A 137,666-nucleotide genomic window follows, 5' to 3' on the forward strand; every position below is an offset into this window, starting at 1 on the left:
AGGCAGCCAAGCCAAAAGCGGCTAAGGCGAAAAGGGCGGCGCCCAAAAAGAAGTAAATGATCCTGAAAAAAATCTCATCTGCTTTGCAGATAAACCCAACGGCTCTTTTAAGAGCCACCCAAGCTTTCTTAAAAAGGGCTGAAACACCTTTCTTTTGTCACTATTGGTACTAATTTCCGTTTTTTTTTGGCACTGCTTTTGTTTTGTCGGTCTGAAAACGGCACTAACTTACACAGATGCTGGCGGAGCCTCCCGCGGTACAGTCCGTTTCAACCCATAAAACCCCCCTGCGAGCCCAAAAAGTCCCCGTGAAGACTAGGCAGCGCTCACGCTCTCCTGGCTTCTGGGGTGGGGGGAGATTGCTGCGACTCCCCGTAGTTTATCCGATCAGCCGGAGAACGAAGAACCGCGCTCGGAAGCGCAGCCTTCCTGCCCCCTTCCCCCCGCCTCCCCGCAGCTCTGCCGGTTTCGAAAAGCCCGCGCTGCTCAGGGATTGGCCGCGATCTTCCGCGTTTTCTGCTGCGCTGCAGTTCTCGGGTTAAACAGAAGCCACGCTTTTTTTTTTTTGTTTGCTCTTCAGTAGGCGGAAGAGGCTTATGAACTTCCTGGGTACGTGGTCCCCCGCAGCCCTCCGTCCTCCCTCCCCTTTTTACCATGGGCGGAAGCCCTCAGCCCAGTTGTGCGCTTTGCAATCTCGTCCTACCCCTAGAATTCGAATGATGATCTGAGGCCGAGAGGCACGGCTTTTTGTAGCCGCCTTCTGAGCATTCCTTGGTGCTGTCCGCCGGTCTTCGACTCCGGTGCTGAACACCTTGCTCCTCGGAGCTGCCGGGTTCAGTCCTCAGCCGGGTCTGGGACCTCGTCCGAAGCAGCGCAGGGCGCGATAGGAACCCGCAGTGGTCGGAGCCTGCTGTACGTGTCTCCCAACCCTGCAGCTACTTCTTTTTCCAAATGAACTCTCCTTCCGTGGAGACGGGGAAGAAATGTGGGGGGAGAAGCTATTTCCTTGCTTTAATTATGGTGCTGGTACTACTACTTCCCCAACAAGCAGAAGAACTGGGCATTTAATGGAATTACTCTCTCAAGTTTCAATAAAGTTCTTTGTTACAAAGTCCCTAGCTGTTAAACTCGTATATCTGAAGGGATTACCTGGAAACAGGGTCCCTGCAACTTGGAGAAGAAATGGTAGGATTGGATTACACCGTTATTCTTACTTTCACAGAGACTGTCCATGCCCTAAATCCCTGAATTAAAATGGAAATACAAAGCAGAGCCTCTATTTTCAAACACTGTTCCTGAAACGCTGTTTCTACTCTTCCTCTGCATTGCATCTTAGGATGACTCTGACTTAAATCTTTGTTTGGGTTCATAACCTCTTCCTCTGTATAAGATACAGACCAGCATACACATCCCACTGTTTTTTTTTTTTTTTTTAAATTATCAGACCATATCCCTTCACCCTGACAGCCCTTATTTTTGAGCTCACATACCCATGCCTTGTTTGTTATGGAAGTGTGCCTACTAGATTCACATAGTCACCACAAGCAGAGGGTGCTGGGGGTCACACCCACTAATTCTTACCCAACTAAGTGCACTGACCTGAGCAGAGTGGGTCAACTGTGATTTTCCAGCCCACTAGAACTAGTAGGATATCGGGATATATTAGCTATTTAACTTAAATAAATAAGTTCTAAATAGTTAAGTCAGAATTAGCTGTCGTGAACTGTCCAGCCCATACTTAGGGACACTACAGGAATCAGCAAAGGCAGTGACCTTGGACAGCAGCTCTAAGACAGTGCATGGTTGCAATTCCAGCAATAGACAAAAGTGAATGGCCAAATTTAATGGACCCCAAAACAGTGTATGAAAAAGACTATTCAGCAGAAGGAAAGTGGAAGAAATGTGAAGCAAACTAAGATGATGATGGAGTATGGACAATTGGAGTGAAACCAATACTACAAAAGAGATATATAATTACTGTGGCTTGATGGTTCCATGAAATGACTCATGGGGGAGGAGAGGCAATAGTTAATCAGGTATAGAAAGCATGGGAAGCATCAGAAAATTATGCTGCTGCAAAAAGAATCACCAGTGACTGCCTGACTTGTCAAAAGTTTTTGAGTACCAGGCCAAGTTTAGTTAGGGGGGCAACCATGTGCTGACTCTTCTCTTCAGCAACTGCAAGTACACTGCACAGATATGCCCTCTGCTAATGGGTACAATCATATGCTTGTAATAGTAGATCAACTGTCAGACTGGGTGGAAGCCTTCCCAACAAGAAAAGCTGACATAGGAGGAATAATAAAAACTTGATTGAAAGAAAGTATACCTAGATATAGGGTTCCAAAATCAGTTCAGATGGATATAGGTGCTCATTTTACAGCAAATTCAATCAACCAACTATACATATTACTAAGAATAGAAAGTATGTTACATACACCATATCATCCACAGTCTTCAGAACAAGTGGAAAGAATGAACAGAACAATAAAAGAAAAGATAGCGAATGTATGTTGACACACTAAGTTAAAATGGCCACAATTACTAAATTTAGTTCTACAGGATGTTCAAAATGCTCCATGACAACCCGTAGGACCAAGAACAGCAGAGCTTCTCTTTGGGAAGCACTTTGCTATATCAGGGTCAGACCAGCCTTTGGATGGAGATGAATGGTTGACCCAACACATTTTATATATGCAGAAAGTGTTTCAAGATAAAAAGAGATAAACCAAATGGTGCCAGCCCATACTACCTGAAATATAAGTGCATGATATGCAGTCAGGAGACCAAGTCTTAATTAAAGTGTTTTCCTGAAAAGCAAAATTGGAACTCAAATGGGAGGTGCCATATACTGTTTTGCTGTGTTCCTATTTTGCTGTTCAAGGACTAGGAAAAGAAAACTGGGTACAATTGATTTCACATCAAAAAAGTTGTGGATAGCCAAACCAGTTGCTCAATAACAAATTCCTGAAAAACAACAAAGAATGAAGGGGGATATTTCACTCCTTCTGAAGCTGTCTACTCTAGCAAACCATACATCATGGCTAAGTATAAAATTAAAAAGAATGGGTGTCAAGTCCAGTCATTTTGTGCCTCTTACCAATAGTTACCCATGTATGTACTAAGAAGGATCTCACAATTTGAAAGATTTCAAAGTTTGTTCAGCATATTAGCAGAAATACTAATAAAAGCAAAGGGAGGATTGTTGAGAGATACTAGTTATTTACCTTAAATAAGTAAATTTTAGATATTTTGAGACACTTAGATTTATAATATTGTATGGTTTATTTTGCTGTTTGTCTAGCTTTACTTGCTCAGCATCAGCAGATTAATTTGCTGAAGCCTTATGCTGTAAGCTGTGGACTTTCACCTCAATATGCTTTTTGCTGGAATAAAGTTAGTTTTCTCAGTAATTTTCCTAGAAGCTGGTACAGGGCTGTGTTTTCTCTTTAGTGGGAGAAGAATGTTTTTAACATAGTGATGTTTTAGTTGTTGCCAAGTAATGTTTATCTTAGGTCTGGGACTTTTTTAGTGTCCCATGCACTGCCAACAGGCTAGGGTGCAAGAAGCACAAACCAGAAGGTAAGGAGGCTACTACTGTCAGCAGAAGCTGCCACTCATAAAAATAAGAACAGTTAATGGCCTGCCCCTGTGAAGGCAGGGAAAGAATCCAATAAGGTGTTAGAAGACCCCAGACAAAAAAAAGTCATCATTGGGCTAAAAAAGCATGAGGAGTGTGTGCATAAATCATAATTACCAAAGGGCTTTTCTGTTCAGGGTCCCTCTCCAGAGGCACCAAGCTCAAGCTGTTCCTTTCGCTGTACCACATAATTGTTAAATTATTTTCTCCTGGAATCCCATGACTGAGACTGCTTTGGGAGACCTGGGGCTGAGCATGAAGGAGGAGGAAACACACCCTAGAGCAAGCATGTGTGTGAGCAAGGAGTCAAAAGGAGCACCCCTCTTCTTATTGGAGTCAACCATTGCAAAGGGGCTCCAGTCCCAGGAGTTTTGGGTGGTATGTATGCAATCCCGTAAACAGTGTGTGAACGTTCAAGCAGCAGCTTCTCCACTAACACACATGTACGTTTTGGATGGGTATGGTCAAAGAGCTGGTTTGCTGCTGTAGGAAACATAATATTCATACTAAATTTATTTCTTTACAGCTGAACCCCAAAAGGCAAAACCCAGTTACAGTAGCATAGGCAAAACTGTATCATACACATCCCTGTTTATTGAATGGGACCTCAGAATGGTAAATCACCCTCAAAAATTGTATATGACTTTTTACTGATAAACATCTTTCTATTATAGGGTAACAAATTTTTTTCAGTGGCATAAGTCACATGTTAAAATACCACAAAACCAAGTAATTTCTGCACATGTATTCCTTTATCAGTTTGTTCTGTGTCATGGGCTCTGTTACTCCTGTGGGGTTTTTTTATGTATCTCTGTGTCTTTTTACTGTAGTTGTTGCCATGTGAGAATAAGAGTTTATTCTGCATGGCCTCAATGTGACTTCGAAAAAAAATAAAAAAGGTCTCTCTTAAAGTCTCACTTGTTAAAAACATCAAAGCTATATTTCAAGTGAAACTATTCCATTACTGCTATAAAAAAGCTTCTGCATTTGTTAGAGAAAATCAAAAGCTAGTCTGTGATAAAAGGCAGAATGATGCTAGTTCAAGTGAAGAGATGTTTAAAATAGGGATATGCAGCTGCACATCCTCAGCAGCAGTGAGCTCCCTAAGCTGAATAAAGCAGAGAAAGAGTCCTTCATAGTATCCTGGGGTGAGTAAATAGAGAGATGTAAATACGTAGATTTCAAGACTAAGTTTACAGGATCTCAAAAGGAAGGAGCTGAGCAGGGAGACAGCTATAGTGCATACACAGGAAGGCGGGGACAACTTTCAAGTCAAACATGAATATCAAGTCAACTATGAGTATCAAGTCGACTATGAATATCAAGTCAAATATGAATATCATGACTACTAGGCCTGTTTTCCACTGCTTGCATGGCAGTACAGATTTGGTCCAGCTTGAGTTCAGGTACAGAATCACTTTTCACCTAGAAACCTTTGACTTAGCAGGGTTTTCCTGCCACAAATGTCTTTTTTACTACCTAGAAAATGTAAAAAAATAGTAAGAGGATTATTGTTCTTATCAAACAATGAAACAATAAAAATAAACAAAGCACAGGTTGGGACATGCATCAAAGATAAAAAAAAAAGAAAAAAGTTTCTGTTGTTCTTTCTTTTCATTAGCACCAGTGTGTGCTAGTAAACCAAGGGTGTATGTACTGGGTCTGCATAGTGCATAGTTATGATCAGTTGCATGTAACTGCCCTATTAAAAATGCACATTACGGTTGCCACTGCAGTGCTTAGGCACTTCTTCCCTGCCTCTCTGTTTCGTGTGCTGTAGGTTTGCTGTCCTAATAACAGAACTTTGTGCCCATTCCCTGGTTAACTGTGTTTGGCCACTTGGTTCTTAACTCTTTAATTTTTTTTTTTTTTCTCTTCTGTCAGAGAGAACGCTTTGCTATCAATAGCATTTCTCTCATATCAGGACCAGATCTGGTGAGTATGTGCATTCTTCAGGAAGCAGGTGACTTCTTTCATTAAACCAGGGTATATTTCTGACATATTTTCTCTTCTCCAGTGCCAAAGAAAAGCTGACTAAGTATTCCATATGAAAACTATCCCCAGAATCTTAGCTACCTGGGTAGGAAATGCGTGTCACACAAGTGCAGTAAAGATATTTTTTTTTCTTTTTTTTTTTCCTCAGAAAAGGAAGATTAAAGACAATGTGTGTCTCTCCCCACAGATAAATATGACAGGAGAACTAGTGACAACTGATATGGAAAAGGTTGAGGTACTCAACTTATGGGATTGTTTAGGTTTTTTCTTTTTTATTTTTTTCCTCAGTTTTCATTGGCAATCACCATTCCCACATCTCTCAAGTCTCTGAACCTCAAGGCAGGGGTTGTGGATACAAACTCGCTTCCATTGTAAAAGATCAGATTTGAGACCATTTGAAGAATATGAACATGCACACAATTCTATAGGGCCTAATGAGATGAATACCAGGGTCCTGAGGGAATTGGCAGATGCAGTTGCTAAGCCATTCTTCATCATATTTGAAAAGTCATTGAATTCAGGTGAAGTTCCCAGAAACTGGATAAAAGGAAATATCACAGACATTTTTATAAGGATAATAAAGACCCTGTGACCTGCAGACCAGTCAGTCTCACCTGAGGGCCTAGTAAGATCATTGAACAGATACTCCCAGAAGTTAGGTCAAAACATATGGAAGACAGGGAGGTCATTAGAGACAGTAAACATGGCTTCACTATGAGGTATCATAGAGGTATGTTCTAACCTCCAAACTGAAGAAGTATGTATTTGATGGATAAGTTGTTAAATGGGTGAGGAATTGGCTGAATAGCTGTACCCAAAAAGTTACAGCCAATGGCTCAGTGTCCAAACAAAAGCCAGTAATAAGTGAAAGAAACCAGTAATGAGTCATGTCCCTCAGGGGTCCATACTGGGACAGGTACTGTATCAGTGCTATAGGTAGTGGGCTTGAGTACATGCTCAGCAACTCCGCATATGACACCAAGCTGAGTAGTGCAGTGCAGTTGATTCGCTAGAGGGAAGAATGTTGACAGCCTTAAGGAGTGGGCCCTTATGAACTCCATGAAGGGCCAGTAAGTCAAGGGAGGTAAAACTCTTCTTCACTCTCATGAGACCCCACCTTGAGTACTGCATCACGCTCTGGAGGCCCCAGTACAAGATATGGATCTGTTGGAGCAGGTCCAGAGGAGGGCCACAAAAATGGTCAGAGGGCTCGAACGCCTTTCCTATGAAGACAGATTGAGAGAGTTGGGATTTTTCAGACTGAAGAAGCAAAGGCTACAGACACCTTATTGTGGTCTTTCAGAGCCTATAAGACTTCAACATGATCTGTACTGACAGGGCAAAGGACAATAGTTTTAAACTGAAAGAGGGTAGATTTGGATTGAACACACAGAAGAAATTTTTGATGATGAGTGTGGTGGAACACACTGGAACAGGCTGCCCAGGGAAGCTGTGGATGCCTTGTCCATGGAAATGTTCAAAATTAGGTTGGATGAGGCTTTCACTTGATCTAGTGAAGGATGTCCCTACTCACAGTCTACACAATCTTTGAACATCCCTGTCAGTGCAAATGACTCTATGAAACTCAGCAACTTTCCGGATATTGAGTTTCCATATCAAGGCACAGTTTAATTTTAAAAGACAGATCTGGTAGACCAGATGAAATTTGGTGTATAATTTAGAATCAGCTAGGAGGGAAGAAGACAGGGAAATAGGCTCCAACCTTGCTTCACTTTATTAGATGAATTTCTGTCGGGAGTAGAAAAACAGTGTTACGAACAAGTATTTATCTTCTTAGTTTTTTTAAAAAAAGCCTTTCCATATGGGTTCCAACATGAAGATGCATGGAGATAGGCAAAAAGAGATGGGGGAAATATATGTGGCCACTGATTCCTGGGCAGAAGTAGCTCAGTATGGAGCAGGGTTATAGTATGAAGCTGTAACTTTTTTTTTATCCCATGGAAAATAATAAATAAAGTTAAAAGCAGAAACAAAACCTCAGCATTCCAGAGTGGCACAACTTATCAGGGACTGAATGGGGAGGTGATTTGGGGAAGCTCAGGATTGGCCATTAACCTGTCCTGGGTTCAGCAGTAGCAGTCATGTTTCTCCTTCTTGGTAGCTGGTGCAGTGCAGTGTTTTGACTTTCGGCTCGGGAACAGAGCTGATAACAAGGATGTTTTGGTTTGGCCAAGGACTTTGTGAGCCTCATGCTCTGCCAGGGAGGAGGGGAAGCCAGGAGGAAGCAGAGACAGGACACCTGACCCAAACTGACCAAAGAGGTATTCCATACCACAGCACGTCATGCCCAGGATGTAACTGGGAGTTAGCCGGAAGGGCTGGGAGACTGCAGGGTTGGAGGAGGTATCGGTCAGAGCTTGGTCGGGCTGGGGGGGCGAGTTATCGGTCGGCTGGTGGTGAGATGATGTATTCTCTTCCCTTGTTATTTCCTTTATCATTATTATCATTGTTTTAGCTGATGGTAGCAGTAGTGATTTGTGTTATACCTTAGTTACTAAACTGTTCTTATCTCAACCCGTGGGAGTTGCATTCTTTTCGATTCTCCTCTCCGTCCCTCCGAGAGCAGGGGGAGGGAAAGAAAAGGGGGGGGAAGTGAGTGAACGAATTACCTGACTGGGTTTAAACCACGACATAACCTTATAGCAGGGATCTGCAAATCGTAATAACTTCCAGTGGGGCCTGTAATATGGTCAAATTATCAAGGACTGAACAGACTGAAGAACTGGATTTTCACAGCAGGGTGGGTTCATAGAGCCCTGCAGCAGGTGGTGCTAAACTACCCTGTTAGCAACATCCTGGTGAGGATACAGCTACTTTACTCTTGAAATCTCCTGTAAATAACAGAGGACCTGACTACAGAGTGCACAGCTTCTCACAGAAGCCTGGTCTTGCACAGCAGTACAGTTATGGTCCCTGAACTTCCCCCCCCGCCCCCCCCGAAGGAGGAAAGTGGCCTTAGGAAAGGGAACACCATGAACTTAGCCTTTGCATCCCCACTGTACTCCAGAATTCTCGCCATAGCCCAATCCAGGATACTGTCAAGTTCCATGTGGAACAGGACATTTGTGCTGGTTTGAGCCTTTAGGACGTCTCCTTCAGTCCTGGTTCTTGTTTTGCCCCAGTGGATTTCCATTGGGCCTATGCTGAAAAGACTGTGCATGAGCAACATTCTAGGCTACATCATTTTCTCTTGCCAATAAAGGGCCACTGGAACAGTGATAGCTCTGCTAGCAGATGCAATATGCATCTGTGACCTATGACAAGGTATTGATTGATTGTTGATTAATCTTATGTTGTATCTTTATGGAAGGACACATAACAAAAAGCAGCTCAGCTTCCAACGGCCCAAAAAAAAAAAAAAAAAAAAAAAAAAAAAAAAAGAAAAAAAGAAGGAAACAAAAAAGCCACCACCAACGTCCATGAGGGGGCAGCAAAAGTACTGGAAACTTTTCACCCCGATCATTTCAGGTCGAAAGCCAGCTATCGAATGATTTTTTATTAAGTACTGTTTCTTGTTTTCAACAGTACTACCTCAAAAGACTTTTATCCCCCAAGAAGCAAACCCAGAGTTTAATACCTTCCCACCGAATGACAAAACCGCCTTCCTTTTTACATGTTTAATTTTTTAGTGACTAAAAAAGCTACTCTGTGTCCACCACCACAAGAATGGAAAGTGCAGTAAAAGTATTACTCCAAAAGAACCAGTTTACCTTAAAAAGAATTAAAGTAGAGCACGTAACGGTTAAACTCCCCATTAGTGTACCTTAACACCTAAACTCTACTTGAGAAAAAATTCAGAAAGGGAGGGAAATGGAAGTGAGAACAATATTTAGAAAGGATAGAATTTTGCAGAAAGACAATTGGATGGATTTTGCTGCAAGATGCTTCATTAAAAATAATTTTAAAAAAAGTTTAAAGTTTTAAAGTCACACACGAGAAATGATGCAACCAGGCGAAACTGCAATACATAACATACCCATTTTTTGAAAAAAAAAGAACAAAACCAAAACCAAACCAAATCCAACCTAAATCAACAACAAAAATATCTCAAACAAAAAGAAAAACAAACAAAAAAAAACACCCCCACCCAAAACAAACAATCACAGTGAAAAATCAAAGAGTAATTTATTGAAATGATTCAGTAACTGGGACACCTTTTTATGATCGAGGTTTTACTTCTAAATGATTATGATCACCAACAGTTTACAAAAAAAAAACCAACAAAAACACAGACCAAAAAAACAACTATCCACACCAAAAAAACGCTCATGTAAACTATTAGACACAGACCCAACGTCTTTGCTTTCTCTCTATCGAAAAAAACAAACGGGTGTACCGAAAAAGAGCAGAAACACAGAAGTACTTCTACAGCAAGAAGGGGAGCTCACGGGAAGCCCGCCTTTTTCGGCCAGTACAGTGCCAGATGGGGAGAGGGGGTAAATCTTGGGAGCTCCAGGCTCCGCTCCTCCTCACCGCAGTTTTCAACCAGGTCGGATCTCAGCATAGGCGGCAGGCGGTTCTCACAACTGCTTCCTTTATCTGGCAGCAGGGTCTGCGGTGAGTATGTCTGGCAGAGGCAAAGGCGGGAAGGGGCTCGGCAAGGGTGGTGCTAAGCGCCACCGGAAAGTGCTGCGTGACAACATCCAGGGCATCACTAAGCCGGCCATCCGGCGCCTGGCTCGGCGTGGCGGTGTGAAGCGCATCTCGGGGCTCATCTACGAAGAGACTCGCGGTGTGTTGAAGGTCTTTCTGGAGAACGTGATCCGCGACGCTGTCACCTACACGGAGCACGCCAAGAGAAAGACGGTGACCGCCATGGATGTCGTTTATGCTCTGAAACGCCAGGGGCGCACCCTCTACGGCTTCGGCGGTTAAAGCCTTCCGTTTCCAGAACATTTTACGAACCGAGTTCAAAAGCTCTTTTAAAAGCCCCTCATGTTTTCGTGAGAAGGACTGTGACACTGTTTTCCGTGAAGAGATAATCAGAAGCATTTGGTAGGTTTGGTATGGCTTCTGTCATCTAATTTTGCTGTTCCTGGCAAAGTTGTCTTGGTTGTGTGAGGAGGTTTATTTGCTTTACTGTTACATTCCATTATGGATGTTATACCCCAAGAATAATCACTTCTAAGTGCCTTTTTTAATCAAAGCTCAATATGCTTGAATATTGAATTAGTTGGAATATTGCTCAGTGTGTTGTACTTTAAAATTTTCATTTAATTGAAAGTAGATAATCACTGCAAGGAAGAAGGGGAAAACAATTTATCACCTGGGGAATAAACATGAAAGTTGCTCCAAGATGAACCTTTACTTTCTGATGATTCAAATAAATGATTTTTTGTTATAACCTGTCTTTAGTTTCTTGTCACTGATTTCTTTAAAGCTATTTCAGGAGTAAACCGAAATTTTCAAAATTATTTGGGGGTGGGGGGGTGAACCTTGAACAAAAATTATGTCCTCGACAATGCATTTCAATAAAATAAGTAAAAAGTCCCGTGCAGGAGCTTTTATCGTTCTCATGACCCAAAAAATGCTCTCATCCAGTTTGTGTTACTAAAGTATTAGTGTTCTATTTCCTTCATCGCTGGTGAAAAAGCAAACAAACAAAAGCTGAAGAAAACCAGATTTCATGTTCATATATAAACCGCTGCTGTCATTGACCAAATGTTTGTGATCCACAAAAAATTATGATCAATAAATATTCATGGTCACTTCCGGTTTTCTTGCAGCCTTAAAGAGTAGAGGCAAATTAAATAATACCCTAAGTCCGTATTCCCTTGTAAAGGCCTCAATTTCCCAAATAAGTTTTCTAAGTGTTGTCAAAATCACAATTTTACCTAAGATATCTCCTGCCGAATTTCCTAGAGAAAATACACCAACAAAAAAAGTAGCTTAAAAGTTACATCTCGATTGTTACAGGCCATTACACACTTGCTACAGCCCTGCATTACAAAAAAAAAAAAAAAAAGGAAAAAAAAAAAAAGCACTATTATGGGCAAATTCTGAATTTGAGCGTCTATATGGCTTTTAACCTACCCGGAACCTGGCGGAGAGAGAAAGCCCGAAAAGCAGAAGGCATGAGACCTCTGTGCCTGCAGTACCTGCCCCCCGAAAGCTTTGGAGTCCCACCGAGGGAGTCTGGACTCTTGAGTGGAATCGTGGTGAGGGTGCAGCTGAATGGCTGTGCGGGGAGCACTGAACGAACTCAGCTTCCTTGGGCCCAGGCTAGGATTACACAGTAGCCAATGAAATCGAGCTTCCAGGCGTCCAATCAAAGACGGGATAGGTCTATAAATGTCAGCATTGGGGGCTCGTTTTATTCATTTGTGCTTGTTCTACGAGGGAGATAGGAGGGAAGGTGTTATGGCTCGTACGAAGCAGACTGCGCGCAAATCAACCGGCGGGAAGGCGCCCCGCAAGCAGCTGGCTACCAAGGCGGCCCGCAAGAGCGCGCCCGCCACGGGCGGCGTGAAGAAGCCGCACCGGTACCGTCCCGGCACGGTGGCGCTGCGCGAGATCCGGCGCTACCAGAAGTCGACGGAGCTGCTGATCCGCAAGCTGCCCTTCCAGCGCCTGGTGCGCGAGATCGCGCAGGACTTCAAGACCGATCTGCGCTTCCAGAGCTCGGCCGTGATGGCGCTGCAGGAGGCGAGCGAGGCTTACCTGGTGGGGCTCTTCGAGGACACCAACCTGTGTGCCATCCACGCCAAGCGCGTCACCATCATGCCCAAGGATATCCAGCTGGCGCGGCGCATCCGCGGCGAGCGCGCCTGAGCTTTCTGCCGCAGCCCCTCTGGCCTTCAGCTGACACCAAGCAGCTGATACTGACCCAAAGGCTCTTTTAAGAGCCACTCCAAGAACACTGAAAGAAGCTGTGGCACTGCTTTTTAAAAAAGGTGCTTTAGAGTAAGTCAACGTTTATCTAGTCTGTAATATTTTATGGCTTGTTTTTTCATTTTGGGGGGCCGGGGGGAGGGTATTTTTTGTGGTGTTTTTTTTGGTTGGGGTTTTCGGGGGGAATTTTGATTTGGTTGGGTATTTTTGTGTGTGGTTGGTTTGTTTCTTTTCCTTCTCCCTTATTTATTGCTTAAACGTTTGTCTATAGAATCATCTTTTGTAAAGCCCACAAGATTGCAATGTCTTGGGGTGTTTTGCAAAAACTGAAGGGGAGTGACAGGAACTTTATGAACACCAGTAGATATGGAGACACTGAAGCTGGAGTGGACAGGCTGAGGCCTATATTTGTTTAAGGATAGTGAGCAGAGAATATCTGGTTTCTGGCTGGGATGTTTATGTCCCTGACTGGACTCAACAGCTCTAAGGGAGGTGCAAAGTAGGGACATGACTGAGGAAAAATAAGGTTATATGTTTCCTAGAGGAAGAGGGGGAGTGGTGGTGGTTGGGAGGAAAGTGTTTTTTGCAAGAGATTTATAAAATCTTGGAGTGGAAAATTGTTTTTTCCAATAAGGCATGTACATACTTGTTAAACTTCCTCAGGTAGTAGTGTCTAGATTTTATGCAGTCAGAAAACATGCAGAGTTCTTAGATTCACCTTCTCTAGTGGAAGGTGTCTCTGGAACTGGATTATCTGTAAGGCCCTTTCCAACGTAAGCCGCTCTAAAATCCTATATGTTCTTTTAGTGGAAACCAAAACCATTCTATGATTTTTGCAGTCAGATTTCTAGGATGCTTGCAGGATATATTTAGGTAGCATACATTCTTCCTTATAAAGACCTACTTTTGCTCAGATTGTTACTATTGCATACATAGGAGTAACCAGTCTAACAAGAGCCTGAGCCTTAAAATAGTTAAAAACTTGGGCCTCAGATTCATTAATGGAGAGTAGCTGTTGTTTCCCCTATTATTTTGGGAAACACCTTACCAGCTTCTCCCCACCTGTGTTACCAAGTAAGGAGTGAAATAGCTGTGCAGTCTCCAGTTAACAGAGGAGCTGGTCTTTTTAATTTTGTGTTTTTGAAATAGAATGTACATCGTTATGGTTGGGTCAGGGTTTCTTTAAGATTTCACATCAGGTTATTTGCATGTGAATTAAAAACTTTTCTGAGTTTGAAATGAAATAGAATGAAAGAAAGGTAAATGATACAGAAAGAAAATATTGGCTTTTTTAATTGAAGCTTTATGCTACAGCATGATTGAGATTTCTTCTTCTCTTGAAAGGCAGCATGGTGTGAGAAAGGGCTTTTCATTTACAGCCAGGGGACTGAAGAAAACCTTCCAACAGGCCATACAACTTCTGTGTCTATTAAAAGTCAGATAAGAAAAGCATAATCTCAAACCTTGATTTTTCACTGTTTTAGTTGTCCAAGAACATATTTAATGTTAACCAGAAAATAACAAAAAAAAAAAAGAATTTTGTCTTACTTTTAACCACCTTGTTAACACTGAGATCCTACCCCAGTCCTTCTTAGCTATTCTACTAGGCAGCACTGATGAAAGACCTGGGAAAAAAAGACAAGCTATTACCTAGTCATCGTTTATGTTGAATCATTTTCTCATTCTCTTTTGAGAGCAGATTTGGAGTCTGGTATCAGTGAGGGCTCCTTACACAGCCTCTCTGCATTATAAGCAGATGTTTGCCTGCTCCAGTATGTTCTTTTTTTTTTTTTTTTTTTTTGTTGTGTGGGAGTTCTGTGAACTCCCTCTTACTTTAGTTACAATTGTAACAAGTCTGAAGTTTTAGCCATTTGCCTTTGCTAAACTCAAGGGGGTGCCTAGAAACAAACTTAATTTCAGTTACTAATACACTGCCAATGTATAACAACAATTAGAACCAGGGTGGAGCCTACTGAAGTGTTAGAGACAAACAGTTAATTTCTAAATCATAATAATATAATTCCTTTCAAATCAGACCTATAAGAACAGTCTATGATATTATGCCAGGGGCAGTTCTGCTTTCAACTTTATAAGTTTGATACTCCTTACTCTGCAAGCGGCGATGCACAAAGAGATGAATAGAGAATTTTAGTTGGGAGCTACAACAGTCGTCTAGTTGAACTAGGTTTTTTTCATTTTATTTGTCACGTTGTTGGCACCACATAAAATACAGCCATGTGGAGAAAGCCAGGTGATGCTGAACAGAGAGGACTGCAATAGAAAAAAAGGTGAACAGATACTGAAAAGAATTAGAATTTGCGAGTGAAGAAAAATCATGTATATGTTCTTTTAGAACATATAGAATACATGTATATATATTATAGAATCCTAGAACAGTTTGGGTTGGAAGAGACCTTAAAGTTCTTCCAGTTCCAGCCCCCTGCCATAGGCAGAGACACCTTCCACTGGATCGGGTTCCTCCACATCCTGTCCAACCTGGCCTTGAATGCTGCCAGGGATGGAGCAGCCGCAGCTTCTCTGGGCAACCTGTGCCAGTGTCTCACCACCGTCATAGTGAACATTTTTTTCCCCTAATGTCTAAGCTAAATCTCTTCTCTTTCAATTTGAAGATATTGCTCCTTGTCCTGTGACTACATGTCCTTGTAAGAAGTCCCTCCCCAGCTTTCTTGTTCGCTCCTTTACATACTAGAAGCTGCTCTAAGGTCTCCCCAGAGCTTTCTTTTATCCAGCCTTAACAATGCCAATTCTCTCGGCCTGTCTTCATAGTGCTGAAGGCCCCAGAGCTGAATGCAGTACTCCAAATTTGGTCTAGCAAGAATGGAGTAGAGGGGGAAATATATGTAATCTACGAATATATGCGTTTATACCTACATCTTTATGCTATGATTATTTCTTGCATCTACCTTGGCTTACTTCCTGTGTATTTTTTTCTGAAACACCCTATGAAACTTCCTGCAGACTTCCTGATGCTCAAATACCTGAATTACGGTAATCAGCTGACCATGGAGAAGTGGGGGAATACGAGCTGAATAGACTAAAAACCCCACCGCACAAAAAAACAAAAAACAAAAAAAAAAACAAAAAAACCAAACAGCCCACCGCACAAAACACAACCCAAACAACCCCGCCCCCCCCCCCCCCCAACAACAGAACTTTAGAGTGATAAAGTGCGCCCAAGACATTAATTAAAGCCATGTCACAGCTCTTCTGTGTCATGTGGTGGTGGCTCTTAAAAGAGCCTTTAGGGTGTGAGAAAGGGTCACGATCACAAGAGAATGTGAAACTTTAGGCGCGCTCGCCGCGGATGCGCCGCGCCAGCTGGATATCCTTGGGCATGATGGTGACGCGCTTGGCGTGGATAGCACACAGGTTGGTGTCCTCGAAAAGCCCCACCAGGTAAGCCTCGCTCGCCTCCTGCAGCGCCATCACGGCCGAGCTCTGGAAGCGCAGGTCGGTCTTGAAGTCCTGCGCGATCTCGCGCACCAGGCGCTGGAAGGGCAGCTTGCGGATCAGCAGCTCCGTCGACTTCTGGTAGCGCCGGATCTCGCGCAGCGCCACCGTGCCGGGACGGTACCGGTGCGGCTTCTTCACGCCGCCCGTGGCGGGCGCGCTCTTGCGGGCCGCCTTGGTAGCCAGCTGCTTGCGGGGCGCCTTCCCGCCGGTTGATTTGCGCGCAGTCTGCTTCGTCCGCGCCATAACACTAAAACACTAAAAGAGCTTATCCACACCGCTAACGCCGAATGAAGGTACAGGGCTGCCGGGGCGTATTTATAGCATGTTCCCTTCTCTGATTGGCTGGTCGGACAGGCAATGCACCGTTACTACTGGATCTTTTAAAATTCGAAAAGCCCGCCTGGAAAGCGCGCCTATTCTGCAACCTCCCCCCGGCTCTCGCCCTCCCGCCGCCTTTGACTTGTAGCTATTGTTCTCCCTCGTGTCTGTTTCTTATAGTATTTTTTTCAATACTTGTCTCACAAATTAAACCATTTAGAGAAAATCTATCCAAACGTAAATGCTTAATCTTAAATTACGCTGCTTTGAGTCAACAGAAGATTAATCTTAATTTTCTTCTAAATGCACCAGAACTTAAGCTTTAAAAAAATAGTTGTTGTACAGGCTCTCCTCAATAGGGATCTTGACAGCAGTATTTTTTTGGCTTTTTTGATGCTTCAAAAACACCCTTTCTTTCCAGGGTGTGTATGTATGTGTGGAGGCTGTTTTGTGGTTTGATTCTTTGTGGTTTCCCCCCCCCCCCCCCCCCCCCCTTTTTTTTTTTCTTTTTTAAAATATTGTAATTTTAGTTTACACATAGTAAAAAGTACTACTTTACCTCATATGGTAAATACTCTTGGACTGAGAGAAACTGCACGTGAAATGCACTAATGCAAGGAACAGTGCATTCCACAACTTCTGAATTTCTTTCAGCACATGAAGCATTTCCGGGCTGTTGCTCACTGGAATGCATGATTTCTAGTCCATCAGCTTTCTGGTTTCTCTGCTGCATATTCTTGCTGGTTTTCCCTACCTAGGAGCATTATTCTTGAGGACTGAGCAGAGACGGGCTTCTGGATCTAGGAGGGCTGGTGCTGACGTGGGGCTTGGAGAACAGCCCAGGGTTGCATGGAGCAGCTTCCCGAATTTCAAACACACCAGTCATAGAAAGAATGTAGTCACAGAATCATCATATCATATAGTTCCAATCCCTCTGACACTGACAGAGACACCTGCCACAATAACAGACAACTCCCTAAAAAAAAAAAAAAAAATAAAAATAAAAAGACAGAATTTATTATTTAAAATTTTATTAGGATAGGGTTCAGGGGGCAAAGCAGATGTGGCACCTCCGCTCTGGCATCCATACCTTTTCATGTACCAAGCACCATTACAGTTATTAGCTGTTTAAATACAGCAAGTATCTACCGCTGATGCTGTTTACTTAGCAAAAAAAAAAGACCACCACACAGGACCGCGAGATACCCGCGAGGCAATGCAGACCTGCCTCTGCACTAGGCCAGCTCACCAGCTCGAAATGGGAGCGCAATTTTAGACTGTTTGCTGTTTTTACAAAAAAAAAAAAAAAGGCAAAATTTCTTCCAAATAAGCTGCTACTACTAAAATCAATTCGCATATTTGCTAATTCTCTAAATTAAGAGCCCCAAAAGTAATGGCAAAACATATTGTTAATTTTCAAGTGCTTACACTCAGAGCTACTTGCATTAACAATTAACTAGTGAAAAATACATTTAGCAACAGAAACAAAGCATAAGAACATTGCCTTTCAATTCACCATCTTTGAAGCAACACAGCTCTTTTCCAGTTTAAGTGGGTGGCTCTTAAAAGAGCCTTTGAATTCGGTTTGTAAAATGTTCTGGAAAATGAAAGCTTTAGCCGCCAAAGCCATAGAGGGTGCGACCCTGGCGCTTCAAAGCATACACCACGTCCATCGCGGTCACCGTCTTCCTCTTGGCATGCTCCGTGTAGGTGACAGCGTCGCGGATTACGTTCTCCAGAAAGACTTTCAATACGCCGCGCGTCTCCTCGTAGATGAGCCCCGAAATGCGCTTCACACCGCCACGCCGGGCCAGTCGCCGGATGGCCGGCTTAGTGATGCCCTGGATGTTGTCACGCAGCACCTTTCGGTGGCGCTTAGCGCCACCCTTGCCGAGCCCCTTCCCGCCTTTGCCTCTACCAGACATTACACCCACTTAAGAGCTGAAAACCACACGCAGGAACAGCCCGCCGGCGCCGCTCTCTTATACTCTGAGATCCGACCTCGTTGGGGACTGTGGAGAGCAGGGGCGTGGCTCCCGTCTTTTTTTTTTTTTTTGTTTATGTCACAGCTCGTGATTGGAGTATCGAATGCTGTTACTCGTTATTACACTACCTCCCCCGGTACGAAAAATCCCAACGACGTGCATGTCCGTAACTATTGGAAAGCTTTTCCCCCCTTCTTGGATTTGTATAAACCAATTTCTCTACATACATGTGTATCTTGTTTTCTTGTATCGACTGATTTTTTTTTTGAATTACTGCAGTTTCTGATTATTTTCACGCTGTTTATTAACCTTTTTTTTCTTTATTTGTATTCCAAGTTCTATAATCTTTTCTTCTGAAGTTTTAATGTTTTGATATCTCCTACTGGATTTAGGAAATATTCCACAGTATCTGTGCTGTCAGGTTTTTTAATATATTTAGTTTGTATTTTGCTTTCTACTTCTCATTTCTTCAATGAGAATTTTGATACTCTTTTCCAACTTTTACACAAGCACTTTTGAGTCTCTAAGCACATATTAACCAGAAGGCGGAATAGAGTATTTTTTTTATATCATTACTTTTATATTAGGTTGTAACTTTTACTAATTTTGCTCATTTTGGAGTTATTGCTGTGGGTATTTTTGTTTATTTGATTTTACAAAATTTCCTTTATCATCACTACAGATTTAAATTACTGTTACCTTAATTACTAAGAAAATCAGCTTTCTTTTGTACCGCAGATCAAGCTTTTTGGTCTTTATCTGGGTCTAAATCTATACTGGAAACATTAGATTCTGAATTAGTATTTAAGAAAGTAAGGAGCAATCTTTGTAAAAGATCATCACAAATGTCACAGAATAAGAACATCCTGAGCTGGAACAGCTACTAGACTAAGATATAAAGAATAGTTTCATTTTATGGGGATGTGGGGGAGGAGATCTAAGTGTAACAACAGCAAAGGATTCTACAGGTGTATTGCTAACAAAAGACAGACTAGGGATAATGCGGACCCTCTCCAGAAGGAAATGAGAGATCCCTGGATTTGGAGAAGGCTGAGTTTCTTTGCCTTGGTCTTCACTAGCAAGTTCTCTTACCATGCACTCAAGTCTTGGAAGGCAGATGCAGGGACTGTGAGAATGAAGACCTTAGACCCACTGTAGGGCAGAATCAGGTTCAAGATCATCTTAAGAACCTGAACGTGCATGAGACCATGGGACCCATCCATATGCGGGTCCTGAAGGAGCTGACAAATGAAGCTGCTAAACCACTGTCCATCATATTTGAAAAACTCATGGCAGTCAGGTGAAGTTCCTGACTACTGTAAAAAGGGAAATATAACCCTCATCATCCAGAGGGGAAAATGGAAGACCCAGGGAACTGCAGACCAGTAGGTCTCACCTCTGTGCCTGGCAAAATCTTGGATCAGATTCTCCTGGAAGGCATGCTAAGGCACATGGAAAACAACAAGGTCATTGGTGACAGCCAGCATGACTTCACTAAGTGGAAATCCTGCCCAACCAATTTAGTGACCTTCTATGATGGGACTGCAGAACTGATGGATAGGGGCAGAGCAGTTGATGTTGTCTACCCGGACTCGTGCAAAGCGTTCAACACTGTCCTACATGACATCCTTGTCTCTGAACTGGAGAGACATCAATTTGATGGATGGACCACTCGGTGGATAAAGAATTGGCTGGATGTCTGCATGCAAAGAGTTGTGGCCAATGGCTCAATGTCCAATTGGAGACCGATAATGAGTGGTGTCCCTCAGTGGTCAGTTGTTGGGACTGATCCTGATTAACGTCTTTGTCAGTGACGTGGACAGTGGGGTTGAGTGCACCTTCAGCAAGTTTGCCGATGACACCAAGCTGTCTGGTTCGGTGGATACGCTGGAGGGAACAGGTGCCATCCAGAGGGACCTTGACACACTTGGGAGGTGGCCAATGCAAACCTCATGAAGTTCAACAATGTGCAGACGCTGGGCATGAACATTCCTGACTGTGCAAGGTCCTACACTTGGGTCAGGGCAATCCCAAGCAAACCTACAGGTTGGGCAGAGAAGGACTTGTGAGTGTTGGTGAATGAGAAACTGAACATGAGCCAGCTTCAGTGTATGCTCGCAGCCCAGAAACCACCCATGTGCTGGGCTGCATCAAAGGGAGTGTGACCAGCAGGTCAGAGGAGGTGATCCTGCCCCTCTACTCTGCTCTTGTGAGACCCCACTTGGAGTACTGTGTGCAGTCCTCGTGTCCTCAGTGTAAGAAGGACATGGAACTGTTGGAGCAAGTCCAGAAGAGGCCACAAGGATGACCAGGGGCTTGACCTCCACCTATATGAAGACAGCTGAGTGGAGACCTCACAGCATCCTTCCAATATCTGATGGGGTCCTACAAGGATGTTGAGACTCTTCATCAGGGGCTGTAGCAATAAGGCAAGAGGCGATGGGTACAAACTTAAACAGGCAAAGTTCAGGTCAAATATAAGGAAGAAGTTCTTTACTATATGGGTGGTGAGGCACTGGCACAGGTTGTGCAATGAAGTTGTGAATGCTCCATCATTGGCAGTATTCAAGGCCAGTTTGGACAGAGCCTTGGGCGACATGATCTAGTGTGAGACATCCCTGCCCATGGCAGGGTAGCTGGAACTAGATGACATTAAGGTCCTTTCCAACCCTAACTTAACAGTTCTGTGATTTCAGGATTCTGTGATAATTTCATTTTCTTCTTTTCTTTTTTGGTATGAAATGAAAACACAATTACTACATACTCCTTTAAACTGCCATATTAGTGTATATAATTTGTAATTTATCTTTCTTGTGCTACTAAACCAGGAAGAAGTAGCTTCCTTAGTCATTTAATAGTGGTGGAATTACACCACATCAAAAAACCAAAGGAGTGTTTTGCTTTCTATGGTCCTATTAAAAGCTTAAAAGAGGAGTTCATTGTTCTGACATCTCAAATACTGTTTCTAACAATGGCCATAGATGTTTTCATAGTAAATATCAAAACCATGTCTTTTTGAGTGTCTATTTTATTTTATTTTATTTTATTTTATTTTTTTCATGGCTTGGTTTTGAGGTTTGATTTGGATTTTTTTTTGGAAGATAACAAATATCATTTAGATGAAAATTTTTTCTCACTAAGTAATCTGCATCACTTCAGAAAACAAGTATATTAGGAAACATAGCAATGATTTCTGCTTTTCCCCTCTTACGTTGCTCAACCAGCAGACGCATTCACAGCTTTTACCTGTAGCAATTGTGCTTCCCGCTGCAGACATGAAGAGGAATGCATAGATATAATGAAGAGTCTCATCAGATTTGATGTAGTCCTAGGCATACCTTCTTTCTCTTCTTGGGAGGAGTGAACAGGTAAGCAAATATAATATTTGAGCTTAAAAAAATATGTCACTTTTGCTACAGTTCTTATTTATACAGAACTGAAAGATCACAAAACAGTAGAAAAACTCAAACCTTTGCTGTTGTACCTAGACTAAAGATGTATTACAAATAGTTTTGGGTTTTGTGTTTTTGTTTTTTGGTTATTTTTTTTCATTTAGTGTGTGTGGTGTTTTGTTGTTGTTGGTTTGGTTTGGTTTGTTTCTTTTAAATTGTGACTTTCCTTTCTTTACTTACTAGTCCCTTACTAGAGGCAGAAAAGCAAATTTCAATACCCCTCTGTTTCTGCTCCCCAACCCCTACCCATGCTTACTAGTGACAATGCTAAAACAAAAGCACTTAATTTTTTTTTCACTGAGCACATATGCAGACTAAGGACAGACTCACATCATGATGAAATCAAGAAAGATTTAATTTTGCAAGATAGAGGCAAAATACTATGCCTCTAATGTACTGAGAAATCTTGCTGTCTATCCCCATGATTTTTACAGTCAATTTTTTGGTTTTTATTTGTTAAGTTTTTAGCTGCCTAGTTTATATTCCAGTTTTGCATTCTGTAAGTAACAAATGTGGTGTTTTTCACATATGTTTAAGGTCTAGGACAATAGGATAGTACTTCTGAAGGGCACTGTATCTGTACCAATAACTTCAAGGTGAGTAATTAGAATATGCACTTATTTATTTAATACTGACTTAAAAGACATCATACATGCTAAAAGAACTTCAGACTTCAAGTTTTAGGTCAATATTTGGCAAAAATTTATTGTCAGAAATTACATTGTAAGAATATTCATAAATAAATTTCTGGAAATCTATTTGCATATTTTCAAAGTAGTAGTTTTGAATATTGTATGAGTATTGGATAGGTTTTCATACTCCCCGTGCTTTCCACTCACTGGCAGCTGGTGCTTCACTCCATATTCAAAACATTCTGTCACTTTGAAAGGCAGAATGGAATTGCAATCTGTCCTTTGTGAATGAGGCAGGTTGTACAGAGCCCTGCTTTGTACTGCCACCATGCTCCTGTGATCTACCACCCTGAAAACAATGGATCTCATCTGGACTATCTGTGGGAAAGAAACAAATTGCTCCCTTGTACTGAAAACCTGTGCACTTTTGACAGATCAGCACGCCAATATAGTGGAGGCCAGCTCAGAGGAGAAGGCAAAAAGACAATGAGTTTGAGGAATAATGTACTATAAAGAAAGCTTCATTTATCTCAACACCAGGAAGACTGGAGGATTACCATGTTTTTAGATAAGACACTGCACCAATGAATCATAAGGTTCCCTCAGACAACTAGTAATGTTTTTCCTGAGCAAGTCAGACCACCATAAGGATGGGAAAAGCCTGGAGGCAGTGCCTGTGTAAGTCAGCCCAACATAAAGTATACAAACTGGACAAGAAATAAAACAAAGTTTGAAAAAAGCAATGGTCTTGAGGTGGTAACCAATATATCCCTTCCCAGCAACTGGGGAGGCCCAGCATTGAAACAATGAGCATATAGAGACCAGTAATAAGAATCGTGTATATGCTGTGATTCAACTGTATATTGCAAATGCTCTATTATGCTTATGATGTGATTTCAGCACATTGCTGAATCACTCCACTAAATCGAAATCCCATGTCATGCTCAATAAGGAAATTTGTTCTTAAACATTAAACTCCTTATGCATAATATATAAAAGAATCTGGTTGGAGAGTATTCAGTGGAGATGTAGTCAACTGGGACCTGTCTTTACACATAGGTAAGACTGCACACTGCACAGTATTTAAATTCTTTGCAACACTTGAGGCTTTTAAATCTATCCCAGTGGTTCTTGTTCTTTGTATCCCCATGCTTATATACCCCACCTTCAGTACAGCATGTAAGCCACACTATGAAGCTGTGCTTACTGAAATCAAGCAGCCCACATAATTTTGCCAAGAAATTTTTGAAGCACAGAAAGCTTTTATCTTGAGACTGAGGCCCAAGTCAATATTTGCATGTGTGGATTTGCCATTTGGAAGACATCTCCTGGCAGCAGCATAGTTGAAGTGGTTTATGCTGCTTAAGTGAAACTACTAAACAGTGTCACCTAATGTTTAAATGTTACAGCCATCATGATAGCCCTAATGATAGATACTTTGGTAACTGACTTCATCTCTCCCCTCCCCTCTCCTGGCCAGTTGAGACAGTCAGAGGCTGAGACACCCATTCTCACTTTTTTATTTAAAGGCTCCTCTCAATCAAAGATGCAAAAGATTGGGCTGCAACCATGGTTTGGATTGTTTTCAACCTTCTTGCTGCCAAGTTCATAAACTACACAGGGACTGATAAACTAAGACAAGACCTCTGCCATAGTCCAGCAGCCTGAACTGACCCTTGAGGATGCAGTTTGCATGCACAGAGAGTGGTTTCTCACAGATCTTCCAGAAGTCATCTTGCTTCCCTTGCACCATGCCAGCTGTGGGGAAGGGCAAGTGCGTGTTGTCTGAGTCACTGCCATGTTGCTCTGTAAACCAGCAGGAGCTGAATGCCATTTCCTCATGGAAAACAACATCACAGGATTAGTCTCAAACAGCAGATTGCAGGAAGGGACACTGCAGACGCACTTCCGAAGGAATGTTGTACTTGGCAGGCACTGACACCCAAGCACTCACATGGCCCTGCCACCAGTTATACCTACTCCTCACAGGGCCAGATGTTTCAGGGTTCCTTTCAAATCAATAGTGTTTGTGGTAGAATTGCAGAAATACATTTTCTGAGGTGTTTCTCTCACACAACAATGTGCCAGCTGTCCGGACTGTTTGTGCCCAGCCTAGCGTGACTGGAGTAGGGAGAGTGATGTGCCTCATTCTGCCTTGGAAAGAGAAGGCTTGATGGGCCTCACCCACACCACACCACCCACAAGCTGAAGTCTTGCAGGCTCACTGAATAGCTGGTATAGCTGAATAGGTCTATGAAGAAAGGCTGGAGGAAATCCTAGAGTAAGTTTGGAGTGTTGGGGAGATATATGTGTAATATGCCCAGTTACTCATGTGAAGCTGGTTTAGGACATGGGAGAGAACGGATGGGGCCAATAACCTGCAGCTGGGGGGAAGGGATGCCCTTCTGCCCATGTTGTTTTCCTTCCAGGGCTCTGGACTTCTCTAAAGAAGACACAAAAGGACTTCACCAAGAAGCGTTTCCCAGAATCTGGGTAGCCTGTGGAGCTCAGAGCTTTGTAGCACACCATGAAAATCTACTTCTGCATTCAGGTAAGGGACAGCAAAAAGCAAACCAGCTACTCAACAACCACAGCTGACACTTGACTGCTGCTTTTAAATCCTTATTCTGCTTTTTAAACTGGCACTTAAAGCAGCACAGATCACCTGATACATTGACTATTGATTCAGATAGAAAGAGGTATCATGAAAACATCGTGAGTGCAATGTTCCTTGCACAGCTGAGACTGATCAGCTCCTCTCTTTTCCTTAGATCCTGCAGAGCTGCACTGGGCAGGAACTTTTGCTGTTGAACTCTGCCAGCTTTTATAGAGTTCTAAGTACTTAACAGCAGCTGAAATACTGACCTTGTCCAAACAGTCTCTCTGGAGCATAGTTTTCCAAGTAATGAATCTACTGTGGGCATCCCTGTAGGAATGTATTGAATTTTGTCTTGAGTTGTGTTTCTGGAGGAAGCCAAGTCTGGAAAATGATGACGTGCATTGTGCTTGCAGACACTACTGCTGTGCTTTGTCTTTGTTACAGTAATACTTGGCTGGAAAACAAAATACTTTGGTTGGAAACCCCAACTGCTTACAGGGTTTTATTTATACTTACAGTTTATTTAAGTCTCTTTAATTGAATGCCTTACTTTTGACACTGTCTACCCTTCCTAAACTTACAAAAAGTAGGGTACTCTCTTATCATTCATGTCATTCCAGAAAACATCAAGTATTATCAAGTATTCATCCCTGGGCTATTCTTCACTGATTGCCCACAGTCACTAAGTTGTTAACTATGGCCCTTTGACCCTATACTACAATTTTCAGACATTTAACAGCCTGTTGATCCTGCCTGTACTTCCTCAGGTCCCAAATGAGAATTCCATGAGAGGTAGTTTCACAAGTATTCCTAAATTGCATACAACACTCCTCCCTTGTCCACATCTATACTCTCTTATCTATAGTTCTGTGATAATTACCAGTACCTAAACATGCCAATGTTTTTTCCTTGCACTCCACCCATCAGCAAGAGTCAACTATATCCATTTTATATCTGGTAGTTACTCAGTCTCACTGATTTTTGGAGACCTTGCAATCTTCCCAAGTAACCTTTTCTATTCCATATTAGAAATTATTTCCTTACTGTTAATCTGCTGAAGCAAAGAACATTAGTTCCTGTATTTCCTACAATGTATACCACAGAAAGATGACTTCCTTCCTTCCTTTTCATGTTTTAAGTGTTTGTGAAAAAAACTGAGGTTATAAGTCTGTGAGTCAGGGAAGTCTAACAATATGTGTCTTTCCGTTAGGGAAGAGTTCCTAGGCCTCTCTGATAAATAATATTGCTCTCTTCTGTGTATTCTGTTAACATTCATTTCTCATTACCTGAAGTTCAGTACTAAAAATTGGGTCTAAAACTCCAAGTGAGACTATACCGTTCCTGGCTACAGAGAAAGACCTTCATTCGTCTTGTAGATGTTGTCACTGTCTCCTTTTCCTAACACCTAGTAACATACTGCTGCTGATTCAATGTCAGTTTACAACTATAATCTGAAGTTCCAGATCTACTCTGGTGCTCATCAACTGCTACTGTCTAATATTCATAAAATTGATATATTTCTTCCCAGGTGAAGTCTCTTACATATTTTTGAAGACAGTTTCTCCAATTTATCAGGCATTTTTCAATACATAAACTGACCTCCGTCATTCTAGAATTCATTTGCTTGTCGGTACATATACCATTTCTATACATGCCCTTGTAGGCTGTAAATCACATCACAAATATGCCTAGGACTGATCCTGTTTCTCTGTTTGAGACAATATTTTAATTTTATAGTTGACAATCATAAACATTTAAATATAATTTTCTACCTTCTCTGTGTGTGTGGAGTTCTAGACCAAGTTTCCCTGATTATTAGTTTCACTTCTAATATTTTTCTAAAAGTAAATAAAATGGAACAGACAGAAAACCTGCACTGTATCGGCCAGATCTAAAGAAACACATCCTCTACTGAAACTCTTTCTGAAGTTAATTTTGGAGCGAGCCAGTTAAACATGGTTTTAATTTCTTCCCTTGCATCCTACAAACCAATGTCTGCTTTGAGTACTGTAGATTCTTGAGTTTATTCATATCTTCCTTGAGTTTGGCAGAGCTGGTAGTTATTACGACTCCTTATCAATGCAGTTCCTTCCCCAGGGTGGAAGGAATGACCTGGCCAATACATAAATCTGTAACCCAGAATGACTTACTTGCTTAGTTCTTGCCCATGTTCTTCAGGTACCCTAACGAAGAGACTGTATGGGCTGGGTGCATAGCTGGGTCTGCAGGTAAGCTTTCAGCATCCTGTTTCCCTTCACTCAGCATGAAGGGCTACAACAACCTTTGATAGCTTAGGAAATGACATCTAATAACATATGCATCCTGAGTACCACTGAAGTGGCAGGACGTAGATTTTCTATGTTGATGGCCTAGTTTTGATTTTCATCTCTGACTGAATCAGTATTTGCAATATGACTCACAAAAAAGAACTGCCATTTGACTGTGTTGTCCACCTGGGAGAATAGACAATACGTAACATTGGTTCAGACACCACATTTCATTTTATTTCCAGGCACCAGGTAGGGTTACCTTTTCAGCCTTTTACATGTAGGTACCTATATTTCTTTGTCTGCCTTCATTTACTGGCTTCCTCTTTTTCTTTAACAGAAAACAGCACAAAGTTGAGTACTCCACATAACAAAGTAGAAAAAAACCTGCTCAACTGAGATTCTTATGTGTAGTACTACACTACTAATAATGATAATTATCAGTCTTAGGGATGGGTGGACAGAAATAAAATTTATTTATAAGAGGATCTCTGATTCAAAGCTTTTTATAAGCTGGAAGTAAGTTTTTGATGCTTTAGGCTGTCCTTTTCTGGACAGACAAGGAGATTTTGAGGCTGATTCATTAGAATGCACAGCCCTTCTTTTTTGCTGGTTAGCAAGCATTTAGCAGTTACAGCAGGCAGGAATGTCACCTCTTCTCACCTTTTGATCACTCCAGAATGTAGGGATGTTTTTTTAAAGTGGAAGTTTTGCTAAGACTCCAACTAGACTTAAGTCCTACAGTCATGGACAACATGTTCACTGAGCCAAATCAGGGGAGTTCAAATTGGTCATGACAAGCCTTGAAACTAAGGACTGTGTGAGAGGTAACAATGTTTTTTTAAGCTACCTTTGTTTAACCACCAAGATTTAAAAAGTGATGCTAGGGCCATTCAGAGCCAATCTGCACACAGGTTTCATAAATTAACCTGGAGAAGTATTATTTGCAAAATAGTACTGAGAGATATGAGCACTGGTGAGACCCATCTGGAGTCAGGTTCTGGCCTCCTTAGTGCAACAGAGATGTAGATACAGCTAGAGTGAAGGGCCACAAAGTTGTTTATGAGACTGGAGCATCTCTCATATGAGGAGATGCTGACAGAGCTGAGACTGTTCAGCCAGAAGAAGAGAAGGCTTAGAGGAGTCTTTTCCATGTGTTCAAATACCTGAATAAAGCAGACAGAACCAGAGTCTGGTTCTGGAAAAGCTGCAGTGTCTCCCTGCTCTAGTTGAACCTTCTTCCAGTGTGGGGGTGGGACCTATTGCATTAAGTGTTAGATTAGAAGGCAATATACTTCTTTTTAGGAGATGTGATTTCCCTAACACTTAAATATGTGTCAGCATATTTTTGGTAGCTTAGCTGAAGTACATATCTTAAAAAGATAGAGGTTTCTTTACTACTGACAGCCTTTTGACATCTTAACTCTTCCATACTATATAAACCTTGCAATTGCTGTATCAGTATTGTCAATATAATTGTAGCATGCCAGCAACTTGACTAATGTCTCTGTATGGTGTTTTTTATTATTAATATTGAGAGTGATTACCTGAATGTCTTCAAAATCATTCTTTGTCAAGAAGATAGCATGCTTCAATTAAAACTTCACAATTTCTCTTCACCATGTTAGTAATAGTTAATGTAATTAAATGAGTGTAGGTCTTCAGCTAAACTTGGCTAATCAGCTTATCTAGATTGTTCTCTTTCTGCAGCCTGAATGTCTAATTTGCCTCTATTTGTCTAATGTCTAAGCTGTTTCTCCTCCACGTGGAGCTTCTGTCTTGATAAGAAAAAAAAAAAAGTCAAATGTTTTCTGTGCTATATAGTTTTAGGAATGACTTCCTAAGTTATATGTGAACTATTTTTGGTTTGAAGATCCTTGCACTGGAAAATACACTGGCATTTTGTAGGGTCGTCTGTAATCTGCACTAGCACCTGTACTGCTAGGCAACGAAGGATGCCAGGGCGCGTTATGTGATGATGAATGGAAATGAGATTCTGTTTTGGGGAGCTAAGGGCTTGTCTTTTAAGGAGGCATAAGAAATTGGTTTGAGGTCCTGAGTAGGAGGTGAACAGAGCCTGCGTTTGGACAGCGTGCTTGAAAAGTAAAAAACCAGGAGAAGTTCCAATCTTTGCAGTTTGATTGAAATTTAGTATAAAAGAAGTCATATTTGAATATTTGTCTCTTCACATGGAAATTGCAAACAATTGCTATTACAAGTTCATGCTCAAAACTTATTTTTCAAGTTACGCTGCTTGGCACAAAGAAAAACTCTCCAAATTTCTCTGAAATGTTGAAAAAACATTCCATACTCTCCTACCGATTTTCTAAGTTATGTGGTGGGAGGCTTGTTTTTCTCTTATCTGTAAAATGCTCAGGGCAATATCAGTGCTATTTGTAAGTTAGATAGTAATTGATCTCTCTAAAAACTGAGAACTGTGAGAACTGTTATTTTGGTCCAATGTAGTGTTTAACAGCTATTTCCAGCAATGCAAAAGTGAGAATTGTTCAAAGCTTCTGACAAGTTTATTTTATCCAGTTAACTAGAAAATTTCATTACTGGGAGCAGGGCATGGAAATAAACCTAGAAATGACTCCTTTTCACACTGACTCATACCACTAAAGAAATGGTTGGTAAGAGCAAGAAAATTTTCATTGCTCAGAAGTAGGCCAGGTATAATGGTCTTTGCTGAAAAGAGCCAGCATAATGGTTGAGGAATAGATACAATAAAGGGTGCTGAAACACAGTTCTGGATGCCAGCTGCCAAATCTTCCAGTGTCTCAAACAACTAGGGAAGAGCAAAGAACTTCAGAAGTGTAGCTCAAAACAGAGAGCAGGGAACTATTTAAACGACATGCAGATTTACATGGATGCATCAAGAACTAAAAGTGGGAGAAGGCCTAAATTCTGCTGCTTGAAATCCCCAGATAATGACCTTTTTCATCAGCCCCAGACAGATGACAAGCTTTCCTTCATCTGTCTTTTGTATCACTTACATTCAAATTCTGCTTTATGGCCATTTCCATTCAAATAACCTGGAAAATGAGCATAATACCTTCATCCTGCCCATGAGCAACTGCATTTTTGCCTCTCAGAAACATATTTCTGTTGATCATTTAATTTACCATCCTGATCTTAAAATTCTATGGCTATTGTGGATTTGGTTTAGTTGCTTATGTAGGTACAGCATCATGTTCTCAAGAAGTGAGGCAGATTTCATAGCCCACTTCAGTACACCCTTCAGTCCCTACGGTGGGGTAGTAGAGAACATATTTTTTCCTTTTCTTTGCTTTTTCCTTCCACTCCTTCTCTGCTTCAAAGTATTTATTAGCTGGTTTGGATGCAGATGTAACAAAATAAAAAGAAATCTAGGAGAGAATATGAAACAGTGGTAGCTCATTGTTTTAACTTTTGTTATTCTAATATATCTTATTTTTATTTGCCATTTTAAACTATCACATTTCAACTAAAAGTCCTTACTATTACATATAACTTAACTTTGTTTTCAACATTTAATATATGAAGGGGAAAAAAACAAAAATGCCAGGGCCTCTTTCAAGATACTATTTGTCTTCTAGAATCTCCAATTTATCCATGCTAGAAGAGACACTCCTCTGCTGAAATAGCCCACTAACATTTTTCATAACAAATTTTTATAAAGTACAATAGGGCAAAATATTAGGTTTGGGCTTAATTTGTTCTTTTCAACAAAGGAAATAAAAACCAAAACCAAAACCAAACCTGGCTTCTTTTTCATTACAAGCCAGTCGAGACTTTTGTTGAAGTCCTTAAAAAAAAATAAGTAATCTTTGTTGTCACTGAGTCTTAAAAATTAAGTGGGATTATAATAATTAAAGCTGATTCTGATTTGTGAGGATTGTCTGAAAAATGTTTCAATATTCTGAAGATTTGGATGAAAACCTAAATTGCTGTTTTTCTTTTCCTTTAAAGAAGAGAATGGCAGGTTTTATAAAATCCCTTGGGAAAAAAAAAAAAAAAGAAAAAAATTCTTATCAAATATTTATAGGTAATATTGAGGTTTAAGCTTTCTGTTCATATAGGCCAGATTTCCACATTATTTCATTTTTTTGGGGGTGAACAGTGGCTTCAGCTGTCTCTATTAATGTTTAAGTAGTTTACGATCATATTAGTGTATATATAGCTGTTTGCTATTTTTCCCCTGCCAGTCTGCTTGTGGCTTCTGTAAGTCTTAAAGAATAATAGTATAGAGAGATGCAAGCAAGAATGCATTAAACTAGCAGTTTATCCGGAATTTATATGCATTAACTAAGCATTGGCAGCTTACTTTTACAAATAGAGACAATTTGTGAAAATACCAAAATCTTGCTATTCACTTACAGAACACCAGAAAAAATGAAGAGCCCTTGCAAGTTCCAGACACTTTTCAACACTACATATATTCCTCTGAAGGTCTCTTATTTTCCCAAAAGAGGAAATTCTGTAGAAATATGGTATCCTTAATAGTTAAAGATATGGTTAAGGGAGCCGAATCTTTATCCATATTCAATGCTCAGCCATGAAATTGTGTTACTTCCTTCTCTTTGAAATCAATTTACGACAAAAATATTGAAGCTGCCCCCTCGGTTTCTGTCCTAATCTGGAGAAAACCCCCTAAAGAATAAGTCTGCAGTACGGGGGAGACTTTTTGTCTACGGGGTTTATTATAATTTAGAAGGAAAAACAAAAGTTTGCCATTCCCGGGGTCTCTCTGGCTTCACAACGCGGGGTTAAACACATATTTTCTCTCTCATCTGGGGTCCCAAGAGCAAGAAATTCCCCGGAATGAAAGTCCACCCTCTTCTTTTCACCGCCCGAAGAAACTGGGGTGATTTCGTAGCACGCAGTTTACAAAAAATATGAATTTATAACTCCAAAGAAACACAGACTCGGCGGACTAAAAGCTCTTCCTGGCTCACAGTTAGGCGGGCTCTGCAAAGCACCAATCACAGATCACCGCTTCGCTATAAATTCAGGCATCGGGGTTACTGTAGCCCAATTACTTTCTTTTGATTAGGAAGAAGTCTCTGCAGCGATGTCGGAGACTGCTCCCGCCGCCGCTCCCGCTGTCGCTGCCCCGGCCGCCAAAGCGGCCGCCAAGAAGCCGAAGAAGGCGGCGGGCGGCTCCAAAGCCCGGAAGCCCGCGGGCCCTAGCGTCACAGAGCTGATCACCAAGGCCGTGTCCGCCTCCAAGGAGCGCAAGGGGCTCTCCCTCGCCGCGCTCAAGAAGGCGCTGGCCGCCGGCGGCTACGATGTGGAGAAGAACAACAGCCGGATCAAATTGGGGCTCAAGAGCCTCGTCGGCAAAGGCACTCTGGTGCAGACCAAGGGCACCGGTGCCTCCGGCTCTTTCCGCCTCAGCAAGAAGCCGGGAGAGGTGAAAGAAAAAGCTCCCAAAAAGAGGACGGCTGCAGCCAAGCCCAAGAAGCCAGCGGCCAAGAAGCCTGCTAGCTCTGCCAAGAAGCCCAAGAAGGCTGCGGCAGTGAAGAAGAGCCCCAAGAAAGTGAAGAAGCCGGCCGCTGCCGCGGCCAAGAAAACAGCCAAGAGCCCCAAAAAGGCGACTAAGGCTGCCAAGCCCAAGAAGGCGGCGACAGCAGCAAAGAGTCCAGCCAAGGCAAAGGCGGTGAAGCCCAAAGCAGCTAAGCCCAGGGCAGCCAAGCCGAAAGCAGCCAAGGCAAAGAAGGCGGCGCCCAAGAAGTGAAGTGCTGAAGTGGAAATACTGAAACCCAACGGCTCTTTTAAGAGCCACCCACTATTGTCCCGAAAAGGGCTGATGCACTCCTTCGCCGAGGTCCGTGCCTGCAGCAGAGGTAACCACGCCACTATCCGTGTGGGACGTTCGTCTGTGGATTGGATGGGACGCTAAACTTCCGGCCGTGGTTACGCTAAGACTTGGAAAAATAAAATTTGTATTTCCTGCGAAAACGCTTTCTAAAGGCTGACTTGTTTTTGAGCACCGCAAGAGGGTTAAAGGGACTGCTTAGGGCGGGTGTTGCTCCGGGTCGTGGAGTTTTGTTTCGGCGATTTTAACCAGCGCGGTTACTAACAGCCTGGGCGCGACGGCCACACCTCTTAGTAGCCGTACCCGGGAACTGTCAGCGCAGCTCTTCCGCTTCCTTCGCAATAGACCTATCCGCTCGGCAGCGCTGTCGTGAATTTCTGCAGGTCTGAATTTCTGCGTGACTTCCCCAACCTGCTTTTCGAGATGGAGACTGCCGGGGAGGAGGCGGGGGGGGGGAGCGTGGGGCGGGGGTGCGAGTAGAGCTATCAGCGGTCCTCTTCTGCACCCTGCTGGCCTAGTGGTTGTGTAGTCGGAGCGGCAGGAGCTCTTCCTGACCGCTGTGCTCAGCCGCTGCGGGCAGGGCGCTTTGCCGGCTGTGCTCCTGCGGCATCGTGGCTCCTCCTGTGTCCGGTTCTGATTGGCTGATGGGAGAATCCGCTTTCGCTTATTGGGTAATTAGGTAATTTAGAAAAGCCCGCGCTGGTTCTGCTCTTGGCGTTATGAGCTAGTTTTCCAAGCGCATCTACCCCGTCTGAAAGGTATCTTCGCATCTCCTAGTCTTCTTTTGTCTTCCGATCTACAAGGCTACTTTCTGTCTTGTCCTGGACCATCTGTCTAGTGACAACTGTGCAAAAATGGCGCATTTTTCTTGTCCTATTTTTGGGGTGCCCGTGCGTTAACTTACCAAGTGCAAGCTATATGAAAATCTTTTTCATTTATGATGGAATGTATAATGCATCACATCCTAAATCACTATACTGATTCATAACACCGCTTATTTACCGGAAAACTTGAAAGTTAGTATTTATGTAATAATTAATTTAACAAGGTTTTACATTAATAATTGCAAGCCATTATGACTGATTTAACAGGGACATTTCAACTTGAGTTTAATATTTTACAACCACGTTTTTACACCCAGGAACCTTGAGACACTGTGCTAAAGCTCTTTTAAGGAGTATGTAGGTGGCTCTTAAAAGAGCCTTTGGATTAAAAATGTCTGAGGCGCTCTACTTGGAGCTAGTGTACTTGGTGACAGCCTTGGTGCCCTCAGAAACTGCATGCTTGGCCAGCTCACCAGGCAGCAGAAGCCGCACGGCCGTCTGGATCTCCCGAGAGGTGATGGTGGAGCGTTTGTTGTAGTGTGCCAGGCGCGAGGCCTCGCCGGCAATGCGCTCGAAGATGTCGTTAACGAAGGAGTTCATGATGCCCATGGCCTTGGAAGAAATACCCGTGTCGGGATGCACCTGCTTCAATACCTTGTACACGTAGATAGAATAACTCTCCTTGCGGCTCTTCTTGCGCTTCTTGTCACCCTTCTTCTGTGTCTTAGTCACGGCCTTCTTGGAACCCTTCTTGGGAGCAGGAGCTGACTTAACCGGCTCCGGCATCTTACTAAAACGTCTAGACGTTGTCAGAGCAAGAAGAAAACTATAAAATGGCGGCAGAACCCTCTACTTATAGGGCCGTTATGCAAACACACGACCTCCAATTCGTTCAATTCGATTGGATCTTCTCGCAAGGGGGCGTATCCTTTTCGCTGATTGGTTAATACATGATCCCTCGTCTCATTGGTTGTCTAAGCTATGGATGTTTCCAGCCAATCAGCAAGCGGTAATTCCTCCCTGGGAAGAGATAAAAAGGGAGAAAGCCGTCGGGTCGGTTTGTTCTGTTTGTTCCTGGGCGGCTTGCGTGTTAGGTCTTTAAGTGATTGGAGAATGTCGGGTCGCGGGAAACAAGGGGGAAAAGTTCGAGCTAAAGCTAAGTCACGGTCCTCGCGGGCTGGCCTGCAGTTCCCCGTGGGCCGCGTCCACCGTCTCCTGCGAAAGGGCAACTACGCGGAACGGGTCGGCGCTGGAGCTCCTGTTTACATGGCGGCTGTATTGGAGTACCTAACGGCTGAGATCTTGGAGCTGGCGGGCAATGCGGCTCGCGACAACAAGAAGACTCGCATCATCCCGCGGCACCTGCAGCTCGCCATCCGCAACGACGAGGAGCTCAACAAGCTGCTGGGCAAGGTGACGATCGCGCAGGGTGGTGTGCTGCCCAACATCCAGGCCGTGCTGCTGCCCAAGAAGACTGAGAGTCATAAGGCTAAAAGCAAGTAAACTGAAAAAATGAAGCTGCTTAGACTTCCTTAAATACACTTTTTTAACTCAAAGGCTCTTTTCAGAGCCACCCACACGGTCAGGAAAGAGTTGCATTGCTTGGTTTATGAAAGGTTGGATGCTGTTTACTTACGCACTGAGGTAATGCCATGTTCTGTGGCAAAGCCTTCAAGTTTCATTCTCTTGATGGGGTGGTATATATGCGTTCCAGCTCTTGATTTTTTTGTACGGAAAGAACACTAATCATGCTTGAATTTTTCTGTTTTTGTTTTGTTTTGTTTTGTAGTAGATTTGTTCTTAATGTTCAATGTGCTCAATTGTCATGATTTTATGGGCTACTTATGGTGTAAAACATGGGGACTGGGGTTGCTAAAAAGCTGGGGGGAGAGTGTAAAAAGCTATGTAGCATGAAAATACTGTTCCAAACCTATATAGCTAGGAAAAATGAAGAAAGGCTTCCTTTGTTGGCCGTTGTTCTTTTAAAGTTGCAAAGCTTCCCTGTGACTTGACTTAGGAATAAAATGAAAAAAGCCTTAAGGGAAATAGCTCATTTTGTTCTAGAACCTAAATTAGATGGACCTGCACTGTAAAGCAATAATGTAGCATCTCTCTATTCAGAGGAAACTTCTTGCAATGCTGGTATATATCCTTTTTTAAGTAGAATTTTCAAATATGCCATTCTTTAATTGTTTTTCTGTGCATAACTATTGTATCAATTAACAGTGGGCAAAAGTATTTGAATTCATCTTTATTGTTGGCTCATGTATCACCCAAGAGCACAGTGTTAAAGCTCTTTAAATGCACTGCTATAAATTATGAGAAAGACTTGTCTAGCTGATTCCTCTTACTAAGGTGCTCCCAGAAACGGCACCTGATGGTCTGCAGCGCACTGCATTGAGGCCAGAATTCCCACCTGTGCAGCACTTCTGCCCTCCTTATCCCCTGTGGTAATAGAGGAAAGAAAATGCCACAAACACAGCAAGACACCCGTGCCTCTCCTCCCCACCCCCAAGCTATAACAGAGAGGTTTTTTTAAGTAGAACTGTGTCATGATCAGAGTGGGACATCATGGATAATTTGTGGAGAGAAACATAGAGGAGAGCTGTCTGGAGCATCACACTATCCTGGTATGGTAATGGTATCTCACCTAAGGATTTGTTTGTGAATAGGTACGCTTAGAGCCATAATGTTTTCATTATGTTGTTTATCCTCATTAGCTGCAGCTACTTGGCACTCCTCTTCTTGAACAATTGCAATTGTATTAAGACTATTTTAACATGCACAAATCTTCTTAATGTCTTTTCCAGAACAGATTCCTTCACCTGTGTTTCAGGTCATAGAATGGTTTGGGTCAGAAGGGAGCTTAAAGCTCATTCAGTTCCATCCCCCTGCCATGATCAGGGACAACTTCCACTAGACCAGGTTGCTCCAAGCCCTGTCCAACCCGGCCTTGAACACTGCCAGGGATGGGGCAGCCATAGCTTCTCTGGGCAACCTGTGCTAGTGCCTCACCACCCTCATAAGTAAAAAACATTTTCCTAATATCTGATTCAAATCTCTCCTCTTTTGGTTTAAAGCAATTCCCCCTTGTCCTGTCACTGCAGGCCTTGGTAAAAAGTCTCTCTCTGTTGTCTCATATTGAAAGGCTGACGTAAGGTTTCCCTAGAGCCTGCTTTTGCCAAGGGTGAACAGCTGTAACTCTCTCAGTCTTTCTTCACAGGCGAGCTCTTCCAGCCCTCTAATAATTTCTGAGGCTCTCCTCTGGACCTCCTCTAACAGGGCCATGTGCTCCTTGTGCTAGGAACCCCAGAGCTGGATGAAGTCCTCCAGGTGAGATCTCATGAGGGAAGAGTAGAAGGTGAGAAGATCCTCCGTTGACCTACTGTCTAGGGTGCTTTTTATGCAGCCCAGGATAAAATGGGCTTTCTGGACCACAATTGTGTATCTCTAGATCAAAGCACTAGAATCCCAGAGAAAGACTGTGGGGTTATCTGTGTCTAGGAATGTGATTTCTCTGTGAAAGAAAACTCCTCTACATGGAAATCAGAATTGGTACTATAGGAGAGGGCTTTACCCTTCTCTGAGTAGTGGGAGTAAGGGAGTGGGAGTGTGGAAGTAAGGCCAGAAGTTCTCCAAATTCTTCTTGTCATCTGACCACAAATATGTCATTTTATTCAGAATATAATTCCAAATATCTCTCATTTGACTATTTACCCTGCTCACCTCAGTAACTGGAGTTTCACCCTCTCTGATACTTAAGTCTACTTCTTAGCATTCTTTTTCTTCTTAGCCAGTTGTGGTTTCACCAGTTGTGAACCTTGTGCTGCCATCTCACTGGTGAAACCTCAAAGGGAAATGTTCTATAAGTCAGATGGATTATATGATAGGAGTGCTGGCAAATCTACTTGCATTAGAGACTTGCAGCTTTCAACAGGTCCTACTAGATGGAGAAATGTAGCAAAGCAAGTTTAAATAAACAAGCTTCATCTCATTTGCATATATAATAAACAGTAATAAAGAGGAAATCCATACCATAAGATGCTTTAGCTATATCACTGGGTTCCCATACACCTTCACAACTTGACAAACTTGTGACACGAAAAAAATTCCGCCCATACACCTTCAAATATTGTGGATCACAGTTACATTTAGGGATCTCAGAAGCATAAAATCGTTTGGGTTGGAAGTGGCCTTAAACATCATCTAGTAACTCAATAATGTCAGTCAATGCATCAAAAGTCTTCTTAATGCGTCGTTTAAAAGACAAAAGGCTTTTCTATCACTTTTCACCTTCACTTTGTTTTCAATGTTTTGAATAATGTACTCTATTAAAAAGAACTAACAAGACTCTAGCTTGCATATTATTATATAACAATTACAGATACGGATTTAAATTGCCATGTAAGCCCCAAGAGAAATAAAAGCAACTTTGCAGTTGTATATAATACACTGATGTCATGATTTATTTACTAATTATGTACTTTCTTGTGCAGTCATGGTTAGATATTGCCTTACTGCAACAATCAAGTGCAATCTCATCATTATAGTTTAATGACGAACTAGGGCAATTGTTCTAATTAAAGTTTATTTGAAAAGCTACAGTATTGCAAAGGTTTCCTTTCTCATTTAACTCATAGTACTATGTGTCCAAACTCATGGGGAAACTGCAGTACTTATAGTCTGGGGATTGGATCCTTAACTTTGATTCAAGTAATAATTGTCTCCAATGAACAGTAAATGCAAATTCATTAGGGATTATACTCAACAGCAAAATTTTCTTCCTGCTTTAACTGTTTTTGTCTAAGAAAACCCCCTGGTCCATGAGAGAATTGACTGTATCACTAACAGAAACACACAGGAAACAGGTCTGTGGCCCCATATAGCAACCTACAGGCAAGGCAGCTTTCTAGAAATCATGATGTTAAATTATACCAAATGTCCCACACACTCTGGGGAAAGCGGGTTGCAGGTAATAAATCTGTCAGCTCCTGCTTTTGGCATCTGCATCACCCATTTCTGCCAGGAGATTTTGGAAGATAAATTTCTAAGTCTTCCAGTGGTTATACTGCTGGAGGGAAAAGTTATACTAGGATATACCTGCACTTAGGAAGAGATATGAAGAAATTATTAAACACTTAAAGATTTTGTGTAATACCTTCAGGCTTTCTTTAGTATTCAGAAGGTTAATTGTGCCTCAGGAAACTCATCTAGACACAGTTCTTCAGGTATAAAGAACAAAGCAAACTTTGTGGAGCCAAATGTTTATTTTAAACACCAGCCTGGCAGGTCCGCTAGCGACAAGTCTTTTAGTTAGTTTATAAAGAGTTTTAATTCTTTCACCGCAGTCAAAAAGCATAGTCTAAATTAAAGATAGCTTTGGCTGCTCGTATTTTGTATGTTTGATTGGCAGGTCTTTAATTCAGTTTATTCAAAATAATGGTTTGAATGAAAATGGGATTCACAGTGATAGTTATAATTACCATACAACACCTGTACTTTTTTTTGGACACCTGTAACTTAATATATGAATATCTCAATCACATTTTCCCCTGAAGCTAGGGAATATATTCTGCCACTAAATATTCTGAAAATGTTGCTTAATTTCTGTAAATTATGTCCAGCAATGAAATTATATAAACAACGATCAAAATTTAAAATTATATCCATAATCTTTAAAAGGCAGAGATGTTTGAAATGCTCAGAATATTAATAATTTAAGAAATGGCAAGTACATAGCCATATAATTTCTATTCTGTGCAAGTAAAAATCGTAACAGTTTTATTTAAAAAATATAGTCTTGAAACTCTTTCAATGTTTATTTACTTTCTAAATATAGTCCAAAATACTGTAAGCAACACATATGCAAGTTTCGTTAGAAAACGTGTGAAATACACAGAAAAAAAAATCTGGATTCCTCATTGGAATAACACACATTTGGTTACTGATCATTTATCAGATGTCATAGAGACGTCTAGTTGGTAGCTTCGGTAATGTATTTTTTCTCTTGCTGGATCTATCTGCGCCCTCGCCACCACTTCTCCAACTCTTCCCCGGCAGCTGTTGGACAGAAGCACCTCGGCCAGTACTGCCCGTTGACCCACTCGGGGCTGAGGCTGGCTGAAAAGGGGAACGGCGCATGGTCCCTCCTCCGCTCCCTAGTAGGAGCTCGAGTTGCCTTCACAGGAGCCCCAGGTCTAAACATTACCCACCAGAGCCCCTCACCGATGATTCCCCACCCCCAAGGCCTCACTCCCTGCTACCTCTCGCACAGACCTGCAGGCTGTTCTGTGCGAACGTGAAAGCGCTGAACGCTCAGAGCCCAGCCCGCTGGGCTGCACGGAAGAGGGGGAAGCTGTTAAGAGAGAAGTGACGGGTAGACAAACAAAACACGAAGCCTCAGTGGCCGAAACGAACAAAGAGCGCGACACAAAACTAGTCCATCCGCGGGATCCCCACAAGCGGAAATGGCGATCAGCTGTTCCAGGAGGGGCGGTAGCCCTGAGCGAGGACGCGGATTGGTAGGATTTTGCCGCAGACAGAGGGAAGGGTCGGGATGGAGACGGGGCGCCGCAGTCCGAAACGCGGGGCCAAGGCTGCTGTTCCTGCCGCTGACGGAGACCCCCACCTGCCACTTAACAGTCACTTGCGCGGGGGGAGGTGGAGGAGGGAGAGGACGGGAAGGCAAAGAAGAGAAAGGATGCGCTGAGCAGGCTGAACAGGAACATAACAGCTTGACTGCGGGGCTGGAGTCCGGTCCCGGTAGAGGCAGGCAGAGCAGCCGAACTTTCCCCTGGGACCGGTGCCGGGGAAAGTGCATCAGCCGACGTCCTACGGGAAGCCCGTCCTGAGCTGCGAGGGGGCCGCTTGGGGGCGGAGGGCGGGAAATGGGGGCGGAGGCAGCGGATAAAGAACCGTCTCCGCAAGTCCCGCGTCCCACAGCCTTCCCCTCCCACATGCTCCCCCGCCGTCTCCCCGCCCCCCCCTCCCCTGCAGTCCTCAACCAGGTCGGATCCTGCGCAATATAGTGCTGCTCCGCCGGGCTGGTGGCGTTCAGCGAGCGGTTGTGAAGTGTGCAGTCATGTCTGGTAGAGGCAAAGGCGGGAAGGGGCTCGGCAAAGGTGGCGCTAAGCGTCACCGCAAAGTGCTGCGCGACAACATCCAGGGCATCACTAAGCCGGCCATCCGGCGCCTGGCTCGTCGCGGCGGCGTGAAGCGCATTTCGGGGCTCATCTACGAGGAGACACGCGGTGTGCTGAAAGTCTTTCTGGAGAACGTGATCCGCGACGCTGTCACCTACACGGAGCACGCCAAGAGGAAGACGGTGACCGCGATGGACGTGGTGTATGCTTTGAAGCGCCAAGGACGCACTCTCTACGGCTTCGGCGGTTAAGTTCCGGTTGCAAACCGTACGCTGTCAAAACAAAAAGGCTCTTTTAAGAGCCACCCACAAATTTCACAATGAGAGCTGGTTATTACTAAACTTTCAAAAGTGCAATGTTCTAGACATTTTTGTATCGTTCAAGTGCAGAATGACACGCTTGCAATATTACCATGTTTTGAATTGTGCAGTTCCAGAATTTTAAAGGTGCTAGAAAATATCTCATTCTAAAAGTCCTAGGAACACCTGAACAGTACAAAGTACCCATGTATGAATATGAGTTTTGAAAATAAAAAACGAATTTAGTGCAGTTTTTTTTATCGTTTATTTTTGTTTGGGTTTTTTTTGTTTGTTTCGTCGGTTTTGTTTTTTTTTGTTTGTTTGGGTTGTTTTTTGGTTTTGTTGTTTTTTTTGGGCTAGTGTAGGTTTTACCGCAACCACAGTAGCTGCAAAGCACTGACTGCAAATGTAGCGCCCAAGGGTTACAGGACGGAAATGCCTGTAATTGGGTTGGTATATTTTACTCCAATAGGAATGGAACTGTTACAATCCCCTAATTTGCATAACGCCCTTATAAATACGGGGGTAGGCGCCATTTTCTCTGTTGTTGAGGTACAGTGAAGATCTTGGAAAGAAACTTTTAAGGATGCCTGAACCAGCAAAATCCGCTCCTGCTCCAAAAAAGGGCTCCAAGAAAGCTGTCACCAAGACGCAGAAGAAGGGTGACAAGAAGCGAAAGAGAGCAAGGAAGGAGAGTTACTCGATCTACGTGTACAAGGTACTGAAGCAGGTGCACCCCGACACTGGCATCTCGTCCAAGGCCATGAGCATCATGAACTCCTTCGTCAACGACATCTTCGAACGCATCGCCGGCGAAGCCTCGCGCCTAGCGCACTACAACAAGCGCTCCACTATCACCTCTCGGGAGATCCAGACGGCCGTGCGGCTCCTGCTGCCTGGTGAGCTGGCTAAGCATGCAGTTTCCGAGGGCACTAAGGCTGTCACCAAGTATACCAGTTCCAAGTAAAACAGTTCTAAAGTTTAAACCAAACGGCTCTTTTAAGAGCCCCCACTCCTTTTTAAAAAGAGCTGCAATTGCCGATTTTAGTCCAAATTAGTTAATTAAATCATTAAATACATAGGTTGTATGTTGATAGATACATTAACTTTCATTTTGCGTAGATTGGAGAAATAACCAGTAGCAAAAACTATTTTGTACTACTCAAGAGTTCTTGATAATACTTTTTTAGAAAAAGATACTTTGTAGCAGCTTCTAAATTCGGAAACTGACTAAAAAACTTTCAACACCTACTCTAAAATTTTGCAATTGCACAACACAAGAATGTCTAAGCATTGTGAGCCTTCCAAAAATTATAAAGTTTAGTAATAACCAGCTCTCGTTGTGAAATTTGTGGGTGGCTCTTAAAAGAGCCTTGTTTTGATTGTGTACTGTTTGCAACCGGAACTTAACCGCCGAAGCCGTAGAGAGTGCGTCCTTGGCGCTTCAAAGCATACACCACGTCCATCGCGGTCACCGTCTTCCTCTTGGCGTGCTCCGTGTAGGTGACAGCGTCGCGGATCACGTTCTCCAGAAAGACCTTCAGCACACCGCGTGTCTCCTCGTAGATGAGCCCCGAAATGCGCTTCACGCCGCCGCGACGAGCCAGGCGCCGGATGGCCGGCTTAGTGATGCCCTGGATGTTGTCGCGCAGCACCTTGCGATGCCGCTTAGCGCCACCTTTGCCGAGGCCCTTCCCGCCCTTGCCTCTACCGGACATGACTGCACACTTCACAATCGCTCGCTGAACGCCACCAGCCCGGCGGAGCAGCACTATATTGCGCAGGATCCGACCTGGTTGAGGACTGCAGGGGAGGGGGGGGGCGGGGGGACGGCGGGGGAGTATGTGGGAGGGGAAGGCTATGGGACGCGGGAGTTGCGCAGGCGATTCCTTATCCACTACCTCCGCCCCCAAGCGGCCCCCTCGCAGCTCAGGACGGGCTTCCCGTGAGACGCTGACTGGGCCGCTTTCCTCGGCACCGGCGCTGTGGCGCGTCTGGTGGCTCTGCTGTCTCGACCGGGACTGCACTCCAGCCCCGTGCTGCCACTCGGCTCCTGCTCGAATTCACTCTGCGCAACCTTTCGCTTCTCTCCCCTCCCGTCCTTGCCCTCCCTGCTCCGCGCAAGTGGTTTTTCCGTGGCAGATCTGGGTTTCCGTCAGCGGCAGGAGCGGCAGCCCCGGCCCCGTCTCGACTCTCCCAGCTCTCTGCGGCAAAATCCTACCAATCTGCGTCCTCGCTCAGTGCTACCGCCCCGCCCAGGCTCTGGGCTCTTCATGGGCTGCTTTGTAATTTTTTTGTTGTCAGTGTTTGCCTGCACAGAGACCCTCCGCGGGTATCTTTATATAACCTCTGCCAACCTTGTCCCCCTTCGATCTACAGCTGCTTTCTGTTCATAAGTCCCTCTACATGCCGCTAAAGAGGAGGGGAAGGAAACTTCAGCTTCGTGATAAGGAGAAGAGTTCCCCCTCCCACCACTTTTTTAAAATGCAATGCAACATTTCTTTCGTGAGAACTAAAACGTAATCTTTTTTTTTTTTTTTTTCCTGGGGGGGGGGGGGGTGTGGTAGTGGTGGTTTGGGTTTTCTTGCTTCTTTTAGCACATGCACACAAACCCATTCTTACATCTGTCCTACCTTTACCTATCAAGCATATTTTTTACCATTTCGAGGAAAGCTGAAAGCTTATAGAATTCTAAGAGAACAGATGTAAAGAAACAGCATCAGTTTCAACATCATGTTCCGGGAATCCTGTCTACTGGGGAAGCAAGAGACCTGGTCTTACTCAGCTCCTAAACAGAAACAAGCCTGTTACAGCACTCCCCCACTAACGCCTGAGTTCTCTCTTTGCTAACCAGATGCCATTTAAAATAGAAACGTTACTCATTTTTAATTCTTAACGACAACGGATCAGTGTTCTATTACCATAAACATTCCTGGCTTATGGCAGACTCATTCAAACTGGCAAAGTTTACTTTCTCACACATGTAATAGTCAACTAATTTATATTGAAGTTAAACAATTTCACAATTAAAACCAAATAATTTTGGGGGGGCTCTTTTGTTCTTTCTTTGTTTTAACGTCACAAATTGTCACATATTTCTAGTGATTTTGGGACTCAAAGCATTTTTTCCATTTAATAAAGAGATTTTGAAATAAATAAGTCTTCAAGGAATGTGAAAATCAGAATCTCCTTCAAAAACTTGTCAGGGATTTTATTTTCATATGCTTTCTGGTTTAATTCATATTTAGTCTTCATATTCTGAGAACTCACAGTATTACTAAAAATTTTCACTGGTATTTTTAAATGAAGCTTCTCTGAAAAACAGGGGAAAACAAACCAAACACGTGTTTCGGAAGCAAACTTCCCACCTCTCTGACATCTTTCTTATTATAATGGTTCACACATTTTCAGGATAAGAAATTTCCTTTTTTTTTTTTCTTTTTTTTTCCTTCCTTTATTACCCCCTCCAGCATGCCTGAGAAAGTGTACCAGATACATATGTGAAAAGAAACTTGATATAGTTTTAGAAGATGTATATATTTCTACATACAACACCTTTTTCAAACATCAGGTATCAGAGTTGGGTTGGTTTGGGTTTTGGTTGGGTTGTGGGTTTTTAATTATTTAAATATCTGTTATAGTTTAGGTCTATTTCCATTTCCTTCCTCACCAGACAACCTGGTTCAAAACTCTTCAGGGTTCTATTATGAAATTGGGTAAATCTATACCATATATATATATATATACACATACACACATGGGGGTCTATCTTACAATTGGAGGTAACCACTTACCTTGGAATTGTAACTATAACATTTAGGGAAGTATCATAGTCCATTTGACAGCATCCCCACCCCTCCCCCCTATAATAAGGCTGTCTTTGCTTCTCTGCTTAGTCACTTCATAAACACCCCCAGTCAGTTTTTGGTTGAATTCCTACATTTAAATTCAAGTCATCTACAGTCAAGGGAAGGATCTGTTGGTATATGTGTGTCAGCCTCCAATCAGATAAGTCTCTTATTTTTACAAAACAAATGCAATCAACAACTCCAAAACACAAATCAGAATGTTAAGTAAAGGCGTCCGTAGGGTCCATGGATAAATGAAACAGCTATAGAAAGATATCTCAAGAAGGAGAACGGCCACAAAGCCGTCTCTTTTGCAGCAGCACACAATTGATGAAGCCCCATGGAATGTCTCAGGGAGGTTCTAGCAGTTCTGATTTATATTCCTAGGGGACATGGGTGGGGGTGCCTGTGCTGCACTTTTAGTTAAATTATTGATAAATACTACCTCTTAAATGTTACTTCTAACATGTAAAAAGTAAAAAAAAAAAAAAAATAAAACCAGCCTTCCCAAAACTGTTGAGGATACCAAGTATCAGTATATGGAAGTGTTCTTAAAATACAATGTATACAAGGGTTCATAAAATAGAGGCATTTCAAAATACACTGTAATTTGATTTTAAGGCCATTCATTTCTATGAGTTAAGCTCCGAGTCCACAAGTGCATTACAACACTGGCATACTGTGCTAAAATCCATCGGGCCATACAAAGTATTTGTTAAAAATTGCCCTCTAGAGCAATTTATTATTTCTACATGGCCTCACAGGCTGAAGCTCTTACAGGTCTGCATAGTGTATGGCTTTACTGGTCCCCTCTGATGGTATGCTTAGGATAACATACAAAAACATAGGTGCAGAGAGAAGGGAAATGGTCATAATTATCTCAAACATTTATGATATAGGGTAAGCATGCAAGGAAATGTCAGAAGATCTTCAGAAATGTGTAGTGATAAGCCAGGATTAAGGGTAAAGAGAGCAGTAAAAGGGTTACACAGATTTGAGCAGCTTTTCAAGTATTTTAAGTAAATTTAATCTCCACAGGTGCATCAGAACAGGTGGCACAGCACTACTTAGAACACCCTTTGCTGATGTATAAAGGTGGGTTAATTGTGCCCAGCACATTTTCTTCCCAGTCCTATGCTAGGAAATCAGCACAGTGCTTGGGGGTAAAAGCCTGCAAGACGGAATCAGTTCTTAAAATGAAGTTAAGCTACCACAGCCTGGAAACTGCGTAAAAAATAGCTTTTTCTCTGTGGTTAACTACTCATAGAATAGTTTGGGTTAGAAGGGACCTTCAAAGGTCACCTAGTCCAACACCCTTGCAATGAACTGAGACACCCTCAACTAGACCAGATGGCTCAGGACCACATCTCTCCTGGCCTCGAATGTCTCCTGGGATGGTGCATCCACCAACTCTGGGCTATTTGTGACAGTATTTGATCACCCTCATTGTAAAAAAAATTATTCCTCACATCCAGCCTGAATCTTCCGTCTTTCAGTCTAAAACCATTACCCCCCTATCTTATCGCAACAGGCCCTGCTATGAAGTCTGTCACCATATTTCTTATAGGCCTATTTCAAGTACTGACCTATCAACTGATGTCAAAAAAAGAAGGGGGGGGGGGGGGGGGGGGAGAGAAAGGAGGAGAATCCTCAGTAGTTAATATGTGTTGCATCAAAGCTTAATGCAAGAACTCCAAAAAGAGGGGAAAGCGTTTTTATTTCAAAGCAAAAATTATTTCACTCCCACATCCTAACATGCACACTCAAAAGACCAAGTCTGCAAGTGGGCAGGACAGTATCTTTTGCAGAGACTGACAGGATAAGGCATATTTGCTATGAGTCCTCCAGATGGTCTCCAGTGAGGAAGAAATGATGGCTACAATATGTTCATCTTTGAATGATATTCTGTATCATTCAGAAGCTAGCAGCAATTCTATTATTCTGTCTCTCCAACTTCTAACACTTCTGTGAACCATTAGAATTTACTCACCAACTGTTGTCTCCATATCCAAATGCCTTATTGGTCCAGGGCTGATTGTTATCTTCCTCTGTCTTCTCTCAGTTACTTTAACTCATGTTGTCCCTTGCTTTATGCATTGCTTTGTTTTCACAGACTGAGTGTCCCAGACAAGCTGCAGGAAGATTTGGGTTCTGCTATCTAGGTACAGTCCTCACACTCCATACTTAAAATTATTCTTCTGTTCTTCTTTCCGGTGCATGCGTATACTACCCATTTCCAGGGTTCTGAGAATAGTTGTTTTTTCACATGTTTTACACAAATATTCATTCTCCCCCTCCATCTCATTATTTCAGTTACTAATGCTGTATGAATACTCACTGGAGTTGTAAAGGCCACCACTCATTTCTAAGAGAATTTAAGGCTTCAGCTACAGCATACTGAAACTCACCAAACGTCAGGGGAGCGTCTTTTGTAACACTGCTGCACACTGTGCTCTATACTGTCACCTAGGACATTGGGACACTCCTACAATGGGATGGATGTTTTCAGACTGCAACCTGTGTGCTACTGGACTTTGCCACAGTGCCGTCCTATAAGCAGTAACTATCCCTGGATAAAGAAAGTTAGAGAGTCTGGAAATGTCTCCTCTCTTGGAATTTCACATTAAGAAGAACTTTTTTTGTGCTGGTAAGCAGTACCTGCTCTTGTTCTTTGTGGTCTAAAGTATGCTATTTTCCTGACTTTTAAAAAGGTGTGAAAATGCAATGTGGACCCAATTTTAGAAATAAGGCAATGCATCTTTTACAATACAGAAACACTATAACAGCACAATTTTCTAACTAGAAGAGTTTGTCTCTCAAAGCCAAGTATCAAACTGAGCTTACAGTTTTCATTGAGACAAAGAATTTAAACACTATATCCCAAATGCTGCTGAATCTTGTGAACCTTGACCAAAGAATATAAGGAACCTTGTATAAGATAAATCACTGTGACCTTTGTACAGTGCCAGTTGTAAGCAGAGCAGGATGTTTAGGTTGAAAGTACCTGAAACTAACAGATGCTCAGGATGAGCTTTAGCTAAGCTGACTGATAAGTAAAAGAATGGGAAGGAATCATTTGCCTATATCAGCAGTGTTGCCAAATCCTAAAAACTGGCGTAAACATTTATCTACTGCGCATGCTTCAAAGACTGCTGGAACAAGAATTCAAGAAGCAGACAAGTGATAAAGACTATTGGAAAAAGTAAAACGACCACCAAAGAACACCAGAGCGGCTGTAAAGCTTGAAAATGGACAATAGAGGGCAGCAAAGATAGTGAAATAACAGTCTATGACTAAGCGCGCTTATGTTAATGACTTCCAAAAATTGTAATACATACGCATTAACCTTGTAAACGTAAGCAATGTAAGCGCAACCAGTCGTTGGAAGCCCTTATGGAGGAGAATCCCCAGTGCAGTCCCAGCACTGAAATAAAGAATTCCTGATTAACAGTAGCTAATAATTGCTGTCAAGATTTTTGATGCTGTTCCTTTTTAGTTAAGAGATTCAATATCATATGCAAAGTGGTATGATTCCAGATAGGATTTATCACTTCTGTAAGGAGGGAAGAGTCAGGCCCACTGCATAAGCTAGTTCCCCATATCAATAGTACAGCTATCTGCAGCTGTTATAGAGTTCAAAATACAGCTTTAACATTTTAAATATTAGCCTGGTCCAGTAGTACAAACTATGACAGACTATTAGTGTTTTCTCATAATGTATTACACCCCAAAACCACTTCAGACTCGGGCATTGTGATTTAAGGCTCATACAAGCTCACCCTTTGTGCAAAAACCTTACACATCTGTTTCTTTCTCAGCTGCTGGTGTGTTAGCTCCACCCCCCACCCCACTTTTTTTTTTTTTTTTCAATTCAAGCATGCAACTCTCCAAATGAGCCCAAATAATACTATATTTATTAAAACAGCCCAACATCTTCAAGAAACTAGAGAAAAACTGATGGAAATTAAGGAAAATAAAGCCTGTTTCCTTATCTCACCCCTCAAAAAACATTTATTTCTTGAACCTGAGAAAAACAAGAGCATCATTTTTCCTAAACTGCTGTTGAAATTTAAGTATCCCGACTGTTGGCACGTAACTAATATCAATCTTATAAAATATTAAAATAAATATTTTACTTAAATTATTAACAATTTTATAAAAGATGCATGATAAAAGAAGGTTGATATAAATAAATAGATTCCACAGAAAGCAACAGGAAACGAGTTTACTTTCACTAAGACTCATTTCTGCAGTCATTTTGGAAAATACTTACAAAAAAAAAAAGCAAACACCCAAACAAGAAAACAAACAAACAAAAAAAAAAACCAAACCAACCCAAAAAGCTGTTCTTGAAAAACACAAATCCTGTATCACTGAACAAATTAGTGGCATGGGGAACGAATTGCAGAGACTATCTTAATTTTCAGAGTATTTATTCCCAATACATTCGCCCCTTTTACTCTTCAGAGGAGAAGTAGCAGAAAATGGCTGAAAGTGACAAAAACAAGGGAAAGGAAATGGTGCGCGAAGGCACTTCATTGGTCAGATTTTGCTGCAGAGTCCAAGTACTTCACTCGGAGAAAGAAAGATTTCCTAAACTGGGGTGTATCAGCAGTTAACAGAAAACCAAGGTTTCTGCAGAGTGAGGTTTTCCAAGGGAAATATTTCCTCTAAGCAATTCTCTGTAGGTCTTCGTTGCTGAGTTAGAGTGAAGGCTGTGCTCTACTCAACCCAACCGCTTCTTAAAGGCACAGCTACTCTTTTGTCGCAGTGAAAACCTAAAGACTTTATTTTTGACACTTCAGTGGAACAGTTAGACTTTCCCAGATTACACATAAAGGACTAGCAGAATGAGATGAATAAGTGAGAAAATGCGACAGAAAGTCAATGATTGTTTTGGAACTCTATATTTTTCAGGCACTAACTACAGAGCTACCAAGGAGGAGAACAGAGATTTTGCAGCTGAGCTTACAATCAGGGAAAACATATATTTTCCAGGTAGGTTCAATAAAAAAATTATAAATATGACATAGGACAGAGTCTCTAAGAATAATTCTAGACTCGATGACAAGTTTTTAGTCACCAATACTCCTTGGAAAGCACTTCCTTTTTGCTCAGTTCAGCAAATATTTTCAGGCCCCTAAACACAGATGGGAGACAACTTATATAAACAGGCATCCCTAACAATTCACATAGGACACCAAGAAACATCAGGGACACCACTAGTGTGTTCTGGAGAAGACACCAGCATAAAAGCACCCTGCTTTTGAAAACGGTGCCGTCAGAAGTTATACTCGCCACCAACCCTGCCCCTAGCTCTCTCTAGAAATACAAGGGTTATCACAGGAATAAAATAGAAGTGCTTGGAAAGGAATGAAGATGCCCGTGGCGGGGGGGAGGCTTTCATCAGGAAATATCAGACCACGAGTGGGTAAAGCAATGAGAAAACTACCGGCCAAGGCAGTGCCTTTCCTGGAAAGGCGGGAAAAGGCTGCTTCTACCACAAGCCTTCCCTCCTCCACCACTACCCACCAAAAAAAAAAACAACAAAACCAAAAAAAAAAAAAACACAAACCAAAACCCAAAGAAAAAGAAAGATTTGTTAAAGAAAACTGTGCTTCTGTCAGGACAACGAACCGTAATATTGCTACCATAAGAACATCAAGAAGGCATTGACAATAGACATACTCTGAATAAATTTTTCTAATCGAAATGCAGGAGACTGACTCTATTAAGAGCCATCTTTATGAATTCAAATTTCGTATAAATGACTTTAGCACACAGCGGCAGATAAATACAATTCGTTTAGAGCTAAGAATCTGTTCATTCAGAAAAAGAAAGCCCAAGATAATAGCTGATTTTGTAGCACCTAAACAGATTTTCACCCTAAACTGGTGTGTCTTAGCAAGATCACCTCAGAATTAATTAACTACAGCAAACTTGTTTGGACACCGTCAGAACCCTTTAAAAACCATTTAAATTGCGACTCTCACACTTTGTTTGGTACTTACTTGACAGGTTGCAGGCTCTTGATCACTATAAAGCTACAGGGAAAAGCATCACTTCCTACACAGAATTAAGAAGTTACAGCTCTCTTTAGTGGCCATGTGGTGGCTCTTAAAAGAGCCTTTGGGTTTTTGTAAGTCAGGCAGATGAATCTGTTAGAACCTTAAGCGCGCTCGCCACGGATGCGCCGCGCCAGCTGGATGTCCTTGGGCATGATGGTGACGCGCTTGGCGTGGATGGCACACAGGTTGGTGTCCTCGAAGAGCCCCACCAGGTAAGCCTCGCTCGCCTCCTGCAGCGCCATCACGGCCGAGCTCTGGAAGCGCAGGTCGGTCTTGAAGTCCTGCGCGATCTCGCGCACCAGGCGCTGGAAGGGCAGCTTGCGGATCAGCAGCTCCGTCGACTTCTGGTAGCGCCGGATCTCGCGCAGCGCCACCGTGCCGGGACGGTACCGGTGCGGCTTCTTCACGCCGCCCGTGGCTGGCGCACTCTTACGGGCCGCCTTAGTAGCCAGTTGCTTGCGGGGCGCTTTGCCGCCAGTCGACTTACGCGCAGTCTGCTTCGTACGTGCCATCGCTCTACACGGAAGACGCTCCGCAAAACTGAGCGATGAGAATCTGTCGCAAAGCCAGCCTCAGGGCCCCCCTATTTATAGCCATCACGGCCCTGTGATTGGCTTGCCGGAAAGCACGAGTTCCATTGGATAGCTTGAAGGATTTGAAATGCCCGCCTCCTGGTGCTTGCAGCCTGGATTGCAACGGCCGTTTGTCTCCGCAGCCCTCGCCCCAGAAGGCGGAGTCCCCCTCACTCAACCCCTCGGCGCTCCTCTTTTCCGGCCCTCCGAAAGAGCGCTTTAGCGGCGGCGCGCTCTCGCCACAGTGGAACCTGCCAGTGAAACCGCGGTGTTTGTCCCGGCTCCGCAGCAGGCGCTTTTGTAAGCGACCGATATATGAGGGTCCTGCCGCCCAGGCCTTGGACTCGGCTTCTTCCAAATCCCATTCCCCCCACCGTCCCTGTCCTCCCCGCTTTCCGGCACGGGGACTGCTGACAGAGGCTCTTTCACACGACAGCGTCTTTCTTCTTCGCGTCAGTTCTCTGTTTCTTCCTTCTCGGTAACAGAAGTAATAGTAACGCTCCCTTATTACGCGCTCACGGCGAACGACCCGGCTATGCCAAGGACCCGTTGTAAATCGCGGCTCTGGTCGGAGGAGCGAACACGGGCGCCGAAAAGCGAGCGCTATCGCGACCAATCCACGTCCTCCTGCAGGTGCTCAGGGCCAGGCCGCGAGCGCCTGCTGGGGAGATCCGTGTAGTTCTCACTCAGGTCGGAACAAGCCCGGTAGCTGTGCAGCTCTGGGTACCGCCGCCAGCTCCCGACTCCCTCGGTCTGCTCGGTGGCAGGATATACGGGGGGGGGGAGTACGGGGCAGTGGAGGAAGAGGTCGACCGGAGCCTTGGGCAGAGCGCAGGGGGAAGCAGGGAAACCGTGCTCGGGATCGCAGGCGGGACTCTAAATTGGAGAACGCACGTGAAAACACCTTGGCCTGCTTTGTCAAGAGAAAAGCCCAAACAGAAAAGCTTTATGCTAAGAAAATTACACGTTCACCCTGAGAAGTTTGTGCTTTGGAAGCCCCCGGCTCACAAGCTTCCCAATACAATGTCTCACGGGGAAAGAGCAAAAGAACACCTTTATTTCGGGCTTTTAGAAAATATTACAATATTCTCCCCTTAACCTGCAACCCCCAAGTTATATGCAGAAGTGAAGAGAGCTCCAGGGTACGTCTTTAGAGAGCTACAAGTTCTGTCTTCCACCGAGACATAGACCACTCCGCGAACTAAGTACACCCCAGTCCCCTACAGCCACGTTGTCTTCACACCATTACTAAGCTCTTATCAGCAAAGCAACCTGGGCTAGCACAAAATCAGTCAGCTCCTTTACTGAGAACGTAGGTGGCTCTTAAAAGAGCCTTTGGGTTAAAATAAGCGGACTGGAACGCTCTACTTAGAACTGGTGTACTTGGTAACGGCCTTAGTACCCTCAGAGACTGCATGCTTAGCCAGCTCACCCGGCAGCAAGAGGCGCACGGCTGTCTGGATCTCCCGAGAGGTGATGGTGGAGCGCTTGTTGTAGTGCGCCAAGCGTGAGGCCTCACCAGCAATGCGCTCGAAAATATCGTTGACGAAGGAGTTCATGATGCCCATAGCCTTAGAAGAGATGCCCGTGTCGGGGTGCACCTGCTTCAGCACCTTGTACACATAGATAGAATAGCTTTCCTTCCTGGTCTTTCTACGTTTCTTGTCACCCTTCTTCTGTGTCTTGGTGACAGCTTTCTTAGAGCCCTTCTTCGGAGCAGGAGCGGATTTTGCTGGTTCCGGCATTTTCCCCAAGTCTCTACCCAGCTCTCCACTGCAGAAACGAACACACAACACAAGCATGAGCGCCCGTCCTTTATAGGGACCGTATGCAAATTAGGGTTTCCTCAATGCTGTTCTTTTCCATTGGACAGTCAGCGTCTGTGATGTCAAACTACATGGCATCTTTGATTGGTAGCTCTTTCATCTCTCTACCCATTGGTTAACATTACAATCTCAGTCTCCGCCAATCAAAAGTCTCCTCTCAGAAGGAAGGGATAAAAAGGCTGGGTGGCACCTACCGCTGTTTTTTTCCTGTTTTGTTTTTTTTTTGTGGCGGTATTGTTTCTTTTTTTTCTGTGTGGTTTTACTTTATTTGCTAGCCTTTATCTGAGGTATGTCTGGGCGTGGCAAACAGGGTGGGAAGGCGCGTGCTAAGGCCAAGTCGCGGTCGTCACGGGCCGGACTGCAGTTCCCCGTGGGCCGCGTCCACCGCCTGCTGCGAAAGGGCAACTACGCGGAACGGGTGGGCGCCGGCGCCCCGGTGTACTTGGCAGCCGTGCTGGAGTACCTGACGGCCGAGATCCTAGAGCTGGCAGGCAACGCGGCCCGCGACAACAAGAAGACTCGCATCATCCCGCGGCACCTGCAGCTCGCCATCCGCAACGACGAGGAGCTCAACAAGCTGCTGGGCAAGGTGACAATCGCGCAGGGTGGTGTGCTGCCCAACATCCAGGCTGTGCTGCTGCCCAAGAAGACCGACAGCCATAAAGCTAAAGCCAAGTAGAATTTTTTGACAAACAACCCAAAGGCTCTTTTCAGAGCCACTCCCATTTTCTTAGAATGAGCCGGAACACCCGAGGTGTCTTCAGTTTTATTTTTCTAGTTTGTGGATGTTTACCTGCTTTTTTTTTGTTTGTTTGTTTCTTTCTAAAAGTCATGTTTTTATGTAAACTTTTCCTAGTTTTACTCTTTTGAAAAGCCAATAAAAGGTGGCAGTCACAAGTCATGAAACCTGTCACCTCCGCATGGTTTAGGAGGGACGATCAGAACAGGTCAAGGGTGGACTCGCCACCCCTGTCTCAGCGGTGGTGGGCAGCAGCACCCCTCTCCGGGCAGAGATAGGCTGTTGTTTTGGGGTGGAGGGATGGCTGTACTCGGCCACGGTGAGGCGCGGAGCTGCCTCCAGCTAATCCGCGCGGTTTTCAAACCCGGGTAGGGTTGGAGCGCGCTGTCTTCCACGCGCAGCTCCTGCTGGTGCCGTAGAGGTGAAAAGTATCCTGACTGCTTTATTGTGTAGCGGCTACTTTGTCTACCTATTGAGGTTCTTTTCTTACTTGCGTTTTGTGGCTTTCACGCAATAGTGGCAGAACTGTGTTTCTCTGAGATGCCGGCCTGTAACCAAGCCGGGGTGGTTTTCAAAGCACAGCATCAACTATTATGAATGATTGGGGTGGCAAGGGAAATTGTAATGCAGGATGGCAAGTTAAACCAAAAGAGGGTCAAGTATACTTTTCTGTAGCATGTGAGTGCCTATTGAAGCAGTATGGAAAGTCATGTGTAATTGCAGCAGGGGTAGGCATGTACTAGTCTACACTTCAACTGAGGCTTCAATCATTTTTTATTCTGACATCATGGGTGGCATTTAAAGGTGCTGTTGGGCTTTTCTACAAAGGTTTTCTCTTACTGCGCACCCTCCTGGGTGCTGCTTTCATTAGTGCCGCCTTTGTGAGCTAGATAGCCTTATCTTTTGGGGCCTCTTGAGTGTAGTGGCTGCTGGCTGCTTGGGATTTTTGAAGTCCCCTTTAGCCCACTGGAGCACAGGAGCCCTGTGCTGTCCTTGGCGGTGAACATACCCCCGGATTCAGGCTCGGTGGCGCTTGGGCTTTGGGGTTTGGAGCCGTTCCTCACCACCTCCGGCTCGGCAACCGGAGCCAAGACGACGGCAAAAGCATCGGGTATGGCTGGGAACAGGAGAGGCCGGAATTTGTAGGGAGGAGTCTCTCGACCATTGGTGCATCGAGGATCCAGCTGTGCTGGAATGTAGAGAAGGTTCAGCTCACTTTTATTTCCTCTACACAGTTTACTCATTTGCTTTCACTGTAAAGGAATATGTTAGGCAGATATAGATAAAACAGGCGTTTACTTTTTCCTATTCAGTAGTGTTTTATGAGGAAGAAAAAGCTGCCCGAAGGGTAGGCAGGAACACAATTACAGAAGCCTTCGAAGGAGCTGCCCGGGGGTAGGGAATGTTTCCTTTGTTCTTTAAAAGAGCCCCTTGAGCACTAAGGAGAGAAAAATTGCTGCTTTTAGCAGTGTCCTGCCTCAGGAGGCAGATGAGTGAGTCGTTGTGGCAATGGTTAATCGCAAATATTTTTCAAGCAGAGATATAACGGGGGGGGGGGGGGGGGGGGGGGCGACTCAAGTGCCGCTTGGAAACAGGATGGTTTCGGGTCGCGGGTCTGGCTTTAAACAGTACTTGCTGCTTACACAATTTTCAAGACTTTTTTTTTTTGTGGTTTGTTTTGTTTTTTTTTTTTTCCTCCTGAAATACAAAGGACTTTTTTATCCCCACCCCCCATCAGCCCTGTCTTATTGAAAAAAAAAAAAAAAAAAAAGAAAAAAACCCAAAACACATTAGGGATTAATCTTCTACCATTTAGAGATAGACTTTGAAGCAATATTAACCACAGGACTTTAGTAGTAGCCATGCTGAAACTTGAGACTAGAACTACGTTTTGGGAAAAAGTGTTGTTTTTTTCTTTTTTCTATAATAATTTCGGTTTCTTGTATATTGAGTATATTATTCTTGTAGGTAAGTATATTCAGCAGAAGAACCTTCTGTTAGTGGATACTTAGTAGGTGGGAGGAGATTGTCTAGGTCTGAAGCCAAGGACTGATTTGTAGAAAGGCCTGGTTGGGCCGTTTGAAATCCCTGTTTCGAAACAAAGGCCTCACATGTTTTCTTTTTGCTCTCAAAATCAAAAAGCTGTTAGGAGGGAGTGTTTCTTTTCAGGAGCAATGTCACACTGAAGTACCTGAGAAGACAGTATCTCTGTTCCACTGGCCTTAGAAATTACAGGAGGTTTTTGCTCCCCAATGATGTTTGAAAAAAAATCCCTTGAAAACAAAAGTATTATCAAATGAAGTATAAGTAGATTGAAATCTAGTCTAAAGTATGTTTTCCTATTATCTTCACTCAAAACTAGTTACATTCAGTAATGGTAAAGTGCTACATATTCTTCCTTTCTAGCCAAGCTTCCACCTTGAGATAGCACATACAAAGAGCTCAGTTTCCTTATATAGCAATTTATAACTAGTGTTCTATTTTCTATGCCACCAGCAGTATTTTCATGATCATTTTGTTTCAGGCAAGATGCTTTAAGCTAGCATATTTACCAGAAAAGTGGGCAAGTTAGAGTGTTTGCCTAGGCCAAGAGAAGTAAATGGAATTAAATGCTTTGTACCAATGATTTCTCCATGAAAATGTGGGTTAAACTTATTTAACATTTAAGCAGCACAGTGTATACAAAGGCTAAACATTTATAAATATTTTCATAAACTACTCTTAAATCTCTTCACTCCAGATTTTAGTTCCTCTATTAACATTCTGCAACCATACAGAGCAAACCAAAATACAATAAATTGGGAGTATCTTGAAGATCTGGTGTAATGTTTAGAAACCTCTTGAATTTTATCAGTAATTTTCATATTCATCTTGAAAATAGACCTTCGTAGGCATCAAATGAAGTTAAAAAATGTTATTGATATTGTTGCTTATTTCTCTTAGATACACAGTGCAGGATTAACTTATACATTGGTAACATGAAAAAGTCATATGTCTCTACTCACAATTTCAGAGGCTCTGACATTCAGAAAATTTGAATGAAAGTCTGAAAGCCAATTGCACTAAAACTGAGAAATGCAGCAGAAACCTTCATTTGCAGGTAAGAATGAATGCTTCAAGTGTAATATCAACAGAAAAGCAGATTTCTGCAAGCTGCAGCTAAGTCCTTGTGTGTCTTTCTCTTTGCATTTTCTGTTGAGTCTCCTGACATTTCTGTGGCATAACTGAGTACTGGCAGGTGTATGGATTGGTTTGGGCTTTTCCTCCAAGCTCTGATATCTGGTTGGTACAGCCTCGGGCCTGGGACTGTCACTGCACCCAGACTGCAGCAATTCCTGCTCAGGAAGTGGTTTCTCTCCCTCCCTTCCTCCCTCCTCCTTCTCCCTCTGTTTACCTCCTCTGCCACGCTCTCCTCCCTGAATCATTTCTATATTTTAACCACGCTTTCTTTATACTGTAGCTGCCACTCAGGATTGAAAACAGTCAGGGTTCTAGTTTGCTCTGTTAGTCAATGTTATTTTGTTCTTCAGGTTTTAGGACAGAGAAAGCATTCTTCATTATAAGCTCATAACCATAAGAGGTTTCCACCCCTTTGTTCATTACGTCCTAGAAAACTTGATGCATGGTATGGAAAAAAGCCTGCCATACTAACTAGACAAATGCAAACAGGCCTTTTTCCCCTCTTCAAACGCTATCTCATATATAACTTCTCTACTAATTTTATTATTTTAAGACTCTGAACTCTGTATGTGAATAATACTGTTCTTTACATGTGAGAAAGGTCTTCAAATGGAAACCAAGTTCTTTGTTCTTCCTATAGACAACTGTTGGTTTTTTTTTCTGTTATGGAAGTTTCTCTCTTTCCTCCCCAAGTAGTTTGTGACAGAACTATAGGAATACCTGCACAGAGCAGGATGCTTGTAAGTTGGAAGTCCTGAAAAAAGTAGTTAAATTAACAAATAGGTGCTCTTTAAAGATGAACTCTTATGTGGATCAATTGTTTGTTTAGGGTTAAGTTTTGGTGAGTTTACTTTGGGACTAGAGGTATTTGACCTTGATACAAAACCAAAACTGATCCTCAGGAAATGCCTGTAGTTAACTGTCAGTTGACAGCACCAGGGATCAGTTTAGAAGTCTTTTAGAGATGGAAAATATTTACCACTGGTGTTACGAAGTGGTTATGGTTGGCAGCTGTGTTCTACAGAATTGATTGCTGTAGAGGAAAGAGATGGCTCTGCCCTCACGTTAAATAAAGAAGATAAACATCTTCATGCAGTTGTCCAGTAGTATGTCTGCTCTGAAAGAGTCTCAGTATCCTTAATTTGAGGTCTAAAATAAGCTTCTCTATTTTAATTACTTTTCTCAGAACTCTCTATTCCAGTTGCACTACATCTTTATTGTTATTATTATTTTTAGAGGCTCTTTTTATGGTTTGCTCTGTGCTCCTTTTCTAGTGATTCTTGACATACAAAATATTCTCACTGTAGTGCTTCTGAGCATTAAATTACTTGGGCTTGTTTTTTGTTGTGTGTGGTTTTCTTTTTTTCTTTTGGGTGATTTTTTTTTTTTTTTGTGATTAAGATCAACCTAGAGGGAGCAGTGAAGATGAAAGATGATGGTGAGACAGTTCTGAATACTGAGTTAGTGATCTGGCAGTCAGGCAGTGAAACCGAAAACTATGGTCAAACCCAAGTTTATAAATGAGAAGGCTGAAGTTTATTTTCCTTTAATGACATTCAAGTTGCCTAAGCCTTGGAAAATACAAGATGGTTTTGTTGTTAAGGTCATGATAAGATCACAGGTCAGGCAAATGGAGACTCTGTCACTAAAAGGATGGTTTGATTTTCCACCATCCATTACAATCCAGAAATCTAAGGCCATGCCTCTGTAGGCAGTGAAGTTCCCATTAGTTGCTAGTCCGAGGCATTCACTGTGTTTGTACAGACTGCTAACTGCTGAAGAACCTTGTAGCCACACCAGAGCAGTTCTAATGCTTTTTCTAGGGGTGTGTGTGTGTTCAATAGAATATTTCATACTAGATGCATGTTTTTGTGTATGCATGCACACACAACATGCTGAAGGTAAAAGGACAGTATTATACAGAGCAGCAGAAGGATATGGTAATTATCAAGATAATTCTAATAAGCTTAATATTTAATTACTATACATTGGGAGAAAAAAAAAAGCTGAAAAATGTTCATTACCTTGTAAAGGACTTTATAACTTTGTCTTATGTACACTTTTTGCTGTCTCCCACTTTCGGTCTGAACTATCCCTTCTCCATCCCTAAGAGTTTGGGGATAACCAGTAAGGCTATTGAAGGTTTTTTTGCATAAACACATCAATGCACGAAAAGGTAATAGTTTAGAGTGTCAGTAAGTAATAAGTACATATATGATCTTAATGAGGTTTATAAAGCTTTGTCAGAGATGGATCCCACTGTTCCTGGGGTAGGAGCTGCCAGAATCCAGGTTGATTTCCAGCTTCCACCTGGAGGAAAACAACTTTAAATGCACGATTTGTGGTCTTCAGCACACAGTTGCAAGTAGAGCCCAGAGGCAGATGCACACCTGAGAAGAAACCCTGTGGTGCCCTGAGGCAGACAGATCCCTGGGGAGCAGTCAGTACAGGGGCCAGGTCCATCAGGCTAGTCCCAGTGCATGAGAATGAAAACTAGAGCTGAGCTGATCAAAACTCAGATCCTCCAGTGGAGATTTAGGAGCATATTGAGTAGTCAGGTGCTAAATGTGACATTCCTTCATATTGAGGGGATAACCACCAGTTGTGGCAATGGGCCTTTCTCAGTTTTGTGTAGATGGCCTGTGCAGAGATTGACGGCTCAGAGTCCTTGTGTGAGTAGTATGCACAGAGCATTAATTTTTGTGGTGCTGTAACAAACTTATGATGCAATTTAGAACGATTTCTTTTACTTTTTTTTTTTTTCATGGAATTAGCGTATTTCTGTAATATTTTCATCAGGTTGATAGTCACTAAGCAAAAATCCATCTCCATGTTTAGTTGGACTTATACATTTTATGTGGTTATGTTCTGAGAATGCTTACATTTTCCTAGGAAGGTGGTTTAGTGTAGTTTTATTCCTTTCCCTCATGAATGTCTCACCTAAGCAAAATAGAACATTTATCGCAAGCTTCTGCTGAGGAGGTAAAGCAAATCTGTATCTTCAAATTAAAACATTTCTGCCACAATAGTTTTAGGTGGTTAAAAAAATATTTCACAGAGACTACTCAAATACTAATTCTCCTAAGGACCTGAAAAGACACATGCTGACAGATCTACTGAGAGACAACAACAACTAAAGGTTTCCTGGAAGGGGAGGAAGCAATCAACCAACCCCAAAAACAAAGTAGGTCACTGAAGAGAAAACATTTTAAATTTTGCATTATTTCAACAGCCTTCTCATGGGGGTGGTTGTCTCTTGGGAAGGCTGGGACCGTTGGCAGGAATAGCAGGATGACAGACTGAAACCTAATGCAGAAGGGATGAGGAGTGCTACAATCTGCTACGACATGCCCTTTGTGGGAAGAGGAGTAGAATAATGTTCTTGCTCCTTCCTGCCCTCATCCATCCTATTCATTAATCCCAGTGTGCCTTGGCTACCTTTCCCATATCACAGAAGGCAATTTAAGGCTCTTCCAACTAATGCTGCCTGATCAGGAAGAGGAAAACAGAACTTCTTGTCCTTCCCCATACTGTCTTGATTAATTACTGTCTTGAAACTGAATTGTGAATAAATAAGTGGAAAATTAATGCGTAGTTCATATACTCACTAGCTGTCTCTGAGTAACAAAATCCATGTAAAAGAGCAACCAGAAGTGAAGGATGAACACTAGTCATAAAATACAAGACCAAGATGTCATGTTAGGGAATGAAGAGTTACTCTACAATTCAATCAATGCAACTTGGAGCTCCTTCCTTCTTTTCCAGAACATTAAAAGCCTCAAAAAGAGATCCAGGGAACTAATATGAAGCACAAAAGGGATGTCAAAAGAGACTTCAAATTCTTGACAAAGTGCCAATCAACACTAGGGCAGGGGAGGTTAATAGGGCAACCTGCAGGGCAGAATACCTGTTCTCAGTAAACTACACAAAGAGACATAAATAGCTTAAATGGATAATCCCCCAAAAATTAACACCTACACATTTGAAGTTACCAGATGAAATGAAAGCAGAGCTATGGAAAAGATGTGCAAAAAATTAATGCTTAAGAACAAATGTGCCAAATGAATTGTTCTATGAATCTAGACAAATAGAGGGAAAACCACACTAATCACTACCAAGGAAAAGATGCATGTTGTTAAATACTGTGAGGAGTAATAGGCAGGGAAGAATATACTTTATAGGTGTGCAAAAGCATTACTGAGATCTCTTGTATTCTATTTGTGCTGTTACTCATGGTGGGGGGGGGGAGGCTGTACACCAATTTTATTTATTTCCATTCAAACAGTAACTGAACTGGTAAGTAATGTGCAAAGGCAATGACAAAAGTGAGGAGACTCATCTATCCTAAGACCACCATTAAGGCTGATATGCAAAGATGGTGAAGTCTTCCCAATTTCTGTAGAACTTCATAAAGAGCTATTAAAAAGGGCTGATACAAACACTACAATGCTGGCTATTTACACGTGAAAATAGTTATAAAAATGTTGGCCAAATATAGCCTGAATTAAATAACATACATACTAGGAGGCTACAGAGAAAGAAAAAAAATCCCCAAATGCTCCCCAAAGCTCTAAAGAAAGAAAAATATCTTCCTGAAAAAGGAGGGAAAAGGACAAACAATGACACACACACACAAAAAAAAACAAACCAAACAACAAAAACCCTCAACTAATTCTTAGTATGAAAAGCTAAATTTACCCGGGCACCGACGCTCACCACCCCTGTCCGCCGCCACACACCCTGCCCGTCCGTCTCCACCAGAACCACCACCCCCCCCCCCCCCCCCCCCCCCCCCGCCATCTCCTTTGTTTAGGCGCCGCGAAATGGCGGCGGTGGAACGCGGTGCGGGGCTGGGCGGTGCGGCACCGCGCGGGCGGGAAGCGGCGCTCTCGGCCCTACCGCCCCCATTGGCTGGATTTTGCTGCAGACCCGGGCCCCGCTCCCCCCAAAGACCCCGAGCACCGCAGCGGCGGGGCCCGGAAGCTGGGCCGTGCGCACAGAGACGGAGCTTGTCCCCTTCCCGGGGGTCTGCTCCCGCGGCGCCCAGGCCGGCCGGCGGCAGGGTCGGCCGCCTCCCAGGGCCACAGCAGAGACCGGCATCGCATCGCACCGCCCATCCCCTGTCGGAGGCGATGGCGCGAACGTCGATGTCCGCCGGGGGAAGGGCGGGGAGAAGAGCCCGCCCTTGCCCTGCCCCGCCGCAGTCTCCAACCAGGTCGGACTGCTGGCAATATAGAGCCGCGCTGGCGCCTGCTCCCGCCGCACACCCTTTGAGTTGAGAAGAGTGAGAAGTATGTCTGGTAGAGGCAAAGGCGGGAAGGGGCTCGGCAAGGGCGGCGCTAAGCGCCACCGCAAAGTGCTGCGAGACAACATCCAGGGCATCACCAAGCCAGCTATCCGCCGCCTGGCTCGTCGTGGCGGCGTGAAACGCATCTCGGGGCTCATCTACGAGGAGACGCGCGGTGTGCTGAAAGTCTTCCTGGAGAACGTGATCCGTGACGCTGTCACCTACACGGAGCACGCCAAGAGAAAAACGGTCACAGCCATGGATGTGGTGTATGCTTTGAAGCGCCAGGGACGCACTCTCTACGGCTTCGGCGGCTAATACTCCGTTTTTGGACAAGTCACTTTTTCAGAACACAAAGGCTCTTTTCAGAGCCACCCACGCTTTCAAAAGAGGAGCCTGAATCACGTTTCGTGCCTAAGCCTTGTATTTCAGGGCTGTAGCAAAACAACGGCAGCTAGTGGGTGGTGTGGTCTACGCTGAGGGCGGTGGGGGTGGGGTCTTTCTCTGTCCTCGTCTCTAGTCCGCGTTCCGTATGGTTCTTTTAATGCTTCCAGTCTCAAGCCAACAAGTGAGCGTGAAATCCGTGGTCTAAATAAATAGCGAGTTTCTGCCGGGACTCCCTAGGCTCGAGAGAAACATTCCGTTTCCGAAAGATTAGTACGTCTTACATTCCCCGCTCCTTTTCCCCGTTTTCGTCCCCGTCTCCCGCTCTTCCTTTGTAAGGAGAACGGAGGGGACAAGCTGGCGAAAAAAGCCGGAATCCCCGGTCAAGCGCTATTGCGACAGCCGGTCTCCCGCCATCGGCTTCACCGCAGCAGCCTGAAATGGAAGCGCACGAAATGGCGGCGTTGCTCTCCGTTGCCGCCCCCCCCCCCCGCATGGGGCACGGGATATGGCGGGAAAAAGAAACGAGTAAACGGATGCAAGCGCCCGTCGCGTCCCATGGGATGCAGCTGAAAGGGACGCCGAGCGAGAACGCTTCCCTTTGCTCTGCTCCTTCGACTGCAGGGCTTCCTGTGCTCTGGAGCATCCCCCCGGCCTCGGCCTGCGCCCGCAGATTATAAATGGGGAATCTCAGAACGTCGACACACAACGATCGGGCGGGGGTTGAGGCCACTATCCCACACTGAAACTCCCGCCCGGTTATCCCACGATTAACACTGCCTGGAGTACGGGAAATTGCGCTCGGCTTAGGCTGCCTACACCTGCTCCTAATATCAGAGACCCAGCTCTCTTTTGTGGCCATGTGGTGGCTCTTAAAAGAGCCTTTTCGGTTCGGGGGGGTGGGGGCACGACAGGCGCTTCAGGCGCGCTCGCCGCGGATGCGCCGCGCCAGCTGGATGTCCTTGGGCATGATGGTGACGCGCTTGGCGTGGATGGCGCACAGGTTGGTATCCTCGAAAAGCCCCACCAGGTAGGCCTCGCTCGCCTCCTGCAGCGCCATCACGGCCGAGCTCTGGAAGCGCAGGTCGGTCTTGAAGTCCTGCGCGATCTCGCGCACCAGGCGCTGGAAGGGCAGCTTGCGGATCAGCAGCTCCGTCGACTTCTGGTAGCGCCGGATCTCGCGCAGCGCCACCGTGCCGGGACGGTACCGATGCGGCTTCTTCACGCCGCCAGTGGCAGGCGCGCTCTTGCGGGCAGCTTTGGTAGCCAGCTGCTTGCGGGGCGCCTTCCCGCCCGTCGACTTACGTGCCGTCTGCTTCGTTCGCGCCATTGAGTACTTCACAAACCCACTTCCTTCCCCGTATAGTAACTAAAACCTAGGACATATAAACTGTAACGAAGGGCATAGAGACTCCCTTTTATAGCCAACCTCTGCTTGTTCATTGGCCACTGGAAAGAGTCGAGTTCATTGGGTCAATTTGAAAACCTCGCATTAACCCCTTTTGGGCTGAACCCCTCTCCTCAATATTTGAGTTACAGATTCAGTCCCCTCGTCTTTCGTTTCTTCGAAAACGTCAATATTCTTCTTAATGACTTGATCGTAAGGATAGGATCATCCCCCCCCCCGTATTTTCTAGGTTTATCAGAAAGCTAATTTTTGCTTACAGGCTTAGTTAGTAAATTCTAATTATGTAAAAGCTCACCACTTATATTCTGACTTTCTACAACATAGAAATACGTATTTCCTGAAGGAATCTAATTATTTACTTGCAATCCAAAACTAGAACTAACATACAACTAGGGTTCTTTTACCTACGAAATTCATAGCACTCATCATAACATAAAACATGGATGAAGTAAGAACAATTCATAGTGTCAAACATATGACAAAACAAAAATACAACAAAAAATGAAGGAGTAACAACTCTAGAAATAAAAATTTTATGCAAGAAATCCTTAAAAGTTCATTATGCAATTTTCACAAATATGGAGAAAATAAAGGAAAGAGGGATGCCTTGTGTAACGCTTTGGAGCTCTGAGCGGCTTCAGTCACCTCAGCGGTTACCCAATAAAAAAACTGCTCCTTATCTACCAATCAGAGATGAGGGGCGTGCCAGACCCGCTATGAATATAAGTCGCGCAGTCGGAGACGTCTCTTGTACTTTCAGCTTCTAAAGTACTCAATGGCGCGAACGAAGCAGACGGCACGTAAGTCGACGGGCGGGAAGGCGCCCCGCAAGCAGCTGGCTACCAAAGCTGCCCGCAAGAGCGCGCCTGCCACTGGCGGCGTGAAGAAGCCGCATCGGTACCGTCCCGGCACGGTGGCGCTGCGCGAGATCCGGCGCTACCAGAAGTCGACGGAGCTGCTGATCCGCAAGCTGCCCTTCCAGCGCCTGGTGCGCGAGATCGCGCAGGACTTCAAGACCGACCTGCGCTTCCAGAGCTCGGCCGTGATGGCGCTGCAGGAGGCGAGCGAGGCTTACCTGGTGGGGCTTTTCGAGGATACCAACCTGTGCGCCATCCACGCCAAGCGCGTCACCATCATGCCCAAGGACATCCAGCTGGCGCGGCGCATCCGCGGCGAGCGCGCCTGAAGCGCCTGTCGTGCCCCCACCCCCCCGAACCGAAAAGGCTCTTTTAAGAGCCACCACATGGCCACAAAAGAGAGCTGGGTCTCTGGTATTAGGAGCAGGTGTAGGCAGCCTAAGCCGAGCGCAATTTCCCGTACTCCAGGCAGTGTTAATCGTGGGATAACCGGGCGGGAGTTTCAGTGTGGGATAGTGGCCTCAACCCCCGCCCGATCGTTGTGTGTCGACGTTCTGAGATTCCCCATTTATAATCTGCGGGCGCAGGCCGAGGCCGGGGGGATGCTCCAGAGCACAGGAAGCCCTGCAGTCGAAGGAGCAGAGCAAAGGGAAGCGTTCTCGCTCGGCGTCCCTTTCAGCTGCGTCCCATGGGACGCGACGGGCGCTTGCATCCGTTTACTCGTTTCTTTTTCCCGCCATATCCCGTGCCCCATGCGGGGGGGGGGGCGGCAACGGAGAGCAACGCCGCCATTTCGTGCGCTTCCATTTCAGGCTGCTGCGGTGAAGCCGATGGCGGGAGACCGGCTGTCGCAATAGCGCTTGACCGGGGATTCCGGCTTTTTTCGCCAGCTTGTCCCCTCCGTTCTCCTTACAAAGGAAGAGCGGGAGACGGGGACGAAAACGGGGAAAAGGAGCGGGGAATGTAAGACGTACTAATCTTTCGGAAACGGAATGTTTCTCTCGAGCCTAGGGAGTCCCGGCAGAAACTCGCTATTTATTTAGACCACGGATTTCACGCTCACTTGTTGGCTTGAGACTGGAAGCATTAAAAGAACCATACGGAACGCGGACTAGAGACGAGGACAGAGAAAGACCCCACCCCCACCGCCCTTAGCGTAGACCACACCACCCACTAGCTGCCGTTGTTTTGCTACAGCCCTGAAATACAAGGCTTAGGCACGAAACGTGATTCAGGCTCCTCTTTTGAAAGCGTGGGTGGCTCTGAAAAGAGCCTTTGTGTTCTGAAAAAGTGACCTGTCCAAAAACGGAGTATTAGCCGCCGAAGCCGTAGAGAGTGCGTCCCTGGCGCTTCAAAGCATACACCACATCCATGGCTGTGACCGTTTTTCTCTTGGCGTGCTCCGTGTAGGTGACAGCGTCACGGATCACGTTCTCCAGGAAGACTTTCAGCACACCGCGCGTCTCCTCGTAGATGAGCCCCGAGATGCGTTTCACGCCGCCACGACGAGCCAGGCGGCGGATAGCTGGCTTGGTGATGCCCTGGATGTTGTCTCGCAGCACTTTGCGGTGGCGCTTAGCGCCGCCCTTGCCGAGCCCCTTCCCGCCTTTGCCTCTACCAGACATACTTCTCACTCTTCTCAACTCAAAGGGTGTGCGGCGGGAGCAGGCGCCAGCGCGGCTCTATATTGCCAGCAGTCCGACCTGGTTGGAGACTGCGGCGGGGCAGGGCAAGGGCGGGCTCTTCTCCCCGCCCTTCCCCCGGCGGACATCGACGTTCGCGCCATCGCCTCCGACAGGGGATGGGCGGTGCGATGCGATGCCGGTCTCTGCTGTGGCCCTGGGAGGCGGCCGACCCTGCCGCCGGCCGGCCTGGGCGCCGCGGGAGCAGACCCCCGGGAAGGGGACAAGCTCCGTCTCTGTGCGCACGGCCCAGCTTCCGGGCCCCGCCGCTGCGGTGCTCGGGGTCTTTGGGGGGAGCGGGGCCCGGGTCTGCAGCAAAATCCAGCCAATGGGGGCGGTAGGGCCGAGAGCGCCGCTTCCCGCCCGCGCGGTGCCGCACCGCCCAGCCCCGCCCGCGTTCCACCGCCGCCATTTCGCGGCGCCTAAACAAAGGAGATGGCGGGGGGGGGGGGGGGGGTGGTGGTTGTGGTGGAGACGGACGGGCAGGGTGTGTGGCGGCGGACAGGGGTGGTGAGCGTCGGTGCCCGGGTAAATTTAGCTTTTCATACTAAGACTTAGGCATCGTTATTAATCCTCCTTTTTTCCCCCCTCTTGGTCATGATATTTTTTTTTTGGGGGGGGGGTGAAGTCATTTGCACCTCCTGTATTCCTGTCTTAATGACCACACGCCTGTTTTGTGTTTATGGGGCTGAGATGGTGATAAAGGAACCCCATTTGAGTGTCTTGTTAATATACCCATGTAAAAAATTGATTTTATTCCATGTGTTTTTATATGTGTGGCATGTGTTTGTTCATGTTTTTATGCTTTATTGATGTGTTATACCTCAAAGTTTTAATTTCACATTTTCTTTTTATTCTGAACATAAATTTTGTTTTTTGAACACATAACTGGGTGTTTTTATTAGCTGTAGTACTGTAGCTGCATTCATATGGAGGGCAAATCTTTTTAACAAGTTGTGTTAGTCATCTTCAGGCATCATATGTGTCCAAACATTACTTATTTGGGGAATGCATAGCAATTTCCTTCCCCCCCCCCCTTCTTTTCATCTTGTGGGTTTTTCAGTACAGTTATTCCATGCTGCAGAAATGTGACCTGTATACTTATTGCTTCTATAAGCAGTTATGATGCCTTCAGATAGCAGTGACACTCAAGAATTTACAAAGCTAGAAAAGCTGCAGCTATAGATACGAAGACATGCAACATGTAACAGGATTGTTCTTAATGTTTCAGTATCAACAACTGAAAGTCCTACAGTAGCTACCTATAACCTTTAAACTCGAATTCTCTAATGCGGTTATAATACATATCGTGCACCATAATAATCACAATTGCTATACAGCTGTGCCTCATCATCAATATATTTGTAATTCTCTCTAATGCTATGTGCTCAGTACCTTCTGTCGAAGGTGTATTGTTTTGTAACTTTTCCTGGGGCTTCTCCTTCGTTGTCTTCTCCATACACCATACAGAGTAATACACCAGTCTAAAGAGAAATGGTGTTCAGAAACCAATCTAAGTGTCCAACACTTGTCCTACTACACTTATAAAATCTACCTTGTTGTCTCTGCTTGTTTGCTTTGGTTCATGTTTTTTGTTGGTTTGTTTCTCAGGAGCTTTTGACATTGGCAATGTGTACTCTGTAAGTCCAAGATTATACACAGGCTTCTGACTTTCCCTCATCAGCTGAGTTGTCCTCCAGCATGTCTGGCTAAAGAGGCTGTAGAAGGTGGATAGTTAAAGCCAAGATGCTATTCAGAAACATTTTTTTTCTTGAAGTCCATTCAGGTAATAAGAAAAGAACAGAAAAGAGTTATCTTTCTGACCTGAGATTTCAGAATACGAAAGGGCATTTTCTAGGGAAAACTGCGCAGACCTCACCCAGGAGCTGTTGTGGCAGAATACTAGAAGCAGCTTTGCCTTTATGTCTTCCTAGTGCCACGTACGAACTTCCAGTTGGAGCAGTTACCTGAACAGAAGACAGCTGAGAGCATGTAGCACAGTGTGTTCACCTGGCAGAGGTACACTAACCAGGGGAGAAAGAGGGAGTCCCACAGTTCATACTTGTTCATAATGTGCGACAGGCTGGTGACTCCTTCAAGTTCTAACATCCTTGAGTTGTTCTGGAACTGTTCTTGAAGCCTTTTCTCTGTTCCCTCCCATCAGACTTCTGTTTCCTGACTCTGAAGGATTATTTCTTTTGGTTGCTTCAAAGCTTTGGTCAGTCACTAGAAATTCTATTGTTAATGAAGTGAGATAGATGATGGGTGGTGACTTGCTTTAGTGAACATGTTTTTTTTTAGACTGCAGAGGGGAATATGAATGTGTAGATTCCTTTTTCATAAATCACAGAATCATTGAATGGTGTGGGTTGGAAAGGACCTTAAAATCATCCAGTTCCATGGGCAGGGATACCTCAACTCTAGACCATGCCGCCCAAGGCTCTGTCCAACCTGGACTTCAACACTGCCAGGGATGGAGCCTTTACCACTTCTTTGGGCAGCCTGTTCTAATGCCTCACCACCCTCACAGTAAATAACTTCTTCCTTATATCTAACCTGAACTTCCCCTGTATAAGTTTGAACCCATCACCCCTTGTCCTGTTGCTACAGTCCCTGATGAAGAGTCCCTCTCCAACATTCCAACATCCTTGTAGGCCCCCTTCAGATACTGGAATCATGTAGAAACTCAGTTCATCTTTCTTCATTGGTTAGGCTTCCACAATCAGTTCTTTCCTAGAATTTGAGTCCCCTTTATAAATATCTTCTGACCCTCTTTTCACTCCTCTTCCCAATTCTTTTGCCTTCAGCACTCTCCAGTATCTGTTTGTGAAAGGGCAGCACATGCAGCCACATCGTTCCTACACCAGGAATTACTGTCCTTCAGTTATTATTCAGCTGTTTGGTTTGGGGGGGGGGGGGGGGGTCGGGTCACTGGGGTTTTGCTGTTTGTTTGTTGTTTTTTTTTTAACAGATTTCTTAGTTCAGTTCACAATAGCTGCCTTTCCTCAATGAAGGCTCTAACCTAAATTTCCTTCTATTCTGTAGCTGATGTTTACAAAACTTGTTAGATTCTCCAAGATGTGGATCAATTATAATTTTTGTTGGAGGTGATCAACAGACTTTAAAGGATTAACATGGTAAAGGGGGTATTTGCAGAAGCTACTTTTTTTTAGGGGGGAGGGTGGATTGCTTTGTTTTTAATGCCCTTGCTTTCTGGACCTATTCACTTTTTTGTGATTGCTGAGATCGCCTGGTGATACTCTACATTTTGTCTTCCAGAGCAGTGTAACAAGAGCAATAGTCTTCATCTGCTAGTGTGGAACCAAAACTGGCAATCCTACACACATTGTTTTGGAGTGGAATGTCATGTTATGGAGCTTCACAGATGCTCACGAGAACACCCATTACCAGGCAGACGTGTTGTCAGCGAACTGCATTTCCAAATAATGTTTATGCCAAAAGAAAGCCATCAGGTTCACAGCATATGTGAGTGGTTAAATGTTTAAAGATGGGCCACTCTGGCTTCTTTTCTTGCTTCACTGAGAGAACTACTCTTCTTCACTTGAAAAGGCAGATAGAGCTCCCTCTAATCTTACCAGATTTTCTCCAAGCTGATGGAGCTGCTAAAGACATCTGTGGGGGAAGCAGGGCAAATGAAGGTGGATGAGCAATTATCCCATCCCTGATTTGATGAGAGGGAGCAGGGTTAGCATGCAGGAGGCACATATTAAATCAGAGAGCTGCAGCATCATAAAGGCAGCATGAAGCAGCTCTTCCCACATGGGTAGCTGCTTTTGTTTCCCCAGTTTAGGTGTTAGCGCAGCAGAAGCATTTCCAAGCAAGCCTTATTGGGAAAGAGAAAGGCCCCGTCTTTTCCTCTCCTGGTTCTCTTTCATCAGAGAGCACTGTTTTGGACATAAACTGGAAATCTTTGTGCATCCAGAATTTTGCCCAGCAGGCAGGATAAAACTAAAAAAAAAACACAAAACAAAACAAACCAGAAGCAAAACCCAGTCTGTAAGGTGACAGATCTTTTTATTGCTTGAACCAGTATCCAGACTCTCCCTGCTCTTATAAATCTCCTTAATTGATCAGTCAATTTTGTTGTGATTTTAGCAGTCTCACCTGCCGTAAAGTACTTACCTGTGCCAAATAGGCTTCCTGTATAGGACCATGCCATCCATCATATCGGATACCAAGAAGGTCTAGACTTTGAAAGGCCCATAGGAATTCCAAAAGGAAATAGCATTATTATGGCATTGGCTATTTGATAACATTTTATGCAGTCCTAGCTTAATTCAAGCACAAATTAACTTGATCTCATTGAAAGTGGCTTATAGAACTGTGATGTATTGATGAATGAATCTATAATTGTCATTTATAATGTGGCTGCATTTTAATAAAAAAAAAACAAAATCTAGCACATCAGAATTCCCAACGCCATGAAATAATTTTAGTAGATTTAAAATATGTATATTTTCCTCTTGCATAATGTAGTTAAAGTTGCAAAAAAGCAGCTTGAATTTCTGATTCACGATAAACTAAAATTAGAGTTTAAAATCCATAGTTAATGACTAGGATTATCTTGGTTTTGACTTAAAACACATTCATCCCATATGTATTGCATCTCAAAAGAAATCCACATTCTTTCAAGTTACAAAGTAAATCACTTAAAGTCCTGACAGACAAGCCATACCCTGTGGACCAAAAAGAATTATTTTCCCACACTATTAACAATGCTTAGTGTTCCGGATCCTCTGCATGCTTTTCTGGTTGTATTTTTGCCCTTTTAACTTGTGGTCATTACAAGCGCAACTTATTACATGAAGTATGCAGATATACCACTTCTTAAAGGGGAAAAAAAAAACAACAACCAACCCAAAAGAGTATCGAAATCCCTTTTAAGTTTCTCTAAGGTGTTTTTTTTCCAGGATGAAGTGCGCATAACCATGTCCCACACTGCTCGCACAAAGCCGCAGAAGCAGCTGCCGCAGGAAGGGCGGGAGCCCGGGGGAGAGGCGGGGCCAGGCAGCCGCTGCCGAGCTTCGCCGCCAACCTTGAGATTGAAAGAGTTCATTGCGATTGGCTGGTAGGATCAGCACTATTAACCAATAACAGCGTGGTATTTAAAAAGGACAAATTGCAAAGCCGTTCCTAAGAGAGGTGACGCCACTTCAGCGGCTATCCAATAGAAGCGCTTATCCCTGAAGCCAAATATTTGCATAAGGGACCTATAAATACGGGAGTGCGCAGACTGCCGCTCATTCTGGTGTGTCAGAGCAACCCAGGAGTTATCGCTATGCCTGAGCCGGCTAAGTCTGCTCCTGCTCCGAAGAAGGGCTCCAAGAAAGCTGTCACCAAAACGCAGAAGAAAGGTGACAAGAAGCGCAAGAAGAGCCGCAAGGAGAGTTACTCTATTTACGTGTACAAGGTGCTGAAGCAGGTGCACCCCGACACTGGCATCTCGTCCAAGGCCATGGGCATCATGAACTCCTTCGTCAACGACATCTTCGAGCGCATCGCCGGCGAAGCCTCCCGCCTGGCACACTACAACAAGCGCTCTACCATCACCTCTCGGGAGATTCAGACGGCTGTCCGGCTCCTGCTGCCGGGTGAGCTGGCCAAGCATGCAGTCTCCGAGGGCACCAAGGCTGTAACTAAATACACCAGCTCTAAGTAGAATATCACAAAACCAACAGTTTTAACCCAAAGGCTCTTTTAAGAGCCACCAATTTTTTCAAGTAGAAGGGCTGAATTGCTGTTGTTTTCGGGGGGGTGCATAAGTAACCTGATCATTTGTATGTCACCAGTGAAGTGCTTGTTTTTTCAGGTAACTGAAGCTATTTAATTTCTGACTGGAAGAATTTTGACTTGCAGCCCGCATCTGGCATAAAGGATTGGCCGTTTAAAACTTGAGCACGCAATACTAGCTGCTTTTGAATGTTGGCTAAAAAGCAGCAGCAACTGTACCCCAGTGCTTTGGTAGCTCGGTCAGTTTCCAGAACTTAGGAGTCCCATGAAAAAGGTAGGTGGGCTTTTATTTTCGAAGAGCTTGAATTCCTCTTACTTAATATGTCCAGCAGAAAATTCTGTTGTTAAGAACTTGCACTATACCTGTAAAATAATAATTAAAAAACATTTCTGGATCTTTCAGTGAATAATAAATCTTTTGAAAGCAAGTCTTCCAGGTGCGTTTGTAGCTTGGTTTCACTTTTCGTATGTTTTAAGTGCGGGTCCAATTCTCCCTCTCCACCCCACCCCAATACTCGCTTTTTCCAGTGAGGTAGCTGCCGTACTTGATTAAATAGGGTAAGATTTTTCTTTACGAAGGGTTTTCCGGTTTAAAACACCGATGTCCAAACGTGTGAAGGAGTTAATTCACTGTGAATCGCCGTGAAGCTGGGGTTGTCGGTGATGTGCAGGGACTTGGGGTCAGACAGCTGCTCTAGAATGTCCCGCCGCACCGCTGTGAAAGTGCAGCTTTGCCCGCAGAAGCTGTGGGGTGAAAGCAGAATGGGAGCACTATGCACGCGTTTTCCCCACCCCCCCCTAATCTGTGCCGTCTTGCCACAGAACCCCCAGGAAGGCGGCCCGTGAGGCGCCGCGCGTAACCGAGCATGGGGGAGTACACCGGAGGTGTGCGTGTGGGGTCACCGCCCTAAGAGGCGGGGCTTGACGCCAAGGGGGCTTGGCCGAGTGGGCGAAAGGGACCAATCCTGTCCCCGCGCGGGACACTTAAGCCTCCCCCCGGCTATGCAGCGGAGGGACGCGAGCTAGGGCTGGCGCTGGCCTCGTTAAACTCCGGGAGGGCGGAGCGCTCGTCGGGCTCCTGAATTGCACGTAGGAAGCAAGACTTCCTCTTCAAGTTAGGTCTGGTCTCCCATGCAGGCTGCACAGACCGCCCGCGTTTCGGTAAACGGTAACTTTCTTAATCTAGTATAAATCCCTGCCAACCCCTTTTCGAGATTTGGTTGTGCTGCTGCAATTACTGTCGTGTTCCAGCTCTTTTTAAGTAAAAGTGGGTGGCTCTTAAAAGAGCCTTTGGGTTTATTTAAATGAGTAGACTGTAATTGCTTCTCAGTCTTTTTACTTCTTTTTGGGCGCCGCCTTCTTTGCCTTGGCAGCTTTGGGCTTGGCTGCTTTAGGTTTGGCTGCTTTGGGCTTCACGGCCTTGGTTTTAGCCGGGCTCTTTGCTGCCTTCTTAGGGCGACCTGCCTTAGCAGCCTTCTTAGGGCTCTTAGTAGCCTTCTTGGCAGCAGCAGCCACCGGCTTCTTCGCTTTCTTGGGACTTTTCTTCACTGCTGTTTTTTTGGGCTTCTTGGCAGCGCTGGCAGGCTTCTTGGCTGCCGGCTTCTTGGGCTTGGCTGCCGGCTTTTTCTTAGTTGCTTTCTCCTTTGTCTCGCCTGGCTTCTTGTTGAGCTTAAAAGAACCAGAAGCACCGGTGCCCTTGGTCTGCACCAGGGTACCTTTGTTGACGAGGCTCTTCAACCCCAGCTTGATGCGGCTGTTGTTCTTCTCCACATCGTAGCCACCAGCGGCCAGCGCCTTCTTGAGCGCGGCGAGGGAGAGCCCCTTGCGCTCCTTAGAGGCGGACACAGCCTTGGTGATCAGCTCGGTGACGCTGGGGCCCGCGGGCTTCCGGGCCTTCGAGCCGCCCGCCGCCTTCTTCGGCTTCTTGGCGGCGGCCTTAGCACCGGGAGCAGACACAGCGGGGGCGGCGACGGGCGCGGTCTCCGACATGGCTGCAACCGTAGTCCGCGGATCAGGGGAAACCACTGGGCCTGAAGCGGGTCCGCGGCCTCGTATTTATAGGGAGGGGCTGCGCGGTGATTGGTGCTCTGCAGCGCCCGCCCCGCCGCCCGGCGGAACGCTCCCGTCTCCCCTCTCATTTTGTGTTTCTTAGGAGGCAAAAAAGACGGGTTTTATCCGAATTTCGGTCATGCACTCCCCCCGGTTCGCAGAGCCGTGGAAAAGAAAGACTGTTGTTCCCCTCGGCGAAGTTTCCCTTCGGAGAGGCAACGGGTGAGTTAAAAAAGAGGCGATAAACCCCGAGTCCTGGACCCGGAGAGACCTCGGGAGGCAGAAACTTTTGGTTTTCCTACAAAATAAAAGCCGCGACGTGGTCACCTAAACCTCCAAAGTAATTAATTGTTATTCTTTAAAGGGTCTTCTCTTAATCTGAACTGAAAACAGGACACTTGAATGGATATTTTAAGCACAAATTGGTTTCTAAGAGGAGGAAGTAACACAGGTTCATCTTGAGCCCTGAATATGGATTAGAAATTAGCTCCTTTGTCCCAAATCCTTTGCCCCTTTCAAAATAATTTAAATAAATCCAATTAGTGGATGATGCAGCAAGGCAAGAAGCAGGTGAAAGTTCGGTAAGGGGCTGTTTGTATCCTAGAAGAGAATGACTTTTTTACAGCATAGCAGCCTGTGCTGTCTTGCTTAGTGTGCACACAATGCAGGCACCATTCCCACATGCTCTGCTACTGAAATATTTATTTTCTTAATAAATTATGTGACAGAAGAGCTTAGCACGGACAGGTTTTGTTAATAATTATAATCAGCACCCTGTCACTTCATGATTTGGCAGTGGTTTTTTTCTGACACAGCTTGATTGGTGAAAAATCTGAGTCAGCATTATCTCAGGAGACACGACTGCAGCTGAGTGTCTCCCTGCTTCTGCACAACAAAACTAGCTCCCGTTATCGTCTTGGACTCCACTTTTGTAGCAGATTGTGAAATATTTGGTGTTTTTTTTTTTGTTTTGTTTTTATTTTATACTTTTCAATGACAGATTCCTGCACTGGGAGTAATATGAAAACTAATATATATGTGTTGTGCTGAAAGAGCTGGCTGTGAGCAAGAGGGGTAAGTCCTCCCTTGCATTTTACCAAGACCGCACATAAACAGATTAAAACTAAAATTATTTTATTTTTCAAAGTACAGAGAATTGAAAGGAATATCCCCTGATAGTTTCCTTTTTGCCTACAACCCTTTGTTTTGCCATAGGCCTGTAAACTGCTTGTTACTTCTTGGCATTGTGACTGTCAGTGGTGCTAAAACGTTGCACGGTGGTATGATAAAAAAAAAGTCTTTTCAAATCAATCATAATTAAAATGTGTTTGTTGATCTATAATCACCAATTTTCTGTTTCTACTTCAACATCTGTATGGTGGTGTTCAGCACTATAGGTAAGGTAGAATCAGAACTGGGAACAGTCCTTTTTACCTCAAATTGCCCATCATTCCTAAATCCACTCAGATTTCAGTTGCAGCAGCTCAGGCAGAGCCGTGAGAAAATTGTATGAAAAATTACTAATTCAGAATGCCTGTTAGTATGAAAAAAAGGACACATCTGTAGGTCAAAGGGTTGTTTAGAAGGAGCAAGGTGGCTTTTAAAGATGTTGATTACTTCAGTTCCACACAGGCGTAGTAAAGGACAAGGCCTGGGGGGAAAAGGGGAAGCTGCAAATTCCTTGCAACATCAACTTTGGGACTTTGTCCCCCACGAGAACAATTCATTCCACATCTTATTTTTAGCATTGTGTTTACCAACAATTAACATGTTCTATTTTACTGAATTAACATTACAACAGGTTTTGTTCTGAATTGAAAAATTTTCAAGAACTTAACACTTCCCAAATTTGGAGGAGTTTGTTTGGTTGGGTTTTTTTGTGGGTTGTGTTTAGTTAGAATGTACAGCTCCTTTTATGAGACAGTGGGTGGCTCTAAAAAGAGCCTTTGTGTTAAACTTCTGAGGTGGGAGCCTTCGTCAGTTTTTACTTGCTCTTGGCCTTATGGCTGTCGGTCTTCTTGGGCAGCAGCACAGCCTGGATGTTGGGCAGCACACCACCCTGCGCGATCGTCACCTTGCCCAGCAGCTTGTTGAGCTCCTCGTCATTGCGGATGGCGAGCTGCAAGTGCCGCGGGATAATGCGCGTTTTCTTGTTGTCGCGGGCCGCGTTGCCCGCCAGCTCCAGGATCTCGGCCGTCAGGTACTCCAGCACGGCTGCCAGGTACACCGGGGCGCCGGCGCCCACCCGTTCCGCGTAGTTACCTTTCCGCAACAAACGGTGAACGCGGCCCACGGGGAACTGCAGGCCAGCCCGCGACGAGCGTGACTTGGCCTTAGCACGCGCCTTCCCGCCTTGTTTTCCACGCCCGGACATCGCTCTTGCCTCTCCTCCTCTGCTTCCGCTTAGAAATGACGTGAACACCCGTTCCTCTGGCCCCCCTTCCGCGCCCGGCCTCTTTTATACCTTCCACGCTCGCACGGGCCTGCTTTCTCATTGGTTGCCACACGCTCTCTCTGGCTACTACCAATGGCGCTGCGGATCCAAATCCACCCAATCGGAGAGCGGTCCTCCCCGCCGCGTTACCCCCGCCCTACAGCAAATGCAGGGAGGGGATTGGGGGGGGGCCTGGAGGGGCGCTTCTCGAGTAGCGGCGGGGCGGGTCCAAGCCCCGGTTCCGCGTACTGCAGCCGCCTCTGACCCCTAGCAGTGACTCAGGAATTCATCTTACAGGGAAACGTGTGCCTGAGGAATTGACCCCCAGGAACAGGGGGAGCCCCTTGCTAGCGCCATCGCTGTTGTCTTAGAACCCTCTATTTAGAACCTCAAAAATGCTACTACAGGATTATTTATTATCATGAAGAAATGCTTCTATCAGTAGGCACATTTGCAACCCAGTACTACTGATATCTGCAGAAACCAGGCAGGAACACATAACACAGGAATTTTCTCTGCTTCAGGAGACAATCACTCAAGTGTTACTGCAATTAAACTAATACAGTATTACTTGCAGGGCTGTTCAGCAGAACATTACAAGTTACTCAAACTGGAGAATACCCCACTACACAAACAAGCTGAAGCGACTTCAAGATCAAATGTTTGGTACATTTGTCCCTGTCCTGCACCAGGATTCCTGATTGGTTTTTCTCCTTTACTCTGATTACCCACAGTTTCTCTTTAGTCCCTGTCATCTTTTCCTCTTCTATATTTTGAGCAATGGCAGATACTATCTTTGTTCAAAGCAGTGAAGGAGTCTGCACCCTGGACTATGCCACATCCTTTTGCTACCCCAGTGCTGCACAGCAGTGTTTTTCCTCCATTCTGCTCTTTTCTTTAAATTCCAGTTCCGTGACTTCTTTTGTTCCCTTCTTCATTCATTGATGCTTTTGGACTGTAACTCATGGTTCTTTTTTATAACGCAGCCCAGGTCCCATTACATGGGTATCATAAAATTACAGTGAAGTGAGTAGTGTGTGTGCCAGACTATGCTGCTTACCCTTGGATATGAGCACTGGCATGGTTCAGGGAAAGACAGAGATATGACTGCTACTCAGCTATTCATGATGGCCTAGCAAAGAAAAACAAAAAACAAAACAAAAAAAAAACACAAAGCCAAAAAAAAAAACAAGCAAAAAAAAAACACACCAAAAACCCAAAACAAACACACAAACAAAATGAAACCCACCCAAAGCAATCAAACAAACAAAAGACATTTCATCTAAACTCTGCCCCACAGAGTAAGAAAGAGTCACAGCCTTCTTTCCAGGAGGGTACAGTAACAGGAATTCTGATCTAAACTGTTCAGGATTACAAACAAGGCAAAATAAACATGTCATAGTGCACACAAAGTACTGTCACACTTTTTTATTTTTGGGCAACTAAGATCTCAGATCCCTATTCAGAAATTTCAGTAATATTTAGAAAGCATCTCTCTTTAATGGTGTGATTCAATGGATTATCAGAGGCCAAAAATAACGCATGAATAAATGGAAAAAATTAATCTTGCTATTGCAAGTATTGCCAATTTAGCAATGAAAACTCTTTGTAAGAATTTCTGATGCTGGGGGAGAAAAGGTTGGCAGCAGTCCTCCAAGCTGGATTTGGTGTTTCTGCCATGGCACACCATTCGTGTGGATGTTGAAGAACAAGACATTTACTTCAGCAAGTTGTATGCCCTAAGATGGATAAGCCATTTCCTCAGCTTGTGCTAATCATCACAGTTTGAATTCTCAGTTGTGAGGTTAGAATCTCAACACCTGTAATGATGTAAAACTACCTCCACTGATTTTCAGGCATATTTAGAGCTCAGATCTGTCACCTTGTGAGCATGTGGTTTGGTCACCAAGTTGTCACACAAAAGATGGGCACCGCTGCTGTTCCTCTCTCCCTTTAGTCTTAGATTATGGCTCTGCTCAGAGCAAAGCCACTGGCAGGTGAGCATTGGCTTTAAACACTACATTAATTTCTTGAAAGAAAAATGAAAGAGTAATAGTAAAAGTTTTGACAGTCCGTAACAATGTAGCCCAGCAGTCCCGTAGATTTTAGTCCAAATAAGCCTGCAGGACCGCGTCCTAATTGGGAAAAGCTGCCTGTGATTCATAAGAAGAGGAGGAGGCAGTTGCACAGTTAGGTGAATTGGCAGCACAGGTGGTTTTGTCTGCTTCTGAGCATCACGAGTAGCTACTCTTAAGCATTGCGTTCCTGCCTATACAGGCAATCATTTCACTTCTTGCTGTGACTGCAATAAATACATTCCAGAACTGACTCAGTTCAGTTACCTGAGTGCATGGATTGAAGTCAGGGCATCCACACATCCCATTGCTTTGATAAAAGGGACAGGAAGATCTTACATCTTTGTGCTCCTTCCACTTAGAACTGTATCAAAGGCAAAAAAGGAAAAAAAATAAAAATAAAAATAGATCACCCACATCAGCATAGCTGAAGACAAACCACAGCTCTGGTGAATCAGATGAGTTATCAGCCCCACGTGCAGCTTTTCTACACACAATCCCAGGTAGCCATACAGCTCCCAACTTCATGTGTTCATCTAAAACCACAACAGAATGTGAGAAGCCCCCGTACAAGAGCCACAGAAGACAGTGGGCACCCTGACCTTGGATTCTTTCCATTAAAAACAAAAACAAAACCAAAAAACATCAACCAAATCCAGCTGTTGCATTGTCAAATCCAGCTCTTCCATGTGGCCACAAAGCCCATTCCAGGACTCCTCTCTCCTACACCTCCCTTCTCCACAACCCCTTAAAGGCATCTTAGGGGTCTACCAGTAACCACCCACCTTCTTTTACACACTCCCTTCACCTTTCAGCCCAGACAGGATAAGGAAGTGCCCTTTCTGATATTATGTACAGTCCTTGTGCACCACATTTCGTATTTTTAGCTGTTTTAAAGTTGTAGCAAATTCAAATCCATTTGTCTCCATCTGAAAAGGCTAGGTAAAAACACACACACACACACACACACAAGAAAGTGTTCTCTCTATCCCAAGAAAAGGTGGCTCAGCTATGTGAGAATATGGCAAAAGGAACGTAAATAAACCAAGGCTCAGAGGTACCACAATGACGCTCCTTCCCCCAAAAATCACCATTCACGTTTCACTTAAAGACAAAAATATCTTAAAAAAAAAAAAGCAAAGAAATATAGCTAAAAAATTATGATACTACTAACACGAATGCAATTAACTCCTGAACCAGAGAAAGAACTGTTATACGAATCTGTTTGTGTTCAGTATTAATGAAAAACTGATTTGAAATTTTCAAGTGTAAGTTTAGGTAGATAATAATTCTGTTTCCTCAAAACACATTTAATTTCAAAACAGTGAGTACTCAGCTAAGTCTGAGAGAGCCAACTAAAGGTATTGTTCAAGGTATCTGTTGGTCTGGCTGCTTGATATAAACTCTCTTCATTAAAAATCTAGAACTCCACAAGTCCGGATATATTCATCTAGAAATTGGTATGTTAGAGAACTCACCCTTGAAATCATTAAGAATCTCACAAGTTCTTCAGCAGGGACAATGCAGAGCTTTCTCAATTTCTTTTATGCTGTATCATATTTATGACACTATTAGTAGGTTTTGTGCTCAAATTCAGTATTCCAGACAAAACTTTGCATATTTGCAATATTTATTATCTCCACTGAAGCAGCAATTTCTCTGGGAGAGATTTGTTGCAAACAACTGATCTTATGGGTCTTAAGACTCATTTGTCTACAAGATCCCACGAGATTTTGCAGTTCTGCTTCTTGCATGTGGTGCAGTAAGGTTTATTGGAGTATTTGGCTCTGTCTGCATAGTGAATGAAGCTAAAGGAACACTTCTGCTGAAATAGAAGACTTCTTCAAGCTGGAAATGTGAAAGTCCCTTTTTAGAAAAAAAAAATGTCTGCAATTTAAAACCCCCGACTTCATAGAATTTGAAGTCAGGTATTTTCCACAAGTAAAATTACCTGCCAATCTCTTAGAACTAAAATTGTTTACCTATTTTTACTTAAGGTAACTTGCCCAAGAAGTACCCAGTGGGTATCTGATTCCTGATACAAAGTAAACATTTTAATAAGAGTATATAAAACAAGTAACTTTATAATTATTAGTGGCACCTCAGAAATTACGTTTCTACAAGTCACCAACAAAGGTTGAAATAGATGTTTAGGAACTTAAAAACCACGAATATAGAACTTTAATAAAATAAAAAAAAATTTAAAAGCATCTATTATTTATAATGCAGCTACTTCTTTTCTTTTCTGAGGTTCAGAATGCCTCTATCTTCCCCCAGGGCCAGCAAAGAACCTCCCTCCATTTCCATTCACATGCTAGCTTAAAACAAATCACAAGGAAAACAGTATTTTAATACACTGAACATTTATTGTCCTTCACAAGACAAAATAAAGTCTCCCCAGCTGATGAAAGCCATCAAGATGACCATAAAGGGGATAGGGTGCAAAATTCCAGTGTACAGTATACGCAACAAGTTACCTCCCTGACTACCCTGGAAGAAAGATGATTGATCAATCTCACTGCAACTAAAAAACAGGATTATAAAATATTTACAGAAAGGAACAGTACAGAAAATAAAAACTGGACAACCATATGTGTATGAAATGCTGCTAACACTTTCCTGTCTCTTTAAAAACCTGTTTCACTACCCTCACCAGAGCATACAGGATGTGCAAGGATTCAGGCAGAGCATAGTCACCCCCTGCTCCCACACCTCCCTCCCCAGAGGGCTATTATTCTCCTTCAAGGAAGGGGGAGGACTTGAAGGAAGCATCGCCGCCTTTACTAGGATTTCCTTCCACCAACTGGACATGCTAGCTCCTGAAAGGAGGTCCCCAGCCATACCTCATCTGCAGCGGTCTCTACCCAGAGCATACTGGCAAGTTAACCTATGGGTAACTATTAACAGGCAACTATTCCCTGTAAAGTTAGCCCTTTCATTGCTTGAAGGAGGATTTTTTCTTCTCCTCCATCCTGGTCTGATCTGTGTTCAGAGGGGCAGGAAAGCCAAGTAGGACTACAACAGGTCACAGGAGACCCTCCATTTCCTTCATGAAGGCTTCATACACATCATCCTTTGTCTGTACAGAGATCGGGGCAGATGATCCAGCCTTAGGGGCAGCTTTGGTTAATGGAAGAGCAGGCTCATCATCCTGTTTTCTCTGGGAGGCAGCCGAAGCCCCTTTATTCTCCCGACGCACTCGCAAGGCAGTGGGCACAAAGCGAGTGATCTCAGCCTTGGGGTTAGTGATCTGCGGCTTGGCACTGATAGTGGCCGTAGCTTTCTTCTCAATGGTGGCTGCACTGGTGTCATCCACCTTGGGGCGCTGAATCAGGCTGGGTGGGGCACTCAGAACCCCAGGATTTGGAATAGGAGCTGGTGGAAAGAGCCCAGGCGGGGCAGGTCCTAAGGGAGGAACCAGAGGTGGCCGTAACATGCCTGGACGAGGAGGAGGGATACCTGTAAGAAGAAAAGAAAGTATGAGCTGACTCCACACCTGGATGTCTTAAAAATATTTGGCTAAAAAGATTTCCACAGGCTCTGGAAACCAAGAAGGAAAAAAAATGGGAACAAAACACCCCTAACAAGAAGCAGTAGCACTGGCTTAAAAAAAGTTTTCAACCCTGCACCAATGCTGGGTTAAAAATGCTCCTGCTCCTCAAATTTCAACAGCTACAGGAGTCTGTGTATTGCTCCCTATCAAATTTTAAAGTTAAAACATGAAAAATAAAGTTTTTTGATGATCCATCCCATTGCAATTTCAGACTCATCAGAAATGTCTCTGACCAGGCAGAAAAAATAAGTATCCCTATCTCCAACTCATTAAGTGAAATATACCACCCAGGGCTTATTCAGAAACACTCCAACAGAAGCTTGAACTCCAAAATTCCTCTTTTGAAGGCAGGTTTCTTGCTACCAAACTACACACAGAAGTATAGAATTACTTGCTGTCACTGCACAGAAAAATGTAATAGCACATAGCACAAGTCACTCACACAAACACAAACCATTAACCAATTATATTTACTGTCACCACAGTAAAAACTGGGAAAATAAAGCTAGAAGAGACTTGGTGCCAAAGTACACAGAACACTTTACCTGGTGGGGCTGGAGGGGGAAGACGAGGAGGGGGACCACGTGGAGGAGGACCTGGGGGCAGGCCTGGTGGGGGACCTGGTGGAGGGCCTGGCGGTCGTCCAGGTGGAGGGCCTGGTGGTAGAAGTCGAGGTAAAGGTCCACGCAGTCCTGGTAAGCCAGGAGGTCTCAGGAATGGAGGAGCTCCTGGAAGCATGCATAGCAAAGAGAAACTCAGCTCACAGTTAAAAAAAGAAAACAACAGAACAGCAACTATCTCATCAGCTAATACTGAAGATCTTCAACAGTAACTTGAAATCTGTTCTAGTACTAGCCAGCCACCAGATTAAATAGGTCTTCTGAATATCTCAAAAAGAGGCAGCAGATGTAAAGAGTAAAACTTCATCATAATAGTCAAGTGGAAGTATCTTTTCCCTCTGAAAAAAGAGCTCCTCTCCATGTAACGAGGCAACAGCTGAGAACAGCTACTGAGCCAATGCTGTCAGAATTTTAACAGCTAAAAACTTGTCACTCTGGCATTTAATTGCCCTTCTGGCTTTTAAAGTAGTTTGGCACTATTGAAAGTAACTGATTTGTGTTTCCCCCTGTATGAAGTATCAGAAATAGAATAGCAAGGAAGACAAACTTTGGAAAGCAAAATTTGCCTACCCCCCACCCCAGAAAATCATGCTACTAACGCGCCCACATAGAGCAGAATACATGAAAATTGTGGTATTTAATGCTTCTCACTATAGTCCAACTATTGATGTTTGCAATTTAAGAACAAGCAATAGATTTATATACTTTAATTACAAAGCAACCTGTTACTGTTACTCAGTTCAGCTATACAGCAACCCCATCAACTTCCAGAAAATCAACTTTCCCCAGATCAAAGAAACTCAAGTACTTGCCCTCAAAAAATCATGCACTATAAAAGAAAATGGTACCAATTGGTCTTATTATTAACAGTCTCTAGGCAGTCCAACATTGCTGTGAATTCAAATGTAGTACTTACTTCATTTGAGGATAGTTATCTTCCCTAATAAGAGGGAAATACATTCATGTGCTAGAGTAGCAGAAGCCTTCACATTCTAGCTTACATTAAAAAAAGAAATCCACATCAAAACCTATAGCTAGGCAGTGGTTCCCAAACCTCTTTCATCATGCCTCACTCAGTGGGATGTGGGGAGATCAACACAAGAAGGAAAGAAATCAATAAAGGAAATCCACCCTACACTGGAGGGGCACATAGCACCAAGCCTTATGCTTCACATTCCAATACTATTCATATTGCAACTACTGCCTCCTGTCAGCGTTACAGCTAACAAACTGTAACAATGCCCACCAGGCTGACTACAGCAACAGAGGTCTGATGCCTCAAAAGCACAGTACAGCAACAGACTGACCACAGAAGAGATCACACAAGTCTCATCAGCTACCACAGAGGGCTTCTGTACCCTGTCTGCAACACATCCTACAGCTTCAAAACTCCCAAACTGATACATTCTGTAGTACCAAGTGCCTGCACAATTCAAACCAGAGTATATCAAGTGTTCACCTGGTGGAGGGCCAGGAGGAAGGCCAGTGGGTGGGCCTGGGGGCCTCAGTGGAGGGGCAGGAGGTGGTCCTAGTGGAGGTGGCCCAGGCATAGGAGGTGCCTGTATCTGAGATGGTGGAACAGGCTGTGGAGGTGGTTGCTGCTGTTGTGTCTGGGAAGCTGCAGTAGATGACCCAGTCTCTGTAAGAGCTTCCTCACTGAGTTGTTGCTGTTGCTGTTGTGATGCCTCTTCAGAATCTGAGTCCTCTTCCTCTTCCTCCTCTTCTTCTGAATATTCCTCCACTTCTCTTCCTTCTTCTGGAATTTCCTGTCCTGGAAATGGAGACATACTTGTAAAATCCATCCATAGGCAATATCTTTGTGAAACACCACAGAAATTGAGCATGCAAAACAAAAAAGACAAGAAAGACCACTGAGTAAGGTTTTTCTCAATGAAAAGAACTAAGTGTATTTAAACCGAAAATTAAAAAACAATAATATAAAAGTCACAGTTCTGTGACTGTGTGTTCCTGTGGGAGCAGAAACTTCTACTAGCAACCTGAACTGCAACTATGTGACCTATGGTTGGTGGCAGCTTGCACAGGTAGCAGGGCATATGGGGGCACAACATCAAAATAAACATAATCCCCATGTCCAAGAAACTCCAGCACCTTTGAAAGATACTGGTGTGTCTAAAACAAACAGTCAGACAAAAGAAAGAAAAAAAAAAAAAAATCTTCACTCTTGGTTAGTTTATTTCTGAAGAAGGAGCTTTTTAAAGACTACAAATCCTTTCAGGTTACAGGCTGAGCCAAGAGCCAATCACATCCTTTCTTTTTCACTCATATTCAAACAAAACAATAGTTTCAAAGTTAAGAAAGGTAAACTTTAAAAGAAAAAAAAAAAACACAAAAAAAAACCAAAACCAAGCCCAATACCTAAAAAAACCCCACACAGGTTGCTACTGTAACTTCAACTGCATGCAAAACAGACACACTACTAGACTAAAACTAACAAAAACCCCCACCAACAATACCTAACCACAGTTTATTACAGTAAAATATTTACTCTATAAAATAAAACCTGTGCAAACCTAATAAGCTTGCCAGAAAAACATTAACTGGAAGCCTAATGGCATATCTTCACATATCCATCTCACTCACCTGCCATTCGTAACATCATGGCCTGGAGTGGAGTCAATTCTTTCATGTTCTTTTTCTTTTTTCGTGACTTCCCAGGCATGTCTGCAAACCGCACACTGTGACCTGGGGAAAGCAAAGCAAAGCAAAGCATGGGCAAGAGTGGTGGGAGCTGGGAAGAAAATAACAGAAATCAGATAACATTTAATCTACCTAGTATGGTACCTGCCCATTGCAGGGGGCATTGGAACTAGATGATCTTAAGGTCCTCTCCAACCCTAACTATTCTGTGATTCTATGGCTAATATATCACTCTAACTACTGTAATGCTGCTCCTTGCATACGGGTTAACAGAGGTGTTACTGATTATTTAAAGTTTTGCTAATTCAGTATTATCCATCAATTGGTCTTTCCCAAGTAATGAAATAAAAAAAATTATCCAAAAGAATCAGTGGTATGAAATACAGTTGTCTTAGTTGCTCAAGTGACTAAAAAGTGCATGTATTTTATACTGAGGCTTAATTTTTGTAACATACCCTGACAACTCAACGCTTCAGGTGAAACATGTCTTGCGAGCTTACTAAGCTAACTCAACTGTTAAGAAAGCAGGTCCACATGAAAGATGCTTCACTTCTAGATAGTTTCCTTCTGATCTGTTTGTTAATGAAATTTCTTCAGCTGAAATTTAGGCAAGTTAGAGCAGTCAGACAGCAAAACAAATTAACTTTCCTCCCCTCAGTCAGGAAAACAGACACAAACTCTGTTAAATAGTGTTGATATTTTGAAAAATCAAATCCCAATCCATAACTTCCCATATCATACCCGATTTCTTTTCTTCACCACCTTCCCTCTCCTTGTCATTATCACGATGCAGGAAGTCCTCGCCATCACTGTCTGCATCTGATCTGTCACTGTCACTATCATCACTACTGTCATCATGCTTGTCCTGATCCATATCCTCAGGATAACCTTCATCTTCACTAGTACTGGACATGTCATCATCATGCCCTCGCTGTCCTGTGGGAAGCAAAGTATTAGGAAATGCATAAACTCCAAATACACTGGTGTGAAAGACTGAATATTTTGTATGTCTACAGTTAGAAAAATTCTCCTAGCAACAGCATGGACATATTGTCAACTCTTTGCTGTTTAGCTCATAAAGAATATTTTGGGAGAGTCTATTTCTAATATTTTCTATTAAGCAGCTGGTTAATTTGCATAGCAAACAAGTGAAGGCAGCTCCTATCTGCTCAACAGGAACAAACAAATGAGTTGCAATCGCCCACCACTGAAACACTTGGATGTTTTCTGGTGTGCAATAAAGCTGATTTACCCATCCGCTAATGTTCCTAGAGATGACACAGCAACTGTGAAAAGGAAGACCTAGTTTCACCTAGAAAATGCGTACCCAGGGTTGGCTGGGGCTCTTTTTTGTTGTTGTGCTGGTTTGTGGTGGATTTTGGCTTCGGTTGGTTTTGGGTTTTTTTTTGGTGGGCTTTTTTTTTCTGTTTTGTTTTATTTAGAAGGGGTATTAGGAAGACTTCTTTGAGACTAGTTAAGTTTATTTAAGGGATTAATAGATCCAATGTTTCAGCACTGTTAAGACTACATGGGAAAGCTGTAATTAGAAGCTTCAATATTTAAAAATATAGCTGATAAAATTGCAGAATACCAGAATCAGCTCAGAGGTCCAATCACTTAAGTCCTTCAAGTAGCATTAACACCCATGCTGCCCAGAGAATAACTTGTGTAGGGCACACTGCATTCACAGCAATACTATCCATACGAAAATGGACAGGTCAAGCAAAATCTAGGCCAGGGAAGTGCTTACCTGCTTCAGAACTGTAAGAAATCTCCTCTTCTCGCCTTCGAGGAGCCATCTCCAAGGTGAAACCTACTTTACGGCCATACATCTGGAGGACTTGAGGTGGTGGTGGGCCTGGTGGAGGTCCAGGGGGCTTCCTCCCTGGAGGTAAACGTGGAACACCAAGCCCAGGAGGAGGAAGTACAGAAATGGACCGAACTGGCGGTCTGGAAATAAGGAAGGAAACAAGAGATATAGGAACACAAACAAATGAAAGCCAACATACACTTAGTAGAATTCTTTAGCCTTCTTTCATCACTGCTTACACAGCAGCCTTCTAAAAAGGCACGGGAACATTTACAGATCTGTCCCAAGGAGTTTACAACCTCATACAAAGACATGATTGCAGAATATCGGCCAAAAGCAAGCTTCTCAGATGGCAAAAAAAAAACCCAAGGATTGAATCCCACCACAGAAGCCAAATGAAGTAATCACAAAGTCGGTGAAAACAGAAGACTATTCAGAAAGAAATAAAAAGAACTAGCTGTACAACGAGAGACAAGTAAACTAGGAAATTAAACTGCATATACTATCAAGACAAAAGAATACATAAGATATGCCAATTTAAGGGGCATTTATGATAAAAGTGCCAGAGCTTTAAGTTTTACTGATATACAGAAAGACAATTACTCAAAGCAATTTAAACAAAACCCTGTAACAATAGGGAAAGATTAAAAAGGGTTTTGGTTAAAAGAAAGTACAATTAACTCACACATAATTCTCGATTTCTGCTAGTCAGTATTACCTCTGCGTCTACCCATAGTTCCTCCCCATTAATAAGAGTGCTCATTTTTTACTTCCTCTCCAAGTTTCTTTCTCCACTTACCCATAGGCTGATGTCTTCTTGAGGATAGAAGGTGGTTGGGCCCCTGGAAGGGGAATGTCCTGTATGAGGATGTTGGAGGGAGCATGCGGCATATCTGGTAAGGGAATACTTTCCACTTCTACATGCTGAGCATTCTGGGCAGGGGGGAAAGGAGAGGAAGAAAAACAATGGATTACTCCCACAGAAGCTCCTACACAACCTCATTACCATTCAGAGTACAGAACACATGGGACTTGCTATGACTTCCCAAAGATGTCTTTCGTGGCTTGCTGCAAGAAAACATGGCCTGAAAACAGACATTCAGGAAGGTATCAACAATAAAAGCTTTCAACACAAAACAAAACACATGCAGTGCACCTATGAAAGGCTTTAGTACTTCAGTCAAAACTCAGACAAGCTTCCATCTCCCTTTAGACCTTCATTTTCCAAAGCAAAGAGGCTGTAGACACGGACAGGCTGGACAGAGCTTTGGGCAACATGGTCTAGTGTGAGGTGCCCCTGTCCATGGCAAAACGGTTGGAACTACATGATCTTAAAGTCCTTTCCAACTCAAACCGTTCTATGATTCTATGCCTGTATTTTTTAAGTATCCAGAAGGCATGAATTACAGGCTGCTGCGTATTCCAAAGGGGAAAAAAAAAAATTAAATTAAAAAAAGTCTTACAGATACTTGCACTTGGGCAACATTATGTTCTCCAATATGGCAGGGAAGAATGTCAAATAAAGCTCTTTAAAGGAATGCCAAAAATTCTCATTAATTCCAGCAACAGCCTTCACAGAAATTCACAGAAATATCAACTGCACACTCACAGCCTGGCTCTCTAATATGGAAAACAAATTCTGACATGATTTATTTTTAGCAAAAAATCTTTTCCCCCATAATTTCACATTGAATGAAATCAGTATATCAGACACAAACTCAGACTTGACTACCCCCATGCTGCCCTTACTGGAATGCTATAACTGGAAATGCTATGCAAGTAAGTACTTAATATGAGCCACATAACATATAGTCTGGTCTTATAGTATAAAAGTTCATCCTTTGTAATTTTTGCACCTAAGAAACAGATAAAGAGTATACACTACCACAGTTAAAAGGTTGAAATATAACAAGCATTACCTTGACAGCATCAAAATACTGGCTGAGTTGTGATCTCTTCTGCTCATACTCTACTTCCAACTTGCGCAGTTCTTTGTAGATGTCAGGATTTTCCTTCTCGTAGAGCCGCAAGATACGCTCGAAAGTCTCACGGAGTTTTTTGCGTTTATCCTTCAGCACTTTTTCGTTAAGTTGTGGCTGTTGTACCGGGTTAAATTCTAGTCCGAGACAGAAAAAAACCACCCCAAAATTCCTTAGTTACTCTGCTGCACAACTGTGATTAATCAAACATCTTCAAAGGGAAGTACAGGGACTGTAGGACAAGGGGAAATGGGTTTAAGCTTAAAAACGGAAGTTCAGGTTAGATATAAGGCAGTTCTCTACTGTGAGGGTGGCAAGAAACTGGCACAGCTTGCTCAAAGGTATGTTGAATGTTCCATCTCTGCCAGTGTTCAAGGCCAGGCTGGAGAGTGCCTTGGGCGACATGGCCCACCGGAAAGTGACCCTGTCCATGGCGGGGCGGTTGGAACTAGATGATCTTCAGGTCCTTTCTAACCCAAGCCATCCTATGGTTCTACAAAGCAAACAACTTCCAATACCTATTTTCAGGAAGTCTTCAGCCTTATGACAACCCTCTGCTTCAACTCCAAGCTACTATCACACACACTTCTCCTTTTTATCAGCCATCTTCTCGGGGAGGGCGGGGGAAGGGGTCATCTTTGATGGCACCACATCACCTCAAATCACGACCAATGTCCAATTATTCATAAAATTGTCACTTCTAACAGGAAAGGAAAAAGGTTACTCTATCGTAATCTTTCAGTCATCCCATGAAACTGTGTTATGTGTCTACATAAAGCACCACCTAAGTCCTACACCTGGTATATCCACTTACCCATCTCATCCAATTTTTCCATGTCCCGAATAATCTGCTTTGGATCTTTCATCTTCAATACAGCTGCTCGTACCATCATTCGCTGTTTTTTGTTCTAAGAAGATCAGAGATCAAGCAGATCAGAAAAGCAGCACAGGAAAAAAGAGAGAAAGAACATTTGTATCAAATACTCCCCACTCAGTATGTTCAGTTTGCAGAAAAAAAAGGTGCCTCAAAATGCCCTGCAAATATTAACCCTGGCACAAGTCAGCAGCAAAGATAATTAAAACTTCTGGGAATTTAAATCCCACTATCTTGCCATTTACAAATGTTTCTAGAATTCATTCACTCAAAACCACATGCAATCAACAAGATAAGTGTCTAAAGGTATGCAGTAAAACACATTAAAAAAGTATGTGAGTCTGGGGTGGTTTATCTGTTGGAGGGTTTTTTTGTCTTTTTTTTAATGCCTACGTTCTTACAATGTTTCAAAAAGCTGTAATCATGACAAGTTAAAAAATAGTAGATGATGAGATATGGTTACTCAAAAGAAGATTTCTGTCTGTTTTCTTAAACTACTTGTTTGAACAGTATACTCCAAAGCCAATCTTAGGATATCAACCAAACATCTGTAGTCTATCCATCAGCCACAATCACAAACATGGTACACAGTAAGCAGAATGCCACGTAAATGTTCCTGAACTCTTTTATTTACCTTCTTCAGTTCCCTTTTCCGAGCTTCCTTCCCTAGAGAAGAGGGGAAAAGAAAGAAAATAACAACTTGAGACAAATTCATGAAGAACCTTTCCTTCATCAAGACTAGTGCTGCATCTCAACTGTTCAGTCATTTTGCAAAAACTGCAAGATTGCAACTGTTTAATTCATCTTCCCAGCGAAAGAGAAATACAGCATGAAATAGACTTCTATTTCATGTGTGTTATACAGAAACTAAAGGAGATGGAAGAGCCTTCACATCTCCAGAAGCAGGGGTGTTTCTACACAAAGAAAGAATAATAGGCAGGAAAAGTCACAGTGTTACGTGCAGTCATGAAAGGATTTCTTCCCAGAAGCTGAAGTTACCAGCAGACAATGCACTTTGAAAATATGTAGGCTTTGAGTATCCATCCAAAACAAAGCATATTCACCATGAGGTCTGGATGTTTTTTATCTGCTTAGCATTGGTAACACCTGGCATGTCACCAAAAGGGAAAAACAGTTAGCCAACTCTCTCATGCAAAATTTGCCATGCTCCTCAAATTCTAGCCTCAGACAGATTAACTGTGTCCCAAGCAGCAGCTTGCATTTTAGCCAGCAGCTAAGTACAAAGTCCTTTGAACACTGACAACCACAGTATATAAATACACAGCAGAATGAAGCAAGCAGCCTTCTCAGAGAGTTTTTACGCTAGCCAAAACTGAGAAAATATTTTTCAAGTTAGGGAAACTCCGTTCTGATTCACAAGTGAGGACCTTATCCTCAGAGAAAGCTTTCCATCTGCCTCCTGAGGACCCTCTTACCGCCCATTTCCGTAAGCTTTTACTGATACTTACGCGCCTGATCTGTGGGATTCATAAACTTCCCACTCTTGGTGGATGATGTAGATCTCCGCCCCATTTTGACCTTTTTATTTTTGCCTCAAAAAAAATAACTTAGAAAGAGGGAGACCTGGAAAAGATGACATGGTTTCAGTACCTATGCAACAGTAGCTTGAGTACTCTTAAATCTTTTTCTCCATATCAGCAGGTTGCTCCCTCAAAAACCCCAAACCCTACTACTAGCTCAGGCATTTACATGAAAAGTTACACAAAATTCATTAAAGAGTAGTATTAGTTACAGTGAAGTACCTGCTTACTACTACTTCACCAAATACCTATTTTAAACTAATCAAGTAGTTCATTATTATACATCCAAAGACTCAAAGAAGCTTCTTGCTTACACTAGAGGGGCACAGTGAAAACACGCTCTCTTTTTATAAGAGCACTGTAAGGGCCCTTTTAGCTTTTCATTTACTTTCATGAGAGCTCTCCAATGTTTGCCTTCCCATTCCTCTCTATTTCAGATGCTTCCCACAAATTTCCTCCTTTCTTCAAGACTTTTAAGCTGCCCTTAATTTCCCTCCTCAGCACCCACCATGTCCATCAGCAAGTGTTCTACAGACATCCTTGCCATCTCCTCCCCATATGCTGTTGCTATGCCACTGCTCTTACGCTTTCTGACTCTTATCAGTATTATTTCAAACTGTGTTATGAGGATCAGGAGAAAAGGTGATTCTGGGAAGAATTATTTCCTGTCTTCAGACATTTCTTCAGTTTACAGACAGATCTCAATAGATCCCACCCCAAAAATCTAAAACACCCTCTGAAATTTGGGAGTTGGTGGAATCCACCTTTCTAGTCACCATACTGAATCTAAATAGATCACGACCATAATGAAAGTATTCACAAGCTTAGTCCAAAGTTCTCTGCAGGCTCACTGCAGTCACCATATGCACCCTTCTTCCACACAGATGCCGTTTTCAAGCCACTAAACAACATGCCTGCCCTTCCTTACCCCTTAAAAAGAAATGTAAGCACTGTGCCTTATTTAGTGCATCAAGGCCTCACAAAAAAGGGCTGCTAGCAAGCTCCAAGAACTGATCACATTCAATGTTCTGACTAGTAAAACCCTACAGAGCACTACTCATGGCTCCTACTACAAGGCTATGTGCAGTTGCCTGGCTGTTTGCAAGAGCACCCCACGGCGGGAAACTCGCCAGAAAACAGTACCCCGTATTTCCCGTATTTCTAACATTTAAAGGGTAAAGGTGAAGAGAATAAAATTCTGAAATCTCGATCCCTAATCCTTTTAGTATACAGAGCAAACAGCTTCAGTGCTGCAACTTAACCGCCAAAGAAGAAACACACAAGCAAAAAAAAAAAACACCACTGAATTTATGAATTTGGGGTGCAGAGAGGAACGAGGCAGTAAGCCTCCCATGAGGTACACGAAAGCCTCCCCTCCTCCCCCGACGGAGGAAAAAAAGGCGGTAGCGCAAAACGTCGCCTTCCTCTCGCTTCCTCCCCCTCCCCAGCTCAGCACCGTCCCGCTCCTCTCACCCCTCAGGCCAACCCGGCTCCGTTCTGCCGCAGCGGCCTTGATTACCGCCTCCCTCCTTGCCGCCGCGGCCCCACCGCCATCTTGAACGGGGACCGAACGGCACGCCGCCGTAAAGCGCGACTGCCGCACCTCGCGGCGCGAACCCGCGCTCCGGAAGCGGGATCTTTCACGTGCTACCCGCCGCTCTATGATTCCGCGGCTCTATGGTTGGGCCGGGGGCGGGGCCGGGAGAAGGGAACTGCGTGAGCGGCGGGGCCGTTGGGCTGCTCAGGCGGCGGATCGGGAGCGGGAATGGGGACGGGGGACTCCCTGCCCGCCCCGCCGGACTCTGGGAGCGGGTCAAGGGAGAGCTATGGAGGGAAGATGCTACGCCGCTGCTAGGTATATTACGGGGACAGAGGGCGTGGCCGTGGTCACTGCGGCACTCTTCCCCCACGCTCTCCTGAGGAGATCCTACAGAATGCCTCCGGGTTGTGAAGCAAGGCAGAGCTGGGGGGTGTGCGAGGAGCCTCTGGGAAATAAAGACAAAGTGCCGAGGGAGCAGTTCGTCTATCTCAGGTGTTCTGTGCGTTTCCTGTTGGGTTTGGCCTGAAGGCAGCGCTGCTGCATCCTTCTGTTGGGCTGATATGCCAGCTGCTGTTTGAAGGGACTGCTGAAGCCAAGTGGCGGGAGGACGGTCATCGGGCTGTACAGAGAACAGGAGAGGTGGTCTGGTCCCGGCAGGGACCACAGAAGCTAATTTGTTAGCTGTCATTTCCTGCAACATTCCCTGTGGTAAAATGATAAGTTTACACTGGTGAGCCCTGGGTAAGAGCTGTTCTGCCTTGTTGCCCTAAGTGCCACTCCGAGAAAAAATCCCTGGGCACATGAAGAACGAGGATAAAGATACACGGTTTCTTCGGGTACCAGTTACACCACTGTGAATAAGGAGGGGGCAAACAATAAAGCATGGGTGCAGTTTTAAAGACTTAACATGCCGAGGGGAGGTGTAGGAAGGGCATTTTTCTCTGCACAGATACACCTGGGTGCAGAGGTGTTCTGATCTCTGAGCAGGATTTGTAGCCCCCCTGTAGACCCCTTGGTGAGTGTGCCATGCAACACAATGTTGCTGAACTTTTTCAAATAATAGAGGCTCAGCTGACAAACTTGGAACTTTATGAAGAATCATTGCAGGGTGGGTAAAAGCAAGGTTATAACCTATGTCTGGCATTAACACCAACATTACTTGTAAACTGCAGAGTCCAAGTTAGAAGGTGGCCAGCCTAGAAACATCCAAAGAGCCAGGGCTCCAGGAGCTCTCGGTGTCTGGGGAGCCTCCCTAGCCATGTATATAGCAGAGTCATCCCCTCCTTGTGCCTCTTTGGCCTGTTCTTCTATACTGTTCTTGTTACCAGAAAGACTTCACTGCAGCGCAGAGTTTGGTTGCAACCGCAGTGTTTCTACACAGGTTTGAAAAGCATCTTAGACTGCTTTTGGCTCGTTTACAGTTTCTTTTCTTCTTGAGGGCTGTTCTTGTTTGGAACACACATATCATACAATTTTAACTCTTAATCTTTTGTCCAGAAGAATAGACTGTGCAGAAGGAGAATGCCTGAGGTGGTGTGATGGGAATGCTACATACATCCCTGTCATGTATGATGTCACTGGAGGGGGAGACAGCTGAGGCTTTGAAGATTGCCCACTCCTCACAAGGCTCGGGGTCTTCTGTCATGACAATACTGGGCTCAGTGGTACTGCATCAACCCTAAGACACTACTTTCTCTCAGGAGTGTCTGCTGACTTGGAGGGCAATTGTCCTCTCATATTTTTTACTTGGCACTTCTGTCACACCAAGAGGCAGCTCCAGGAAGTCTCAAGAGCAGTTCCACAAGTCCAGGAGCAGCATCAGCAAACTGGTTATGACATTTTTTGGGGACAAATGCAAGACTGGTCAGAGGGCTAGAGAGGGCAGGAGCTACCTCTTATTTTGTGGGACAGAGTTTCAGTTATGGAGCTAAGCTGTTCCTGCTCCAGTGGGTGCTCTTCCTTGCCTCTAGCCAGTTAAATGCATGCTGCACTCAGTTCAAGTACGTAACGGTTGGTAATGCAAGTATATCCCATTGACTGTCTTATTGCTAGAGTTCAGGGAAGGAGTTTTGGAAAGTTCCAAGCTGATTGGTAGGTTTTTACCTCAAAACCATCTTGTTGTGGCTGGATGTTGCTGTACGCCTTTATGAAGTCAGAGGTGGCTCTCATAGGTGACGGGAGAAGCTGGCCCAGTAAACAGAGGGACAGGCTGCTTCCCACCAGCCTCTAACATCTTCAACATCTTCCAACATCTCATGGGCATGAGGACATCTGCCACACCTGCTGTTGTGGGAAAGCCAGAATTCCTTTAAGTCCACCAGGAACAAGAAGTGAGTAGATAGTGTATATCTTTATGTTCCTCATTATGTGTCCTGCTTCCTGACATCACTTAGAATTTGCTTTCAAGAAAATGTCAGCAAACTACCTGAAAAGTACAACAGATTTGTTTTATTTGACCCTACTATTTTTATTCAGCGGTGATTGTCAATCTCATAACGATATGTAATGAGGTGGTGGGTTTTATTCCTAAATTAGAATGTATATTTTTACATAGGAAGTCAGCAGAAGCCAGCAACTCCTGCCTCTCCAACACCTAAACATCACTGTTCTGCTGATTGGCAGTCTTTTGCCACTAAACAAGTACCTCTAAACTGAGTGCCACTTGTGTCAGGAGATAGGAGATGTCACATTTTGGAGAAATGATGCCTCAGGTCACCATGTCATCCACCACAATGCCTCATGCAAGGCAGTGGTTTTTGCCTCCTCTGAATTGCATCTCTTGGCCCACATTGCCCAATTCATGGCTTGTGCTGGTCCAAGTTTGTCAGTCTCTGCTATCCATCCATACTCCTGAACCCTGGATTCTCTCCCTGAGAGCTGGCAGAGCTGCTTCATAGCCAGCAGCTGCATTGACATCTAGTGGCTTTTGAACACAAAAGCAAAGAGGAGTCAGAAAAGATAATCAAAGTGGGAACAGTGGGGGGAAAGGGAGAAAACGCAACAAAAAAAAAACAACCCAGAATGAAAGTGTTATGAAGCCAATGTAGAGTTTCCCTGCTGTAATCTCACTCATCTCTCTACTTTCACAGGCACAATCTAGTTATCAATATAATGCATAATATTGGTAATATTGAATATTAATAAACATGTATGAATTTGGATATGCTTTTAGTATGGGGGAAGCTGATACCAAAAAAGGATCCTATACACAATCCTACTAGATTAGTCTATCATGGTTATAAACATAAATTGAATCTATAATGAAGATTTTAATCTTTTTTCATTAATTGGTTTAAGATGGTTTTTCAGACAGAACATAAAAAAACCTCAAACAAACCATTAAAGGAAAAAGAGGGTTTACGATAATCAGGTACATTTTTATTCATCCTTTTATTACTTTTTTTCTTCTTTTTCCAAAGATCAAAGCAAAAAAAAAAAAAGCAAACCACAGCAAATCAGAGCAAGAGACTGCAAGTGATGTTCCTGCTTCCAGCTTTGTTTTTAAAATCTGAAAAATAAGGACATTTGGTAGCGTATTGTGAAATGCAGCATCTAAGCACACTGTTGGCAGTCCCACACTGGTGAAGATTCAAAATAAAGCACTTGGTGCATTAATAGGCCTGTAATCCTACAGATACTTGTACATGTTTAGCATCCCATTTTAATCAACAAAGCAGCAACTGTGCACCAGAATAGTTACCTGTAAGTTGGCAGGAGCAGGGCAGTGCTGAGAATAAGAGGTCATTCACAGCCTGGAACACTACAGCTGGTTTATCTCAGTTGTGTGGCAAGATTGTGTGTGTTTGCTTGTAGGCCCATGCTTCTCTTACCTGCTAATCTACTGGAATTAGAGTTTATTTAAAGAAGACCTCTGTCTAGCTTCTTAGGCAGGGATGGGACAGGAAATAGCAGCTAAATATGCTTCAGCTAGTCCTTGTAAGCAGTCCAACAAACATGGAATTGAGCATACCAGATTTAGCACTAATCCACAGTCTGAGTTTAGCAGCCAGCCATCCTGATGATGATATGGACTGGCTTGCTGAAATTGTTTTCTCCCACCATATTGTCCTCCTTGATACAGAAACACAGTAGGAGAAAAATCACACCTTCTCAGCACTACTCCAGCAGTGAGGAGTATTGTCACAAGTATAAGTTACAGTTCAAGGTTATCTACAATGCACTCCAGAAAATAGCTGAAGAAAAGTTGCAACATATTTGAAGTGCTACCTCCCAGAAGCATCTATAAGCCGGTTCCTTATTAATATATTTCAGTGCCAGTTCCCTGGTCTCTTGCTCTCTTGCCACTAATAAGAAAAAAAGCCATCAGTAGTTCATTTACCGTAACGAATCAAAAAGGCTTCTGTGGGTGTAATTGCTGCAGCCACTCTAACAGCAGGAGAGAGAGCTCTGACTTCATTCACTGGACCTGCTGTCTCACCAAAGAAGTCACTTCATGTATGGCACACCGATACTTTTCCGAGGCTGCTTTAAACTCAGCCAGGTGCTTCTCATAGCTTCTCACAGCTGCCAGAAGCTGATTCCTTTCCATGGCTCCCAGAATGGCATGAAGAATCATTTCGATGCCGAGTCCGAGAATAGTGATGCTGATTCCCCCAAGAACAGATGCCCCAATCTGCGCAAGGAGACTGACGAGCTTGCTCACAGTGAGCGTTAAAAAATTGGAGCTGAGAAGTTTGATAGCTACCATTCCAGCTGTTGAAGTCGCTTCTCCAAGTACAATGGAAAAAACTTTATGGGCTATTGCTATTTTCTCCAGCTCAGGCTCTTTGATGTCATACAGCTTCTGGTACAGCACAGGCTCTAGCTTTTCCTTCAGGTCACTATCAATCTTCTGTACCTGATGCTGAATCTCACTCATTGCTTCGATGATAATGTCACAATTTTCCTTGACTGTGCTGTTCTCCCTCATCCGAATGTAGGTAATAGTACAGCCCAGGTGTTCATTCAGCACTCTAGCCAGCTCATTTGTTGCACGGAAATTTGTGGACATGCAATCAAGCAATTCCTGGTGCAGATGGATCAATTCTTGCCTTCTCTTGGGGTTATCTGGGTAAAGGAGGTCACTCAGCGCCATTCTTTAGAATAAGCTACTTCAAGAGACAAAAGAAATATATTACTCTCTTCAACACCCATAACCCTAGAGACAAAAGAAATATATTACTCTCTTCAACACCCATAACCCTAGCCCTTACAGAGCAGTGAAGTGTGCTTTGCCTCTGTCTTACTGGTTCTTTCTATACTCAGCGATTCAAATCCCAAGGCATAGCTTGTAAATGTAAAAATCTTAATTCTTCAGATCTAAAGATCTTCAGATCTCTAACCAAATGATTGGAAAAGGACCTTATGAGGCATGGCATATATTGCTCAATATGGAGCAATAAAAATAGCTCCATATAAGCAATTAGCAAATTGGTAAAATGAATATGGGTCATTCTTCCCCTTAGAAACTGAAGTTGGTAGAAGCTGAACTAGCTCACTAAAAACCAGAACAGTCTCATTTAATCAGCAGAATCTAAAATAAGCTGTGCAAAGGAAAGGCCTGTTCTAGACAGACCTCTGTATCAGCCTTTTTTTTTTTTTTTTTTCTTTTCAGCTAGTGGCATCTGATTTTTATGATGACTGGTGGAGTAGGCACAATCTTTATCACCATAAGGGTGTTTTATGCCAGTGTAGCTTATTTCTCTTCACATTCAAGAGAAAATGTTAGTATATATGATAGAGGGCCTGAATTAATAACCGAATGTTAAACCTATGTTGTTCTTCTGATTATCTTCAATCTCTTTAGTTAACAGTAAGTATTTGTCTAAAAGTGCAGCTGGTGTTTAATGTAAACTTGTGTAAGAAAGGAAAGAACATCAGATAAGGGGAACTGGTGGTCAAAGTTTGCACTTGCAACACCATACATCTGGTTAAGACCTGGCTGAGACTGGAACTGCTGTTTGAGCCAAAGCCAGGGGACTAGTGAGCATGTGTGCAAGACAGAGGTGAAAAGTTCAAGAGTGAGGAAGACTCATTTACTTCGAGACCCCTGCCCACGACCACCAGGAGGCACTGCGCAGGTGTGAAGGAGGCTTTAGCTTATTATAATATGCAGTGGGGAAAGGATATGAATATGTATAGGCGTGTTGTGTAACTTATTGCATATGTAACACTTTAGAGAATAAATGTAGAGGGAAAACGACGCTGGGGCACGCATGCCTTTGGAGAACTATCCCCCATGCACCTCAGCTGAATAAAGCATACCTACTTTACAACTTTAATGAGTTGTGGAGTCTATCCACGTATCATATAAGCCCTCTGTTCTTATACTAATAAATTCACACTTGGTAATTCATAGAAAATAGTAACAATATCTATAATAAACCCATCATAACCTGTATCATCTAGCATACATCTCGCACTGTATTTCCTTCCCTGATATTTAGCCCCTGTTCCCTCATTGTTTATTCACCTCCCTAATGCTGTAATCAATTCACCATTGTTTTCTCACTTGTGAACATCGAACACTGCAGACAGCACCTGATGTTCAGCATGCCAATGAAGCACCTACTGCAGCAGGATGTCTCTGCTGGCAGATGGCCTTGGAGCAGCAAGCACTGGCTTGCAGGGAGAGCCCTGCTTGCACAGCCACACTCCCTCCATTCCCAGAGAGTCCTGGATGAAGCCAGTATCAGCAAATGCTCACCAGGCTCTTAAGACATGACTGAGCAGAATCCGACTCTTCCTTATCACTGTACAGGCCAGAGCACAAAACTTAACTAGTTTGATTCCTCCCCCTGCAAACACTTGTGTCTAGCCCTTATGGTCATCATTCTCTGAGCTGTCGTTGGTTTGCCAGCAAAAGAGCATTTTTCTTCGTTACTTTCATGTCAATATACAGAGTCCAAAGCAACCGAATTACCTGTGATCATGGAGTCATTCTTCATGCCATTTCCCTTTAATCCATCACCAGCTGCAAAGTAATCATGCTTTAGCATGATTTTGACTTGAATGCATATGTTTTACTTTGCAACAGGGACATACTGAATGAGCAGGATGACTCATTTCTTTGTTGGCACTTTTTTCTCAGCCTTCTTATTGCAAATCTGGGCCACTTTTATGCAGTGCTTCACATATTTCCAAGATAAACCTCCTCTTGCTGTTGGTGCCTACATATCATAGTTATAACTTCAAATAGGTATGTGTAGGGTACTAGCTAGATTTTTATTCTTAAAACAATAATTTGATGTCATTTTGGTCCTTTGTAGTTCTTGCATTAACTGCTAACTGTAAATGATCTGACAGTGACCCAGCTGTATTTTACTAAACACACCCTCCCCCCACAAGATCCATTTAGAAAACAAGAATGATTTCAACAGTTCCCCAGCCAGCTTTCTGTCTCTGTTGAAATACAAGCCTGTCTGAAGGTAATTTTTTCCACAATATTTTACACAGTGCTGTACATTTCTTTCAGCCACTTACCTTGCAGCTCTGTCAAGAGAATAAACTCTTTAACACATTTTTCTTCTTCTTCAAGCTAGAGGGAGCAAAGTAAACATATAGGAAAGGTTTGAGATTTTCAGGAAACATAAAGCCATGTCAGTGCAAGGTATGATTTCATACCAGTCCTGCCTCAGGGATGTTGCTGACTTGCTCTCTGACTCAGTGTGGTATTAGATACTTTCTGCTGGAGTGATGCTTTGTTGAAAGGTCATTTGTTTTACCTTATTTGTAGAAACTGAGAAGATAAAATGTTCTAAGAGTTACTGGACTTCAACAAGTATTTAACGTATTTGACAGGTGTGGAGGAGACTTTTTAGCATCTATTCTTTATGCATAATTATTTCAGCTTCTGTAAATGCTCTAGGTTTTATGTCTCTTAATACTAAAAGCACCTTTTACTGTTCACATTAACATGTGAGAATTTTTACATTTGCTTTCTGGAGTTAGGAAAGCCGCATATATTTCTGTATTTCTGACTATTTCTCCAGCTCCAGGGAGATTCTCTCTTGAAGCTTTTCTAATTAAACATTTAGACTGCCTACCTGATTTTGGCTGAGTGCTCCTGCAATCATCTGAAACGTGTATGGGACAGTGACTTCATCCTCTTTCCTGTGTGTTCCTCTGGTGGTTTCCAGCAGCATGTGATGAGTTAGGGATCCAGAGGCTGGGCTTCACCTCGGTCCTGTTGCCTGCCTGCTCATCATTAATTCTATTGTGTGGTGTTTACCCAGATTCATCTCATTTGCTTACTCCTGCCCCCTTCCAATTTGAACAAATTTCAGTTTATTTAATGTTAGTTCCCAATTGTTAGATCCTCCAAAAGCCTTTTGTTCCTGGAGATAACAGGTACAGTATGAATCCCCCTGCCTACAACAAAGGTATCAGCACAGGTACCTTTAGCCATGGCTGAAAGGGGATGTTATCACCCTTCTTTGCTGCAGTTTGCCAGGTCCTCTGATGCCATGAGAATGGAAGTTGTGCGGAGCCCTAGAGCCACCTCTGGCTAAACAGCAGTGGAGGTTAAAATCTTTGCCATTCCACACAATTTCATACCCCTTTTACCATGAAAAGGGAAAGAAGGAAGAGACAGAGGGCTGAGCTGAGCACTGAGAGAAAATTCTTAAGTATGAAGTGAGTTGGGAAATTTCAGCTGCTTGGACACACCTAACCACAACAATAGGTGATGAAACAAACGCATCTTCTGCAACCAGTCTGGCTTTTCAAGGCTCTGGCACAAGCAAAGTCAACATCAGGAGCAGTCCTCAGCCAGGTAATGTCCCAGGACTATACCTACAGTTGGCCTTGAGGGAGCTCTTGGGTGCAAGCAGAAGGACATAACTTCCCTAGCAGTCAAAATAGTAGCAAGGTGGGAGCCCAAGCAAAGGGAATGTTTTGTGCTTCTACCTGTCAAAGGATGCTTGCAACATCTAGCTGCTATATGAACCGACAGATATCGGTCACTTCACAGGAACTTGTAGCCTGACAAAACATTGTATTATTCAGTCTTCAGTCTCGTCACTTGAATGTAGATGTCTGATGCATTTGATTTTGCTGTGTCTACTTCCCCCTCCCAACAATACGAATTGAATTCTGCATAGATCCACCATACCTCGTAGCAGCCTTCCAGTATCTGAAGGGGGCCTATAGGGATGCTGAGGAGGGACTCTTCATTAGGGACTGTTGTGATAGGACAAGGGGTAATGGGTTAAAACTTGAACAGGGGAAGTTCAGATCAGATGTAAGGAAGAAGTTCTTTACTGTTAGGGTGGTGAGGCACTGGAACAGGTTGCCCAAGGAAGTTGTGAATGCTCCATCCTTGACAGTGTTCAAAGCCAGGTTGGACAGAGCCTTGGGTGACATGGTTTAGTGTGAGGTGTCCCTGTCCATAGCAGAGGGTAGGAACTTGATGATCTTAAGGTCCTTTGCAACCCTAACTATTCTATGATTCTATATACAAACTGAAAGATTATGGTTCTAAGAATGATGTAGATTGTTTGTTAGGACTCCCATAAATTTACCAATAAACACCAAAAGAAAATAATAATTCACTTACATCACTTGCATTCCTTTCCAGATTACATGCTGAAGGTCAGAGACACAACTTTCTGCAGCCATAAGAGTAAGAATAGTTGCTGCTGTTTACACCATATTTTGCTGGCCTGCTTGGTAAGACCCTACAAAGGCTGATAAAGACCTGTTTCTGTGTTTTCTTCTAACATTTTGGGGAAGGGAGGGTCAGATGGATAGAAAATTGGTAATACTGGTTTCAGAAATATAACATTCTATCTGAAAATATTGTTAAAGAAAATTTTCTGCTCTAGGTTTCCCAAAGCACGGCCTCAGACTTCTGATTCTTAGATAAATAATTTGTTAATGGAGTGTTACAGGAATAAGAGCAGCTTAAGACTGGATGTCTCTAGGGAGGGACTGAGAAAAAATAAATTCCTGGGGTTTTCTACCATTTCAATCTATGCACCTTGCATGTGCCTCTTGGCCCAGTACTGAATTTTGGTCTGGGGTCCCCTTGTCCATCACTGGGTTCTTTCATTACCTCCAGGAGGTCCATACGTTATTTATCTCTCTGTTGCTCCTTGCTAATGGATTCAACTCCTTTATCTACCAATTTGCAATGGTCTTGTGGCCTTCATTTACATAACTAAGCAAAGGTTGTAAATTAAGCTCGGCTTTATCTAAGTCGGAGTTAGCTGCTTTTAGCCAAAGGCTCCAGCAAACTTTAGCTTCCTATGCTAAACAATTACCTATATAGCTATATATATAGTTACATACTTATATATATATGCATACTATAGTATGTATATACTATAGTATATAGTACGTATCATTACATACTTACATAGCTATATAGTATAGCTAAGCAAAACCACCAGTCAAAAGAACACATTTAAAAGAATTCAGCTAACTAAAATTAATTCATAACAATATATGTAGTTTTATTCCCCTGTGTCTTCTGTATTTCCTTTGTTTTTCAGAGTCAGATCCTACTCCAGAAATGTTAGCCCGCTTTGGTTTAATGAATGATAAAGAAAGGCTGGTCAGGGCCTGCCAGAATCTTCATGACTTAGTGTACATCTATGTCTCTTGCATCAACACAATCTTCCGACTCCTCAACAGAAATTTTGGCACCAACTTCCCTATCATGTCAGTAAAAGAAAACTTCAGCATTAAAGATAATCTACAGTTACTGGTCAGTGCTTTGAAAGAGATGCAAGCCAACATGGAATCAAAAGACAAAGATGTACATGAAAGGATCAGCCAAAGTTTGTATGCTGGGATTGCTGGTCCCATCACCTCCCTGCAGGACAAGATCACTGCGGTAAAGGAACTTTATGAGAAATACAAGGAGACAGTAGAAAGCATCATGGGTGTTCTCGTTGCAGTGATGTTGAAACATGACAATTTCCCTGACACAGTAGAGTTTGCTATGCATCAGTTATTGAGTTCACCTGCCTTATCCCTCCAAGTATCAGAACTTCTCATGGATTATGCTGATATTGTGAAGATGCTGCAAGAAAATGAGGCACCAAGTACAACAGAAGACAGCTTCTTCTCAGATGAACCACCACAACCGCTCAGGCTTCGCTCTGTATCATCCTTCTCTTCACTTCTTGTTTTCCTACAGGCTATCCTTCAAGGACACAGATCCACAAAGAAAAGCCTGAAAACAGCAGCTGACTACTTAGAAGAGGCTTTCAGGGTGTTGAGACCACCTTGTGAAAGATTCCAAATCTTTGTCAAAATGGTTGAAGCCTGCATCCACATGATAAAAGAGAAGCAAGAACTATAAATGTGTTGATGTGTCAGAAATCCATCTTGATTCCTGTAATTCTCACATGGGAAAGAGTCTGAGCATGTCTGAACACACATAAAAGAAGTATCTGCAGCAGCTGTTTCTAGTGTTTTTATTTTTGAAATCTGGGCTTAGTATCTTTGAGCATTTAGTGGTCAACATCAAGTTCTAACAACTTATGATTTCAAATAACTGGTGAAACAACAGCAACAGGAAAGTAACATGACACACAGAAAACAAGTTAATGGTAAAATAGTTCTGCATTGAATCTGTTCTGGCTGCCTAGGCAACCATGTCTCAGGATTTCAGGGTCAGTAATTCAGTTTCACAGAACATGTTACTATGTTTCAGATCACTAGATGTTGGCCTCATCCATTACAGATGCCTAAATCTGATACACAAGATGCTGAGCCTCAAACTCCTCCATTCAATCTGCTAAAATATGAAGACATAAAACTTCCTTAAGTGCCTTTTGCACCCCACAGACAGACTCTTTCTCACTAAAAATAAAGGCACAAAGAGATCTGCAAAGAATCCAGAGTCTGTGTGTGTCTTTCCTGAATGCATACGGGAAAAACTACATACAGCGAAGAGTATTGCTGATCTATTCTTCAGAAAGGCCATAGGTAACTGCCCTCCTACTTGAAAAGGTGCAAGGAATGTATCCTTTCATGAGCCAGGCTGAATGTTACAGTCTCAGCTGGAGAGCTGCAGTTGAAAGCAAAGGGAGGGTTGAACCTTCTGTAGCAACAGGAACTCCAGAGTCTGATTTCCTGTAATTCTTCTCACCTGCCATTCAAGCTCATATATCTAGATGCAGCCAGAGAATCAGTCACTGTGTGCCAAGCACATGAAAACTCCAACTACACTAGGAAGAATGGCCGAGGTGAGGGCAGTGGAACCACTGTTCTTGCTTCTTGAAGCTGAAATAAAGCCAAGAGAGCAGTCATTTTGACCTTTTTTTGCTGCCTAGAGCTTCCTGAACTTGCTAACACAAGCTTTGCCCAGAAGAGCCATTTTTCAAGTCAATCTACTACTTTGGCTTAGGTCCGGGCACAAACTCTGACTCCTGAATAACTATTTTGTGCTCTAAGGTTGCATTGACACACTATTGTCCAAAGAGACAAACGCAAGGGTATTGGTGGTGTATTCATTAACTGGAACAGACCCAGTGAGGTCTTCCAGCATGGAGTTAGCTCTATAGCCAGGAAACTATGTATGTGCATTGCCAAAGGATACCTTTCCTCCCTGTTGTCACAGGAGAGAAAACACCACTAAAGCAATGGTAGTTTTGTTTGCGCTTTCCTCAGCTTGCCAGAGTAGCAGTAGACCAAAGCCCAGAACAATCCTGAGGCCTGAAGAGTAGCAGCCTTGGAAGCCACCAGAATAAATATCTGAATTCAGGCTGCCTGCAAATCTCATCCGCCTTTGCAATAGGAATGCTGGGGACCCAAATGCATGTGTCCTATGACATCCCTGCAATGGCAGATGGGATAAATGGAAGTAGCAAAGAGCCCTGCAACCTTCTGTGTATCAGGTGAACTGTGATGTGCTCCCAGGTTTCATGACAAACAAGTAAAAACCTGTGTCATGTGGCTCTCATAGGTGAACACAGCTACAGATTTGGCCTTCGGTGGGGACCCGTGTAGGTGCAGCTGGCGAGGACTGCTTGGGGACCTTGGAAACACTGTCCCGCTCCCGCCCGCATGAACATCCGTCTGCGGTACCTTCCACGAGATGGCAGTGGTACTTGCTGTAGGTCCCCACAGAATGCAGATGCAGCCGGTTATCGTGCTGTGTCTGAGAGAAGCTTTTGACAAGGAATGTCTCATAAGGGGGAATGAGGACTTCCTTTTCAGATATGTAGTAAGAAAAGCCTTGCATAGCTGCTCCTAGGCAAGTGGTCACTGTGAACAAAGTTTCATTCCCAAACTTCTGAGATTCATTCCAGAGGCGGGAGGTGGAGGTGAAACGGCCAAATAGCACCTTGTTGCCTTCCATGGCTTTGATATACAAGTCTTTTACACCCCTGTGCACCTGGTAGCACTTACATTTCCCCGTGCTCTCCTTGCTGCTCTGCCATAGCTTCATTATCTGAGTAGCAGTTGTCAGGTAAAAGTGAAAATATTTGAAACTGAAGTTGTGTCTGTAGTGCTATAGCTCCTGCTATAGATGTGGCCCAGTTCAGCTGAGAGTGCCGGGAAGAGTTCATGGTGTAAGCCATGAGGGCTATGGCATGGCTTTCCTGCATCTCCCTCAGGAGACCTACAGGGCTCTTTAACAAAGCCTCTTGAGCCTTCTTCCAGAGACTCAAATAGTCCTTGTTAGCAACTATTTCCTTTTGGAAATAGTCTCCTCTCTCCAGTTCTTCCATCACCTGCTCTCTGCACCCTAGATACTGGTCATCAAATGAATGCAAAGCCATATCCATCATGAGCTGGCATGCACCCTACAACATAAAAGCAAATGATGATTAGTATCATGTGTATTTTGTGTATCTCTGTGGATGCAAGCCAAGTTTTTCCCTACCCTCTTCTTGCCTCTTTGTCATTACTGGCAAAGCAAGGACAGCAAGTAGGCATCTTCGACAAAATCATCCTGAGCAACCTCAGGTTATTGTCCAAGTCCCACCTCAGGCAAATTCCAGCCAGGATGCCAAAATTCTTATTTCATGTGGATGAGTGGCACTGAAAACTTAAGAAAAGTTGGCCCTTCAGAAAGTGAGGGTATAAAGCCTGGAGGACAAACCCACGGTCCAGTTCTTTCAATATTTTGCTCATGATTAATAAGTGTTTTTGAAAAGGGAAAGAATAAGCAAAAAAAGAAAAAATGTGCTAGGGTCAATGCAGCCTGAACACTCTCAGAGGTAAATTTCTTCTTACTGTCTTGTCATACCTCTTGGACATGTTTTGGCTTCAGGGACTGATGTTCAATAAAAAACAGTACAGTAGTAGTGAACCAAAACTTTTGTTCAGCCAGTTTGTCTCAGTGAGGCCAGCATGACTTGTCATACCTTAAATGAAAGCGTAAGGATTTACACAACTGAGTGCTGTAACAGGAAAATAACCTCTAATATGTAACACTGTTTCTAGCATTTCTAATTAATAAAAATCTTCTGTAATAAGATCTAAGAAATGGTGTGAGTTATGGCATTGTTCTTTTTGCTGTTTGATCTCCTAGTAGACTGATCATGTACTGTAGTCAGTTGATAATTGAATTCTGTAAGTAGAAATTCACTTCATGTCAAGTATTCATCCTAGACACATAACCAAATTGATACCCTTCTTAGCCTCTGAAGTTATACTGGCCCATAAACTACATGGGGATTCAGTTTTTCTATGATCCCATAATTGCTCTGAGGGAAAGCTAAAAGGCATTACAAGAAATAGAGCAATATTGTCACTGTCCCATCCAACAAAACATTTTCACAGAGCCTTGGCCGAGACAGGCTGGAAAAAAAGGAGAGGACCGTAATTCCATGAGATATACTCACAAACATACCCTGGAAAACCATCTGGCTCCAAATAAGAGGAAATTTGCAACCAAGTAGTTAAAAGGAATTTGAACAGGTAAGAAATTCAACAGAGCAACTGAAAGCAGAAGAGTTAAAACAGAACCCAAAGCTCCTTAAAGAACATGTTTCAAATGAAAAAGAAAAAAAGAAGGGGGAGGGGAGGGGAAAGGGAAGGAGAAAGGTTTATTTCAGTGGGATAAGCAATTTTACCATTTAAAATGAAGAATAATGTTAGCAATGTTTAGTCCTTTTACCAGCATTTGTGAGGAGATCAGCAACAGAAGGCTAGCCAGCAGCACTGTCATCCCAGAGCCTTCCTAAGACACCATAAAGAATATTTTTGACCAAGTAGAGGTCATTTATATGTGTTTCCCTTTTTCTTGAACTGGAAGATTCTGCAGTTTGAAATTTGCAGTCAGGTTTTGGTTACAGTTCTTCAACTAAAGATCATTCACCAGATTCTTACAGCAATTCACAAGTCATTAATCAATCCAAACAGACAATTTACTGGTAGAAGTGAGCTGACAATCCATAAGGAAGGGTCTGGCTTCCCTCAACTCCATCTAGTCGGGTGTCCTTCACCTTGATAGTTCTGTTAATTTCAAGGTATCTGATATTCTTGTTCTTGCAAAAAGGAAGAACTCCCTGGCTTGGAGATGTCAAGGCAGGTCTCTCCTGAGGAGTTATGTGTCAGGATGAGGTGCAGCGCACTCCCTGGTCAAGAGCTTAAAAAGGCCCTTTTAAAAAAGTGTAGAGCTCTGATAAAGCCAACACAGAAATGCAGAGTAGGTTGGGATCCCATCTGGAAGCAGATATAACTGTCCTCCTCCTCCTTATCTCCTCCTGGTTTCTAATAATGTGTAGCCAATTCTAACCTTACACCACTTTAGAGTGGCACCATATTGAACTGTTTACACTGGATAAGCTCAAAATGAGTGTAAATACAGATCCTCACCGGCAAAGCCCCAGGGTCTCTGATAACTCCTCTGCATGCAAAACAGCCAAGACGAGGTGTTAGGGCCTTGTTCTGACTACAGAGAAGTGAAGTCTCAATTTAGGAGGCCATGTCTACTGGAGGCTGGTGGGGCTGGTTCTGGTAGAAGGCCTGCCAGGCTGGTCAATAAAGCTTTAAACTAGATGTGTTGGGGGAGGCGGGCAGGGGGCTTCATTCCATCCCAACACACCCAGTCAGTTGCCAGCACCTATAATAAATGCTTGGAGCAATGTGGAGATATTCCACCTGCTCCAGCCAGTGAGCCGGCTTCATTTGGAGCTCGGCTCAGACGCCTCTATACAAACGCCCATAGCATGGGGAACAAACAAGAGGAATTAGAGATGTGTGCATGTCTATGGTGGTATCATATAATAGGCATCACAAAAACATGGTGGGATGGCTCCTATGACTGGAGTGTTGGAATGGAAGGTTACAGGCTCTTTAGAAAGGACAGGCCCAGCGGATGGGGAGAGGGAGTTGCTATTTATGTTAGGGATAGGCTGGAGAGTATGGAACTCTGTCTGGGGACAGGTGAGCAGTCCACAGAGAGTTTGTGGGTCAGGGTTAAAGGGAGAACAGTGATGGGAGACATTACTGTGGGGATCTGTTACAGACCGCCTGATCAAGAGGACTCTGTGGATGAAGTACTTTATAGACAGATAGGAAAAGCCTCACACTGCAGGCCTTTGTTCTCATGGGGGGCTTCAACCACCCTGATATCTGTTGGAGGGACAATATGGCCCAGCACAAGCAATCCAGGAGGTTCCTCGATTGTGTGGAAGACGACTTCCTCTTGCAAGTAATAGAGGAGCCGACAGGAGAGGTGCCATGCTTGACCTCGTGCTCACCAACAGGGAAGGGCTCGTTGGAAATGTGACGCTCCAGGGCAGCCTTGGTTGTAGTGATCATGAGATGGTGGAGTTCGAGATCCTCAGGACAGTGAGAAGAGCGTGCAGCAAACTCACTGCTCTGGACTTCAAGAGAGCAGACTTTGGCCTCTTCAGGAACCTGCTTAGTAAGGTTCCATGGGATACAGCCCTAGAGGGCAGAGGGGCCCAAGACTGTTGATTGATATTCAAGGATCACCTGCTACAAGCTCAGGAATGTTGCATCCCAAATAGAAGGAAGTGCAGCAGGAGGGCCAGGAGACCTCCTTGGATGGATAAGGAGCTGCTGAGGAAACTTCAAAGGAAAAAAGAGTATTATAAAAGGTGGAAGCAAGGACAGGTGGCATAGGAAGAGTACAGGGATGTTGTCTGGGAAGCTAGGGACCAGGTTAGGAAAGCTAAGGCCCAGTTACAATTAAACTTAGCTAGAGGTATTAAAGATAACAGGAAGGGATTCTACAGGTACATAGCAAATAAAAAACAGACTAGGGAGAACGTGGGCCCCTCAGGAAGCTCTCGGGAGAACTGGCTACACAGGATTTGGAGAAGGCTGAGGTTCTGAATGACTTCTTTGCTTCGGTCTTCACTGGCAAAGGCTCTGACTACACCACCCAAGTCTTGGAAAGCAGATGCAGGGACTGTGAAAATGAAGACCTTGCGCCCACTGTAGGAGAGGATCTGGTTCAAGATCATCTTGAGAACCTGAATGTGCACAAGTCCATGGGACCTGATGACCACCCACAGGTCCTGAAGGAGCTGGCAAATGAAGTTGCTAAGCCACTGTCCATCATATTTGAAAAATCATGGCAGTCAAGTGAAGTTCCCGACTACTAGAAAAAGGCAAACATAACCCTCATCATCCAGAGGGGGAAAATGGAAGACCCAAGGAACTACAGACCAGTAGGTCTCACCTCTGTGCCTGGCAAAATCTTGGAGCAGATTCTCCTGGAAGGCATGCTAAGGCACATGGAAAACAACAAGGTTGTTGGTGACAGCCAGCGTGGCTTCACGAAGTGGAAATCCTGCCCAACCAATTTTGTGACCTTCTATGATGGAGCTACGGAACTGACGGATGGGGTAGAGCAGTTGATGCCATCTACCTGGCCTTGTGCAAAGCGTCAGACACTGTCCCACACAACATCCTTGTCTCTAAATTGGAGAGACATCAATTTGATGGATGGACCACTTGGTGGATAAAGAACTGGCTGGATGGCCGCACATGAAGATTTGTAGTCAATGGCTCAACGACCAGCTGGAGACCAGTAACGAGTGGTGCCCCTCAGGGATCTGTGTTGGGACCGGTCTTGTTCAACATCTTTGTCAGTGATATGAACAGTGGCATTGAGAGCGCCCTCAGCAAGTTTGCCGATGACACCAATCTGTGTGGTTCGGTTGATACGCTGGAAGGAAGGAATGCCATCCAGAGGGACCTTGACACCCTTGTGAGGTGGGCTGATGCCAACCTTATGAAGTTTAACCATGCCAAGTGCAAGGTCCTACAGCTGGGTCGGAGCAATCCCAGGCACAGCTACAGGTTGGGCAGAGAAGAGATTCAGAGCAGCCCTGAGGAGAAGGACTCGGGGGTGTTGGTTGATGAGGAAATGAATATGAGCAGGAAGTGTGCGCTTGCAGCCCAAAAAGCCAACCATATCCTGGCCTGCATCAAAAGGAGCGTGACCAGCAGGTTGAAGGAGGTGATCCTGCCCCTTTACTCTGCTCTTGTGAGACCTCACTTTTTGTATTGTGTGCAGTTCTGGTGTCCTCAACATAAAAAGGACATGGAACTGTTGGAACAAGTCCAGAGAAGGGCCACGAGGATGATCAGGGGACTGGAGCACCTCCTGTATGAAGACAGGCTGAGGAAGTTGGGGCTGTTCAGCCTGGAGAAGAGAAGGCTGTGTGGAGACCTCATAGCAGCCTTCCAGTATCTGAAGGGGGCCTACAGGGATGCTGGGGAGGGACTCTTCATTAGGGACTGCAGTGACAGGACAAGGGGTAACGGGTTAAAACTTAAACAGGGGAAGTTTAGGTTGGACATAAGAAGGAAGTTCTTTCCTGTTAGGGTGGTGAAGCACTGGAATAGATTGCCCAGGGAGGTTGTGAATGCTTCATCCATGGCAGTGTTCAAGACCAGGTTGGACGAGGCCTTGGGTGATATGGTTTAGTGTGAGGTGTCCCTGCCCATGGCAGGGGGGGTGGAACTTGATGATCTTAAGGTCCTTTCCAACCCTAACTATTCTATGATTCTATGAATTTTGGAGTGTTGGTGGGCTGAGAGCTCCATTTCTTACCACTCCTTAACAGTGCTGCTCCTCCCAACATGTTGCCATGTTGTGCCATGCCTGAAGAGTCTTCTCAGCCAGATCCCCTCTCTTTGACTGAGAAGCCTAGAGAAACATGGAAACTTGACTGACCTACTGCCAGAAGGCAGAATTCTTCATGGCCCAGCAGCGCACATGGCTTGATGTAAACCTGGCTATTTGAAGGCATATTCAAGAGTTGGTTGGAAACGTCCCAAGCAAAATTTTTCCCATTCCCTCCATCCCTTACTTCAGAATTCATCAATTCAACAACAAAAAAGTCAGACATAGGATGTTTTCATGTTGGATATCTTCATTAGCTCACCCATCTGACTGGCAGTGGCAGGATGCCAGTGCTCTTATCTGCTATAGAGAGTGACAAAGGATTTAGGCTTCTCTGAAATCTCAGCAGTTCACTGGTTGCACTGCTGTGAATTCAATAGGTTTTAGAAGTCCCAGTGGCCGCAAGGCAGAGACTTTGTCATCACTGGTGGGTTCTGTTGCAGACTTCTGATTGCAACAGACTGGCTCAATTTACAGAAAGGAGAATAGACTGCAGAAACTAACAGTCAGTTTGCCGAGGTGAAAGCCATCCAGCTGGCCCTGGACATTGCTGCGAGAAAAGTGGCCAGTACTTTACTATACTGACTCATGGATGGTGGCAAATGCCCTGTGGGGGTGGTTGAAGCAGTGGAAGCAGAGCAACTGGCAACGCAGAGGTAAACCCATCTGGGCTGCTGCACTGTGGAAAGATATTGCTGCCAGGGTGCAGAACCTGGTGGTGAAGGTACGTCATGTAGATGCCCATGTACCCAAGAGTCGGGCCACTGAGGAACACCAGAACAACCAAGAAGGGAAAAAATGACTGCTACTGCTGAACCCAGGACAGCCAGCCTGTTTCAAAGCCAATCTTTTCAAGTTGAAGTCAAGGTTCAGCTAAGAGGCTGACAAATTCCTTAGTTCAGGTGCAGCCTGCCAGTAGAGAAAACATTTTATTTTGGAAATGCAACAGTTTGTTTCCACATTGAAATACTTGAGAAGTTCTATTGTTTTCTCAAGAAAAAAAAAAGTGGCTGTTTTTTTCATCTTGATGAGTAATGTGAAAAGTTAATTTTAAAATTACAGGGTATTTTGGAGGACAGAAAAGCCTTATCCTGTCCCACTGTCCTTGCAGTGAACACTCAAGGTAAGTCAGAAGTGATGGTCTTGTTACTTGTTATCTTTACTGCATCTCTTAGCAATTAATTAGATCATGACTCTTTCTTCATGCGTCTCTGCTGATGCTTTGGGGTCTTGCTCTGTGGCATCCTATTCAGCACCCAGGCTGTCTCCCTTGACAGAGAAGAGCTGAGCTGTTCAGCTGGTCCCCTCCACCCTGACTGGCAGTACACATGTTCCATTTTTTTTTCCAGATGCTCTGGAGTCCTATCAAGGTGCTGGAGTTGACAGTGCCTCCTGCAGTCTCCAGTCCAAAGCCCTCCCAGCTCTGCTAATGTAGCTTGTTTTTTGGTAAATATTTATTCCCAGTGCATATGCTGTTTACATCTATGAATGCTGCTGGGCAGCAGAGGCTGGGGTCATGTGGATCACACTGAGTCCTGCCAAGAGTTTCTCTCCCATCCTGGGGCCCTTACTGTTTCCCCCACATACTTCAAGCATTTTCAGGCAGCGCTTACCCTGTGGGCTTTCCAGGAGAGTCAGATGTGACCCAGCTATGTTGATGAGCTCTGCTGATCGCTACTGCACAAGGCTCTGTGGACAGCTGCTCCCGCGTGTGGAGCCGCAGGAGGAACTGCTGCTTCAGCCCTGCCCTCTCTCAGCCCAGACTTGTCATGACCCTTGGTGCTGGGTGGCTTCACCCTCACCTTCAGCCCCATCCTCTCCCATGAGGTCTAATGCCCTCCAGCCTTCTTTTGCATCCCCTCTACTCTCCCCTTCCCCATCTGCACACCACCAGAGAAGTGAAGGGATACAAAATGCCTCATAAATATGAGACTAATGGCAGAGTCCTGGCTCTCAACAACCAGATACTTTGTGATTCATGGCCCTTGCCTGTGTGCACTCCCTGACCTCTTCCTTATTACTCCTGGACTTGTGGAAATTCTTTTCTCCTGCTGGCAGGGAGCTGCACAGTCTGCACTTCTGTGGTTTCAGTGGCACGGGGGAGGCAGCAGCTCTGGTCTGGCTGCTGTTTAGTTTGAGGGAGAGGCTGCAGGGCTGCAGGAAGCGGGCAGAAGGAGGAGCAAAAGAGTGAGTGAGTGCCTGAAGATGGTGCAGCTCCTTGTTGGGCAGTGCCAGCCCTGTCTCCTTCACAGAGGGCCACTGTATTCTGCCCACTTGGCCCTTACCCAGGGGTTGAAGAACAGCTGGCTCCAGGTCTCCCCCTATGAGACTGCAGAGACAATTTTAACCCTGAACACTCTGGAATACCCTGGAGTTGCTGAAACTCTGGACTCATCCCCATCCTACACACAGCTTAAGCTAAAGAAATAAGGAAAGGCACCAACCCTGACGCTACAAATCCTTCCCACTTTCTTGCTCCCATTTTGTCCAGGTGCTGCATGTCAGTCATTCAGGGCCCTCTTATGTTCAGTGTTTGCTGGCCTTCCCTCTCATCTTCCTTGCCCCTCTAGTTTTCAGCTTGCTGTACCCAGGATGTCCCCTTTCCTAGTCACTGACTATCCTGAGGCCAGTGATGAATTCCGGTGGTCTTTAGACTCTCATCTTGGGAATAAGCAAAGTCATGAGGTTAAGTGCTTCCACAGAGCACCCAGATTGGATCCCTCCTGCTTCAAGAGGTCTCTTTTTTGGGAGGCTGATTTGCAAAGAAATCTAAGCTGAGACATAAGGACCAATGTCCCTTCAGTCCTGCAACCAATGCAGATTGAATGTGTTCAGTCTCATTGTGTGTTTCTCTCTCTGTCTGTGGTGGCAGACAGCAATAGGTGTGATGCAGAGTTCGTTCCAGCTTCACCTTCTCCTGGTCACAGACAAAACGTCCCCGAAGTACCCTGAGCAAATGCGCAGATATCGGGAGGCAGCAGAGCTCTTCAAGGGAAAGGTAAGTCCAAACAGAGATTTGGGGAGCAGTGATTTCTTCAGTGGATGGGGATGGCATTACTTCCTTCTCTGTGGATTAGGGGGGCAAATCCAAGTGGCAGTAAAAGAGGATTGGTTGGATAATTAAGTGGAGGGGTTGGACCTGTTCACCTTTTGCCAGTTTTCCTCCTTGTAGGGAAAATATCCTCTGTATCTTGCTCCTCTGCTCCCTCAGTGGGACATTATGTACTTCCTTGCTTCTGGTCCAGTTTTGTTCCCTTGTATTAGGAGATGACAAACAGCTGCTGCACTTCAGTCTGGTGAATCAAAAGGAGCATGATCCTGGTGATCCTGCCCCTCTACTCTGCTCTTGTGAGACCTCACTTGGAGTATTGTGTGCAGTTCTGGTCTCCTCAACAAAAAAAGGACATGAACTGTTGGAACAAGTCCAGAGGAGGCCACAAGGATGATCGGGGGTGGAGCACCTCCCATATGAAGACAGGCTGAGAAAGTTGGGGCTTTTCAGCCTGGAGAAGAGAAGGCTGCATGGAGACCTCATAGCAGCCTTCCAGTATCTGAAGGGGGCTTATAAGGATGCTGGGGAGCTACTCTTCATTAGGGACTGTTGTGATAGGACAAGGGGTAACGGGTTAAAACTTAAACGGGGGAAGTTTAGATTGGACATAAGGAAGAAGTTCTTTACTGTAAGGGTGGTGAGGCACTGGAATAGATTGCCCAGGGAAGCTATGAATGCTTCATCCCTGGTGGTGTTCAAGCCTAGGTTGGACAGAGCCTTGGGTGATATGGTTTAGTGTGAGGTGTCCCTGCCCATGGCAGGGGGGTTGGGACTAGATGATCTTAAGGTCCTTTCCAACCCTAACTGTTCTATGATTCTATTCTATGATTATATTCTATGATTCTATTCTAGAAGTCCATTTTCCATTGCCTGCTAGTGATAGGCTGAGTGAGGGGGGCACCTGCAGACATGGTGTGATTCCCTGAGAAAAGAGACATATGTGCATCTGCTTGGGTTCTAGGGACAAAGAGCATTTGCTGAATATTGCTGAAACAGGGTGAGAGATGACATAAGGTTTCATAATGGGTTGCTTTCAAAATAATCTTTAAGTGCACCTTCTGATGCTGCTGATGCTATCTGCAGCCACTAGTGATATGAGGTGATTGCATGAAGGATGATGCAAAGTGATAAATGCAGCCTTCCCACTTTGCTGTCTCAGAATTGCTCTATCATCTTGGGCTGTATTTCAGAAAGTGGTTCTTTGGCTGCTAAAAGTGAGTTCACAGAACGGCTTGTGAATTTATTCAGAGGCATCTCCTCTTCTGCTTGTGAAGAGATGAAAAGGAGATAAACTGTGGCAGGCTCCAGTGCGAACTTGAAAATCAGGGAAAACAGCCCCACTAAAATTTCAATTCAGCTGAATATAATTGAGTTGCAGATTATGTCTCTACTTTTCCCTTCTGGCCTTTAGTTTATGTTGTAGGACGAAGCAAATCAGGAAGAAAGCCCACTGGATTTACATTTTCAAATGCTTCAAAAGCAATGTAATCATTAACTACAATAAATACAATGGACATAAGAGGGCAGCAGAGGATTAATAGTGGTACTTCAATCTGCCTTAACCAAGCTAAAATCCAGTTCCTCCATTCCAGCAATAAATTTCTGCACTCAGATCCCCAAAGTTGCAATGACTTCAACCCGTATAGACATCTGGTAACTCAGAGCAGACAACATGAGTGAGGCCTTCATGTGCAACTTCCCTGAAAAAAATATTTACTGAACGGGAGAGGAAAATATAAAACTAATTCAAAGATGCAAATATAGACAGGAAGCTTGATTTTCTTTTTGTGTGAACAAAATCATACAATAACAACCCCCCTAACTTATAGTACAGCAGGCACTAGTATTTCACTAATCTCTCCAGTATTTTTCCCAGCAAAATTTTCACTGCTTTCAACAAGCATTTTGTTCATTTTTGTTGGATGGCATTCAGTTCAATTTTGCTGTGAGCAATGAAGCCCCATCAGTTTATGCCAATAGGGGAACCAGTCTCAGGTGTTTGACCAAGGAAAGTAGAGATTAACTGTTAACATTAACTGCCTTCTCCTTGGCCAAGATCAGCATAGCCAGTACAAGTCATAGCAGCTTGCCAAACAAGAGATGCTCACACTGGCAGCCATCTCTGCAGACTTATCCCATGTCCTTACTGTAGGGCAAGGGCTTTCAGAGAAATGCTGAATTTAGCAGATGGTAAATCAGGAAAAACCTGGCTCTCCTCTCCGTCACTGTCACAGAGTACTGGGATCATGACCTGAATTTCAGTGTAGTCACTTTCGATTCACACTAGGGCACAGGAGGGGAGAAAGCAGTCTCACGCACAGGGACCCTGCTCCTCAGGGGTCACAAGAGCAGGTTTTGTCCTTCAGGCATCTCTTCAACCACAGATGAAGGCTGTTTAGAAAAACAGAGAGAAGCAGCATACCAACCTGCTTTGCATAAGCAGTATTTATTGTACTAGGCAGCTGAGGATGGCTGCATCAGCTTACACACAGTCAGAGAGATCTGGTCTTTTTCAGCCTCCTGATGGTCAACAGTCTTTTTTTTGGAGATGGGACCTGCCATCTATGTCTCAGAGAAGAAAGCTGACAAAGCACATCAGTGGGGGCTGTGGGGCTGTGCAGAAAGTTGTTAAGGTATAACATTCACACCAGGGGACAGAATGAAGTAGTACAGAGGGTGGATATGTATATAACTACATATTTTATATATATATACGTATATATATGAGAGATACAAGTTTTCTTGAACCGATTTTATTTTTATTTCAGTGTTTATTGAGTTTTTTTAATTCGTCCTCTCTTTTTTTTTGGAGCTATTTAGGCACTTTAAGTTTCAAGCGTAAGTGCTAAAGCATCAGAAAGAACTGATTATTTTTTATTGTGCTCGGGTATAATCAGTTTCACCAGAAACCAGTTGTAACACAAACAACAAGAGATTTCCAAGTTACTTTTTACAGACAGTCACTGAATGCAGCATACAAATGGAAGATTTCATCTAAAAGGACTCCTTAAACATGCCTTTTGGGATTTATCTGATGTTGCTATACAGGCAAATTTTGTGAGAGTATAATAGTATTTCCACACTTCCGTCTTTAGAAAATGATCCTACACTAGCACATATTTGGGGTGATCATACTACCTGAAAATAGTGAACTTTCCTAGTCATTGTACCAGGAGACAGCCATTCTGCCTTCTTCCCAGTGAGCATCCTAGGAACAGATCCATTGCATTTACACACAGTGTGACATCCTTCTTCTATAACCCTCCCTCATCTTGCAGAAGAGGACAAAAGGTCTAGTTGTGTTGCTAAGGCATATATTGATTTTCCTTAGAGTAATCCCTTTTTTTTTCACCGGTTGTGTCTTAGGGATTCAAATGGAACAGGGTAAGACAGAGTTTTCTGGTGAAGCTCAAAATGCCACAAAAGACAACTGAAGAGAGACTTTTTTGGTGACAGGAAAAAAGCTAATGCAAGCTTAACAAGTGTAATGATTGTTGCCTTGGTGTTCCAACTGGTAAGGGAGACAACAGAAGAAGACCCCAGTCTGGATGGTTTTCTTCTCTCCTTCCCACCCACAACCTTCTTTCTCCCAGGTTGTTCAGAGTGGTCCAAAGCCAAACAAACAAAGTGACCGTACCATCCCTAGTATCTCCCAAAGAAACGGTTGTAGGCCATGGAGAATCCTATTTGGTCAGAAAGATAGTCACAGGGGGGGTAGTTTTCACAACGCTCATGCATCTGCTCCATTGGACTTTTGTAATACTCATAGTACCTGGAGTAGACAAAGAGAAAGATGCTGTTATGCAGATTCAGTTAATGCAGTTGCAAAGGGTTCACACTGCTGACACTAACATGAGAAGAGTGATTCCCCAGGCTGTCCCAACAGGGGACTTCTCATGGTCTACTTACATGACGATAGACTGCTTGATCAATGCTGGGAACAAATGGAATTGAATCCAACTTAAAGCAATAGAAGCAATTGTTCATGAGATTTTATCAACAAAGAATACTATGGAAAAAGTTTGGCTATTTTTTGTTCCCAACTTCATTCCTCAACTACTCAGGAATCTTTTTATTATTGTTATTGTTATTTTTGTTGTCGTTACTGCTGCTGGTTTTATTTCTATTATTAATATTTTTGATTGCAAATTTATTTAACTATTTCCTGTTTACCTTTATTTGCACCCAGTTTCTTCTTACTTTCCTACTAGCCACTATCTTCCTTTAGCTTAAGCAGTTTCCTGTTACCATCCTCTCTTCTGCTGTAGACAGCAACACTATCCCTGCTCAGCTTGTGTTTTGCCAGGCTAAGCTAACCCAAATCTTTTAGTCTCAGCTATACACTCTGGATGCCCTTCTCAATTCTTCTTCTAGGTTTGGTTAATCTTTCCCAAAGACTGTACATACTGCTACAAGAGTCCCACCAGTATCTCATGACTTTTTACTTTATTTCTGTATTGAAAATACCCCGCAGCACCCCTGAATTACATTTGTTGCATCCATATTACCAAACTAACCTTACATCATGATCAAATAATATGCCGCAATGTCTGTCTGCCTCAATCCTTCCTGCTTAATGCTTATAACAGAAGCTGCTTTTATGATGCCTCACCTATAAGGGGTAGTCAATACAGACAATACAGTTGCCGCTACTGAATTTCATCTTGGTTTTAATCACTGCAGGTTTCAATATCAGTAAGTTTCTCTGCTACAGTACTCTGATCCTTTCCTTTAATGATGGGGTCTCCCAGTCTTCTATTGTCTAAACCCAACAGTCCAAAGACAGATTGAATAAAAATCTTTTTGCACAGACTTACACGAGAGTGGCTTAACAACCTTTTCCAGGAAATATGTGAAAAACATTCCTGGATTACCTCAAATTTCTCCAACTGTTTAGAGGTAGGATTTCTCCAAATCTTTGTGTCTAGGATTTCAGCACAAATATATGTAGGATCTACAGCTTCAGAAAGAACAGCCAATCTGATCTAGCCACATCCCTGTAACAGATTGGCTGTGCTTCTTTTGTAGGGAGTCAGCGGCATTGACCAAGGTTCTGTGATACTCATTATCCTGGAGATTTGTTCTAATGACCCTGTGGCCAGAGAACCTTCTAACTTGTATCCTGCTCTCCACATGGCTGGCCAAGACAGCTAGTACTATCTTCCTCCCAGGGAGGAATATCAGAGTCCAGCTGGTATTCCTTTGAGTTTTCAAAAGGATATTTATGAAAAAAAACATTTGTCTATAAATGTCTCCTATAGCCTGTTTTTGCTACAACTCATGAAGATAATAACATAGATGTACAACAAATCAATGCTTTGTCATGTCTTATTGCCTTCCCATCCCCTCTTCGTAACAGGTCCAGAGTCTAGTTCTCAGCCTGACTCCTGAGTCGTTACCATTCATACAGGCTGGATCTCTTCTGCCTCTTCACAAAGGTATTGGCAACTTCTTTTTTAATCTTGATACCTACCAAGAAAGAACACAGCAGGTTAGAGATGCAAGCCCATGATCTATGAGAAGTAGAGACCAGCCTAACCTCTGGAACTGGACAGTCTATTCACAAGCAGGTGACTGACACAAATCATCCTAATCCTCATCTTTACCACCCCGCTGTTCACTCAAAGCCCAACAGATGGGCTCCCTCCTCACTCCAACCTGCACAACTCCACGGAGTAAGGGCCTTTTCTGTCATAAACTCCATTCTCTTATCACACAGGGTCATCTAATTCCACAGCAAATGTGCAGATGGCAAAGTCATGACAGCATAAAATATGAGTAAGGAGAAAATTCAGGGAATGACACCCTCTCTCCCTGGTCTGGTTAACTTCAAAGTCTTGGCTTCCTTTCTGTATTTTGACTCAGACTGAGAGTGATGTGGGATACCAGCCATCAGGCCTTACAATGCCTCCAGTGAGCCATAAGCAACAGTCAGTGCACAAACATACTGATGCTCACATGTACATAATGCCATGAAAAATGAAGGATATAAAAGAATGTCAGCAAACATCACCAAAGGAGACATACACACAGGAGATGAAAAGATCCTGTTGTCTAGGACTTGGAGAATATGAGAGGTCTTCCTGCCGTGACAGCATTGGCACCTGGTCTCCACTAACATGTTGTCAGCACAGTTGCTTGTTTGTTCCCCTGAATTTGTGGTTTACAAACACTGGGGTACTGTGGAGTAGAGCACCTGACAAAGAGCAGGTAAATCCACTTTGGTCCTCACCCCCAGCCAGGGCTCAGCACAGCACAGTCTTGCTCCATAGTAAGGACCCACAACAACAGAGGTGTGCACAGATGCTGACGCACCAGCAACACAGGCAGCTCTGCATTAATACATGTTTCAGCAGGGCAACTGGCAAATTGCCAAGTTTCTAAGTTTCTAGGAGCAAGTTTCTGAGGACTCTACCTGGAGGGTGATGGTGGGGTTTGTGCCCTTCCCTCATCATCGTGAGGCATTTGACTGTGTTTCCGTTCAGTGAGAGGTGCCCCCTCTCTAACAAGCTGGGGTTAAGTATGGATCAAAATGCTGACTACACAGAAACTGACAGCTAATAAGCAGTCAGAAATCACCACCTTTCCCTGAACACTCTTTTTGATCTTTTTTTATTTCCCAATCTGTATTTGTATTGGCTCACTGGAGAAATAACAGCTTTCATGCTCCTCAGCAGCAATGTTATCCTTTAAGGTGTGAGAACAGAGACAGGAGGGAATAAAAGGGATTTTCCATGAAGCTTTTTGCCAGGATCGGCTTGCTGCAAAATCTGTGGACATCCCAAGGTGCGCAATTCACATGTCCCTGGCAACCTAACAGAAGGGACTTCAGGAGGCAGCTTGGAGCAGCCATAGAAGATGCTTGCTTTCAGGCTCTCCAGGTTGAGGGATCTGGCAGGGATGTCACAACCTGTTGCTATGTGGCACCAAACCTTTCTGCTCTGTGATCCTGCACACCAGACTAACTGCTCAGAAGATACAGAAGAGCAGAGCCTGGAGGCCCTGGAGCAGATTCTGCTCCCTTAGCAGTCTGAGGATGCAACAGTCACTTTGGATAAGTCTCTGATGCCAGCCCAGAGAAGCAGGGAGACTGGCTGTGTTGCTCACAGTTTCACAGAGAGCAGATGCATCCAGCTGCTAACAACCTTCAGGACTCATGTCTTGCCTTGGGGGCTGCTGGACGGTTGTGGTAATGCAGGCTGCGTCACTAGCACACCTGGAGTGATGCTAGGGGGCCTGCATGGGAGGCTGACCTCCCTTGTGTCCACTGCCACCATAGCTGTGAAAGGCAGTGCCTCTATTCACTGAAGGTGTTCCTGCACATCAGGGACTGCAGCGCTGCAGGAGCTAAAAAGGAGCAACTGGAAGAGCTCAGCATGGTTCTTGTTCACCCCTTGAACCTATTAAAGGGGAAAAGGAGGCAGATGCAGAAGAATGGAGCTGAGCATCAGTCACAATGATATACTCACTGTCAGTGCTGGGACCTGGAAGACAGACACAAAGGAGTTTGCTTGTGAGTCCTCCCCCTCTGCTTTGCTCTATAATGAAATCCCTCTGTCTATTACCTGGGTCCAGCTTCCCCCAGTTTTCCAGAAGGTCTGTTCCTTCCAAAAAGGGTTTTGTAGCACCCACCATTTAGAGACAGACACTTCTACCACAGCAGAATTCCCTCGTTGTGCCTGGGTTTATTTAATTTCAACTTTCTCTGATCCAGATTAAATGACACAATAAACATATAACCACCATTGAAGCTGGAGGAAAACCTTCATCTACCTCCTCACCCTTGCTAAGAGCAGGGCCAGCTAGAGCTACGGGACCATTTGAGTAAAACCTCAATTTGGACAGAACCCCAAGACAGCTGAATATCTCATCTATTTTTGGAAAGAGAGGTTTCCTTACCTCTGGGGAGAAATCAGAAGTCATTGATAAGGACTAGAAATAGGGCCAAAAATTAGGAAAAGTTCTGTCCTTACAGCTTCCTGGCTCAGGCTGAGGTACCTGGATCCTCAGCCCTTGCAGGAAGAATTTACACACTGTATTTCTGTGTTCAGTCCTAATCTTAATCCCTAATGCTCCCTGGAAACACCCAAGGAAAGCATCCTCTAAGGGAATAGGAGGTCTCCTAATATTGGGTCTCCTACACTTCCCTATTTCACAAATTTTTTTTCTTCCACCATTTGCCCATACCTTTTTTCAACAGTGTCAGTTCCACCCAAGTCACCAGGTATTTGGCGTAAGTGTATTTAGGGGCAGAAAGAGGGCTCTAGAGACCAAAAAAATAACAACTCTGCTTAAACAAAAATGTTATGTGAAAAGGGTTGTGTGTAGTTCTGGTTTTAAGCAATGTATACATTCCTTGGATTTAAAAAAAAAAAAACAAAAAAATGAAATTATAAAATTAGAAGTTACTCCAATGCAGATAAGCATTCTGGAACACAATAATGACTAAAAAAAAGCAGATATATATGCCAGACTGAGAAAGTGAGAAAGAGATTGACAGAAGGAAAACACTAATTAAATAAATATATATATTTGCCAGTATTGAATCATGACTGAACAAAATTTAACTCTGAATGAGTTAAGAAGAAAAGACTGAGCTCTCTCCTGCTCAGCTTTAATCTTCTTGCCATAAAGGGAAAACACTTGTTTTTATGATCTTTACCCCCTCCCTCTCTCTTCAACTATAGAGCTGCCATTATGTTACTATCTTTTTATCATTAAGTCACCATCGCTAGGTAGCCTTCAAATGCGATGTGCTCTTATTTCAATGGGACAACTAATTTCTTTGTAACCACTAATAGGAGGCTTTTTCCCCAAATTCCACATTTCCCTGCAACTGAAGGCTTGACTTGGTGCTTATCTCTGTGATCCTACAGCACTGCAGTACTGGCAGGTACAAAATCCTCCCCCCTGCCGTGGTCGACACAGATCTGCCTGCAGTTCAGCCCTCTTACTCAAAAGCGAGCATCCAGCACACCTTTGCCAATTCACATAAATGCTAAACTGGTTTAATACTTAAACATATTCAAATGTTCAATTTCTCTGCTGCAGTTCAGTGATGCAATTAGGGGGTAGGGTTTGATCAGTAGAAGGAAGTGCCCAGCAAGAGACAAGGCTTTCTGTCCCCAGACCCTCACAGCCATGGTTCTGTCTCTGGGACAGAGATGTGAAGTTGTGTGATGACCAGTGGTGCACCTTGTCCCTGCAAGGATGTCTCTTGCAGACCAAAGGGAGGCTGGCGGCAAGCTACAGGGATGAACAGCACTCCCAAGAGCCTTCCTAGAAAGACGTCCCCTTACCTGTCTCACCACAGCAGAGAGCTGCCAGGGCCAGAATCATGATCAGTGATGCCAGCAGACTCTTCATGTCTTCCTTGGCTGTGCTCGTCTCCCTAACCTCAGAGCTTTCCTGGAGGTTACTGAGGTTCTCCAAAGCCTGCTTTTGGGCAGCAGTTTATATCCCGTGATCTCCTGGAGACATCAGGGCTCTGGCTTGTGTTCCTTTGTCTGAGCTCCAAAACAAAACATGTCCTTCTAGCCAGGAGATATTTAGTCCTGGCAGCCATTTTGACATCCATCTCAGAACCTGTGGCATTTCCAGAAGATTTTATCTGAGGTTTTGAATGAGGCAGTTGAAGAAAAACAACTGGATAAAGAAAAAATCAGTTTTATTATAAACATGAAACTCATTCATGTTTGTAAGTCACACTAGTTTCTTGCTTTGAAAGCCAGGGGAGAAACCAGTACACCCTGAAGCAGAACATTCTTTCCATGTGATGGGACTCTCTCACGTAGAAAATCAAATGACACTGAACCCAGTGGTGACCCTTTTCCCATACCTCACCCTGACCCATTCCCCTGAAGGTAAAGAAACCCATGAAATAGTTTGCATAGGGCAAACACAGAGTAGATTTTTGCATCAGAGAATTTCACCAAATCACTTTGGAGAGCTGAGATTTTTACACTGTTGGAAATGTTGGGTAGTTAGTTTGAGGGAGGGTCTTTCTTTTTTCTTCCCGGAAATCCCCTTAGTTTGGAGGTTTCAAATACACCTTTAGACTCTAAAGTGATTTATTCTTCAGGAATTGGGTGATTGTGGTTATTCGGTATGTCAGGAGCCTCGCATGAGCTCTTCTACAGCTCATCTACCAATAACCTCATACTCCCTAAACCCACCATCTAAGTTCCCAAAACCATGTCTCACAAACAACATATGGATCACATCTTCCTCCACCTCAAATCCAGTCCTCCTTAGACCCACATGCAGGGAACATGTCCAAGGATTACAAAATTAACAGCTAAAAAGCTCCCTGGGGCAGTCAGAGCCATTAGGGATTTTGCCAATCCTGAGACTGTCTTTCAGCTTGCAGAGATTTCAGAATTTGGAAGAGGAAAAAAGTTGAACTTTATATACAGTCCAGTATAACAATTTCCAGCAAAAGTATCTTGAAGACCAACAGTTTAAAAATAAATAAATATCTATAAATAATAGGCATTCTAGGAAAGCTCTGCTTCCGAAAGAATACTTGAAAGAATATAAATATACATTCCATGTAATCCAAACTTCTTTACTTGCCTTTCCAACTTTTCCCAGGCTTTCTAACCAGCATGTAGTCTCTTAAATGTGTTTGGTTGTTGCTCACACTACCAAAATCCCACAGAAATCTCCAATACTATTCATTATTCATACTGGTAAATCTGAAGTTGGAATCACAAGATATTTCTGGACACAGACCCAGACAGCACTAGCCCTGTGCCTTCTGTTTTGGTAGTGTCACAGTGTCAAGTCAAACCCAGACATTGTGAACTTGTTGACTTTTGGGTATGAAAGCTTTGCTCTAGTTGTTGATTGTAAGATTCACCTACTTGGGAACATGCAGAACAAATGTGGGTACAAATATACCTAATCCGTATGGCTTTTTTTCCTTAAACTAACTTCTCTCTCACTTTTTCCTTTGGACAAAACTTTAGCAACTGTCAGGGTGGAGTTTCAGAAGTGTTTTCAATAAATAAATCACATTGTTTTCCAAAAGTTCATTTTCAAAGCTGGCAAAGCCTTGAAGCATATTTTGGAAGGAGATCTGTGTTTCTAATGTGGTAGGTAAACTTGGCTCTAGACTTAATTTCACAAATTAGTCAACAATTTGATACTTTATACCTCATAGCCTTTGATAGCATGCCACTTTTATAATTTGCAGATGCTTATGGAAGTCTGGAGATGCGATTATTGAAACCAGCTGTGTTGTGATAGAAGATGTTATGTCTTGTACACATGCCACAACAGGTAGCATCTGAGCTGCTGTGGCTGCTGCCCAGCCCAGAGCAGCACTGAATTCTTGGGCATGTCAGCACTGGTGCCTCTTGGCCTGGGGACAGGCTGCTGCGAGTTCCCCTGGTGCTGGTGGTGGTGATAACCTGACAGCAGTCACACTCACTCCTCAATGGGCTGGGAGGTGCACAACAACCTGTGCACAGGCCAGGACACATCTTGGTTTCCAAGGAATTATGAACAGTAAAATGGAATTGTTCTAGGTAAACAAGGTTGTGTTTGACCCTAAACACTGAGTTTCTTTTATTTGTTAATTTACCATAGAATCATAGAATGGTTTGGGTTGGAAAGGACCTTAGGATCATCTAGTTCCACCCCTCCTACCATGAGCAGGGACACCACACACTAAATCGTGTCACCCAAGGCTCTGTACAATCTGGCCTTGAACACTGCCAGACATGGAGCATTCAGAACCCAGAGCCCCTCTTCACCTTTGGTTTCTGCAGCTTTCTAGTGCTACCCTAATCATTCCAAGTGGAAGTACAGGCATGAAAGAAGATTCCAAAAGGAAATATGAGTAAAGCCTGAACCACGTACTCCTTCCTACAGGAGTATCCTACCTCACGGCTCAAGGGTAGCTGGATAAAGAAGTTGCAATTTACATGCTTTTTCTGTCACTTACTCTCTCCCCAACCCTCTTTTTAAGATTATATAGATGCCTTCTGAATTTTGTTTCCCCAACTAAGGAAGGATATTTTAGATTTCATTTTCAAAAAGTGCATCTCACCTGCCTTCTGAGCACCATGCCATTTTAGGATCTCTCAAGAGTGGGAACCGAAATTTGCCAGTGACCTCGAAAAGAAGGCACTTGTAGATCCTGGAATGAAAGCTTTGTAGATAATTTCAAATTTATGGGACTGCAAGGTAATGACTTTTATTTTCCATAATCCAAGTCAGATTCTATAATAAACAGACTCAGCTTCTTCGTGGAAAATTGCACACCTCCACCCCAAAATACTGAGACTCAGAAGAAGATAGTATCAAACCAGCAATTTATTGTGTAGTAAACACCCACATCTTGAACTCTCTCTGATCTCTGTTACATCAGCTCAGGGCTAATTAACACGGTGTAGGAATCCATGGCTACAAGGGAGAGAAGCAGCAGGCAGGATAACATACAGGGACATAAGCAACTGAGTATGTTTCAGAGCCACTGCATTTTCTGGGAAAATACCCTGGGCTCCAGGCCCCAGGGTAGGTTTAGGTCATCATTTACTTGGTTCTCCTCCTCCCAAAATAGTGCCTGTAAGCAGCAGCATAGCCATGGCGAAAAGCATACAGTTCACATGGGTAGTAGTCCTCGCACATCTCCCTCTGACGTTCGTAGGGCGCTTTACTACGTTCCCTGATCCTGCAAAAGTAGGAGAGATGAAGGGTAAATGCTGTCCTCTTAAAAATCTGTCTACAGCCCTTTTCTGGCCCACAACCCCCTATAAGGGTCCATAATGAGATTCCATCATCCAGCTGCAAAAAGCTCCTCATACCATATTGTTTTCACTACACACAGGGGAGCAACGTGACTACAGCAGGAACATTTTGCCTCTGCAGGCAACCTTTTATTTCAGGGCTAACTGGGGTAGTGGGGAGAGGGAGGTTGCTCCTGCCTCAACTTGGAGAAGAGTCCTTCCTCGGCAGTACCCCCAGCTTGCTGCCTTCAGCTCTTCTGCTGTTCCCCAAAGCCATGCATGGAACAAAAAGCCCTGAAAAGTCCTGCAAAGGGGCCACCAGGTACTGTGGAGAAGTGCCTTGTTAAGAGATTATTTCTGTGCTTCAGCCTTTACTTTTGCAAGCCCTGAATAAGGCATGAAACTGCCTATATTTACATTTCATAGATGAGGCAAGGAGGCCCCCAGATGGCTCTGTGATTTAGAAAAAGCTGTGTTAATTCTGCTTGAGGTTTGAGGACTAGAACAAGATCTCAAACTGAGCTGTCTTTCTGGCCATCCAACACTGATTTCCTCTCCTTCTGTTTCCTTTGAACAAATTAAGCAGAGCCCCTCCAGCGTATGACATGATTTCAAATGTAAGGACTTGCTCTCTATGATCTCTAGTTCCAGCTTCTCCAAGGGATGAGGGACTTCACAGACACCTCACATTGAAGAAAGGGACTCAGGCTTCTCAGAATTACTATGGCTGCCACCCCTGGTACCAGCCTGTGCTTGGCAAGGAGATACCTCTTCTCACTCTCATCCTTAGTGTCCTGAGGCTATAACATACCTCTCCTGAGTGATGGCTTCTAGTCTCGAGTCAGCTCGTATGAAGTCATTGGCCCTTCGCCTGTTGATGAAGGGATCTGAGAAGGCAAGGGGTTATTTAAGAGTAGATTGACACTTTTTCAAGGCCATATTTCAGCCAAAGCTAACTTCCACATCTATAATAGGCTTCCTGTCAGCTCTCCCATGCACAATGAAACCCAGAACCTTTTAATACTCCGTGTTGTGTACCCCACTGCTTTGCTCACAGGCCCTCCCTCCCTCTGGCTTCTGCAGCCTCTATGAAAGTGCACAAGCTTCTCTTGCTCTGCTGTTAGTCAAGCCACTCAAGGGAAAGCTACTGTGATTTTGCTGCCACAGCCCCCAAGTGAGCAGAGCTTGGACAGAAGGTAGGTGCCAAGCTGCACAGAATATGGGAGGTCTGGGCACACTCAGCATCGGGAAATTGCATGTAGAAACAGGAAGAGCCTGGGTAAGTTCATCTGTTTCTGAGGTTCGGTAGTCACAGAGCAGTCTGTGTGGCAGTTTTAGACTGAGGTGTCTGAAGGTCCCTTCTGCCATTTTTGGGAAACACCACAGCCCTATTGCAGAGTTCAGGAGGTTCAGGAGCCTGTGGATGTCTTTGGTATTTTCTCCCACATGTGCCTTTGTGCTTCTGACTAGCTGCTTTGTGAAGTCCTTCTTCCAGATGGTCTAATTTCTTTTTAGTTTCAATCCATCTGTTTTCTAACCTGTCCAGGATATTGCTTGTTCCAGACTGAGACTCTCCACCCTTTCATGCTTTTCCTGTGACTCTAATGCTCTCTTTCAGCTGAAGGATCTCTCCTGCTCACACATCCCACCTGTTTCTTCCAAGGTGCTGCAAGTAAGTCTCTGCCTGTCCTTGGAGGAAAACAAGTCATGTCACTGGCTTCTGCAATACCTCTTCCCATGCTCATCCTAGCGTTTTTTGAGGAATGTCCTTTTCTAGTGGGACTTAACCTATTTTAGGTGCATGCAGCAGGGGTCTAAGCTCATGACTCTTCATTTTCCAGTTCTCATATTCTTGCAAAACAATGAAATGCATTTGTGCCCAAACATGTGAAGTCTTTTTTAATCCTTTCTCTTTTCGTCCTGAAACACCATCACGTACTAAACTCTATTTCCCTGGCCTGAGTGGTTTCACATATTTAATCCCTACAGTAAAATACAAGGAAATGGTCTTGAAGATGTCTGTAGCCCACTTCAAATTTAAGAAAATAGTAAAGCAGTCTCTTACTGAGATACTCATGGGATTCCATGCTCTCATGGGACTCTGGGGAAAGAAAGATTAAAACATATGGTAAGATACTGTACTGATGAGATTCAGAGTCTTTCACACACGGCAGATCAATCTTTGACACACACAAACCAGAGAAACCAGGTTTTAGGGCATCTGTTTAAGAAAAAGAGATCAGTGGTGTGACGTGGTATTTATATAATGAGTTTACGGTGTTTAGGAGTTTAGAATGGAGCTATCTAGTGTCATAGGCAGGACTTCAAGGCTCATGATTGGTCTTCAAGTGTGTGATTCACCAGCATAGCTCCTCTCCTTTGTGATCCTGACAGTGCAGTGGACAGGATACCTGTTTACCTTCAAAGCCTGCATGTGGTCTTAGGGAATGGATCAGCACAGTGAAATGTGCTTGACTCTTGCATGAAAAGGCATCTTAATTCCATCAGTGTGCCGCATAGGAAAAGGGGGTTGATATTAGAAAAGGAGAAAGGGTAACGTCCCAATTCAAAAGGAAGAATTAAGAATAACAACTCTTACTGTAGTGCAGACAACAGAGAAACAGAAAGAGGATCAGTCTTCAAGGTGAGCTGGAACAGAAAGGAAGAGGCTGAAACATCTCGGACCACAAATCACATTAAATAGAGCTGACAGCTCTGGAGCAGGGCTAGGAGGATCTGACACAAGGGCAGGAAAGCACTCAAGAAATCAAGTTAAGGGGAAAGAAAGCACAAAGTTGAATAAAAAGCATCTGTATAGACCCAAAGAAGTCTGTAGGTTTGGAGCTTTACCCAGTGAAAAAGGTCACCTACCATAGCAAGTAGCAGCCATCACCAAGACAGCCAGGAGCGTAAGGATGATAAGAGCACGCATTGTGCCAGCGCAAGGAGGAATCTCGCACTCTGTCTTTCTTGCTGTGTCACTCTCTTCCCACTGAGGGCAGCTGGAGATCTTGGGCTGCCTGCAAAGTTAGAACTGGAATGTTTACTATGAAAACAGAGCCAGGAGGAGGCCCATGAAATAGCCTGGGGAAGGCAACGTCTGGCTGGTACACACTCTTTATGGACCCGTAACAAAACATCCTCTATTAGCAGATGGAATCAGCTTCTGGGAAGCAGGGGGCATGCCCCCTTCATCTCCCATTTCAGGGCTGGGGGCCATAATTCACAGGCAAGTATGTCACTCACTAGTCCTCCATGGTCAGAAAAGCTGACCTGAGCAAGTGGAAGGAATTTCAGGGGCTCGTGGGGGCCCATGGGGAGAGTTATGTGCTGATCCCTAATGTAAATGTTTGCCTTTCTAATTTTTCCTCTGATCTGCCCTCTTTGCCCCCATCATCCCAAATTTGGATACACCCAGCCCAGACTGTTCTGTTAGCTTTGCTGATGGAGATTTACAGAATGAGGCTTCAAACATTCCCTCCCCACTCAGCCCCCCTCCTTCCAGTTGGCCCTGCTGCAGTCTCAGCCTGCCAGTCACCAGAGGAGGAATCCGGTCCCACTGCCTCTTCCTCTCTCCTACTTTATTGCTCCAGGAATGACAAGCAGCAATCTAGAAGGATCCCTTCTTTCTGCAGAAGGGATCACAATTTTTGCATTCAGATGAGAGCAGCACCCAGAGCTCTATCTCTGCAGGTCCTCACTGGAGTCTTGGCCCTACATTGCTCTTCCAGCCCAAGGGACAACATCTTAGTGAAGGCAGAGGTAACTGTATCTCTCAGAATTGCCACCTCTTTAGGGCTAGAAGCCTTTGCCCCACCAGGCACCAACGTCAATGCAAGGAGTTACAAAGTTAGCCATCCCTGCTGGGTGACAAGCAAAGGGAAGTAGTTTGCTAGAGGCAAGGCAGGGAGGGAAGATGGGTATCTAGTGCCTGCCAGCTCTCCCTCATGGCAGTGGTGGCTGTGATCATGCGTACTGCCTGGGGATGAGCACAGGGCACAGTAACCATTGTTATGTCTGATCCAAGCTCTGGTGACCTCCTGTTTCGTGCATGTGTAGCTGCAGGAATGATGATTTCTCACTGACATTGTTCAGACTATGTGCACTCTGAGTGCAGGTCATTCCACTCAAGCCAGTGTGGTGCTGTCACTGCTGTCACCTTCAGAGGCTGGTCTGGGGAGTCATGCTGCAGGTGACTCAGCCAAGAGTTACAGGGACAGCTAGTCAGAGCCTAACACTTCCCCAGTGGGAAGTAGAACTTTAGTGGAACAAGATTACTCTGGGTTTTACAACTTACCCTTTTGATGCCAAACTCCTGGCCCTTGCCTGAAGCCTGTGGTCTCTGGGGGAGAAACCGAGCAGGGCCTTCAATTTCAAACCAGGGAGAAATAGTTGCTTTTCTTTCCCATTATCCCACCCCAGTCCTGCACCATCAATACCCCTTCCCCCTCCAACCATGTCCTGCCCATTCAGTGCTCACCCTGAGACGAGGAAGAAAACTAGGTTGTGCTGGGGCAAAAGCCCAAAGTCTGCTATAGGCAGAAGGTCAGAGACGTAATGAGACTTTTCTGCTGCTCCGCTAAGCCCTGCCATTCCAGTCTCTTTAAGGGAATTCTCTGCTCTGGGACTGTTTGCATTCCATAGAGCCAACAGTTTTGGAGTTAGTATCACATGTGGATTTTATAGGTTTCCTGAATGTCTTGTACACTCTTGGAGCTCATGGGAGCTGCCAAGAAAGGGCAGCTTGAGAGAGAGTCTGGAGGAGAGAACCCAGTAGGAAAGCAGTGGAGCACAGAGAGGAAGATGCTGGAAGTACTTTGGCATGAAGGTGAGGCTGCACAGTGGAAACTCCAACATGTTTTCCAAACAAACCCTCTTTATTTATCCTCATTCACTTAGGGCAGAGCACTCTGCTCCCTAGAAGACTTCACTCCCGTTTCAGAGGACTCTGATCCAAGACTGCCTGGAGTATCCCCTGCCTTCAACCACAGGAGAAGAGCCACAAACACCATGTTGACCCAAATGTTTCATTTTTCACCACAGAGGCAATGCATTTTCCAAGTATGCTGGTATGACTGAGTATGCTGACTACACAACCCCAAACCAATTAACCTCCTTCTGGGAACACTTTCCTTTTTACTCTCTCTATACTCCATGCTTCACCAGCACACATGTCCCCTCCCCAGCATCAATGGGCTGCTGCAGAGGCGACACAGCACACAACGCAGTGAGTCCAATCCCCCTGCTTTCTAGCAGCATCCACTGGGTAGCAAGTACAGAAAGAGAAGCTAAGATGAATTGTCTGCAAGTGCCAGGGAAACATCTGCTGCCCCCTAAAATAAAGGGGAGATCAGAAAAGCAGTTCTCTGTCCCGTCTCCTGCTGGAGTGGAGAATCACAGCGTTCTGCATGACATAGCAAGAGCTCAAAACATTTTGCAGCTGTGAAGCACCAGCAAGGCATCAATAACAAGCAGCCGTCCAGGAAAAGCAAGGCGGTCCCTGCATACTCACTGAGCTGTCGCTTCCCCGCCAGCCTGCAATTCTTGTCTGTGGGGCAGCTCTCCTGGCGTCCTGGTCCCTGGACTGAAGAAGAGGGGCCTTTTATTTATTAGCATTGATCAGTGACTCCTCCCCTCTTCTGTCTCCTACTCTCGACCCACCCCCAGGCTACCACCTTCTCAGTCAAAAACACCTCCTGCCCACAGCAAGGAAACCAACAAGCTCAAGGAACTGAGCCAAGAAGGAGAGGAAAGAGCCAGAGCAGGCACCAGGGGCCATGTCCAGGCTGCCTTTCTGTGCCCAGGAGCAGCGAGTAGGAAGAGGTCTGAGGACAAACGCTAGTCTCTCTCTTTGCAGAAAGACCCCTCTCTCTGCCACCCCTTTCTTCCCTAGCTGTGCTCTAACTACAGCTGTGCTGCTGGCAAGGGCACCTGTTCTTCCACAGGGAGCAGGAGGCCAGAAGTCTTCTCCCATCTCCTTTCATGGTCCTTTTGCAATTGTCTGGTCTCCTCTCTTAATAGCAGGCTAATGTCAGACTGAAAAGTCACATAACAAAGGTGTCTGCTTTCAGAGGCAGCTCTGAAACCCCCAAAAGTGACAAACCCCAAGAGGCAAAGAGCTGGCTTATACAAACCCAAGCCTCTGAGATGCACCCTCACTGCTCACAGCAGACCCACAACAGTGCTGGACAACATGTCAGACAATCTACATGTGCTTGTTAGACTGGGTTATTGGCTTTCTAGCCCTTCCTGTACCTGAACCAAGAGCACACAATGCACCATGCTGAGATGCTGAACCCATGTGAACAGCAGCCCACAGCAGTGCTCCTTCGTTCTGCAGAGATCCATAGCTGGTGCATGCAGAGCATGGGTGCTGGCACATCCAGTCCTTAATAAGGGTAGGCACAGCCCTAGAGACGGAGCTTAGCAGAGGTGAGGTGGAGGTGATGACCAGCTGCAGAATCAGTGGCCTGGGACGTTAAGAAAGAAAACCCATCACATCTATTCACTAACCAAACAGCTGGTGAGTATAGCTTGTCTGGTCCAGAAAAAGATCAAGTGTAGCCTGATTTGTAGGTTGTAAAATTACTTGGTAGCAAAATAAAAATTATAGCATAACTAAGGAGTTAAAGACCCACCAAATGATTGGAACAGAGGTGGGATTTGCTGCACTTCTATAGGACACTTTGTGACCTTACAACTAACACATTCATTTTTGATCTATGTATTCTTGCTTGGTTCCCAATGAACAGTGAGGGATTCCTGTAGGATCTTTAGCTCCTACGGTACTTGATAAGGTTCGGGAAGTTCAGACCTACCTGTGGCAACAAAGGTACCATATTACACGTGTCCTTGTACAAGCAGCTGTTGACCCTCAGAGTCTGACAGCAGTAACCTTGAGCTCCTCAAGGTATAGGATGCATAATCATGAGCCACCTTTGGAAAGCAGTGCAAACAGGAGGACAGTTCTTGCCCTCTTTTACCACCCTTCAGGGACAGCTGAATCTTCAGCCCTGTGACATGCTGAACCCTGTAAGAAATCACAGCCCAGATCTGGTCCTCCTCATCTACCTAGACACTGGAAGAGTTTTGTCCCCAGTGGCATCTCGCAAGTTTTAAGTTGGAGAAAATGGGCATTAAAGCCAAAATTGTGAGATGGTAAGGAACCAGGCAAATGGGGCAGAAGCTTGAACCGTGGAAAGAAGAAATGTTGAGGAATTACTGACTTAATTTTTCTGAGGACTAGTTTTACTGAATACTTCCATTAATGACTGGATTAAAAAATGAATACTTGTTGAGGAAGTTTGTTGATGACACTAAGCAAGAAAGCAGTAACAGTGGAAAAGAGGCCTGAGCACTCATACAAGAGGAAAAGGATGACCTAGAAAGCTGAACTAACAGAAACAGGAAAATATGCAATGGTGGAAAGGCAAGGTCTTCCATGGGGATTAGCAGTAAGAATCCTGCTGTAAATTAAGAGCTTGCAAACTGGAAGTAAACTGGGAACAAAAGATACAACTATGAACCAACAGTCATAAAAATGATCACAGAATACTGATTCTGAGATCTCTACTTGCAATGTGCCAACAGAGACGGGCATCTGCTAGTGCCACTGGTTAAGATACCAGAGAGACCTCAGGAGGAGTCATCTGTATAGCCCACGTCCATGGAAAAAAAAAATCCTGTGGGAAGTGGTGTAGATGAGGACTAACAAGGTGAGGTGATTTGCAGACACCCCCAGAATGACAGGCCTTTTCACCATAGCCTGTGGGAGTCACCAAGCCTCTCCTTCCCAGCATTGTCCACAAGGCTTTTCCAGGAGGACAGTGGACTGATAATTAGGTTCTGTTTCCAGTACTCCTCCAAGGACTGTTTCAGAGCCCACAGCTCTCATGTTTAGCAGAAGTCCCATTTCCAGTCTCTCTGTCTTCAGGGCCATAATCCATACCCATGTGTCCATCACTGAGTGCCCAGCTCATGACAGGAAGGCTTCAGCAAAGTTACTGAGCACTGCAGCAAGGGAATAAACCCTATCAATCAGCTCTGTGAAGGAGCAGAGCTTCCAAACCCAGGTTGCCCAGAGTGTCAAGTAACTGGACTCATCAATCTGGACAGCCCTTTCCCAAACCCACAGCCTGCTCCTGTGTTTCAGGACATAAGTTAGTCAACCACCACATGGTCTATGGCTTAGGAAGTGATTTCTCAACGTGATAAACAAATGCTTTTTGGAACAACTAGTTCTACAGCACATGAGAAAACAAGACTTTATTTTTACTTTTTCATTTAGTCCTAAGTAATACCTAGGAACTGATCCAAGAAGCAAGTATAATTGAGCCACTAAGTAACAGTGTCCGAGCATCCACAATATAATTAAAGTCAACAACCTCATGGAATAAATCGTGCTGAAAACTAGCATACTGACACTAAGCTTTAGAAAGGGTGATGTTTTTTAAACACAGGAGCTAGTCAAAAGACTATAAAATAAAAATAAACAGAACAAATTAGAAGAACTTGACATGCATATCTGAACGTGTGTTAGCTCTGGCAGCAAACTCACTCAGGTACCCGAAATTAACCCTGAAACTAGTTCAAAAGCTAGTTCAACCTGGGAAAAATACAGATTTAAACATTTCAGACTAGATTTAAAACATTCCAAAGATTAAAAGAAAGGGGAGCACATAAACAGGAAACATCTAGTTTCACAGCAATAAAAAAATTTTGGTTTAACGTAACTGAAATGATTAATTTCCATTCCAGTGGTGGGGTGGGAAGAAAAGAAAAATTTCATAACAAATAA

The 137,666-nt window shown here is 44.0% G+C and overlaps 20 protein-coding genes and 1 long non-coding RNA gene across 26 annotated transcripts in view; 12 read left to right on the forward strand and 9 right to left on the reverse strand.

The window, feature by feature from the left end:
* LOC134161286 (histone H1.11L-like) overlaps window positions 1-122 on the forward strand; it is a 767-nt gene extending 645 nt beyond the window's left edge. Inside the window, exon 1 of the mRNA XM_062613974.1 lies at window positions 1-122. This exon is cut by the window's left edge and continues 645 nt beyond it. Within this exon, the coding sequence (XP_062469958.1) occupies window positions 1-56 (56 nt within the window). The 3' untranslated portion in view covers window positions 57-122.
* A 10,074-nt stretch (window positions 123-10,196) lies between these two features.
* LOC134161326 (histone H4) lies at window positions 10,197-10,537 on the forward strand. Its single transcript, XM_062614018.1, has one exon. The coding sequence runs from the start codon at window positions 10,220-10,222 to the stop codon at window positions 10,529-10,531; it is 312 nt and encodes a 103-aa protein (XP_062470002.1). The 5' UTR covers window positions 10,197-10,219; the 3' UTR covers window positions 10,532-10,537.
* Window positions 10,538-12,012: 1,475 nt separating this feature from the next.
* On the forward strand, window positions 12,013-12,531 carry LOC134161317 (histone H3). Its single transcript, XM_062614007.1, has one exon. It carries the CDS (start codon window positions 12,017-12,019, stop codon window positions 12,425-12,427), a length of 411 nt encoding a protein of 136 aa, XP_062469991.1. The 5' UTR covers window positions 12,013-12,016; the 3' UTR covers window positions 12,428-12,531.
* A 3,197-nt stretch (window positions 12,532-15,728) lies between these two features.
* On the reverse strand, window positions 15,729-18,204 carry LOC134161300 (histone H3-like). The gene is made up of 2 exons (XM_062613983.1): window positions 17,896-18,204; window positions 15,729-16,216 (listed from the first exon to the last, which is right to left on the reverse strand). Exons 1-2 carry the CDS (start codon window positions 18,202-18,204, stop codon window positions 15,794-15,796), a joined length of 732 nt encoding a protein of 243 aa, XP_062469967.1. The 3' UTR covers window positions 15,729-15,793.
* A 14,023-nt stretch (window positions 18,205-32,227) lies between these two features.
* LOC134161315 (histone H1.10) lies at window positions 32,228-33,157 on the forward strand. Its single transcript, XM_062614005.1, has one exon. It carries the CDS (start codon window positions 32,268-32,270, stop codon window positions 32,931-32,933), a length of 666 nt encoding a protein of 221 aa, XP_062469989.1. The 5' UTR covers window positions 32,228-32,267; the 3' UTR covers window positions 32,934-33,157.
* Window positions 33,158-34,198: 1,041 nt separating this feature from the next.
* Window positions 34,199-34,634, reverse strand: LOC134161321 (histone H2B 1/2/3/4/6-like). Its single transcript, XM_062614012.1, has one exon. It carries the CDS (start codon window positions 34,622-34,624, stop codon window positions 34,244-34,246), a length of 381 nt encoding a protein of 126 aa, XP_062469996.1. The 5' UTR covers window positions 34,625-34,634; the 3' UTR covers window positions 34,199-34,243.
* A 307-nt stretch (window positions 34,635-34,941) lies between these two features.
* Window positions 34,942-84,889, forward strand: LOC134161319 (histone H2A.J). The gene is made up of 2 exons (XM_062614010.1): window positions 34,942-35,454; window positions 84,879-84,889. The coding sequence occupies exon 1, from the start codon at window positions 34,952-34,954 to the stop codon at window positions 35,339-35,341; it is 390 nt and encodes a 129-aa protein (XP_062469994.1). The 5' UTR covers window positions 34,942-34,951; the 3' UTR covers window positions 35,342-35,454; window positions 84,879-84,889.
* LOC134161329 (histone H4) lies at window positions 40,880-41,314 on the forward strand. Its single transcript, XM_062614020.1, has one exon. It carries the CDS (start codon window positions 40,920-40,922, stop codon window positions 41,229-41,231), a length of 312 nt encoding a protein of 103 aa, XP_062470004.1. The 5' UTR covers window positions 40,880-40,919; the 3' UTR covers window positions 41,232-41,314.
* On the forward strand, window positions 41,687-42,321 carry LOC134161322 (histone H2B 7). Its single transcript, XM_062614013.1, has one exon. The coding sequence runs from the start codon at window positions 41,866-41,868 to the stop codon at window positions 42,244-42,246; it is 381 nt and encodes a 126-aa protein (XP_062469997.1). The 5' UTR covers window positions 41,687-41,865; the 3' UTR covers window positions 42,247-42,321.
* Window positions 53,054-53,525, reverse strand: LOC134161323 (histone H2B 8). Its single transcript, XM_062614014.1, has one exon. The coding sequence runs from the start codon at window positions 53,510-53,512 to the stop codon at window positions 53,132-53,134; it is 381 nt and encodes a 126-aa protein (XP_062469998.1). The 5' UTR covers window positions 53,513-53,525; the 3' UTR covers window positions 53,054-53,131.
* LOC134161318 (histone H2A-IV) lies at window positions 53,842-54,313 on the forward strand. Its single transcript, XM_062614009.1, has one exon. It carries the CDS (start codon window positions 53,883-53,885, stop codon window positions 54,270-54,272), a length of 390 nt encoding a protein of 129 aa, XP_062469993.1. The 5' UTR covers window positions 53,842-53,882; the 3' UTR covers window positions 54,273-54,313.
* LOC134161327 (histone H4) lies at window positions 62,613-63,135 on the forward strand. The gene has a single exon (XM_062614019.1). The coding sequence runs from the start codon at window positions 62,806-62,808 to the stop codon at window positions 63,115-63,117; it is 312 nt and encodes a 103-aa protein (XP_062470003.1). The 5' UTR covers window positions 62,613-62,805; the 3' UTR covers window positions 63,118-63,135.
* On the reverse strand, window positions 64,006-64,519 carry LOC134161331 (histone H3). The gene has a single exon (XM_062614022.1). It carries the CDS (start codon window positions 64,511-64,513, stop codon window positions 64,103-64,105), a length of 411 nt encoding a protein of 136 aa, XP_062470006.1. The 5' UTR covers window positions 64,514-64,519; the 3' UTR covers window positions 64,006-64,102.
* Window positions 65,358-65,962, forward strand: LOC134161330 (histone H3). The gene has a single exon (XM_062614021.1). It carries the CDS (start codon window positions 65,367-65,369, stop codon window positions 65,775-65,777), a length of 411 nt encoding a protein of 136 aa, XP_062470005.1. The 5' UTR covers window positions 65,358-65,366; the 3' UTR covers window positions 65,778-65,962.
* On the forward strand, window positions 72,383-72,862 carry LOC134161324 (histone H2B 1/2/3/4/6). Its single transcript, XM_062614015.1, has one exon. It carries the CDS (start codon window positions 72,430-72,432, stop codon window positions 72,808-72,810), a length of 381 nt encoding a protein of 126 aa, XP_062469999.1. The 5' UTR covers window positions 72,383-72,429; the 3' UTR covers window positions 72,811-72,862.
* On the reverse strand, window positions 74,150-74,901 carry LOC134161316 (histone H1). The gene has a single exon (XM_062614006.1). The coding sequence runs from the start codon at window positions 74,868-74,870 to the stop codon at window positions 74,217-74,219; it is 654 nt and encodes a 217-aa protein (XP_062469990.1). The 5' UTR covers window positions 74,871-74,901; the 3' UTR covers window positions 74,150-74,216.
* Window positions 76,829-77,322, reverse strand: LOC134161320 (histone H2A). Its single transcript, XM_062614011.1, has one exon. It carries the CDS (start codon window positions 77,302-77,304, stop codon window positions 76,915-76,917), a length of 390 nt encoding a protein of 129 aa, XP_062469995.1. The 5' UTR covers window positions 77,305-77,322; the 3' UTR covers window positions 76,829-76,914.
* Window positions 81,786-94,094, reverse strand: WBP11 (WW domain binding protein 11). The gene is made up of 12 exons (XM_062614004.1): window positions 93,948-94,094; window positions 92,403-92,517; window positions 91,568-91,599; window positions 90,874-90,967; window positions 90,000-90,196; window positions 88,880-89,013; window positions 88,021-88,220; window positions 87,012-87,206; window positions 86,214-86,315; window positions 85,072-85,383; window positions 83,538-83,720; window positions 81,786-82,898 (listed from the first exon to the last, which is right to left on the reverse strand). The coding sequence occupies exons 2-12, from the start codon at window positions 92,464-92,466 to the stop codon at window positions 82,465-82,467; spliced, it is 1,947 nt and encodes a 648-aa protein (XP_062469988.1). The 5' UTR covers window positions 92,467-92,517; window positions 93,948-94,094; the 3' UTR covers window positions 81,786-82,464.
* A 2,070-nt stretch (window positions 94,095-96,164) lies between these two features.
* LOC134161304 (uncharacterized) lies at window positions 96,165-103,775 on the forward strand. Its single transcript, XR_009963937.1, has 2 exons — window positions 96,165-96,344; window positions 103,592-103,775. It is a non-coding gene; the product is annotated as an uncharacterized LOC134161304 (long non-coding RNA).
* SMCO3 (single-pass membrane protein with coiled-coil domains 3) lies at window positions 97,371-107,180 on the reverse strand. Of its 5 annotated transcripts, XM_062613988.1 has the most exons (3): window positions 102,060-102,485; window positions 101,497-101,551; window positions 97,371-99,125 (listed from the first exon to the last, which is right to left on the reverse strand). In XM_062613988.1, the coding sequence occupies exon 3, from the start codon at window positions 99,107-99,109 to the stop codon at window positions 98,432-98,434; it is 678 nt and encodes a 225-aa protein (XP_062469972.1). In that variant the 5' UTR covers window positions 99,110-99,125; window positions 101,497-101,551; window positions 102,060-102,485; the 3' UTR covers window positions 97,371-98,431. The 5 variants fall into 5 exon arrangements, with proteins under 5 accessions (XP_062469972.1, XP_062469975.1, XP_062469974.1 ...); XM_062613991.1 differs by lacking the exons at window positions 101,497-101,551; window positions 102,060-102,485 and adding an exon at window positions 107,053-107,180 and having other exon boundaries at window positions 97,371-99,122; XM_062613990.1 differs by lacking the exons at window positions 101,497-101,551; window positions 102,060-102,485 and adding an exon at window positions 107,053-107,177.
* A 21,141-nt stretch (window positions 107,181-128,321) lies between these two features.
* MGP (matrix Gla protein) lies at window positions 128,322-134,525 on the reverse strand. Of its 2 annotated transcripts, XM_062613992.1 has the most exons (6): window positions 134,382-134,396; window positions 133,167-133,211; window positions 131,741-131,889; window positions 130,935-130,970; window positions 129,681-129,756; window positions 128,322-128,814 (listed from the first exon to the last, which is right to left on the reverse strand). In XM_062613992.1, exons 3-6 carry the CDS (start codon window positions 131,799-131,801, stop codon window positions 128,676-128,678), a joined length of 312 nt encoding a protein of 103 aa, XP_062469976.1. In that variant the 5' UTR covers window positions 131,802-131,889; window positions 133,167-133,211; window positions 134,382-134,396; the 3' UTR covers window positions 128,322-128,675. The 2 variants fall into 2 exon arrangements, with proteins under 2 accessions (XP_062469976.1, XP_062469977.1); XM_062613993.1 differs by lacking the exon at window positions 133,167-133,211 and having other exon boundaries at window positions 134,382-134,525.
* Window positions 134,526-137,666: the final 3,141 nt, after the last annotated feature.

The sequence above is a fragment of the Pezoporus occidentalis genome, unplaced genomic scaffold, assembly GCF_034315485.1.
Source record: "Pezoporus occidentalis ecotype Australia unplaced genomic scaffold, CSIRO_AGI_Poc_V1 ctg172, whole genome shotgun sequence".
Taxonomy (NCBI): Eukaryota; Metazoa; Chordata; class Aves; order Psittaciformes; family Psittacidae; genus Pezoporus; species Pezoporus occidentalis.

What these genes read in the sequence shown, in the direction of transcription:
- LOC134161326 (XM_062614018.1), top strand. Translation starts at nt 10,220, where the DNA reads ATGTCTGGCAGAGGCAAAGGCGGGAAGGGGCTCGGCAAGGGTGGTGCT.
- LOC134161317 (XM_062614007.1), top strand. Translation starts at nt 12,017, where the DNA reads ATGGCTCGTACGAAGCAGACTGCGCGCAAATCAACCGGCGGGAAGGCG.
- LOC134161300 (XM_062613983.1), bottom strand. Translation starts at nt 18,204, where the DNA reads ATGTCTGGTAGAGGCAAAGGCGGGAAGGGGCTCGGCAAGGGTGGCGCT. An exon ending in CCCTCTATGGCTTTGGCGGC is followed by an intron (nt 16,217 to 17,895) that starts TAAAGCTTTCAT and finishes AAGCTCTTTTAG; the next exon opens with TGTTTTAGTGTTATGGCGCG.
- LOC134161315 (XM_062614005.1), top strand. Translation starts at nt 32,268, where the DNA reads ATGTCGGAGACTGCTCCCGCCGCCGCTCCCGCTGTCGCTGCCCCGGCC.
- LOC134161321 (XM_062614012.1), bottom strand. Translation starts at nt 34,624, where the DNA reads ATGCCGGAGCCGGTTAAGTCAGCTCCTGCTCCCAAGAAGGGTTCCAAG.
- LOC134161319 (XM_062614010.1), top strand. Translation starts at nt 34,952, where the DNA reads ATGTCGGGTCGCGGGAAACAAGGGGGAAAAGTTCGAGCTAAAGCTAAG.
- LOC134161329 (XM_062614020.1), top strand. Translation starts at nt 40,920, where the DNA reads ATGTCTGGTAGAGGCAAAGGCGGGAAGGGGCTCGGCAAAGGTGGCGCT.
- LOC134161322 (XM_062614013.1), top strand. Translation starts at nt 41,866, where the DNA reads ATGCCTGAACCAGCAAAATCCGCTCCTGCTCCAAAAAAGGGCTCCAAG.
- LOC134161323 (XM_062614014.1), bottom strand. Translation starts at nt 53,512, where the DNA reads ATGCCGGAACCAGCAAAATCCGCTCCTGCTCCGAAGAAGGGCTCTAAG.
- LOC134161318 (XM_062614009.1), top strand. Translation starts at nt 53,883, where the DNA reads ATGTCTGGGCGTGGCAAACAGGGTGGGAAGGCGCGTGCTAAGGCCAAG.
- LOC134161327 (XM_062614019.1), top strand. Translation starts at nt 62,806, where the DNA reads ATGTCTGGTAGAGGCAAAGGCGGGAAGGGGCTCGGCAAGGGCGGCGCT.
- LOC134161331 (XM_062614022.1), bottom strand. Translation starts at nt 64,513, where the DNA reads ATGGCGCGAACGAAGCAGACGGCACGTAAGTCGACGGGCGGGAAGGCG.
- LOC134161330 (XM_062614021.1), top strand. Translation starts at nt 65,367, where the DNA reads ATGGCGCGAACGAAGCAGACGGCACGTAAGTCGACGGGCGGGAAGGCG.
- LOC134161324 (XM_062614015.1), top strand. Translation starts at nt 72,430, where the DNA reads ATGCCTGAGCCGGCTAAGTCTGCTCCTGCTCCGAAGAAGGGCTCCAAG.
- LOC134161316 (XM_062614006.1), bottom strand. Translation starts at nt 74,870, where the DNA reads ATGTCGGAGACCGCGCCCGTCGCCGCCCCCGCTGTGTCTGCTCCCGGT.
- LOC134161320 (XM_062614011.1), bottom strand. Translation starts at nt 77,304, where the DNA reads ATGTCCGGGCGTGGAAAACAAGGCGGGAAGGCGCGTGCTAAGGCCAAG.
- WBP11 (XM_062614004.1), bottom strand. Translation starts at nt 92,466, where the DNA reads ATGGGGCGGAGATCTACATCATCCACCAAGAGTGGGAAGTTTATGAAT. An exon ending in CATGATGTTACGAATGGCAG is followed by an intron (nt 85,384 to 86,213) that starts GTGAGTGAGATG and finishes CTCCATTTCCAG; the next exon opens with GACAGGAAATTCCAGAAGAA. An exon ending in TCCCCCTCCAGCCCCACCAG is followed by an intron (nt 82,899 to 83,537) that starts GTAAAGTGTTCT and finishes TTCTTCTTACAG; the next exon opens with GTATCCCTCCTCCTCGTCCA.
- SMCO3 (XM_062613991.1), bottom strand. Translation starts at nt 99,109, where the DNA reads ATGGCGCTGAGTGACCTCCTTTACCCAGATAACCCCAAGAGAAGGCAA.
- MGP (XM_062613993.1), bottom strand. Translation starts at nt 134,485, where the DNA reads ATGCTAATAAATAAAAGGCCCCTCTTCTTCAGTCCAGGGACCAGGACG. An exon ending in GATGGCTGCTACTTGCTATG is followed by an intron (nt 130,971 to 131,740) that starts GTAGGTGACCTT and finishes TTCTTTCCCCAG; the next exon opens with AGTCCCATGAGAGCATGGAA. An exon ending in GGAATCCCATGAGTATCTCA is followed by an intron (nt 129,757 to 130,934) that starts GTAAGAGACTGC and finishes TTGCCTTCTCAG; the next exon opens with ATCCCTTCATCAACAGGCGA.